The sequence below is a fragment of the Chrysochloris asiatica genome, unplaced genomic scaffold (genome assembly GCF_000296735.1).
Source record: "Chrysochloris asiatica unplaced genomic scaffold, ChrAsi1.0 scaffold00246, whole genome shotgun sequence".
Taxonomy (NCBI): Eukaryota; Metazoa; Chordata; class Mammalia; order Afrosoricida; family Chrysochloridae; genus Chrysochloris; species Chrysochloris asiatica.
Window position 1 is genome coordinate 3742486 of NW_006408764.1, and position 105431 is coordinate 3847916.

Sequence of the window (105431 nt, forward strand, 5' to 3'; positions counted from 1 at the left end):
CTCGTTGGAGGCCAAGATTGCCAAACTTCGTCTCTCATACTTTGGACATATTGTCAGGAGGTACCAGTCACTGGAGAAGGATATCATGTTTGGTAAGGTGGAGGGTCAGAAAAAAAAGGGGAAGACCCCCAATGAGATGGATAGGCCAAGTGGCAATATTGATGGACTCAAGCATGGCAACAGTAGTGAGGTTGGCCCAGGATCAGGCAGTGTTTCGTTCTGCTGTGCACAAGGTCACTATGAGTCGGTACTGACTCACCTAACAACAACAGTGGTGTGGCTGGTGTGATGCTGTGGGTTAATATGCTGGACTGCAATGTCAGTTTGAACCTCAAGGTTGATGGTTCATGCTCACCAGCCACTCCTTGGAAACCCTATACAGGGTTGCTATGGGTTGGAACTGGGTTGATGGCACATAACAACAATAACAGTGGTGTAGTGCTGTAGGATCAGCACTGGACTTTGAACCACAAGGTCAGCAGCTCAAACCCACCAGCTGCTCTTTGGAAACCCTATACAGGGTCACTATGAGTTGGAATCAACTCTACAGCACTTAACAATAACAATCTTTACAGACAGATCCCAGGTCTTTCTTCCCTGGAATCACTGGATGGGTTTGAATTGTCAACCTGTATGTTTGTACTCACTCTCTCCTTGTAAGATAGTTTATGATAAGAAAAACTGGGGGGGAGGGGTCTTGGGGGGGAGAAGGCTGTGTATGGAAAACTCTACTATATGCTCAATTTTCCATTAAGTTAAAAATCTTCTAAAAAATAAACCTAGAAAGGGGGAAAAAGAGTGGAAAGATAGACAGGTTAGCTGGGTCTCTCTACTCCATTTTATTTTCATGCCGAAATTATAATATGATTTTGTTGTTGTTAAGTGCCATCCACTCATAGTGACCCTGTATAGAGTTTCTGAGGAGCGCAATGTTATCCATAGCTTGTCATGATCCATACAGTCAAAAGTCTTTACATAGTCAATAAAGCACAGGTAAATATCTTTCTGGTATTCTCTGCTTTCAGCCAAGATCATCTTATGTCAGCGATGATAACCTTCATTCCAAGTCATCCCAAAAACAGAAATCACATGTACCTGTAAAAGGAAGTAAAATTCAGAGGATTTACTTATAGATTCAAAAGTAATACATATTTTCACCAAAATTTAAAACTCTACATTAAAATAATACAGAAATGTAAAAATGATAGTCTTCTTTCTCGTCTCCTCAATCCATTTCCAGGTTGTCACTAAACTGGTTTAGAATGTGCTTCTCCAGATGTTTCCCTAAGTATTCTATTAGCATTGGAAAGGCAGTTGATTTTCCTACTTCCAAATAGTCTCCAAGTTGCTCCTTTTTCCCCTAAGCAATATACTAGTAAACTTCCATGCCAACTGTTTAAATCTACTTTTTGAAAAAAAAAAACACAAAAAAACACTTTTTATTGTGAATGAATGTTTACAGAGCACATCATCAGTTTTACATTCAACAAATCATATTTTAAAAAAACATTTCATTTCAATGAGTGCAATTCCCTCAAAATAACATTGTTTATTCCTCCCTGTGATTCTTACTTCCATTTTTCCTTCTTTTCTAGTCCTTCTGAATTTTGTCTTTAGGAAAATGCTGCTCTTCTAGTCTTTAAGGGTTGACTAGTCTATGGTGTACATACCTCAGTAGTGTTGTTGTCCCACCCTATATAGCTAGCTACTGCTGGTCTGAAATTTTGAGTTACAAGGGTGAGTTCAGTTCCAGACCTGAAGGTCGACCAAGGCCATAGTCTTAGGGTTTTTCCAGTCTTTTTATGACCAATAAGCCTGGTCTTTAAAAAATATTACTTTTATTTTTAAATTTTGGGCTATATTTTCATTTATTATTATTATTTTATTTATTTATTTATTTATTGGGGGGGGGGGCTATGTTTTCTTGCACTGTATCCAGGACCTTAAAATGTGATACATTCAGAGCAGTTGTTAGTGGTAGCCGGGCATCATGCAGTTCTGGTCTCAGGGTTGTGGAGACCTATGCTCACATGGTCCATTGGACTGATTGTTTTCAGTTTCATCAATTTACCGCTCTTCTTTCTTTTCGTACAGAGACCAATTGTTGCACCCAGTCGTTACTCACCAAAGTAGGATGTAGAACATTGTGATTGTGGACTATGCCATGTCAGTTGACCAAGACTACACTAAGCCTTTCCTCCTAACTCTTGGGACTAGGGACAGTTCTTTTCAGATGAACAGGTTTCTCCAGAGTTTTGGTCTATGAGGAATGATCCACTGTCCTTGTTCCCTTGCCTTCAGCATAAAATTGTCTGAGTCACCTAGGTTCATGTGTTATGTTTATACTCTCCGACAGACTGTCCCTTTGTCAGCCAGGTAGCATAATTGCTTCTATTTTACTGGCTGGCAAATTGAAAACCAGAGACTTTGGGAAAATCAGAGTCATAAAACCTAGACCTGTAAAGAGTTCCATCTCTGCCCTTGGGCTTTGTTCCACAGAAAGGTCAGACCCTTGAAGTTGTTCACAGACAGTAGTTAGGTATCTGAGATCCTTCTTCAGGCGCAGAAAAACAGATTGTAAGTGAGTAGGCCAATGATTTATCCTTTTTTTTTTTTTTTTGTCATTTAACTCATCCACTTCTCCCTTTTAAAGAGAAAATCATGACTTTCAGCGGCTGTCTACCAGCCCCAGGGTTCCCGGCGGTGCATTAGACTCAGGACCCCGACCAGAGGGCACTGTGGCTAAGAGCCCGACCCCACTCCATTCACTCTGGCCACGCAAGGGATCTAAAGCACCGAAGTACGTGAGAAACATCGCGCACTCCGACTCCCACGGATGAAAGGAGATGATGGACCAGCGGTGGTCGACAGACAGTTGGGTGGACTGACTCACGCCGGGACAGCAGAACAAACGGACTGGTGTATGTTCACAACCTCCGCCAGGGGCCAGCGGAGCGCCGAATCTGCAGAACTGCGCTTGCGCCTATAGAATTGTTCCTGCTCTTCGCATGCGCGGCTCGGGTCGGCTCTGACGTGAGCAAGAAGATGGCGGCGTCCGCGGTCTGCCGGGCTGCTAGCGCTGGGGCACGGGTGTTGTTACACCCTGGGGGTTCGGTGAGGCTGCAGCGGGAGAGAGAGGGTGCAGGACATGGGGTTGCGGGGAGCTGGACTTCAAGACACGGACGGGGAGCGGGTGGTTATTGGCGGCGGATCGAGGTGGAGAGGTCGCGGTGTCAGGGCCGCGGGAAGGTCACGGCCGAGGGCGTGGACAGAGATCTCACGCAGGGCCTGGGTATCGGGACGAGGGTCTTGCTGCGGGAGAAGCCTGTGTGGGGATCCATCTGGGGAGCGTCCTCTCAAGTCCCTCGGTCGCGACCACCTTCTCTTCGCAGCCAGCCCTACTGAGGGCCCCTGCCCTGCGAGGAACAGCCACCTTCGCTCAGGCCCTCCAGAACGTGCCTGAGACGCAGGTCAGCCTGCTGGACAACGGGCTGCGTGTGGCCTCGGAGCAGTCCACCCAACCTACCTGCACGGTGAGTCGCGGGGGAGGAGATCTGGGAGGGGTCCTCCCGTTTGGTTTGGATTCAGACTCTGGCTTTCTCGGACCTCAGCTACACCCTGACCCTTTGGGGCAATTTTACGGAGAACCACTGTTCATTTAGCATATGATGCCTGTCAAATAGAAAACCAAGTTATTTTCCAGCTTCTTAACAATCACTGTGTTAAATTAAGTGATTTTTCAGGGGTCTAGGTCTTTCAACTTCACAGCCCAAGGTCGTAACCTCCACGCTAGAAGAAATGGCATTTGTAGATCCTAGTGAAATAGGTGATTTTTCAAAAGGTACAAATTCTGAAATTTGACTCAAGGATAGAAGTCTTGAGTAGGTATATAGATTAGTCTTGGCTCTAAGAAGCTCCAGTGTCAAGTGCTTTTACTGGCAAATTCTTTCAGTTTTCTAGTAACCAATAATGTGCTGCAATGTAAGTTACTGAACAACCAGAAAAGATGAGAAGCAACTTCCTTGTTCTATGGTACCATCATAAACCAGTCCAAAGCCTGTTCAGAACACTCAATAGTGACTGCTACATTTCATGGACCGGAAGATGCTCTAGATTCATTGGAGCACCAATGTGCTCCAATGCCAGAGAAAACAATGCTGCTAATTACAGTTCAGGGATAAGATAGATTGTTAAATGTATCTTGCTTTCCAAGACGTTAGATGTAAATGTTCAGCTATGAATTTGACATGAGATTTGTATATCAACATTTCTTAAGAAAGTAGATGCTAAAAACTTAAATGAATTGACGAAAAATTTATTAAAAGACTAAACTGTCGTGACCATGTGAGTCACAAGATTCACATTGGGTACCAAGTAGACATTTGGCAGTGTTTGGTGTTCAGATTTGACTGGTTAAAAACTTTTTAAAAAGATGTGAATGGTATGTGATAAAATGTACAGCATAGCATCTAAATTCGTAGTCTCTTAGTAATGGAAAGCTAAAAACTAAAAAAAAGACAGGAAATAATTTTTTGAAAGGAGAAAAATAAATTGTCATTTACAAATGATGTGTTGCATGTCTAGAAAAGCCCAAAGAATTGAAAGTGAGCATGAATCTCAGAATTTCATCTATGAACCAGGAGGGTATGCAGAGTTAGAAATATCCTGGGTGTCTTCAATAATCCTTCAGAAAGTAGGGCATGAAGGAGAAGTGATGCATTGTGACTAGTCAGTTAGTTAGTGGCCTATGTCCAGGGCACTGTGGGCAGGTGGCTCTGACCTCAGAGGTCCTGCTTGAGCAGCCTACCCACCCTCTGAGGACTGAGCCCCTGCTTGGGGTTTGTGCCAATTGTAAGTGGGGACTGGGATGGCTTGTTAATTACCTCCTTTATTGGTGACTTCCTATCTAGGTGGGAGTGTGGATTGACGCTGGCAGCCGCTATGAGACTGAGAAGAACAATGGGGCAGGCTACTTTGTGGAGCATCTGGCTTTCAAGGTGAGACTCTGGAAGCCCCGTGTCTTCCTTGGGCATGGGATATCCTGTTGTTTTCTCCTGAGGATTCAGACCAGAAAAGTCAGCCTATTCAATTATGGGTCTCAGCTGGGGAGGGAGAAACTCTTACTGAACTTTCTGGAAGGACTCACAATGTGCTTAACCTTTTCTGAGTGAGAACCTTTTTGGTGAACCCCAGCACCTGGTCCCTGGAACCAAAAAAGACTTAAAAAGCCACAGGAACCTCACACTCCACAGGAGAGACCAGCCCTGTGTGTGGCATGCTAACTTGTGAAATGTCCTGCTTCCTGGGTACATCTCTTGGTCATAGAAGTAAGCACTGAGCTTTCTTGAAGGTGGTGACTGTCACCACTATAGTCCCTCAACCAGCCCATTCTGGCACAATGTACAGACAAAATATTTTAAACAAATGGAAAGGATGGAGAAAAGAGGTATCGGGGGATGGTTCCTCCCACTCACACAAATGAGAGTATGGGGCTGGAGGATTTGACCCAGCCAGTTATAGGATTGCAGGTATGAGTAGAGATCTTAACTTGCACATATGTGTCATGAAACAAAGCCACCTTGCCACACATTCAGACATGGGAATGTGATTGAGTCCTGTAGAGGCAACCACTAACACATGCAGAGTCACATAAATTGCCTCAACATGAGCTTACCTAGCTATGACTTCAGTAAGAGGAGGGACACCTAGCATAGCCAGACTCATGGAAACATTGAACTTCTGGCAACACTTGCTCTGGCCATGGCTTTTGTCTTAGTCCCTGGCTATATCTGTTCTATTGGCCCATGATGCTTCAGCTTCAGGCAGCTCAAGGCCTGCTTAACGCTTGGTGAGCACAGATTCTGGGCCTTATACCCCCAGAGTCTTTGTGGCAGAGGATGATAACCTGTAGATCAGTGATCCTTCCGGGACCTTATCCTGTAAGGAGAGGGTGGGCTCCTATATGGCTCCTGATTGGTTCTGTTAATGTTTGGTCCCAGGGAACAAAGAATCGGCCTGGGAGTGCTCTGGAGAAAGAGGTAGAGAGCATGGGGGCCCATCTTAATGCCTACAGCACTCGGGAGCACACAGCTTATTACATTAAGGCGCTATCCAAGGACCTGCCGAAAGGTAACAGCCTAGAGGATGGGGTGAGGGCAGGATGGGGAAGGGCTCCTTGGAACCCCTGGCTTGGCTGTAGCACCAGCTTACCTGTAAGGTACAGCCTGGCAGCAGTAGGAAATGCCAGACTGGGAGCGTTGTGCAGTCTCTGGTCTCCAGGGCCTTCTCCTTGCTCACCTGACACCTCAGATGTGTCCCTCTTGTGTCTAGCTGTGGAGCTCCTGGCTGACATTGTGCAGAACTGCAGCCTGGAAGATTCACAGATTGAGAAGGAGCGAGACGTGATCCTTCGGGAGCTGCAGGAGAATGATGCTTCCCTACGGGATGTGGTCTTTGACTACTTGCACGCCACGGCATTCCAGGGCACTCCCCTGGCTCAGGCTGTCGAGGGGCCCAGTGAGAATGTCAGGTGAGGGTTAGCTAGGCCCCTGGTGAATGTGTCCCCCCATTTAGGCCTGAGTCAGATCCCTTCCAGGCCATGTCTACCTGAGTTTGTGTATAGTTGACTGAGTGTTTGCACTATCTGTTTATTTTCCTAATTCATATGATTGGAGACTTTTTCTATATTGCTGTCTGGTCCTTGTGAGTCTTTTTAAATGGCTGTATGGTGTGCGTGCAAATTTCAGGTCATGTTGTAGGATATGTTTCCACACATGTTCTGATAGTCTGAGGAAGTGAATGTCTGACTATCCCACCTATGTGGCTTGTTTTCTCCTGGCAGGAGGTGGGCTATGAGGGTAACAGCATCAACTCACACCCTCTTGAGAGAGGCCTCTGAGCCCCCTGGGGTCAGGTGGCAAGGCTGGGTGAGGGCTGCCTTCAGCACCCTTGAAGGGAGGGTACCAGAGATGGGAGAGGAGTGTACCAGAGTATGGCCTGCTCTGTAGAGAAGCCACGCCTCTCCTCATCTGCTCTTCAGCCCGTTTTGTACAACCCAATTGCTTGGTGTAGGAGAGGTGTCAACCCTTTGGTATATGTCTTGTAGGAAGCTGTCGCGTGCAGACCTGACAGAGTACCTCAGCAGGCATTACAAGGCCCCTCGAATGGTGCTGGCAGCGGCTGGAGGTAAAGCCTGTGGTAATAGGCATGTGGGCATAGGCCTTGGATATCAGGACCCAGGGTTCCTGGTTTTAACCCCCTTCTACTCTTGAGGACCCTATTCCCACCCTGCCAACAAGGGGAGTATTTTTCTCCCATATTCTCTGAGGCAAGATAGGGTTCCACTCTGCCACCACTGGGACCAGCCTCTTTCATACTGGCCTCACTTAGGCTGCTGGTTCCCTGGTCCCACCTGGTCCTGTTGTGTGGGCCTGGGTTTGTTCCTCAAGGCCTCACCAGTGGGCAAACCAGACATCATGTCTGTGATAACATGATGCATACTTGATAAGTTGGGAAGTGCCTCCATTTAGAGCTGGAGGTTGAGTTGAAGGATGCTTGAACAGAGGCTACAGGGTGGTGTGAGTTAGTTAGCTGGGGCATGAGGGACCTGAACAGAGGGGAGGGGGAGTGCCATGGGCCAATACTTTTTATTTTTTTTAGTTTTAATTGTGAATTGAGTGATAGTTTACATGGGAGAACATCAGTTTTACACTCATCATTTCATGGCAGTGATTACAATCCCCTCCGTGCCTCATCATTCAACAGTATTTACTTCTGTTCCCTTTTTTGTGTTTGTATGTTGGGGTTGGGGTGAGCTAGATATACACAGAAACGCTCAGGAATATATAATAATTTAAACAACCAGAGGGCACAGTCTGCAAGCCTGCCTCCTGGCTGCCAGCACTCAGTCCCTCTCTTTCCATGAGTCTATAGTCCTCAGCTGCTCCTTCTCTGCATGTCCTCATCTCTGCCTCCATCTCTGGTGTCGCTGCTTCTCTGGATAGGGTTCCACATGTTGCTTGTGCTCTTTTCCCTGGATGGCCCTATTCTCTTCTGTTCCTGGAGGTCTGATACATGTTTGAAGGTTTGCTCTGCTGCTGTTTGGGGACAGAGCAGAGGCAGGCAGATCAGGGAAGGGCTGTGACAGATAGGTGGAGGAGAGCAGGAACAAGAAGGAGAAGTGAATGCGCTCAGGATAGTTGTACAGATGGAAACTTGACAGGGTTCTGGACCTGGTGGGGGCGCCAAGTCAAAAACAACTCAGTTTCTAGTCTTGGCCACTGGCTGAGTGAAAAGACTGATAAGAACATGACTGGGGACCTTAGCTAGGAAACCTGGGGACCAAGAACAGTTGGAGGTACTGGATGTCAGACTGTTGAGTTGGAAGAGGGTCTGAGTTCAGGGAGGTGAGACTAGAAGGCTGAGGCATTTGTTGCTCTGGGCCCAACTGCCTGCTGCTGCAGTGCTCACCACTCAGGTGTTGGGGCAACAGAGGCTGCTTCTCGTGGAGGTGAGGAGGTGATGTCTTATAAGGGGTCCTGAGGGCATGGGTTTGTAATGTGACTTGTCAGTGTCCTCAGCTCTCAGGAGACCCCCAGAGCTAATCAGAGCCCTGTAGTAGCACCACTTTGTGCCCTTGTACTCACTAACCCCCATGGGGGCAGCAGCCAGGATCTACTTGGGAAGGGCAGGGCAGGTGTTCTTGTGCCCTGGGAGTGCCGGTGTCTCCCTGGATGGAAATAAGGTACCTAGTCTTGGTTGAGAATCAACACCGTCAAATGGGAAGCTCTCCCTGAGGTGCCGGCCTTTCCCACAAAGCGAGGCCTGTTGGTAGAGGATTGTTTATTCTCACCCTGTCCTGATGTCTGGTCTTCCTTCTGGTGTCTCCCACTGAGACAGGACACAGGGTCCTCTCCGCCTGTTCCTTGGACTCTGGATGTCCAGTAACATTGCTATCTGTCTCATAGGGGTGGAACACCGCCAGCTGCTCGACCTTGCCCAGAAGCACTTCAGCAGCATCTCTGGGGCCTATGCAGAGGACACTGTGCCCTCTGTGGAGCCATGCCGCTTCACTGGCAGTGAGGTGAGCTGTCTGGTGGGCAGGGGTAATGTCCTCAGCTAGGAGTCTCCAGGAGGACTCTGTGTGCATGCTTCTCCACAGGGGTAGGAAAGTGCTCCTGTGGCCACTGCCTCAAAAACATTCAGATATGCTCGCCTCTTCACCGTCACTAGTGCCCTCGCTGGTCACCTGGGCAGTGTGACTGGCCCCTGATTTCACTATGCACTGTTTCAGATCCGCCATCGTGACGATACCCTGCCCCTGGCCCATGTGGCCATTGCAGTGGAAGGGCCTGGCTGGGCCAACCCAGACAATGTAGCCCTCCAGGTGGCCAATGCCATTATCGGCCACTATGACTGTACCTATGGTGGTGGCAAGGTGAGTGTTGGGGTGAGCATGAGACCTTGCCTTTAGAGAGGAGAAAATGCTGGGGCTCTGGGGCTCAGGGTGTGGGCCACAGATAGGAGAGCGGCTGCTGACCACCTTTGCCCCTGGCAGCACCTGTCTAGCCCACTGGCTTCAGTTGCTGTGACCAACAAGCTGTGCCAAAGTTTCCAGACATTCAACATCTGCTATGCAGAAACCGGCCTGCTAGGTGCCCACTTTGTCTGTGACCATATGAGCATCGATGACATGATGTTCTTCCTGCAGGGCCAGTGGTGAGTGGCAGCGCAGGAATGGGTGGGATGGGGTCCCATGAGCAGAGTCGTGGGAGACTAAGAACCACACAGTCTCTCAGAATGCGCCCCCACACCTCCATCTCTGGCTTTAGGATGCGCCTATGTACCAGCGCCACAGAGAGTGAGGTGGTACGAGGCAAGAACATCCTCCGAAATGCCTTGGTGTCCCATCTGGATGGTGAGCTCTGCTCTCCTGTGGGGAAGGCGGGGAGGTATGTGTTGGCAGTGACAGCCTCAGTACGGCCACCATCCCTGCCACCCCCACCCCCTCACCCCTTGGAAGAGCTTGACATTGACAAGCAACAGCTGCTTGTTTCAAACACAGGTGGTTGTAGAAGAGAGTCAGAGCAGGATCCAGGACTCAGCCTGAGGCTGGTGGTTTTGTGCACATGTGGTCCAAGACTGGACTGGACAGGTCAGGCCCTAAGCCTCCTCCTGCCCCCGCAGGCACTACCCCTGTATGTGAGGACATCGGACGCAGCCTGCTGACCTATGGCCGCCGCATTCCCCTGGCCGAGTGGGAGAGTCGGATTTCGGTAACAGCCCCTTTAGGAGAGGTTCCAGAGGATTGGCCTGGCAGTCCATTGGGGTTGGAGAGTTGGATGCTGACAAAATAGAGCATGCTCTTGTAGGCATCCCTGGTGTCCTTGGCAACCATCACCTAGAGGCGGGGCATATTTCGAGGTGCTGATGACGGGCTGGGTGGGACCATGGATGCCCACTGAAGGGAGAGCAGTGCTTTGTTTCCCTTTTTGGGTTTGGGGACAGCTCCCTGGTCTGGGTGGTAGATCTTGGTCAGCTAAGTAGTGTTGGTTAGCTGAGGTGGTCCCTAGGTGCCAGGAGTCAGCTGGCCCTCTGTTTTACCCTGTAGGAGGTGGATGCAAGCGTAGTGCGCGAGGTCTGCTCTAAGTACTTCTATGACCAGTGCCCGGCAGTGGCTGGATTGGGTGAGTGGCCTGGAGTGGCTCTTTGTCCTTCTGGGGCCAGTATTTAGGCCTCTCCTGCCTCTGCTCCCCTACCCCCACTGAGTTGAGACCTCCCCAATAGCCTGGCTGCCAGGGACTTCTTGCTCAGTAAACCTGTCCCAGCAGCTCCCTCACTCCCTGCCAAGGTGCCTCCATCCATACCCCACAGCTGCCAGGTAACGGGCACCTTTGTGTGTGGGGTGGGGCACTGAGGGCCAGAACGTGAAGGGACAAGCTCAGCACCCCTGGAGGAATGTTCTCTTCCTTCTTTCCATTCAAAGCCTGTCCTGTGCTGCTCTGGGCATCTCCAAGTTGGTTTGGCACAGGGCCAAGTGTCTGTGTACAGGCCATGTACCCCACCCTGACGCCCCACCCTATCCCCACAGGCCCCATCGAGCAGCTTCCAGACTACAACCGGATCCGTAGTGGCATGTTCTGGCTGCGCTTCTAGGCAGGAAGCCTGTGCAAGAAAAAGGGTGGGTCTGGGGCTCATGGTGCCCCCAACACACACATACTACCCTGACTCCTCAAACCCTTGCAAAAAGAGGGTATATCCCACATTACCACCAATAAAGTCTGGTGTTAAAAACTGTGTTGTTCTTTTATTGGCATTAGCATTGGCATTGAATCTATTTGGAAAGCAGGGACTCCCTCCCCCCACCCCCTAATTCTTATCCCTTGAATCCTTTTGCTTTTCCACAGGCTGATGTGTCCTCAGCCAGGGGCAAGCGTGGGGGCTGCAGCACCGAGGCCGGAATCCTTTGATGTCTGTAGGGAGCTAAGCCCAGATGTTCCCACTCAGCCACTTGGGGGATGTTCTTCAGCGGACTTGTCCCAAGAGTGGGGCTGTGGGAGTCTATGGGAGCTGCATACTCAGCCACTGACCTGGGAGGGGTCCCAGCCTGGAAACTCAGGACTTCTATAGAAAGCACCTAATTGGGGGCTCTGTAGAGTTGTGCTCTAGTGGTCCCTGGTCCCTGAGATGGACCAGGAGGGACTAGGGGCTCTCCTGGAGGAGCCTTTTCATTGTTTTTTCTGGATTCTGGGAGGAGGCTAGCCTGGGGCAGTGTTCCCATTTGGTTTCTAACTGTTGCCTGGACAGGCAGGGCAAGAATCTTTTGCCTTGGTTTGCCGCTGACTCACGCTCCAAGAATAGCCCTGAGCTCAGTGGGGCCCAAGCCCCCTCCCCCAGCTAGGTCTGTCCCAGGCAAGTCCTGAGCTGCTGGCCCAATGATCCCCTCTCCAACTCCCTGATGGCCAGGACCTGGTGGAACACTCAGTTGTGTTGTCTCCCTGCCACCTCTTTGGTCCCTGGTCCCCAAGGCAGGTGGACAGATAGGCCCTTTTCCTACACCCCACAGTCAGGTTCTCTGGGAACTCAATGGGAAGATGGAAATGGGGGGCCCAGGTCTATGAAGAAGTTGCTGGCTGGCAAGGGGCCAAGAAGATCCATTCAGAAGTCCCCCAGCATCCCAGCTTGGAAACCTAAAATAAGCTTCACTCATTCCTGCTTACCCTGGTACCTTTCTCTCACCCCAATTTGCTGTCCCTGCCCCTGTACCAGTTGCTGTGGAGTTGATTCTGACTCATAATGACCCCACCTACATCATAGTAGAAGTATGCTCTGTAGGGTTTTAGTAGCTGTTTTTTTGAAAGGAGATTGTGAGGTTTCACTTCCAAAGCACTTCTGGATGGACTCTTCCCAAACCTCCAACCTTTCAGTTTGTTAGCAGCTGAACATGTTAACTGTTTGCACCATCTAGGGACTGCCACTTGTTGCCACAGATGTCAATCAGAAGACATTTATCAAGTGCTTCTAGATCCCAGAAACCAGCTAGAGGATTTGCCAGCCCATCCTCCTGTCTCACTGGCAATAGAAGCTACTGGACAGTGCAGAACTCTTGACAGCCTGCTCCTAGGTGCTTGTAAGTATCTGGGAGAGCAAATATACCGCATACCAGGCAGAGAGACTAGTAGGTACCGAGTCTGCTGCCCAGCGGTTGAACCCTTGGAGTTCAGCCCTGACCCTTGAAGGCTATACTCACTGGGATTAATCTAACCCCAATGGACCTGTCAAGTCTTGGAATGCAGTTTTACCCTGGAGGCATGTTGAGGACAATAGCGGTTACTACAAAGATAAGGGATGTATCCAGAGCATCTTTAGCATGGCTTTCTGTGGCAGTGATGGTGAGCAAGGTCACCAGGGTAAGAAGAGAGCCAGAGGGGCACACAAGCAGAATAGCACCCCCAGCAGGGCTGAGGAACCCTGGAGGAAGGGTAGGTTGCCAGAGGATGACCTACCCAATTTTGGTCATGATTCTGGTGAGGAGTCTGCAGGCATCCAACAGAGAGTGGCATGTGTGGAGCTGGAGTCCTGGCAAGAAACCCAGCTGGAGACATCTGGTGCCAGCCAGCTTTTCCTGAAGTCAGGGAGGAGAATGTCTAAGGAAGTATGGAGTATGCAGGGAGGACTGGGCTCTGGGGATCCCCTTGCCCTGATGAAGGAAGCTGGGCCTTTTGTGGTGTGCCTGCTAGAGGTTGGAGTCAGTAGTCTGGGAGGACTCTGCTCATAAGTCTCACTGGAGCTCCAGGCACATACTTAACCCTAACCTTGGTTTAACCTCTCAACAGCTCCTCTCACAGTGACCCCTGATGTGGGCAACAGACCTTTTCTTTTGTGGGTTCCTCACAGTTCTACCTGAACGCCCTTTCCACTGGTCTCTCATCTGGTCTCCCAGCCTCTCCCTTACAGGCTGGACTCATTCATACATGTGTTCATATAACATAAGCATCTGCCTTGCTCCTACTGCTCACCCTTACTGTACAGGGGGGAGGGGCTGCCTCTGTAGCAAGAGTATATCTGGTTCCATAACACCCTCCCCTGTGGGATCATAGAGGGACTATTCCTGCAGCTCTGGTCATACTAGACAGTCATCAGACCTGATGTTCAACAGAAACACTGTCCCTGTTTTTCCTGACTTAACCTGTGGATCCACATGTTGGAAGGGACAGGTGGTAGTGGTGAGTGTAGATGTGCTTTCTAACTTGCCCAGAATCATCCAGGACCAGGGGGAAAAGAAATGGCAGGGCCTGTTTGGGACCTCTTCTTTTTAGGAGCATCTCACTGCTCTGCCCTCATGATGACTCATATCCTCAGGACAGTGCCCCTGAGCTATGGAAGGAACTGTCCAGTCACAGAAGACAGTAAGGAAAGGAGAGATAGGAAGTCAGACTAGGTAAGGGAAGAGGAATGAAGCAGGGGATGGTTCTGAAACTATAGGTCTAATGATCATTAAGATGTAAAATGTGAGGAAAGGAAGGAGGGGCCCAGGGTGATCTTGGTGGGAATGATGGGTAGAAAGAGATCTTCAAGATGGAAGAAGGGGAGCCAACAGGAGGTAACGCCTGGGGCTAGGGCAGCCCACCAATGTGGGTGTGTGCAGGAGGGCATAGATTCCTGAAGGATGAGTTGTCACCATGGGTGGTCCCTCCCTTCACATCTGGGCAGCCCCCCTTCCTGTAGGCACAGCTGGATAGCATCTGCCTGGAACTTTTTCCGAGCACAGTAGGGGCCATGGGCCAGTGGGGTAGACATGTAAAAACACAGGTTCTCTTTCTCAAAGTGAGGGGGGCATTACCCAGGGCCAGAGCTTCCCTGGAGTGTTCCCAGAGTCCCTCAATTGTTGCTTCAACTGGTGAGGGGAGTGGAGTGGGGGCACAGGAGGCCTAAGGCAGACAGAGGGATGGCTGAATCACAGGAATGGCCAGCTGCAGGACTGTGGCCTGAGGGCTTGTCTGGCACACACACCCCCCTTGCGTGCCCCAACTGGGTGGAAGTGAGTCATCTCCAGCTGTTGCGTCCCCTCTCCACCTCTGCTGCTGCCTCCTGTGTCCAGGAACTTGTCTACATCCCAACCTCCAGCACTCATTTCACTGTCCCGATTGACTAAAAGCAGCCAAGATTTCTGACCCTCTATGGCTGGGGAGACTTGTCAAGCATCAGTTCTGGGGGGAAGCCTGTGGGGATTCCCAGAGGCCACAGGAGGGGGCTTTACATTTAGTATTGTCAGATCATCTGTCCCTGGAGAAGAGGCAGAAGGTGGGGACCTGAGGAGGGGGAGGGCGATTGGGGGGGGGGGGGGGGGGCGGGCCGCCTGGGTCCCCGCCCGCCGCTCCGCCCCCTGGGATCAGGGACTTTTCTTTGCGGTGGCTGCAGGACTTAGGCGGCGGTGGGAGCAGGCGGACGCGCAGGCAAGGCCGGGCCGGGCGACTGGTTGAAGGGGAGGCAGAGTGGCCGTCGGGTTCGGGCCTGTTGGGGGTGCGTGGGGGGAAGGTCAGGGGCAAGGGTCCTGGCTAACCGTTTCCCTCACCCAGGATGAGGCTGCGACTCCTGGTAGCCGCGCTCTGCGCTGGGGTCCTGCTGGGGGCGCCCCGAGTGCGGGCCCAGCTGCGGGAGAGAGGTGCGCGGCGCGGAAAGGACCCCGTCGGGGCCATTTGCACTCCGTCACCTTCCATCCCCTCCCCTTTCCTCCATGACCTGTGTGGATTCCTCCTAACTCGCCCCGAACTTCCCAAACCCACCTAGAACTGAGCTGGATTCCCCCAAACCGCTATTCCCGTCAGTCCCCCAATTCTGGCTTCCCAAATGCGCTCTGGGTCTCCTGCCCTTCGCCACCCTGCCGGCGGCCCCTCTTAAACTTGCAGTCGTCCTCAGAGACCGATCTCTGTCCCAGATTCACACCCGCGCCGCTCCCTCCCCTGCCCCCCAAATCCCTGTCGCCCCTGGTATGCCTCAACCCTCTGCGTTCTAGAGCCCTCTCTGGGCCAGCCCACTCCAAGCTGCCAGGGCCCGGTTTACTTAAACAGTTGAGGACGCCCTTCCCCACTCATTCCCTCTTCCAGTCCCCAAGAACCCCTGTGTGGGGAAGGGAGCAATGGGCACCGAGGAGAGGTTGCGATCTCTCCCCCTTGTTTCAGTGACCTGTACGCGTCTTTACTCGGCTGACATCGTGTTCCTTCTCGATGGTTCTTCATCTATCGGCCGAAACAACTTTAGAGAAGTCCGTGGCTTTCTAGAAGGGCTGGTGCTGCCTTTCTCTGGGGTTACCAGTGCACAGGGTGTGCGCTTTGCAGCTGTGCAGTACAGTGACGACCCACAGTAAGTGGGGGCTGACTGGGGTTGGGGACCCGCACACCCCACCACAATCTCTGCTCTAGGCAGAGGCTGGAAGCTCAGAAACTCCCAGGCCAGGCCACTCCTGGGATAGGCTTTGGGGAGCCCAGAGACCCCTAGACAGTACCCCCTGTGTAGACAGTGGCAGGGATTCTCTAGGTAGAGCCTTTGCCCCCTGAGAGATCCTCTGGGCCAGTAACCTCCAGGTGCCCCATGTCTGATGAACACTCCATGTTCTAGCCCTGTGGTCAGCCCCTCCATTCACCCAGAGAGCATTATTGTCTGGCCACTGTCTAGTGCCCCACCAATTGGGCCCTTCCCCTGTAATTGTTCAATTAACAAGACATCTGGCCTAGATTCAGTTACAGGTGGGGTCCTGTTGGGATGTCTGTTGACTTTGAGGCCCCAGGGATTGGGGCAGGAACCATAGGGTCAAGAGGACCCTTAAGGGAGCCTGATATCCATGACCTTGGCTCTGGAGGCCTCCTAGTGGCCAAGACCGGAAGAGCTCCTGATTGCCAAGACCGGAAGAGCTCCTGATTGCTAAACTATTGTCACCTCACTGCCCACAGAACAGAGTTTGGCCTGGATGCACTTGGCTCAGGGGGTGATGCCATCCGTGCCATTCGTGAGCTCGCCTACAAGGGGGGCAACACACGGACTGGAGCTGCACTTCTCCATGTAGCTGACCACATCTTCCTGCCCCAGCTGGCCCGACCTGGTGTCTCCAAGGTAATCCCTAATCTCTCACCATGCCTCCCAAGGTGACCCAAATCAAGTGTCCAAGGTAGTAGCCCTAATGAAGTCTGTACCTACCTACCCCAGGTCTGCATTCTGATCACAGATGGGAAGTCCCAGGACATGGTGGACACAGCTGCCCAGAAGTTGAAGGGACAGGGGGTCAAGCTATTTGCTGTGGGTGAGTACCAAGCCAGGGTGAGGGGTCAGCTGGGGCAAGCACATGTCAGAGGGCATGTGGCAGCTGACCTCTGATTTGAGCATCACTTCAGGAATCAAGAATGCTGATCCTGAGGAGTTGAAGCGAATTGCCTCACAGCCAACCAGCGATTTCTTCTTCTTCGTCAATGACTTCAGCATTTTAAGGACACTGCTGCCCCTTGTTTCTCGCCAAGTGTGCACGACTGCTGGTGGCGTGCCTGTGACACTGCCCCGTGAGTTCCTGCGCACTGTGTGCCCTGATCTGGACCCCTGACCCTGACCCTTACCCTCACCTAGGAGTGCTGATTCCATCCCCAAGTCAGGGGGCTCCTAGCCTTTGACTCTAATCTGGGGCCCACACAATATACTGCTGAACTCATGACTCTGTCTCATGACCTTTGACTCTCCTGCCTCAGTGCCCTCATGATTCCCTCTACTTCTAGCTGATGACGTGACCTCTGGCCCACGGGACTTGGTACTGTCTGAGGCAGATAGTCAATCTTTACGAGTACAGTGGACGGCGGCCAGTGGCCCGGTGACTGGCTACAAGGTCCAGTACACTCCTCTGACAGGAGTGGGGCAGCCAGTGCCGAGCCAGCGGCGAGAGGTGAGGATGGCAGGAGTTGGAAGTGGGAGCTGGGGACTTGGCTGGGCAAGATAAGGTGACCTCTGATCTTGGGTAGGTGAGTGTTCCAGCTGGTGAGACTAGCGTGCAGCTTCAGGGCCTCCGACCACTGACCGAGTACCAGGTGACTGTGGTTGCCCTCTACGCCAACAGCATCGGGGAGGCCGTGAGCGGTACAGCTCGGACCAGTGAGCAATGTTGCCAACCTCTGACCCCACTCACCTAACCACCCACCCCAGTAACCCTTCCCACTCCTGACCACTAATAACTGGTGGAACCTTCCCCCAGCTGCCCTGGAGGGGCCAGAGCTGACCATCCAGAACACCACAACCCACAGCCTCCTGGTGGCCTGGAGAAATGTGCCAGGTGCCACTGGCTACCGTGTGACATGGCGGAACCTTAGAGGTGAGTGAGATGTGTTGGCTGAGGAGAGTCCCCGTGCCTCAGACAGAATGATGAAATTCTGAGTCTGCAAGGCTCACTGACACCTCTATGCACCTGGTCACCCACAGGTGGGGCTGCTGAGCAGCAGGAGCTGGGCGCTGGGCAGCGGTCAGTGTTGCTGCGTGGCCTGGAGCCTGGTACAGACTATGAGGTGACGGTGAGCACACTGCTTGGCCGTAGTGTGGGGCCTGCCACCACCCTGACAGCCCGCACTGGTGAGAAGGCTGTGTGCTTTTGTTAGGTTGGGGTGGGGTAGTCAGGGCTGGGTGACTAACTCTCCATGTTCTTTGGGCAGACACCTCTGTTGAACAGACACTTCGCCCAGTCATTCTGGGACCCACGTCTATTCTTCTGTCCTGGAACCTGGTGCCTGAGGCCCGAGGCTACCGGCTGGAGTGGCGGCGTGAGAGTGGTCAGTGCCGGAGGGATGGGCAGGTGGTGGAAAGGGCTGGATCTCAGCTAGCCTGACCATATCATCTTCTAGGGTTAGAGCCACCAAAGAAGGTGGAGCTTCCTTCTAATGTGAATCGCTACCAGTTGGAAGGGCTGCAGCCAGGCACTGAGTATCGCCTTACGCTCTACACCCTGCTGGAGGGCCGAGAGGTGGCCACACCTGCATCTGTGGTCCCCACTGGTGAGGCTTTGGGGGGCTGGCCAAGTGAGTGGGAAAGGTACATAGACTTCAGGTTGCCTTTCACACTGTGCTCTCCAACAGGACCAGAGATGCCAGTGGGCCCTGTGATGGACCTAGAAGCGGTCAAGCTGCCTGGGCAGCGAGTGCGAGTATCGTGGAGCCCAGTCCCCAGTGCCACTGAGTATCGTATCACTGTGCGCAGCACCCAGGGTGAGGTGGACATGGCCAGCACTGTCCCCTTCCATTAAAGTTCCAGCCCTCGGTCTGATAGCAACCTCACCACAACCCCTTCCACTTCTGGGTCCCTATGGCCTCCTCCCCATCTTCTTTGTCCATCCACCACTAAGCCCAGAACTGTCACATGGCCTTCCTATCATCTCATAGCCCAACCTGTCAACACATCTGCTTTCCACTGACCCTGCATCTCCTGTCTCTGTCTATTGACCCTTGCCATCCTGTGTCCCCTTCCATCACTGAGCCATCTCATCCCCGTATTCCTTCCATCACTAACTCCTGTCATCTTTGTTCCCATCCATCATCACTGACCCTTGTCATCCTGTTTCTGTCCATCAGTGAATCCTTTCATCCTGTGCCCCATCTCTTACCCTTTTCATCCCAGGTTCCATTTCTCCCTGACCCTCATGGTCACCAAATCCCCGTTCCTGATCCTTGTCATCCTGTACCCCTATCCATCACTGACCACCATCTTCCCACATCCCTATATTTCATTCTCCCCTGCCATCCCATATCCTTACCCATCACTGACCCCTGCCCATACACGCCACCTTCTCCCCCAGGGGTTGAGAGAACCTTGATAGTTCCTGGGAGTCAGACAACCTTCGACTTGGATGACGTCCGGGCAGGGCTTAGCTATACCGTGCGTGTGTCTGCTCGAGTGGGTGTCCGAGAAGGTGATGCCAGTGTCCTTACTGTCCACCGTGGTGAGCACTTCAGGAAAGCTGTGGGGGACAGCAGCCTAACTCCCTCTAGCCCTCTTCCTGACCCCTGACCTCTGTCTCTAATCCCAGAGCCGGAAACAATGCTTACCATCCCAGAGCTGCGGGTAGTGGCGTCAGACGCCACACGAGTAAGGGTGGCTTGGGGACCTGTTCCTGGAGCCAGTGGATTTCGGATCAGCTGGAGGACAGGCAGTGGTCAGTGTAGGGTGTTGGGGTGTGTGGGAGGGTTGCAGAAGGGAAGGATCAAGGGTGTAGGGACTGAGGGGACAAGCAGAAGCCCAGGTCAATTTATCCTTCTGACTCTAGGTCCAGAGTCCACTCAGACATTGTCTCCAGACTCTACTGTCACAGACATCACTGGGCTGCAGCCTGGGACCTCCTACCAGGTGGCTGTGTCAGCACTGCGTGGAAGAGAGGAAGGCCCTCCTGTGGTCATCGTGGCTCGAACTGGTCAGGGCCTGACCAGATGCCTTGGCTCTGCTTCCAGACCCCATGTCTCCCGGCTTAGATCCCTGCTTCTCCCCAGAATGCCAGTCTCTCCCTTTAGATTCCCACTGCCTCTTTCCTCAGATCATCTGTTTTCCCCTTGCCTTCTGGTAATCTACCACTCTCTCCTTTAGATCCCTTGGCCTCATTCTTAAAATTCCTACTATCTTTGCTCTCAGATTTCCTCATCTCTTAATCCCTACCTACGGGCCCCCTGCCTCTCCTCTTAGACTTGCTCCTTTCTCAGACTCCTCACTACCTCCTAATACCTTCATAAGATCTCCACTTGTCTCCTCTGTCAGACCCTGTTGTCTCTCGGATTCCTATTGTCTGCCTCCTCAGATTCCTACTGCCTCTTCTATTAGAACCTCAACTTCTTCCCTCATCTGACCCCTTCACTACCAGATCCCTGCCTCCTGTTAGACATCCATAACCTGCCTTATCAGATGGCCCCCACTACCTTCCCCTTCATACTCTTCCACTGTCTCCCCCATTAGACCCCCTCTGCCTTCTCCATTAGATCCCGTGCTGCCTCCCCCATCAGGCACCTCCACTATCTTTCTCCCCAGACCCTTTGGGCCCAGTGAGGACAGTCCGTGTGACTCAATCTGGAAGCTCGTCTGTCATTATCAACTGGACCAGGGTTCCTGGAGCCACAGGATACAAGATCGCCTGGCGCTCAGGCCACGGTGGGGACAAAGGACTTGGGAGGGTTGTGGGAGGCAGATCTGGCTGGAATGAAGACTGTGTATAGCAAGGCGGGACATGGGGGTCACTTGCCTGGGGCTCAAGTCCAAGGAGGGGGGGGCTCCAGACAAGGTGACACAAATATGAAAGGTGCCTGACTGAGGCAGCTGGACAAAAGGAGAAAAGGTGTTTTTGTTGACATCTATTTGTCTTGAACTTGGGTGTGGGTGGGGGTGTCAGTTTAAGAGATTGTCCTTGAATTGGAGGTGGGGCGCAACTTAGAGATGGCCCCTGGGTGTCTCAGGAGTCCAGGTAGGACACTAAGGGCAGAGTCTTGCTGTTTCTGGAGCTGCGCCCATTCCCACCCCTAGGTCCAGAGAGAACCCAGCTAGTCTCTGGGGAGAACACGATGGCTGAGCTGGATGAGCTGAAACCAGATACAGAGTACACAGTTCATGTGTGGGCCCGTGTGGCTGGTGTGGACGGGGCCCCTGCCTCTGTGGTTGTTAGGACTGGTGAGTGGGTCCTGGCTAGCTGTTAGCCATGCCTGATTGGCTACCCTGCCCTCCCTGCTCTAGCTACCCCCTCCTGTGACTGCCCACTCACAATGACCTCCTGATTGTCCCACACTGCCTACTTCCTGGTTCTGGTGCCTACACTGACATGTCTATGCTAACCTCACTATGATCTCATACCACTCCTGGGTTGACCCCGCCACATGCTACTCTGCTCTCTTCAGGTCACCTAGTGGCTCTTGACTCTTGCCTTGCCTCTACCTCCAGCCCCTGAGCCTGTGGGCCGAGTGTCAAAGCTGCAGATTCTCAATGCTTCCAGTGATGTTCTGCGGGTCACCTGGGTGGGCGTCGCTGGAGCCACACACTACAGATTATCCTGGGGCCGGAGTGAAGGTTTGGCCTCCAGGTCCCTCCCCTGTCCTTCCTAGCCAAGATTGCCTCCAGCAGTCAACCACTCTGACCCCTGACTCCTGTTTTACGGTCACTTGGCCAGGTGGTCCCTCAAGAGAGCAGATACTCCCAGGAAACACCGACTTTGCAGTGATCCAGGGCCTTGAAGGTGGCGTCAGCTATTCCGTGCGCGTGACTGCATTTGTTGGAGATCGTGAGGGCGCGCCAGTCTCCATTGTTGTGACCACACGTAGGTGGAGTTGGGGCCAGTCACTAACGTGCCTTGGATGGGTGGCCTTGACAGTTTGGGAACAGGGTTTATGTTTGGGATTTGAAAAGAGACCAGGGATTCTTGAGCTGTGGGGTGGGATCTAAGGAGGAGGAATGAAGTCTGGGATAGGCAGAGGGGCCGGTTGGGGGCCATGTGGTGCTAGAATCTGTCTAGGATTGGCTCAGGGACCTGTGGGGTGCTGACCCCCTCCAATTCCCGCGTTTTCTTTTAAGCACCTGAGGCGCCCCCATCCCTGAGGACCCTTCATGTAGTTCCCCGCGGAGAGCATTCGCTGTGGCTGCGCTGGGAGCCAGTACCCGGGGCACACGGCTACCATTTACGCTGGCGCCCTGAGGGTGAGAAGTGTCCCTGGTAGGGGGTCAGGGACCAATGGCACCAGGGATATGACGCTCAAGTCAGTGGGTGGGCAGTGTTTGTGAGGTAATGAGGACAATGGTGGGTGGGGTCTGTCTGTGGAGGTGTGAGGGAGTCTATTACTGGGACAGCAATGTGGATGGGATCAGTTAGTGGGGCAGGCAGTCAGTGAAGTAGGCAGGGTCAGGGTGAACGGGCAGGATGGGTCGTAAGATTGGACGGATCAGGAAGATCAATCAGTAGTGGGATCATTAGTGTAGTTGGTAGTATCTGTTCCCCTACCACAGCCCCCCTTCACCTGCCCCAGGTGGCCAGGAGCAGTTCCAAAAACTGGGCCCCGAGGTCAGCAGCTATCACCTGGATGGACTGCAACCAGGGACCCTATACCAAGTGTGGCTGAGTGCCCTGGGGCCCGCTGGAGAAGGGCCCCCCACGGAAGTGACTTCACGTACAGGTGAGCGCACAGGCATACCCCTCCCTGCCTTGGTATGACCTCTCTCACTGGTGATCCACCCTGATTTTCTGGGACCCCCTAACCCTGAGTAACTTCTGCTGTCACCCCTCTGCCATCCCTGGAGCTTGGTGACCTCAACAAACCCTCCCTTGACACTTACTTCACTAAGACAACCCGCTGGGGTATCTTATCTCTCTCCAAATAAGACCCAGGAGATAGCTTTTGATCCCTGATCTTTAATTTCTCCTCAGAGTCCCCTCACATCCCTAGCACTGAGCTGCGTGTCGTGGGCACCTCGATAGACTCGGTGACTCTGACCTGGACCCCAGTGCCTGGGGCATCCAGCTACATTTTGTCCTGGCGGCCACTTCGAGGCCCTGGACAAGGTGAGGGAGAGGCTGGGGTTGGGGTGGACTGGCATTTGGGGTGCCCCGGAGGGTCTACTGTTTAACCAAGCTCTGTCTGCTGCAGAGGTGCCTGTGACCCCACAGACACTGCCGGGGACTTCAAACTCTCAGCAGGTGATAGGGCTAGAGCCTGGTGTCCCCTACATCTTCTCCCTGACACCTGTCCAAGGTGGAGTGCAGGGCCCAGAGGCCTCTGTCACACAGAACCCAGGTATGGTGGACATAGTAGGAGGGGCCTCAGAGGGTGACTGGATGGGCAGACCACTTTAGTGACTCAGCCCCCTTCCTGCAGCATGCCCCCATGGCCTGTTAGATGTGGTGTTCCTGGTGCACGCCACTCGGGACAATGCACACCGCTCGGAGGCCATGAAGAGAGTCCTAGAGCGTCTTGTGTCTGCAGTTGGGCCCCTTGGGCCACAGGCCGTCCAGGTTCGGTCCTAGAGGCAGCCCAGACTTCTGTCTCTCCCTGTCTAGACTCCACACCAGCTACCACTTCTACCCTCTAGTGGTCCAGGCTTTTCCCAGCTCTCCCCCAGACTCCAGTCTCACTGGCTGGTTGGCTCCCTATCTTACAGTCATTGCTGATCCCTCATAGTTCAGCTTTACTTGTACACTCCTAGGCTCTGTGTCTCCCACCCCACCCTCATGGTCCCCCATCCCTTCACTGTCTTCCCCTTATCATCCCCTAGGTGCTGTGCTCTTGTGTCCTCCATCCCTGTAATCTTTCCCCAGGAGGTTCTGTGTCCCCTACCCCTGTTCTGTCAGCCCCTCAGATCTTGTTTTCTCCCCCATTCCTGCTGTATCATGCCCAGGCCCTGTGTCCCCTATTCCTGCTCTATCATCCCCCCAGGCTCTGTGTCCCCTCATCCCTGCTCTATCATTTCTTCCCACTCCCAGGATTTCTATCTTCTCCTTCTCCAGGTTGGCCTCCTGTCCTATAGTCACCGACCCTCCCCACTGTTCCCACTGAACAGTTCCCACGACCTTGGCATCATCTTACAAAAGATCCGTGGCATCCCCTTCATAGACCCAAGTGGGAACAACCTGGGTGAGGACTGCCGTAGGCATGGGTTCTTGGGCTTCTCCATCTGGAGCTTGATGCCCAGGCTTCTGACATGTCCTTCCTCCTAGGCACCGCTGTGGTCACAACTCACAGGTACCTGTTGGCTCCGGATGCTCCTGGGCGCCGCCGGAATGTCCCGGGGCTGATGGTTCTGTTAGTGGATGAACCCTTGAGAGGTGACATCTTTGGCCCTATCCGTGAGGCCCAGGCTGCTGGTGAGGAGTATAGTTGGTGGCTATAGGGTCTCGGGGTAGAGGTACTCAACAGCGGGGTTATAATGTAGGTTGTTGGATCCCTTCTTTAGGACTCAGTGTGATGATATTGGGCTTGAAGGGAGCTGACCCAGAGCAGCTACGGCGCTTAGCGCCAGGCATGGACCCTGTCCAGACTTTCTTTGCTGTGGATGATGGTCCAAGCCTGGACCAAGCAGTCAGTGATTTGGCAACAGCCCTGTGTCAGGCAGCATCAAGCACCCAGGTTTGGAAGATACCTGTGAGGGACTAGGTGGGGAAGGAGAGGGGATCTGAAGCTTCGTGGTAGAACTGTTTGGCCTCAATGAGATCCTATGTCCACAGAAACAGCCAGAGCCTTGCACGATTCAGTGTCCAAAGGTAAGTGTCCAAGGCTGAGAGAAGGGGCGAGGACACATTGGGCCAGCCAGCTCTGACTCTGACCCTCATCAACACATCTTTCTCCAGGGCCAGAAGGGAGAACCTGGAGAGATTGTGAGTGTTCCTGGTGGGAGTTGGAGAATGGGTGGGTGATCAGTTGGGGTAGGGTGAGATTGGGAGCACAGGGCTTATCGGTCACTCTTTTTAGGGCCTGACAGGGCAAGCTGGGTCCCCTGGCCTCCCGGTAAGTGCCTCTTCACATCTCTTCTGTGTCCTGACTAGATTACTACCTCCTCACTTGCTCTCTTCTTTCAGGGCAGGGCCGGAGATCCAGGCCCCCAGGGCCCCCCTGGAAGATCCATTGCAAAGGGCGAGAGGGTGAGTATGGAGAACACTGAGCATCCCCAAGGGCCATCCTCGAAGTTTTCTCAAGGTTTTTAGGAGAGAAGGGAAAAACAGAGTTAGAATCACAGGATAGTACTAGAAATTTTAAACCGTTATCAGAGACTTTTAAGGGCAACCAGTGGGATTTTTGAGGTCCCCTAGAGAGCCTGGCTAGAAGTTCTAGGTTCCAGAGGAAGGGCAGACCTTCTGCCTCATCGCTGTCCTTGTGTTCTGAGTGGCCATTTCTCTGCCCCACTATTTACTCAAGGGTCTGTGGGGTGAGAGGTCCAGATGAAGTACAGTTTGGGCTCCTCCAGTAAACCAGGGGTGTTGAGAGAGGGTCCCTGACCTCTTTGCCTCCTTAGGGCTTCCCTGGAGCAGATGGACCTCCAGGCAGCCCTGGAATTCCTGGGACCCCTGGCCCAAAGGTAAGTCTTGCCTTTGTGGGTCACTTGGTGGACTCCTGGCTTCATCTTAGTGACACTGCCTGAGTGGGGTGAAGAGGTGGCTGACTGTGACATCCATTTATAGGGCTCCTCAGGGTGGCCTGGTCCTCGTGGGGAAACGGTAAGGTGCCTTCCCTGTTTCCCTGGCATCTTCCCAGGGTTCTTTCTGTATGGTGGGAAGCCTCAGGGCTGGGACAGTATTGGCCCATAAGGGGCTACCTTGGGACTCACCTAAGCCCACTCTCTGCTCTGTTTTGCCTCCAGGGAGAGCGAGGGCCTCGAGGCCCGAAAGGGGAGCCGGTAGGTAAAAGGGGAAGGGAGGGAAACCAGGGTGTTCTAGGGAGGACTAGACCCCTAAATCCTGATAAGAACCCAACCTCAGTAAAACCACACCATGAATCCTGCCCACTCCTCTCTGTCCCTGCAGGGGGAGCCTGGACAAATTACTGGGGGTGAGGGCCCAGGAGTTCCTGGGCAGAAAGGAGACCAGGGCCCTTCAGTAAGTTCTAGGGTATATAGGGGTGGGTGCTGTGTACTTGGGGGACTATTAGGATGAGAAAGAGTGAGGATCCCTGGAGTTGTATTTTATACCTTGTCTATTCCATCAGGGCCCCCCTGGACCTCGTGGCCCATTGGGGGATCCAGGACCACGTGGTCCCCCAGGACTTCCTGGGACATCTCTGAAGGTGACAGCTTGAACCCCAGATGGTCTCATGACCTCCATGTGACCCATTGACTTGGTGATCCCATTTGAGCCCCACACAACCCCTTCTGGTTGCTCAGAGCCCATGTGACCCTTTCATCCCACCCTAAGACTTCTCAGTTCCCTTAGAATCTTGTAACTCAATTAGACCCTTGACCTCTCATCCCTCTTGGTATCTTGGGGAAGTGTGGTCCAGGATCATGGGATCATCATCTTTTTTTTTTCCAGGGTGACAAAGGTGATCGTGGGGAACGGGTAAGTAGGACAAGGTAGGCTGGGGGTATCTTGCGGTCTGATCCCCTGTCTATCTCCTAACCTGGTATTCTCTTCCAGGGCCCTCCTGGACCAGGTCGTGGTGATACAGCTCTAGGGGAGCCAGGAGAGCCGGTGAGGGGGCCTTAAGACTCTGTCTGGGAACCTGGGCATTATGCTTTGCTCAGGGGTATAAGTAGAAGGAGTGGCTGGGCTTCATAGCTCTGGACTCACTTTTTCACTCCTTTCCTCTTAGGGCCTTCCTGGAAGCCCTGGACCTCAAGGCCCAGCTGGCCCCTCTGGAGAGAAAGGAGAGAAGGTAGGAGACCTAACCTCTCAGTGGTTCTGTTCTGAATTGCGGGGCTATGGGTGCTGGGGGGCAGGGCCTCCTCTGGGTCTTCCTATTCGTATGTTTCTCCTTTAGGGTGATTGTGAGGACGGAGCCCCAGGCCTCTCAGGACAACCTGGGACCCCAGGTCAGCGGGTGAGTAGAGTGTAGGGTCCAAGAGTTCTGAATATGGTGGGCATAGCTCTAGCTCCCTGCAATCCAACTCTATGAACCTCCAAATTAATCCTTTGCAGGGTCCACGAGGACCTCCTGGAGATGTTGGCCCCAAAGTGAGTGCCGTTTGAGGAAGATTGGGCTTGGGGTGGTTAGAGGGTCAGGGTTTGGAGATAAGACTTCTTTCCAGGTCAAAGCAGGGACTAGTCTGAGTTTGAGACACATTGTCCCAGTTTTGACGATGTGACCCACATCTCTTCAGGGTGACCGGGGACTGACAGGGAACGTGGGTGAGACTGGAGATAAGGTGAGTATAGCCCAGGGGGCGCTTAGGAACTTGGAGGAGTGGGGCTGTCCTCAGCTCTGAACTGTCTTGTTCCATTAGGGTGAACGTGGAACTCCTGGCCCAGTGGGGCCCCAGGTGAGGCCACTGACCCCAGTACCAGTGTCAGCAGACCTGGGCTCTGTGTCTCCTTTGGGTTCTGACTTCTTGCCCTTGATTCTGACTGCTCTTATACACCTCCATCCCTTTTTACATGAGCCCTGCTTCCTTCTGATGCAGTTTCTGACCTTCAACATTAGGGTAGGGACTCAACTTCTAACCTTCTGATTCCTGCTGAACTGACCTTGACTTCCATTCAGCTGTTCTCTGTCTTCCTACTGAGTTTGACCCCTGCTGATCAATACTGTCCTGTGACACCTCTTCAACCTGACCCCGGCTTCCTGCCCTTATTTCCCACAATCCCTCTGCCTCCACTACACTCACCTGGGTCAACATTTCGGTTCCTCTTTCCCAGGGGCTGCCAGGGGTTGCAGGGCGTCCTGGACCCGAGGGTCCTGAGGTGAGTCTCCCAATGTGGCAGGACTAGGAGTGGGGCATTCCATGTGTTCCTCCTCTCCCCTAACCCTTCTGGGCTCACACTTTCTCCATGTGCAGGGACCACCAGGACCCACTGGCCGACGAGGAGAGAAGGTAGGTTGTCATCTTGGGCGCCAGTGCTCCTGGTGCCAGGGACATGGTAGGTGGGACACTGGCTTCCTAGGTGGTTCTCTGACTCATCCTTGTCTCTCTCCTCTCATCACAGGGGGAGCCTGGTCCCCCTGGGGACCCTGCAGTGGTGGTAGGTGAAGAGAAGATAGAAGTCAAGCACAGAACAACCACTTAAGCAGTACATACCTCTGACCCTAGGCTCAGAGCTCTGGGACTCTCATTATACTATGACATACCTCTTGACTCTGGGACTCTACTCTGGTGATCCCATGACCCCAGGACCCCATGCAGGACATTTCCCATACCCCCTGCCTGCTCCCAGCTGTCATATTGAGACCTCTAGGCCGGGCTGAAGCGCTGTGCCTCCCAGTTTTATATAACCCCTATTCCAATCCAAGCTGTGGTCCTATGGTCCCCAGACAGTACCGAGCTGTGTCTTTATTTATTTTCAGGGACCTACAGGTGCTGGAGCCAAAGGAGAGAAAGTAAGTCTGGTGTGGGCGAGGGGAGAGGGTTGAGCTCAAGGTCAGAGGACTTGCCTGGAGGTCACGAGGTTGCAGTGTAATTGCTGGGCTAGGGAAGTCTCTGGATCCTGGGGCTGGGGCTAATGGTCTTTGTTTCCTCCAGGGAGAAGTGGGGCCCACTGGCCTCAGAGGAGCCATGGGAATCAAAGGGGAACGGGTGAGTAAAAGGAAAGTGTTGAGCAAGTGGGGGCCATGAAGGTTGTAGTCCTTCTGCCTTTTGATCCTTTTCTTCACAGGGACCCCCAGGGTTGGTTCTTCCTGGAGACCCTGGCCCCAAGGGAGATCCTGGAGACCGGGTGAGTAGCTGCAAGACATGGGGATGAGGTGGGATCTGGGAGCTCCAACTAAGTCCTTTCTCTCTTCCTCCAGGGTCCCACCGGCCTCACTGGGAGAGCAGGCCCCCCGGTGAGTACTTCTGACTGTGTTTCTGGGATCTCAAAGGCAGCTGTGTCGTCTGCCTTACTCCCACCATCTCCATAGGGTGACTTGGGGCCTCCTGGAGAGAAGGGAGACCTTGGGCGGCCGGGACTCCCAGGACCTGTTGGTCCCCGAGGACGAGATGTAAGTGGACTGAAGTTGGGGGAGTTGTGGAGGAGGGGTAGGGGCATAGCTGGCATCACTGGGGGTCTCGGGGCCAGGGCTGACTTTCATGTCTTATAGGGTGAAGTTGGAGAGAAAGGGAATGAAGGCTCCCAGGTAAGACATCCTCACTGTGGTTTCTGATGCTCTACCCTTCACTGTTATCCCAATGGGCTGAGGGCTCCACCAGGTCATCTAGTCCATCCCCTTGCCTCTTGTCCAGCCTGTGCTCAGCCCCTTCTCAGCCTCACTCTGACTTATTCTGACACTAAATCACTTGCACTCTCCACCCAGGGTGACCCCGGTTTGCCTGGAAAAGCTGGCGAGCGTGGTCTTAGGGTGAGGCTTGTCTGGGGGAAGAAAGGAGGTGATGGGAGAACCTATAGAAAGTATGTACAAAGGTGATGGGAGACTGAGGGAGACATGGAGTGATGGGAGGGTGTGGAGGGGTTGGGGGTGACAGGAGACTCTACAAAGGGCATGGAGTGATGGGAAACTCTGGCATGGATTTTGAGAGTGATGAGGAGCCTAGGACAATTTGGGGGGTTATGAGAGAGCTTGCAAAGTGCTGGGAAGGCCTGTCTTAGACCAGCTGCTCTTCCTAGGGGTTACCTGGAGCTCGGGGGCCTGTGGGAGATAAGGGAGACCAGGGAGACCCTGGAGAAGATGGACGAAATGTGAGTACCAACCTCAACTCCCCAACCATCCAGTTCCCAATGCCTGCCTAGTCCTGCCACCCTGTACCATTCACACTTCCTGTGAACTCTTCATCATATACCCCAAAGACCACCAGATTCCCATGAGTCCTTATGATGCTTCTAAAGCTCCCCCAATGCTGAATGACCATGACCATGTGATTATCTACAGGGCATCCCTGGACCCTCTGGACCCAAGGGTGACCGTGGGGAACCGGTGAGTAATGCCAGGGTTCTGGGCTTGGAAGGGATGGAGGTTTCCCGAATGTGCTCTGGCCAACATCTCGCAAGGGACCTGGAGGTCAAGGTGGGAAGCACTGATGGCCACTCCAGACCTGGTCTGTCCTCAGAGACTTGGCTTTGGGCTGCTACAGAAATTTGGGACCAGAGTAGAGCCTGGAAGCAAAACTGAGCTTTGACTTAGGACCTGAGAGCATCATTGACCATAATCATTTTTTTTCTCAGGGTCCCCCTGGGCCTCCTGGACAGCTGGTAAGGGTTGAGCTGGGTCTGGTTCTTTGTCATCTCTTGTCTGCCCCTACTGGCTCCACACTTTGTGCCCTTGCTCCTTAACACTGACTCCTATTTGCCCCACTGCCCCATTTTCTACCTCCACCGATCCCTGCACCCCTCACTGACCCCATCTCCTCACTTGCCCTACCCCTCCTGATGAATCATTCTCCTCACAGGTGGACACGGGACTTGGACCCAGAGAGAAGGTATACGGGTCAGTGGGTAGAGTGAAGCTGTGACAGGCTTGGCCTCTGAGACCCAGTGCCAGTCCATCACCAGGCTCGTCTCTGCTGTAGGGAGAGCCTGGGAGCCGTGGACAGGAGGGTCCTCGAGGACCCAAGGGTGACTCTGGCCCCCCAGGAGCTCCTGGAGAGAGGGTGAGTATGGCTGGTCCTGGGGGATGTGTGGGCCTAAGGAAGCTGCTCTAACTCCTTCCTCACCCTGTCCTTAGGGCGCTGATGGACTTCGGGGGCTCCCAGGCCCACAGGTGGGTAATGCACTTTGCCTCATCAGCCTACAGTCCCCAGCTTGTTCCCACCTCTCATCTGTCTGACCTTGTTCCCTCCAGGGGGATCCAGGTGTCCGAGGTTCAGCAGGAGAGAAGGTGAGAGGGTGTGAAGGCTTTCTGGGCTCTTACATCAGTCTCAGTCTTCGAGGCCCCTCACCACTCTTTCCTCCTCAGGGGGACCGGGGCCCAACTGGACTGGATGGCCGGAACGGACTGGATGGGAAACCAGGAGCAGCTGGCCCTTCTGGTCTGCCCGTAAGTTACCCCTTCACATAAGAACCCAGCCTCATCTGGAGTTTCTTGGCCTTAATGAGCTTTGGGGCCACATGAGTTAGTTGCCTGTGTCTTCTCCCAGCCCCCTGCCTAGGTGGGAGATGTTACCATCATGTGGCCTTGAATTCACAGGAGCTAATGCTCCTGCTAGAGCCCCTGGGTGGTATAAATGGTTAATGCACTTGGCTGCTCACAGAAAGTCTACCCAGAGGCTCTTCAGAAGAAAGACCTGGCTATCTATTTCTGAAAAATCAGCCATTGCAAACCCTATGATGAGCACCATGAAGAGGAGTTGACTCAAGGGCAACTGTTATTTCCTTTAAATGACCTTGTCAGTGTTCAGTGTGCCTAACCCCACGACCATGTGAACTCCTTGACTTTGAGTTTCTCTTCAGGGCACGACAGGCAAAGCCGGGGAGCCAGGGAGAGACGTAAGTGAGAGGGGTTGCTGGGGCAGAGGGCGGCTCAGGGGTCCAGATATCCGGTTATTGTCACGGCATCAGCAAGAGTTGTAGTTAATGCTCTTGAGGAGGTTCTGACTCATAGCAACCCTGTACAGGGTCTCTGAGGAGCAGCTGGTGGGTCTGAACCACTGACATTGAGGTTAGAAGTCTAGTACTTACCCTACAACATCACACCAGGACTCAGCAAGCATGTTATTGTTGTTAAGTGCCGTCGAGTCGATTCCTATCCATAGCAACCCTGTATAGGGTTTCCAAGGAGTGACTGGTGAGCTTGAACCACCGACCTTGCGGTTCAAATGGCTTTGCAGTCTGGCACATTAACCCACAGCGCCATACCAGGACTCCACACCCAAGCATTGTTGTTACGTGGGTTCCGGCTCATAGCGACCTTGTACAGGGTTTCTGAGGCTATAAATCTTTATGGGAGCAGAAAGCCTCATCTTTCTCCTTCGGAACAGCTGGTAGTTTCGAACTGCTGACCTTGCGGTTTGCAGCCAGATTCGTAACCACTATGCTACCACAGCACCCAAGCAAAGGAGGAGTTTATTCATCCCTGTCTTTGGGAGGTAGCTTAGTTCTTGGCAGTAGGGTACCACTTTCTGACCTTCGCTCTGCCTTGTGACCCTCAAGTTCTGGGGTTTCATCCCTTGGGCATCTCAGCAGGGAATTGTCCCCCTGACCCTGAGATTCTGTGCACTGGAGGAGGATCTTAGTGGGTTCCACTCAGTCCATGGGATGTGCCCCAGGGGACATCTCAGTGACCCTCTCAATCCTAGCAAAGACTTTTTCCAGGGGCTTCCAGGCCTCCGAGGAGAACAGGGTCCCTCTGGCCCCCCAGGACCTCCTGGAGCACTGGTGAGTCCAGGCTTTCACCTTACCCTCTTGTCCCAGGGTCACCTTCACTCCAGCGCTGACCTCTGATCTGTTCCCACAGGGAAAGCCAGGCGAGGATGGCAAACCTGGCCTGAATGGGAAAAATGTGAGTGTCTAGGGCAGCCGATGGAAAAACTCACCAAGAAGCATTATCATATATATAAACAGCCCAGATGTGCAGATTCACATGAGGCACACATGCAGACCTGTGGACCAACACTATATGCCTAGTCCAGACATGCACATATGTCTTGAAACACAGTTCCAGATGAACACACATGCAGCCTTGCAGGCAGACACGTAATGAGTAAAATGGACATGCCAACACAGGTGAGATAAGCTACAGCTACAGGTATAGACTAAGAGCTAGAGACGCAAGTTGATACCTGCAGAAATACGGCATGAAGATTCATTCAGGGACCCTTGGAGACACGTTGACATTCAGGCATCTCCACCTAGGCTCATAGATATGTGCGAATACACAGACTTAGAGCCACATGTGGATCCATGCTGAGATACGACAAGACACACATCCTTAACACTGACACATGGCACATACTGAGACATACTGACACATGCATTTATGCTCATATGCACACAGAGATCCACACAAGACTTACAGACAGATGTCACCCCACACAGACAACTCTCCAGGCACCAAGGACATGCAGACACATATCCATCCTATGTATACACCTCTAAGTCTGTGCAAAGATGTGCAGATAGGCTGAGTCACACAGTGACCCACCAGGATGACAGACTCATGTGTATACATGCTAAGACATGCACATAAACATACATACACTCTCAACAACCTGAAAATGCATGGATTTGGAGTTCTGTTTAGAAATCCAGAGGCCAGAGGCTACATGTAGTGATATGCTGAGGTGAGCAGACACATGCAGACACACCCATAGACATGCAGCAGCTCACTTAGAGGTCACGCAGAGGCGTGGAGCAACAGGCACAGACAGGCAGTCATGTGAGATCTGCCAAAACAAGAGCCTTACAGTCAGACGCTGGAGACAGTTTGAGCTGATGTACATCCTCTGCCCACAGGGAGAAGCTGGGGAGCCTGGAGAAGCTGGGAGAAAGGTAAAGCCCTTCTTCCTGGGGTCTGCTCCACCCTCGACTGGGGCCATGTCTGAAGCACCTTGTCTTTCTTAGGGAGAGAAGGGAGACTCGGGTACCCCAGGAAGAGCTGTAAGTACTGGAGTCTCCTCTGAGAGATAGAGTTTCACTCAGGAGTCTCAAGGTCCTGATGCTGTTCACATCCTCCACAGGGTTATGATGGCCACAAGGGGGAGCATGGAGCTCCTGGTAGCCCTGGGCTCCAGGGCCCCCCAGGCCCCCCAGGGCAAGTTGGCCCCTCTGGCCAGGTGAGTGTCCAGGATAATTCTGAGACTTGGGAGCAACAGGGGCCACTGAGATGTTATGATCCTGTGTGGTACCTTTGTCTTCTGTCATATCTCAGGGTTTTCCTGGTGTCCCAGGAAACACAGGCCCCAAGGTGAGTGTGCTGATGTTGAGGAGGAATGTGGTGAAGGGCTGACCAGAATTGGGAAGCATTTCCTCCTCCTGGCTGATTGTCCTCTATTCTCAGGGTGACCGTGGAGAGACTGGTTCCAAAGGGGAGCAGGTGAGGCCCCACCTTTTTCACTTGCCCAGGTGGCCACAGACTCGTATACAGATGCTTCACACATATGACCCACAGGTGGGTCCCAGCAGCTTGTCTCTTGGTCTCCCCAGGGCCTCCCTGGAGAGCGCGGCCTGAGAGGAGAACCTGGGAGCATGGTGGTGAGTGGATCTTGGGACGCCGCTCTTGACTCACTTTATTGTGATTTGGGTGAAAGTTTACAGAGCAAATTGGGTTTCCATTCTACAATTCACACACATTTTTTGAATTGTGGCATTGATTGAAACCCTCACAGTGCCACAGCATTCTTCCCATGTTCTCCCTGTGTTTCCTGTTACCATTTGTCCTTTTTTTCCTATCTCTTCTTGCTTTCTGAGCTTTGGTGGTGGTTGTTATGTGCCGTGGAGTCACTTCCGACTCACAGCAAACCTATACAGGGTTTCCAAGGCTGTAAATCTTTATGGGAGCAGAAAGCCTCTTTCTCCTGCAGAACAGCTGGTAATTTTGAAATGCTGACCTTAAGGTTCGCAGCTTGATTCAAGTTTTATCCCTGGGTAAAAGCTACCCTTTTGATATCAGATGGCTGATTGTTCTAAGTTCTGTGTATCTACCGGGTCTACCTTATAGGCCTGTCATCCATTTGACTGAAAGTTGAGCCATGGGGGCTGGCTCCTCTTTGACTATCTGTCACCTCTCCATCCCCTCGCCCTTCCCATGAGGCCCAAGTCCTGTTCTGTTTGTTCAGCCTCCCTGTCCCATTAGAGGTCCTATTACCTATATTCAGGGGAACCTGGGCCATAAGGACCTGCCAGAAAGGGTCTCCCAGCTTACTGTGGTCTTGAGCCAGACCTTAAAGAGTAGTGTGGACACTGGGGGGCAGTGTGGGGCAGGAGCCAGAGTTTTCTCCTCCATGGGCAGTTCCTCACTTAGCCTCTTTCCCCAGAATGTGGAGCGGTCACTGGAAACAGCTGGCATCAAGGTAGGTTGTTTCAGGGCTGGGAATGGGGTGGGTAGTGCTGCCGGGGGTGAGGTGTGGGGGGTGTGGGGGTGTTACAGTTTGGACCTTGCTCTCTGACTCCTTGCTGTGCTGTCTCTCAGCTGTCTTCTCTGCGGGAGATTGTGGATATCTGGGATGAGAGCTCTGGCAGCTTCCCGTCTGTGCCTGAAAGGCGGCGTGGCCCCAAAGGGGAGCCAGGAGAACGGGGAGCCTTGGGCAAAGAGGTGACTGGTGACCATTCTCGTGGGGTGGGTCCCATGGACGGACGGTGTGGTTTGAGTGGTCAGCAGCATGACTCTCCTGCTCCTCAAGGGTCCCATCGGCTTTCCTGGAGAGCGTGGGCTGAAGGGAGATCGTGGAGATCCTGGTCCTCAGGGGCCACCAGGCCTGGCTCTAGGGGAGAGGGGCCCCCCTGGGCCTCCTGGTCTTGCTGGGGAGCCTGGAAAGCCTGGGATTCCTGGACTGCCAGGTCGAGCTGGAAGTGCAGGGGAAGCCGGAAGGCCAGGAGAGCGGGTGAGCTGGGGCTGCCTGGGAGGGCTGGGAAGGTAGGACCAGGAGAGGCTGGACTCCCTGTGGACATAGCACCTATATTTACATTGCAGGGAGAACGGGGAGAGAAAGGAGAGCGTGGAGAGCAGGTAAGTTGGCATGGGGCATCTGGGGCAGGGATTCTATGGAGGCAATGTTGGGGCTACCACCCCATTTCCTTCTTTTCTGCAGGGAAGAGACGGCCCTCCTGGCCTTCCTGGACCCCCAGGCCCCCCTGGCCCCAAGGTGATCACCCCAGCCCTGCCCTGGATCTGTGTTTGCTGTCAGTAGGAGACTGTTGTCTTGGGCCCCAGAAGCCTCCATGGATCTCTGATCCTAGAACCCGCTGCAGCCCTATAATCTGTGATGATCCTTGATGTCTGTGACCTTGACCCTGTGCTTATAGGTGGCTGTGGATGAGCCAGGTCCTGAGATCTCTGGAAAACAAGGACCCCCTGGACTCAAGGGCACTAAGGTCAGTGTCTGGGATCCACCTGGGGGCCCCCTGCCATGGAACCAGGGCTTGACTTGATATCTCATCCTCACAGGGGGAGCCAGGCAGCGATGGTGACCGAGGCCCCAAAGGAGACAGGGTGAGGTCCCACCAAGCCTATGTGTCCCCTCTTTGTCCAGGGACATATCAGGGGTGGCGTGTGTGTGTACATGTTGCATGGAAGGAACTGGGGGCTCAGATATGACACTCCCCTTACAGGGTGTGCCAGGTGTCAAGGGAGACCGGGGAGAGCTTGGAGAGAGGGGACATGCTGGCATCCCGGTGAGTTCTTGCCCTAAAGGGCACACATGTGCAGGGACATGGCTCTTACATGCACGGCTGGGCTGTAATACCTGGGATTATCTATGGTGGGTAGAGATGGGTAGAGGAGAAGCCGGGCCTTGGGGCAAGGGCAGTGTGGCCTTCAACCTGTTCTCTATAGGGTCTACCAGGAGAACGGGGTGTGGCTGGACCTGAAGGGAAGCCGGTGAGTGGTGGCCCAGGCTCTGGGGGACAGCAGTCTTTAGGAACCTAAGCTTCTTCCAGCCTCTGCTACTTACCAGCTGCCGTCTGTGGGTGTGCTGTCTGACAGAGGTGGGCTGAGCCTGTGTGTGCAGGTGTTGGCTGTCTGGGAAGCTGGCTGAACCTGTGTGCTGTGTGAGAGAGACAGGCTGTCTATGTACAGAGGCAGTGACCAGAGTAGGAAAGGGCTGTGCCTGGGATGGGTGGAGGCCTAGGAGCTCTCCAGGCAAAGAACCACCCCAGAGGGCCTGACTAGCTGGGCACAGGCTCAAGTGAGGCCTAGGTAGAGGCTCAGTGTCCCCTTCTCTGTCTAGGGCCTGCAGGGTGAGAGGGGAGCCCCTGGCCCCGTGGTGAGTACCCTTTCTACCCTCATCGTGCTTGGCCTCTATGATGTACAATGTTGCCTCAGTGTCCCTGGTGGGGTGGGGCTGACTCTTCCCAGACTCAGACTCTTCAGTTTTCTTCAGCTTCTTTCTCTCCTTAACAGGGTGGCCATGGAGACCCTGGGCCACCCGGTGCCCCGGTGAGTGACAGAGGAGTGCCTGGTGGGGGCCAAGGAGGGATGGGATGGGCACTGGTCCCCACTGATGAGCCGTGCTTTGTTTATGTCAATCCCAGACCCAAACCCAGAACCCTGACCCATGTCCCCTGTCCTTGACACTTCTCTAGGGTCTTGCTGGCCCTGCTGGACCCCAGGGACCTTCTGGCCTGAAGGTGAGTGCAGGCCTGTGTATACGGGTTTGTGGATGGGAGGAGCCTCCATTGAGCTTTGTCTGCACTGTAGAGGATATCAGTCACTGCCCTGGATGAGGTCCTCTTGGATTCTGTGCATGTGGGCTTGGCATGGGCTTGGCGAGGAGGGGCTTCTTGTCCATCATGTAGCTTCTGGACTTTTGCAGGGGGAGCCTGGAGAAACAGGACCACCAGGACGGGTGAGTGGCCCAGTTCATGGGTCCTAACCACAGCAGGATGGGTGGGGTTGAAGTTGCCCTGAACATTTTCTCCCCTTAGGGCTTGCCTGGACCTACTGGGGCTGTCGGACTGCCTGGCCCCCCTGGCTCTTCAGGCCTTGTGGTAAGTGAGCCCCTTGTGATCCCTGAAGGAACACCATGCCTCTGCCCCCTGCATCCCATATTCTCCTGTGTCCTCCTTTGTCCCTTGCCTCATGTTCCCTGTCACATCTGACTTGTTCCTCCTTAGGGTCCGCAGGGATCTCCAGGTTTGCCTGGACAAGTGGTGAGTCCTAAGGGTTGGCATCTGGGTTTCAGGGGTCAGGGGTCAGTGGACAGGCTCCTCACAACTCCTTTCTCTCAGGGAGAGACGGGGAAGCCAGGAGTCCCAGGTCGTGATGGTGCCAGTGGAAAAGATGGGGACAGAGGAGCCCCTGGTGTGCCGGTGTGTTCTAGGAAGGCTTGCTGCAGGCCTGTTATGGGGTCCTGTGCCTGGCTGGGTGCCTGGAGGAAGAGGCAGGGTGCGGTAGAGGGGATGGGAGAGGGCTGAGTTCTTCACACCATTCTGCTATAGGGACCACCAGGTCTGCCTGGCCTTGTTGGACCCAAAGGAGAACCTGGACCCATGGGGGCTCCCGGACAGGTGATCTTTGACCCTGACTCCCACCTTGGCATCAATTCCTCTATCCCACTCCTCCTTTAGTTTCCACTTCCCATTTAGAGACTGCAGGGTGTGGTAGGAGACAGGAGGAGGCTGGTTACCTCACTCAGCATTTTTCCCCAGGTGGCGGTCGGGCCCCCTGGAGCAAAGGGTGAGAAGGTGAGTGTGTGCAGGCTTGGATGGAGGGGTCAAGTAGTGGGGGTCAAGTAGCCCACTGACCCCTACCCCTCCTTAGGGAGCCCCTGGAGGCTTTGCTGGAGACCTGGTGGGCGAGCCGGTGAGTATGGAACCTTTGACAGCAGGTAACCTTTGACCTTAGCTTACTCCTCATGACCTTTAACCTCCTAATCTGTCCCACATCTGACCCCTAGCCTTAGGCCTCTCTCCTTGAGTCTAGTCTGCCTGTGGCCCTGATGTTTCTGTTGCCCCCTGACCCCCATCTCTGCAGGGAGCCAAAGGTGACCGAGGACTGCCAGGTCTGCGGGGGGAGAAGGTGAGGGGGCCTGACCCAGGGTTTGTCCTGGGCAGAGACGGGTGAGGAGGGTGGCCAGATCTCCTCACTCTCCCTTCTGTGCAGGGTGATGCTGGCCGTGCGGGAGAGCCTGGAGACCCTGGGGAAGATGTGAGTTTGGGGTCTGGGCCAGTCTTGAGGAATGTAATGGTGGACATGAGGGGCCATTCTGGGGCCTGTGCATCTGTCTGAACCCCTGAGTCTGGCTGAATCTTCCAGCATTCCAAACCCTGCTCCTTAGGACACATAGGTGTCATGTGTCTTTTGCTTCCCCACTCCCAGGGCTGGAGACCTTGTCTGTATTTCCATGCATCTGTCCTTGGGCTGTGTTCTTCACCAAGTCTGAGTACATGTGTGATGTCCTGGTCAAAGGACACAGCTGAGTTCTTGTGGGGCTATCCTGGGCCATCTATTTCTAATCCTCCTGTCTCCCCAGCTCTGTTCCCATGAACTGAGTTCATGGTCACATCTAAACTGCCTGTAAGCGGACACATCTGAGTTTGCCTGAGTTCCCATGTACTCATGCTCTCATCTGTGTGTATCTGTACTCCACATGTCTGTACTCATGCCTGAACGCCCATGCCTCTGTGGTCACGTCCAATCTCCTGTGAGTCAGTCCTTGGTCACGATGTGTCTGTGCTCCCATAACTGTGATCACATCTGACCACCCTGGGAATGTTTAAACCATGTCTGAGGTCTGTGGTCATGTTCCTACCCTCTCAAATAGTGATAACTTTCTTTTTAGGGTCAGAAAGGGGCTCCAGGACTAAAGGGTCACAAGGTATCTATTCTCTAAAGTGTTCCTACTTGGGAGTAATGGCCTTGAGACTCTGAGCCTGGTCTGACACTACTTTCCCTCAAAGGGTGACCCAGGCTTTGGGACCCAGGGCCCCCCTGGGCCAACTGGTCCTCCAGGTATGAAGGTAGGTTGATGTCTACTACCAGTGGTGGGGGCAGCAGGCAGAGAGGCTCTGGAGGTGGAAGAAGAGGGGATTCTGGGACCATGCCTCCTTTTGTTGTCTCTGTTTCAGGGAGACTTGGGCCTTCCTGGGCCCCCTGGCAGTCCTGGTACCGTCGGGTTCCCTGGTCAGTCAGGTGTTCGAGGAGAGATGGGTCAGCCGGGCCCGAGCGGAGAGCGGGTAAGGGGTTGGGAGCAGCGTGTGGGGATTTGGGACTGGTTTTAGGACCTCTGAATCCAAGGGTGTGGGGGTGGGGAGAGGGATCCCTGTTTTGGGGACTTCAGTCTTGAGGGGTGCAGGGAAAGGAGGCTTCCCAGGTCACTTTCTGCCTCTCTTGCCCCATTTTTCTGGTAGGGTCTGGCAGGTCCCCCAGGGAGAGAAGGGGCTCCAGGCCTAATGGGGCCACCTGGACCCCCGGGGTCAGTGGTAAGTAGAATTACCTCAAGGTCCCATGTGACTGCTTTCCTGTGTGTCAGAGTCTGGTCATATAAGGGCTTATACCAGAGACTCTGCTGCACTGCACAGCTGGGTACAGTGCAGGCCCTGAGGGGCAAGAGGACCCTCCCTTACTTATTTTGACCTGCAGGGAGCAGCCGGGGCCTCTGGACTTAAAGGAGACAAGGTAGGTAGGACAAGCCTGGCTCTTTCTTGTGTCCCTGCTGACTCCCTCTGACTTCTGCTGACCTCTGCCACCCCTGACCTGGATAACTTACACTGACCGCCCCATAATCCCATGTCCCCCATGACCCTCACTGACTTTCCATGACCCCACTGACCGTAATGACCTTGCACTCATCCCCTTCTATCCATCCCATTCATTATGGTATTTTGCTGATTTCCAGGGAGATCCTGGAGCAGGGCTGCCTGGAGCCCGAGGAGAGCGTGGGGAGCCAGGTGTCCGGGTAGGAATGTCCCAGGAGCACACTGGGGCTCCCATTATCACTGTCCTTGCCTCGACTCCCAACCTGTAAGTCACTGAGCCTTATGTCCCCATCCAGGGTGAAGATGGCCGGCCTGGTCAGGAGGGACCCCGAGGACTTATGGTGGGTCCTCTTGTGGGGAGCATCTTGCAGTGTGACTCCGACCCAAGGCACACTCAGCAGCCTGTCCCCCACATCCTGCATGTCCTCCTGACCTTATCTCCTGGGACACTCTCTAGTTCAGCCTTCCAACTATAGGTCCTCCTTGTCTACTCTCTAGTCCTCTTTGTTCCCTAGGCCCTCCAGCTTCCTGAGTTATGTCTCCTCTAGTCCCCCCAGTTTCCCTCAGCTCAGTCTTCTTCCCTCATATAGGGACTTCCAGGCAACCGTGGGGAGAAGGTGAGAATGTGGGAGAAGGTCCCAGGGGTTGAATGGGAATGGGATGGGTCTTCTCAATTTTGATGGAATTCGTGTTTTTCCACCCAATAGGGTGATGCTGGATCTGCAGGGTTAAAGGGTGACAAGGTGAGTATGGGCATGAGAGAGGACAGGGATGCGGGCTAAGGATACCCCTGATTCCTCTGACTGCCCCTTCCTACCCCTGCTCAGGGTGACTCAGCCATGATTGTGGGGCCTTCGGGACCACAGGGTGCCAAGGGGGATACGGTGAGTGGACCTGGTCCCATGTGGAAACTGGGTCTCTCTGAGATATGGGAGGGGCTGCTATGGGGCTGGGCACAGGGATCTGACAGCACATACCCTCAGAGTGAGGGAGCCCAGCCCCTAACCCTAACTTCTGACCCCTGGCCCAGGGGGAACGAGGGCCTCGGGGAATAGATGGTGACAAAGGACCTCGGGGAGACAGCGGGATTCCTGGAGAGCAGGTATGAGGAAGAGGGTGGGGCCTTTGGGTTGTGGGAGCCCTCTGGGGCGGGGGGGTCTTTGAGGGCCGCAGAAGAGCTTTATGGGAGTTCTAAGGGAAGAGTTTCTGTAGGTGGCAGCAACTCTTTGGGGTGCTGTACGGATGGGGCTCTGAGGAGGGCTCAGGGGCCTCAATGAGATGTTAGAAGGGGCATGGGGCTCCATGAGGGGATCCGTGGGAACAGAAGGAGGATCCTTGGGTTTTAGGGGTGCTCCAGGTGTGGTTATGGGGCCAGAGGCATGGGGAGGGACAGGAGTTGGGGCCCTGGAGAGACTAATGAGCCATTTAATAGTTGCAGCCCCCAGTCCCACCCTGCAGTGGTATGGGCAGGAAGGGGTGGGGATTGGGGACTGGGACAGTCATGGGAGTGGTGTCTCACCCCAGTTGGTGGGTTCCAGCTACATTCCCATCCTCTAGCCTGGTCTAGTCCTGATTGTGTCCCTCTGCTGATCACTCCACAGGGTGTCAAAGGGGAGCCTGGTGACAAGGGCTCAGCCGGGTTACCAGGAATACGTGGACTCATGGGACCCAAGGCAAGTCCTCCCCACAGGTATAGGCACAGAGTCACATGCCACACACACCTGTCCCCTGGGTGGCCTCTGAACCAGGGTTTCCAGCCTCCCCCAGCTTTCCACATTCGTGTTCACACATGATTTATATGGGGCCTGGGCCCTGGTTACGAGTCACCTGGTGGCTATATGAGCAGCAGATATATCAGCACACAGGAACACTCATGTCCTGAAGGGCCACCTCCAGTACCCTCTGGCCTTTGTTTCCCATAGGGTGAGTCTGGTGCTGCAGGGATCCCTGGAGACCCGGTAAGATGCCCCTACTCCTACAGGGAACCATCTGTTCCTACAGGGCCCTCCCTACCCCTGGGGTGGTTTCTGCCCATGTGGTGGCCTTTAACCTACAGTGGCTCAGTGGTGGCTTCATGCTACCCAGGGCACATCACCGCCACATTAATCATCTATGATGATTCTGCCTACATGGTGACCTCTACCCATGACAACTCTTGCCCCCAAAGAAAATCCTGCTTTCCCAGGGTCCCTGACCTCCCATGTGACTGCTGCCCCCATGGTCTTCCCTCTCACTAAATCAGGGTAATTGTCTTTGGTCCCTCACTGACCTCACACTGACTCCTTTACCTTCAGGGACCCCCAGGAAAAGATGGATCCCCTGGTGTCCGAGGGAACAAAGGAGATGCTGGCTTCATGGGCCCACGGGGCCTCAAGGTGAGTAGAGAAATGGATTTTTGTTGTTGTTGTAGGCCCTGATGTTGGAGAGTGAGGTATTTGGAGTCTGAAGTCCGAGACATGGGGTCAGATGTTGGATTATCTGGATTGAGTTTGGGGTGTTAGATCAGAGGTTGGAGTGTCTAGGGCCACTTTGAAGATTTGGGGTCAGGGTGAATGCCATAGAGTGAGATATCAGGAAGTTGGGTGTTTACCTGCTTTTTCTCCCTTAGGGCGAACGGGGAGTGAAAGGTGCCTGTGGCCTGGATGGAGAGAAGGGAGACAAGGTACAGATGTGATGGGGGAGGAGGAGGGCCACAGGGTTTATAGCCTAAGGCTCACCCTTCCACCTGGCACCTGCAGGGAGAAGCTGGTTCCCCAGGCCGCCCTGGCCTAGCAGGCCGCAAAGGAGAGCTGGTGAGTGTGGGGTAGATCTAGAATGAGGGAGGGGCACATGAGCCAGGGCCCAGCTCATGACTTCTCTTCTCCAGGGGGAGCCAGGTCTGCCGGGCCAGTCGGGGCCCCCCGGAAAGGAGGGCCTGATCGGTCCCAAGGTACAGGGTCTCTGGGAGGTCAGGGTAGGGCAGAGGAAATCACAGTGGGTTCATGAGGGTTTGGGGCCAGAGAAACTTGTGGAAGGTTAGGATATTGAGGAATGGAGTGGGGCTGGTCTTGAGGTTTCAGGGTGGGTTTGGATCATAGGGTCAGGGATCATGGAAATGTAGGATTAGAGGATGGAGCGAAAGGCAGTAGGGTAATGTGCATCAGGACAGGGGGTAACAGTGGGTGGGGTCAATGTGGGTAGGTAGGAGTGTCCATTTAAGGGAAGTAGGTAGAGTTCAGGCAGAGAATGTTAACAGTGGCGAAGTGGGGTGAGGGTCCTGGGCTGATGGCATCACAGGCAGTTGGGTTGAGGAAATTGTGGGGGCTTGAGCTGAGGGAGGTCAGGGTGGAGGGTGTCTCATGCTGTCTCTGTCCCTAGGGTGACCGAGGCTTTGATGGGCAGCTAGGACCCAAGGGTGACCAGGGTGAGAAAGGAGAGCGGGTGAGTTGACCAAGGAGACCAAGGTCATCGTAAATTGAGGGGAGCGTATTCCCTGGAAATGGATCCATTTTGGGGTGCTCTGATCATTTACCTTGATCTATCTTTCCCAGGGAACCCCAGGAATGGGAGGCTCCCCAGGCCCCAGGGGCAATGATGGTTCTAGTGGTCCACCTGGGCCTCCTGGAAGTGTTGGTCCCAAAGGTCCTGAAGGACTTCAGGGCCAGAAGGTAAGAGGCCCCCACTCTGACCTCTGACCCCATAACAACCCTGACCCTTATAACCTTGCTGACCTTTGATCTGCAACCCAACCCCAAATTTCCCTGACCAAACCTCTGAATCCATGATCCTTAACTTGCCTGACTTAGGGCTCCATTGTTTCTGATGCTGCTCCTTGGTCCTTATGTCTGACAGGGTGAGCGGGGACCTCCTGGAGAGAGTGTGGTGGGGGCTCCTGGGGCCCCTGGGACCCCTGGCGAAAGAGGGGAGCAGGTGAGTGAGGACTCTCAGGCTTGGGGGTCAGGAACTGGAGTGACCTCTGGGGTCCCTGAGATCAGAAGTTACAACCTGGTCCTGTCTGTTACACATAGGGACGGCCAGGGCCTGCTGGTCCCCGGGGTGAGAAAGGAGAAGCTGCGCTGACCGTGAGTGTGGGTGGGCTGAGCCCTGACACCTGGCTTGCTGCTCTCCCTCCATGACCCCTGCATCATGTGTCCCTTGTCCTCCCTCTGATCCTTGGGTTCTTCCTGTTGCATGTGGTCTTGTCTCCCAGGAGGATGACATTCGGGGTTTTGTGCGTCAGGAGATGAGTCAGCACTGCGGTGAGTGGGGTCAAGCCCAGAATCTCCAAGGACCCATCCCCACCCCACCCCATCCCATCCCAGCCTACCTAGACAGGGGAAGGCAGCGTCCTCAGTACTTAGAGGTGGCCAGAAACCAAGAAGATGGTCAGCTATTCAGAAGGGTATGTTTGCTAATGGGCAGACATGCTAGTGGGACAGCCCTAGGCAGACACACACTAATGACCAGAAGTGCTGGTGAACACATGTAAGGGCAGACATGCTGACAGACTTTCCTCAAACGGAGACACAGACAGATGTGGATAGACACATAGGACACTGACTGGTGCCTGCAGTAATGGGTGGGCACCCAAGGGGAAATGGGCCTGCCAGACTCACAGGTGGCAGCCTTGCTGCTAGAGAGGGGGTGATGAACACACAGGCAGAGTCCACAGACGGAGAGTTGCATAGACCCTGATAGATGGCCACACCAACAGACAGGTGACACATAGGCTTCTGGGGTCTCTTTGTTCCTGGATGCCTAGTGTGGGGCTTGGTGTGGTGAGGGAGGGTTGGAGGTGAGAACAGAGCTGTTCCCTCTGGGCCTGACACATGGATGGAGTCAGGCAGGGTGGGATGGCCCTGAGGGGCAGCAGAGAGTGAAGTTCCTCTCTCCCCATCCTTTTCCCTGTGATGGCTCTTAACTCTTTCTGATTCTCGCTCTTGTCTTTCCCACCCCCTCTCTGTATCTTGTTTCTGACTCTCACTCTGTCTGTATCTGTCTCTTGCCATTTGTTGGCCTTTTCCATACTTCTCCTTGTTCTTTGTCTGTTTATTCTTACTCTGTCTTTCTTCCTCCCTCTCCATATCTCTGCTTCCCACCTTCTCTCTTTGCTTCTCTTCTCTCTCTCTCTCTTGCCTGCTGTCTTTCTGTTCCTTTATACTTCCATCTGTCTGTGTCTCTCTCTATGTATCTCGCTTCTTTCCTCCATCTTTCTCTCTCTGTCTCTTGGTCTCTGTCGTTGTCCCCTCTCTGCCCCTCCAGCTTGCCAGGGCCAGTTCAGTGCATCAGGATCACGTGAGTAGTTTTCTGGTGTCCCTTCTCCTGGGTTTTCCTTACCTTAGGTCCTGCCTTGATGTGGCTCTGTAGGATAAAAATGCTGTAGGATTAACATAAAGTCCTGGTGTGGCTCTGTAGGATAAACACTAGACTGATAACCACAAGGTCAGTGGTTCAAATCCACCAGTCGCTCTTTGGAAACCCTATTCAGGATCTCTATGAGTCGGAACAGACTCCACGGCACTTATAACAACAAGGCCCTGCCTTGCCCTTCCCCTGCGTGCTCTCAGTAGGACATAACTGGATGGTTGCCCTGCTGAGCCCAGGGTCCCATGCCCCTTGCTCTTTGCTCCAGGGCCCCTCCCTAGTTATGCTGCAGACACTGCTGGCCCCCAGCCCATCCATGTACCTGTGCTCCGGGTCTCTCATGTGGAAGAGGAAGGTGAGAACAGCTGGGCTCAGATGCATGTGTGGGTGGGGCACAGACAGACACACGTGTGGTTGCTTATGTGTGCGAGCAGAGCATACACCATGTACATAGGTCTACATGCAGGGTACATACATGGACACTCTGTGCACACACATGGGGAGGCAGGCGCTGCCCGCCCTGCCCCAAGGACCAGATTTGGGCAGCCCCATCACAGCACACCCTTCCCTGGTATAGGCCAGCTGCCCCCCGAGGACGATGAGTTCTCAGAATATTCAGAGTACTCTGTGGAGGAATACGAGGACCTAGAGGCTCCCTGGGAAGGCAATGGTGAGGATGGGGTTGCTGAGCCCAGGGCGGATCAAGTAGGGGTAGACATCCATCTCTGCAGACCTCTCACTGACCCCCAGGCCCTCTCTGACCCTATTCCCTTGCTGACCTCTTGACCCCCAGCAGTCCCAGACCCCTGCATATTGCCACTGGATGAGGGCTCCTGTACTGCCTATACTCTGCGCTGGTATCATCGGGCCTCGGCTAGTAGCAAAGGAGCCTGTCGTCCCTTTGTCTATGGTGGTTGTGGAGGCAATGCCAACCGTTTTGGGACCCGAGAGGCTTGTGAGCGCCACTGCCTACCCAAGGTGGTCCAAAACCAGAGAGCAGGTATGGGCTTACCTCCAGCCCCATGGAGCCTATCTGGGGGACCTGAGTCTGAGGACTGAATACAGACGCCCAGCTATTGAGTCCCCAGTGTGGTTCCCTTGCATGCTTTCCTATATGGGCCTGAATGTGGAGCCCCTCTGAGACCAGAGCCCCTACTCCCTCCCTCCTTGACGCCTTTGCCCAGTGTGTTTCTGTGGCCTGTATATTGGGGGAGAAGGTCAGATGACTGAAGGCAGCTTGCTCTCACCCTACCCAGGTGCTGAAGCCTAGACGATGATCCAGAGGAGTCTGGGTTCCTCCCCTTGGTGCTAGAGGCCTGTGTGCACGTGAGCGTGCATGTATGTGTCCGTTATTTCAGTGACTTGGTCCCCGTGGGTCTGGCCTTGCCCCCTGTGGACAAACCCCCATTGTGGCTCCTGCTTCCCTGGCAGCTGACTCACTGTTGGGGGGGATGGCTGTGGGCAGTGAGCAGACGTGACTGGCATCTGACCCACACTTTGACCCAAGCCTCTGACGACATGGTGCTGATTCTGGGGGGCATTAAAGCTGCTGTTTTCAAAGACCCCCATTGTGACTCTCTGGAAAGCTGTTTGGACATGTTCAGGGGGCAGAGTTTCCCCAGGAAGTCAGTACTACCCTATGTGGGTGCAGAATCCCTCTACCCACCCCTAATCACTGTCTGTGACTCTCAGTCCTCAGCTTGTCCCCAGTAAAGAATAGATAGGGTGGAGCCTGAGGATGTTCCTGGCTGCCCTGCAGAGGGGATGAGTCACGGGTGGGGGGCTGCCTCATGCTTCATGGCCCAGTTCCTAGCCTAGTGGGGAGAGGGAGATAAATGGGCCCTGGAGTGGGGCAGAGGGTTAGACTCACGACAGTCAATCCAGAGGCCCCAACTTATCCCTGAGGAGGCTGGTCCAGGTAGGACTGGTGTCTAGTTAGGGTGGGCAGGGTCTTCGGGTTGAGCAGAACTGGGGGTCGGGTTAACGGAGGTCTCTGAACCTGGTATGCACTGGAGGAGGGGGGAGGTGGTGGTCTGCGATCTCTGACTGCTTTTATTCCTGCCTTTCTCTGAACTGGATCTGTTGCAAGCTCGCTTGCTCACAATTACAGCTTCTCCTTTTATCCCTCTGTGTTTCTCCCTTTTTCTTTGAATCTCTTTATTTCCGTCTATCTGTATGTTTCTCACATCACTGTCTCTGTCTTTTTCCTCCAGTCTCCCTCTATTTTTCTGTGTTTTCATTGCATTCATCTCATTTGCCTTCTCTCTCTTTTTGTTGTTGTTTTTAAGTGATGTCAAGTAGGTTCCTATTCATAGTACCCTGTATAGGGTTTCCAAAGAGCAGCTGGTGAGTTTGAACTGCTGCCCCCTGTGGTTCAAAGTGCAGTGCTGATGCTACAGTGCCACACCAGGAGTCCTCTTACTCTGGATCTCTAGATTTATATTGGTCTCTCTGCCTTTGTGTTCCTGGCTCTCTGTCTCACTCTCTCTTTCTTTGACTCACACTCTTCTCTGGCTCACTTTTGTCTCCTCATCTCCCTGTCTTTATTCCTCTGTCCCCAGCCTCTCTTATCTCTCCCTCTCATTCTTTCAGTCTCTGTCTCTCTGCTCTCACTGCCTGTCTCTGTCTATGGCTCATTGTTGACCAGATGAACCCCTGGCCTGAGCCTGTTTTCTCCTCACAGTCAGACTGCACAATGACCAGATGGGCTCTGCTGGTGCTGATGGTCCTGATGTTGGGCAGGGTCCTGGTCCTTCCAGCGACCCCGATCCCAGTCTACCAGCTCTCTTCTCACAATTTTCCCCAGGCCACTTCTTGCTCTACGGCCTTGGAGAGGACTCTGGCCACCACCACAGGCCCCTCAGCTAGCTGGGGCCGTGCCAGCCCTGGCCCTCACCCTGGCCCACGTATCACCCTCTCTCTGGATGTCCCCCTTGGCCTTCTAAAGATCCTGCTGGAGCAGGCACAAATCAGGGCTGCCAAGGAGCGGGCTGCTGCCAATGCCCGCATCCTAGCCCATGTTGGCCGCCGCTGAGTCTAAAGGAGGGGTTCCCAAGGACCAAATGATGAGGCCACATATGGATGGAAGCATTGAAGAGCAGCGGTGGATCTGGAGGGCACATCTGGGCAGAGTGCATCTGTGCACCACTGTAAGGGATCGCTGCTATGTGCTGCCATAACACATCACAGAGTTACAATTGTCTGGACAGCCAGGACATCACCATGTTGGGTTACTGCCATGTAGAATCTTGTCATGTCTGGGTGTCCCACAGTCACAGGGCAACTGGACACTTCCACATGTGGCCACCACTATACCACTTTCAGGAGTCCCAACTCAGGAAGACACACTGCATCTGCACACTGCCACCTCATATTGCTCGTGAGCCAGATCCAGCCCATCTAAGCTCCATAGTCTAGGTCCCACCTCATAGGTTACCTTAGGGAAGTGCTGGTCAGTGTCACATGTTCTGTGCCCCAGGAGGCAGCACCTACCCAGATAGATGGGGCCATCAGTACCATCTTCAGGCCATCTCCCAGAACCCATACGTGGCAAGTCTGGCTGTGGGGAATGTGTGTGAGTGGCTGAGCCCTTGTATGCTGCCTCTGTTGCGAGTCTCTGTGTATATGACAGCAGTAGATGTGTGTGAGTGATGGAAGGGCTTGTCTCCCCAACTCTACATGAAGTCCCCACAGCACACAGCCAAGCACAGACCTCCTGTAGCTCTCATACCACCTTGATCTTGGACACGACACATGGCTCCAGGGAAGAAGGCTGCCAGGCTCCAACCAACTCCACCCCTTCCTTACTGAATTCCTCACTGAATTGTCCTGAGCAAAATGCTTACCTCTCTGAGCCTGTTTCCTTATCTGGAAGGCAGGGTGATGCCACCAAGCTTCTTGTGAACACTGGATGATAGAGTGTATATGGATGTTTTGGTATGCAGCAGGTGTTCAATAAATGCAAAGTGATTAAAGGATGGGAGGGATGCGAATCACAAAGTCACGCGTACTAGTGACACATGAGGGCTGAGTCAGCTGGCTACACTGCCCCTCTGTCGCCTCCTCCTACTTCACTGATCTCACACCCTCCAGCTCCATTGCGGATGGGAGATGGGCTAACTCTGCCCAATGTGGACAGGCTTGCCTGGGGATGGGGCAGGAACTAGACAGTGTGCACAACACAACCCCAGCTGGAGATAAGGGCAGACACTAGTGAGGACGCCTCCAGTACTGCCTGTGTGAGTTAGGGGACCCTGAAGTTGACCTCCACATTTGTAGAGAGAGTACCAGAGCAGTCTTGGGGGGCGGGTTCAGGGCGGGGCTGGGAGAGGCGGGGCCATAGGCAGCCGGTGACTGTCTTCCCAGAAGTCGCGGTCTGGGTGCCGGACTCTGGAGCCAGGGGGCGTTGGCCAGCGACAGTTCTCTGGCAGGATGGACACAGGCACCAAAGGAGGCAGCTCCAAGACAGACCCGGAGCCAGGGAACAGCGGGCGGGGTAGGAGCGGCAAGGGTGGAGGGATAGGGGAGAGACTTAAACGAAGTGTGGGTGGTGGTAGCAGGGGTGTTAGGACATTAGAGGTCTTTCTGGGTATAGGAGTACTCTGAGGGGACGTCTGCCTGTCAGTTGCAAGGAGGAGGGGGAACACTTGCCTTGCAGGGGAAAGGGGGCTGGGCCAAGGGGAGTTATAAATAGCGTCTTCCTTCAGCTTAGGGGAAGGGACAGCCAACTGAATCTGCTTCAGGCCCTCCCACATTGCCCTTTGCTGGATACCAAGGGGTCACTTCCGTCCAGGACCCTTCCAGGAGCCACACCAGTTTAGGGGAGTTCGGAGGTTCATTTGGGAAGTTTTTGATACCACTTGACTATCACCCTTAGACCAGTATTTCTAGGGTGCCTACTGAGTGCCCTGGGCTGGTCCTGAGCTGCTCTAAGCAGCTACTGTGTGCTCTGCCTTACTTTGTGATCACACGGGTCCTGAGCCACACTCAACATCTACAGTGTGCCCTGGCTGATCCAGGGCCATTTTGAGCCCCTACTATATGTCCTGTGCCGGGCCTGAATCAGGAGGTGCAGCCCAGGGTTCACAAGGATGCATGATTCCAAGTTAGAACCTCACACCTCTTTCTGTCTTCTGTGCCCAGGTAAGTGCTGAGTGTGATCTTTGGCTAGAATTAGCCATAGAAAGCCGGAACTCCTGGAAACTCCCAGTCACAACGAAGGGGGCCTCAATTAGGGAGGGAGGCAGCAGACGGCAGTAGACCCTTTGCAGTCGGCTTGCCTCTGTGCATGTGCCTGGGTGCAGGTCTTGTTTGTGTGTGTGCAACTGCATGCTGGTGTACGTCAGCATGTGGGTCTGTCTGTGTGGAGTGCACTGAGGTTCGGGTCTGTATGCTGCCAAGGGTGCTTTGGTGGTTCTTCCAGGACCACCTATTAGATCCAGGGGCTGGGAGGAGTGTGAGCATCGAGAACTGAGGATTGAATCCTTTAGTCACTCCACAGCTCCTGGCCTGGGACACTGGGGAAACTTTCCAGGCTAGGCTGGGCAGGTTTCTGGTGGGAAAAGGCTGAGCAGGACATGTTCACCCCCAAATACACACTGACATCTGGAACACATACACCCCTTTGGGAAGTGGTGGGGGGAGGATAACTGGCTTACTTTGGGATGCTCCTGAGAAGGGGAAAACTGAAGAGCCAATTATCCTTTGGCCATCTACTGATGCTAAGGGGACAGAAAGTATTTCAATGGAGAGAAGGAGCATTAGCCCAGATGTGGAGATGGGAAATGCGTTCGTGACACGTGTGGGAGGAGAGGTTTTGAAGGGCTGGGTGTTGAGCTGGGCTCATCCCACATTGTGAGTTGACTCTGGAACAATGATCTTTCCTGAGGATTCTCCCTTTTTGGATCCTGTTTCCTATACCAAAAATGAGGCCATGGAGAACACCTTCAGAGTAGATGCAGACTCTGGCCGTAGAGAGGGGCCCTAGGCTACTCCTGTCATAGACTCTTTGCTTTAACTGGATGTAGTAACTTGGGAGGATGTGTCAGCGTCAGCCCAGACTCAGACTTTCTGGGGAAGAGTAGGTGTTGCAGTTGCTTTTCTTGGGAAGTCAGACACAGACTGCCTGAGTGTGGGGATAGCTTCCAGAGGTGGCAGTGGTCTTCTGCCCCATTCTGGCTGCCCCTTACCCTCAGCACTTGACTAACATTACAGGAAGGCGAGATTGGGTGGCCTAGCAGGTGCTGGGGTCTGTGGATGTTAGCAGAGGGAGCCTTCGTTATCATTGTGCTGGGTGTGGGCATGTGGCAATGAGGTGTCAGAGGCCATGTTGGCCCCAGGATAACCTTGGCAGTGGACAAGAGGCAGGAAGGCATGACCATGACCATGCCAGGAATAGAAATGAGTGGCTTTGGGGAAGTAGGGAGCAGACAGGTCATAGGGGCACCCTACTCATCAGGGGCCTCCCATGGATGTGCTCAGAGCTTTTGAGCATGAGTTGGAGGGTGGGCCCTGCACAAGGAAGACAAGGAAGGAGGAAGTGGTTGACTCTGTTTGGTGCAGGTAAAACTAGATTTAGGGAGGGTCCACTTCAAGTAGGCTTTCAGCAAGTGGACCTGTTGAGCCTTCATTTCTTGTGAAGTAGGTAGAGCCTGTGCCACGGTGTCTTGGGCTGGATTGCGGCGATTGTGGCCTGGAAAGTCAGGATGGGGCCAGAGGCAAAGGAAGGAGGCCCTGTCCCTTCTGCTCCCAGGGTTAGCTCTGTTTGCCACTAGCACCTGGCTCCTGGCTGGGCACTAGGGATGTAGTGAAGACTATCACTAGAGGGCAGTGTGACTCAGAGGGAGTCCAGGCAGAAAGTGAGCTGGGGTCGGAGTGACACAGAGAAGGTAGGAGCTTTCAGGGGTTGGACTGGGAAGGCAGCAGAGAGTGAGCAGATTCCTGAACTGTCAGATCTCTCCTCTACCCACTGCTCCCACTGCATTTTTCAGAGATACCCAAACCCAAACCAAACACGCTGCCATTGAGTTGATTCGACTCATAGCAACACTGTATAAGGTTTCTGAGAGTGTAAATCTTTACTGGAGTAGAAAGCCTCTTCTTTCTCCCAAGTACAAGTAGCTGAGGTATTGAAACTGCTAAGCCACTATACCACCGGGGTCCTTTTTCAAAGATACTGTTATTATTGTTAAGTGTTATTGAGTCTTCAATTTTGACTCATAGCCACCCTGTATAGGGTTTCCAAGGAGCCGCTGGTGAGTTTGAGCCACTGACCTTGTGGTTCAAACCAACTTTGCAGTGTTGATCCTGCAGTGACACACCAGAACTCTGTAAGAGGGATATAAATGATGTAATAAATGATAGCACTAATATGGAGTCTCTGGGTTTTCAATTGCTAAAAGATTGAATGTTCAAGTCCAATTAGAGGCACCTCTGAAGAAAGGTCTGGCAATCCACTTCCCAAAAAAGAGAAAATTAGCCATTGAAAATCCAGTGGAGCATAGTTCTACTCTGACACTGTAACCATGAATAGAGTCCACGCCACAACAACTGGTAATGGTAGCATGCTTTAAGTACAGATTTCTTAGATTTCCCTTTATACTAGATCTTGTAGCGTCTTGTGCATCCTATTTTCCCTGATAAAAAGACACAATAAAAATGCGAAATCTCCAGATTAAAGATTTAATTTGTAAAAATGAAATCCTGGAAGAGATAAGATACTGCCAGAATTTAGTAGATATACAGAGTATGGTTAAGGAGCTCTGGTAGGGTAGTGGTTGCGAGTTGGGCTGCTAACCTCAAGGTCAGCAGTTCGAAACTACTAGCTGTTGCTCATTTAAAAGCCTTAGAAACCCTGTATCGGGTCGTTAAGAGTCGGAACCGACTCCACGGCACATAACCACCACCACCATCACAGAGTATGGTTAATAAGTTGTCTGTGCTTACTCGTGGGCCGGGGTTAAACAGGAGGTGCTCAGCAGCCAAGGAAGAGGGAAAGAAACCACGATCAAATTTGAGATTCGTCCTGCTTCCCTTTTTTGAGATAAAAGAGTGTTTTCAGCGTGGTTTAGCAGGCCGAGAAAGAGGGTCGCGGGACGCGAAGTATACTATGGGATCCGGGTGCTAGGCTAGCGCGGTTCCTCAAGTCGGTCTGGTCCAATCCGATCAGGTCGGTCACTCAGGCCCCGCCCCATAGCACGCAAATCCCTCCTTCCTGGGGGTCCCCTGGTAAGTGCCGTCGGATCGATTTGGACCCATATCGACCCGGTATAGGGTTTTCGAGTTGCTGCTGGTGAGCTTGAACCACCGATCTTGTAGTTCATACCCGACCGTAAGGTTGGGTACTTATCCTGCCTACAGCGTCACACCAGGATGGGGGAGGAGGAGTCCCCTGGTGGTGGTGGTGGTGGTGGTGTGCCGTGGAGTCGGTTCCGATTTATTGCGACTCTGCATAGGATTTCCGAGGCTGTAAATCTTTACGGGATCACAAAGCCTCATCTTTCTCCTGTGGATCAACTGATATTTTCGAACTAGTGACCTTGAAGTTAGCAGCCCGATCGTAAACACTACGCTACCGGGAGTGCCTTGGGTGGGGCAAGGCGGGGAGGCGAGAAGGGGGAGTGTTGTTCCCTAGACCTCGCTTAGTCCAGAGCACAGTGTCTTAGGGCGGAGCTTCAAGTCCTGGGGCGGGGTCCGTGGGTGAGGCATATGCAAATAAATGGCGTCGGGTTGGATGTGCTGAATTTGCTCATCCAGGTTGGGGCCTGCACAATCCGGGCCTTCAGCACGTGAGGAGGTGAACATGCGCGTTTTCGATCCGGGTCTGAGGGGCGGGACCCGCTGGAGCTATAACGGGTCTGAGAGCTAGTTGGACATGCGTGGTCTATGGCTAGCTCTCTACCGTTAGGGTGGAGCGTACTTGTTCTGGGGCGGGGCCTGGGGGGAGTTGGGCGTCATCCTGGCTTGAGGAGGGGCGGGGCCCGAGGGGCAGGACCTCCGTAGCCCGGCAGCTGGGTAGCCTACAGCGTAGTCCGGCTTAACCCGGCTCAGGAATGGCTTCCCCACGGGAGCTGACCCAGAACCCCCTGAAGAAGATTTGGATGCCGTACAGCAATGGGCGGCCCGCCCTGCACGCCTGTCAACGCGGTGGTGAGGCGGGGGTCCACGGGGATTGGAGAGGGGAGGCAGGTGCTTGGTACTACTGGTGATTAGAATGGCCTGGGTAGGGGTCTTGCATGGAGAGGACCGGGGACATGTGAGGTGGCATGAAATGGTGAAGGACCAGGGACAGGTATGACAAAGCGTGGAGCGGTGTAAGGACAGGTGTGTGGCAGCGTCTCGGCTTGGCGGGAGCTAGCGTGGTCACCAACACCCCAGGGAGAGCGCCCACCCATCCACACCCTATCTTGTTCTCACCACTGCCTGCCTAAGCGAGGACTCAAACGAACCTTCCCGGCTAGAGAGCGTTGACTGGGTCTGAGCTCTGTGACCCTAGGTTAGTCTCTTGGCCTCTCTGAGTCCAACTCTTTCAAAGGCCGGAAGGTGAGCTACTCCTCCAGCAAGAGGAAGGGTGCCCTTGGCTTTTTGCACCCACTCCTGGGCCTTAAACCAAGTTTTGGGAGGAATTTCAGGGAAGTGCAGGTGTGCTCATGATAGGGACAGGAAGAACACTATGTGGACCTGCTGTTGGTAAGTGCCATCATGTTGGTTCTGACTCATAGCAACCTTGTATAGGGTTTCAGAAGAGTAGCTGGTGAGTTTGAACTGCCGACCTTGTGGCTTAAATCGATCTTCTGGTTGTGCTTATCCTACAGTGCCACCCTGGTGTGTAAATAGCTACGTGGGGTTGTGGGGTGTATAGTAAAACTGAGGGATGAAACTTGAAAGACACCTGTGCCATTGCTAAGGGGCTTGACTCATGGACTCTTAGATATTTAATCTTCTTCTTTGTTTATTCTTCAGGAGTCTGAAACATTTTTATTACCAGGAAAAAGAAATCTTTGTTTTAGGAGTAACTGCAATATTGTAATGAACTTGTAAATTGTCAAGGACCTCAGAGAACATCTATCTAGCTCAACTCACATCACAAAATAGAACTGGAGATTTGGAGATTGTGTGATGTGCCAAGGTGTCCCTACACTCCCTGGTCTCTGCTTGGTCATGATAAGGGAGGGAAGAATCCTCCCCTGGGAGCTGTGGCTTTGACCACAGTGTGAGTCCTATGTGCCTCTGACCATGAGGTCAGTCTGGTTAGGGGTCAAGCCTTGGGGCTGTGATCACTGTCTAAGTGCTAAGACCACAGGTTTCTTAGGACTTTTCTGAAGGTGTGGACACCAAACCTCTTCTTTCTCGTGCTGCCAGTCAATCTGTTAGGAGGTGTGGTCCTAACTTGTGGGGCATTGCTGTTCCGACATGAAGAGGAAATAACGTGAACCTAGACAGGAACACTCAAGCCATGTCCTGACTCAGCTCTGTGTGACCTTGGGCTAGAAGCTGGCCCTTCAGGCCATAGGTTACTCATCTATGGGATGGGAACTGTCATCATCCCTTCTCTGTGATGCTGGTGCGAGCTTCAATCAAGCAGGGGCTTGATAAGAGGTAGTAGGCAATTTTGTTATCACCACCACTCTCTCTTTGCTTCTTGAAGGAACTGAAGTTATAGCTCTGAGCCAACCTCCCCATTCTGGGAAGGGAGCTGAGGCCCAATGGGGTGGGTACCTGCCCAGGTCTTATAGCTTCTGCAGGACCACAAACAGAAGCCTATTTGGGGCAAGGCCCCAAACTTCTCCATACTTCAAATATGGGATTAAACCATGGCTCCCTCCCCTCCCCCGCCCAGGAGAGGTTGGCAGGTGTCTGGGTGTCAGAGTGACATGTCTGGCTGTGATGTATAGCTCTGGGAAGCCTGTCATACTGTCCATGCCTATATGGGACCAGCGGCTACATGTAGTATTCAGACTTATGGAGCTCTGGGCTTGAAGGAGCACTGGCCTGGGAGTCAGGGAGCTGGGCACCTTTTCCAGCCCCACCCAACTTGCTCTACCATTTCGGCCACATTCTATCCTCTGGGCCCAGTATTCTCCACTCTAGAAGGTTTTGAACAGCCCTGTATTTCTAGATGCCTTAATACCCTGGACCCCCTTTATGATATTTCCCCTAATCAAACCCCATGTTCTAAAAAAATATCTTCCAAATTGCACTGGTTTGAGGAGTAACTCCTTTCTCTTGTTCATCCATCAAGTGCCAGTCTGAGCTTCTGATTGGGAAGCTCCACAGACAGCTGGGGCTGTGGGCAGTGTTGTGATTGTAGCTCCTGGGACTGCTGGGACCTCCTTACATTTGGGGGTCTTTGACCATCTCAGCTCTCAAATGAGAAGTGTCTAAGATTTGGGGCTGGAAATGCCTTTTCTGGTATGAGAACACCCCTCAGAAAAGGTTATCTTCTCCCATTTCTTTTAGCTCCTCTTTCATGGAACCTGTCACCTTCACAAATAGTTTCTTTCTAGCTGTGTTGTTGAAGGGGTGTTTTGGGTTGCAGGTGTTCTGAGCATTGTCTGACTGGTTCTACCTGGATTCATGACTTCCATTCCACCTTTGTGTCGTCCTCACAGTCTAGTTGGGGAAACAGATAGGCTGATAGTGACCAGGATACTATAGTGTGAGCTATAATAAGGAATTCACCTGGGCTGTGGAGGTGGCCTAAGGAAGGCTTCAGAGGTGCTTCAGAGGCTAAAGAGACCACCAGGTTGTCTGGGGCCCTCAGAGTTTACAAGCAGTGAGTGAACTTGGACCCATCGTTGCAGTACTTCCAGCTCCTGAGCCTGCATGGATGCAGCACAGATGGGCTTGTGCCTGGGTTTGAGGGCCACAGAGGAGTTTGGGTGGAAGTTGACTTGATCACAGAGCCTTGTGGAAGGAGGAAGTAGAGTCCAGGTGTGTGGGAGTGGAGAGTCGACTGGGGTTGCCTAGATCGTCACATCTCAGAGTGTGACTCATGCTCTGCTCCCCCGCTCCCACTCTCCATTAGCGATTTTTTCCACACTTGCTGAAATCTGGCTTCACACCTGAAGGCCAGGAAGCTGCCACCTTCTTCATCATATCAGCTCAGACCTGGAGGAACTCTGGGAGGAGGCCGGGCTGGGGATGAAGAGGAAACTCTGGGAGCACAGACGAAAAGACTGTGTTTGTCTAGTGACTTTTCTCAGCCCATAGGTGGCGAAATTCTTCTCGGGTGTGTGCACAGTTTCTGTCCGCTCTGATGGGACTCATGATGCCAAGTTGCCTAATTTCTTCCTTCTCCAGCCCGAGGAGTGGGAGCCAAACCAGTTCAGGAATCGGTTCTGGAACCTACTCCCAGGACTCTTTGCTGGCTCTATCTGTAGTGCCACCAGAAAACAGGCTCTGTCTAATGCCAGACATGTCTCAGACCACTTGCCTCTTGAGGTTCCTCTGGCCTTGAGCAGATTTACAGGAAAAGGAACTAGTGAGGGTAACTGGATGACATGTCTTCACATTTCCTTCCGTACATACTTGGTGTCGAAAGCCATGTTCTGCAGTCCTGTTTGCTCAATGCTGGGTCTTGGCAGGCTCTGAGCTGTATTTCATGCGACTGTCCCTTCCAGGGCTCACTTGAGCCCTGTGCTCAGCATTTCCTCCTTGGGTGCTTCCATTTGCAATTTCTCCACTGCTGGGCTTTCGCCAGTGTTTTGCTCTGATAAGTAGAGCTCTTGTGAACATACTTGAACTTTGATTTCGCTCGTAGATCATTTCCTTAAGAACTTATCTTGAGGGACAGAGGGAAGGGGTCATTTATTGCCCTTGTTTTGCACCCAGATCTGCTGTCCTTTGCATCTTGGATTATTTGTTTGGGTAGGGGTCGGGGAAGGGGCACACTGTCACCCAATGCTTGGGGAGGCCAAGAGCATCTCTAAGAAGACAGAGATGCAAAGAGTGGTTACATAACCCCAGTCTCAAAGGGCATGGGTGAGGCACCGCATTAGGGACTGATGCCCTGCCCATCTGCTGCTGAGAGCCCTAGGCAGCCAGTCGGGAATTGTGCAAGCTGTGCAGGCCCCGGCTGTCCATTGGCCCTAGGAACACCAGGCCTTGCCTAACTTGTTTTTCTTTCTTTAGCCAATACTGAAGTTTTCTTCAAGGTTTCTCTCTCTTGCTTACTGCCAGCCTTTGCCCTGTATTCTGTTGGGTCCCCCCCCCCCAACTCACAATTTGGGTTTCATCTGCCCAGAAGGCCCTGCTTAGGGAGCAATGGATCCCCAGCTGGTGAGCAGGGTCCTTGATTTTTCCACAGGACCTGCCTGGGTATAGACAGGTGCCTCCACACCCCAAGTATCAAGGTCGGTCAGCCAGTGCTGAGGTGCAGCTGCCAGAGCAGGGCAAAGGGTACAGCTACCCTGAAATGCTTGGCTTTTACATGGAGATGGTGCTAGAACTCACTGAGGGATTATCATCCCATTTTACAGGTGAGGACACTGAGGCCCGTAGTTGCTCTTAACTGTCAAGAGTCAAGTTTGGAAGCCAGGTTTGTCTGACCCCTAGCCTCCAGACAGGGCTGCCCTAGGAACCTCTGCCTGACAGTGATGGAGGCAGGTTGAGGGCAGGGCCCCACAGACTGCTAGGTAGAAACATTCACAAACACAGGTGGGCAGTAGAGAGGAGCTGCGACAGGTCCCCACATCTGTCCATCTGTCCATCTGTTTGTCTTCTGTGATTTTACTGGACGCAGGTGCTGAGGCTTCTGAGATGAAGTCCTACTGAAAACTGAGTGACATGAGGCTGGCGGTTCTGCTGCCTGGGAGTCAATTCTGATTGGCCAGGAATGAGTGGCTAAGGAACTGTGGTCGGATCTTGGCAGCTTTTCTGATTGGTGCACTGACCTGGCAGCACATGTGATAGTGTCAGCTGGTCTACCGGAGGGACTACCAGTATGGCCATCCTCCTGGGATTCTAGTCTCAGGCCCTCGTCACCCTCACCCTAGTGGATTTCTAGGTACCTCCCTTGTCCCTCTTGCCCATAATTCCTAAGCACCCACTCTGAGCCAGGATCCCAAGGTGAATGACTTAGACACTGCAGGGCTGCTTCTACTCCAGGGATGAGTCTGGGGGCAGCAGATGCGTGGGCAAGATGATCAGGGATTGAGGGTGCACCAGCTGGCCATGGAGGTGCCTTGGAGAAGGGGCTCATGGAGGGAGTAGCTTCTGAGCAGGGCTTTGGAGGGAGGGAGGAAAGCAGTGGACAGCGTGTGCCAGGAACATTGAGTGATGATTGGGGAATGTGTGTATGAGGTTAGAGTTTGGATTCCTGGATGACAAGGCTTTGTCCATGTGTGTTAGGGAATGCCCCAGCAGTGTTTAGCTGAGGATGTGGCAGGTCCAGCTTTCTATCTGGTGCTGCACAGCAGGATGAGATGGGCTGGGGAGCTCCCACTGTGTCTTCTAGAGTCCAGACAGGCCTGGGAGGAGGGCATGCCAGGGATGGCTTGAGCCCAGAGCCTGGGGACCCCTCAGGATGCTGTCTGATGTGAGGAGGCCAGGAAGTCACGTCTGATGCTTAGCTCTGGGCCTTGAGGCTGAGGACCATGGACAGAGAGGAAAGGTCCTGGTTCCCCTCTGATCCAAGCACTGTTTTGTCTTTCAGTTTGCATGACTAACTGCCCCACGCTCATTGTCATGGTGGGCTTGCCTGCCCGGGGCAAGACCTACATCTCCAAGAAGCTGACTCGCTACCTGAACTGGATTGGTGTACCCACACGTGGTAAGGCTTGCCCACTTGTCCAAGGACCTGTTAGGGATTTCAAGGGGAGGGGAGGAAAAGAGAGAAGGCTGGAGTGTGAGCAGGACCTGGGGTTGGGAAGGCTCCTGAGGGGTCAGGAGTCCACAAGAGTTGCTGTCACTTTGAAAAGCTGAGCTGAACTGCTCTTTTCCTCCAGAATTCAACGTTGGCCAGTACCGCCGAAGCATGGTCAAGACATATAAATCTTTTGAATTTTTCCTCCCAGAAAACGAAGAAGGCCTGAGAATTAGGAAGTAAGTGTGTGTATATGTGTGTGTATGGGGGTGAGGGTATCTAACAAGAGGGGTAACAGATTTTTGCCATTTACTGAGGCCCTTGGAACTTTGGAGCCAAGTTGTTGGTGAATGACTGAGTTACTTTGCAGGCTTGGCCTTCCTGGCCTGATGGTTGTGTGGCAGGACTGGTCTCTTGACCTCTTGGCCTGTGAGTTGGGGATGTCATGGGGTTGGAAACAAGGGGAGCATGCATGTGAGCCTCCTGCTGGTTGATCCTTGGGAGGGGAGGACAGAGGAAGTTACAGAGATTTGGGCAAAAGCCCAGCTTAACCAGGGCAGGGCAGGGACCAGCTGTGTGAAGACCATTCACTCATTCCCCAGGACTGACCACTGGTGGGAAGTGGGGTCACCCTCTGGCACCTTCAACAAAACCAGAAGGATAAGGCCAGGATCTGGGAACCTTTCTTCCCTTGCCCTTGGTTAAGCCCCGCCTTATGTGTTTGGGTAAACGCTTGACTGCTAACCAAAAAGGCAGTGGTCCAAATACACCAGCCGCTCCATGGGAGAAAGATGCTTCCATAAAGATGTTCATACAGCCTTGGAAACCATGTGGGACAGTTCTGCTCAACCCTGTGTGCTTGCTATGAGTTGGAATTGATTTAATGGCAGTGGGGTTGGGGTTGGGGTTGGGTTAGTGTATTTGGAGTGTGCTTGCTGTGTACTTGGCATGTTCTTGGTGGGTGTGGGGTAGACCTTGGCTAGACTTTCAAGTGGTCTCAATGCTGCTGGGTGAGCAGTTTCAGCTCACTTTCATGAGAAGGAAACTTGTATAGGATAAACCCAGACTTTCTCCAGAGGAACTGAACACCAGCTTATATTATATTTGAGGAGCCGGGAGCTATGTTCTTCTTGGCAAATCTCACTCAGATGTCTTCTTCTTGGCAAGTCTCACTCAGATGGAGGATCAAGTAACTCCTTGACAGCCAGGATTTACCAGGCTCTGGTAAATCCTGGCTACCAACCAAGTCTGGAGACTAGGCTGCATGTTTCCTCTTTGGCCACTAGGGGGCAGGAGCGTCCCAGTGTAGGGCTTGGCCCCTTAGACTACTTCTGGTCTTGGAGCAATGAGACTGGTCCTGGCTGCTGCACTGGGAAAGGGCGATTGACTTTCAGACCTCTGTGGCCAAGTTGTAAGTTAAAAGCGACTGTCCGGTGATGCTGAGCCAGATTAAAGGGTGGGGACTGCTTGTTGAACTTGTACAGTGTGCTGGACGCTGGATGCTGGACACTGGTTGTTACCTTCCCCTCCCCTCCCCTTAGTTTATAGGTGAGGAGACCAAGAGCCTCTCCAGATAATGTGAGTTACTCAGAAGAACCCAGACATGAATCCGGACCCATGTGCCACTGAAAACTCTTATGTCCATCATTGCCACTTTACCTAATTAATAGGTCAAAAGACGTGTAAATGAAACAACCCTAAGTTGTGGACACGGCTAGACTAGCTTGTCTGGTCTTCCCAACAGCCTCTGTGGTGTGTGGTGAGATCTACTCTCCCAGATGCTGGGATTGAGGACGCCAAGTGATAGGATTATCCAGGTCACTCAGGGTTTGAATTTGAGCCCAGGCCTGTCTGAATCCTAATTGTTTATGGGAGGAGCCGGAGCAGGGCCTACCAGCAATTCCACTTAGCTATCAAGCAGTGGTAGAAAGAGATTCATTCAAATGAAGGAACTCAGGTTGGGAAGCTGGTCCAGGGTGGCCCAGCTGGGCTGGAGGACTCAGCAGTAGAAACTGGGGGTCTGACTCTCTATAGGCACACTCTCTGCTCCTAGAACCCCTCTGCCTACATCCAAAGCCAGAGTCCAACCTCTGGGTTACAAGGCTGTTTCTCATAAACCAGCCTCAAACTGTGGAGAGAGAAAAAAAAAACAAAACAAAACTATGGAGAGAGAGCTAACTACATCTCCCTGAGGCCCCATTGCTCACACAACGTTGAGGTCAGTCCTTGGTAGTGGGCACAGTGCATGGTCATGTATGCACATGCGTGTCCACCATGCCAACAAACACGGGTGTGCTCGTGCACACAGTCCTACACCTCATAGGAGGGCCGGATCACACACATGTGTGGGATACATGCATGCATATGCACATACCTCATAATTCAGTCATACTACCCACACACGGTCTTTGGGCACACATGGTATACATGCTTGTATGTGTGTCATTACACAGAAGGACAAGCATATTCACTTGCATACCTCATACATTCACACATGGACATCTCCCATGCGTACACACATACTCGAGCCCACTCACACATGTTGAGTTGGAGTCCCCAATACCATACTCAGGTTCATGATTTGATAGACAGACTCACTGGACTGACTGTTAAGTGGGACTCAACACTACAGTTTATTACAGCAAAAAGAAGTAAAGCAAAATCAACAAAGGGAAAAGATGCGTGGGGGGAAAAAGTCCAGAGAACATCAGGTGCACGTGTCTAAGAGTTCTCTCTGCACAGTCTCACACAGGGCTCAAGGCTTTTATTGGGACTGATCATTTAGGAGTACTGGAATGGCACTGCAAGATAAGCACTGGACTGCTAACCACAAATTCGGTGGCTCAAGCCCACCAGCTACTCCTTGAAGTCACTGTGAGTCAGAACGTTAGGAGACAGCACTTAACCACAACAGGAAGCTGAAGGTTTTTACTGGGGATGGATCATGTAGGTACCTTCTGCCAGACTTCCTGAAGGAAATCAACTTAAACTTTGTACACACAGTCTAGACAACATCAAACCACTCTTTGATTTAGGGATAGTTTCCTATCAGGTAGGGAACTGTTAACCTTTCAAGTTTCCAGATGCCAGTCAAGAGAAAAGAAAGAAGGGGACCTAGGAGGTGTCCCCTTTCCTGTCTGGTATAGACTGTGTCCCTGACCTGTTGACCTTCTACAATCAAGGTTGGGCGCTGGGCTGACCCTTTGTTTTCTCTCCCGAAGGCAGTGTGCCCTTGCAGCCCTCTGTGATGTCCGCCGATTCCTTAGTGAGGAGGGGGGACATGTGGCGGTGAGTGAGACACTTTGGTGACATCTGGGACTGACCCATGGAGCCCACACAGTCTGCCCCTTTACTCATCATGTATCCGGAGGGCAAAGCTGCCTGTGTGTGCCCCTGAATGCCCCAGATGCTAGCCCTTGGGCAAAAGTCCAAAGTAGCTATGTAGGAAGAAGCCAGAATCTGGGTCTGGGCCAGGAATTTCCCTGGGGCTTGTGGTTGCATTCAACCCTGCAGGACTTCCCTGTGAATACTCGGTTGTTAGCCACACCAGAAGTCAGGAGTATCCTGTTACCAAAGTCACTGGCAAATGTGATTTCTCCTGGTGTGGGGAGATCCCTGCCCAGCATTTACTGGCTGTTCCAGGAATTCCACCTGTGTGTCAGCCCCTCCAGTCAGCTGGAAGGGTGGGACAAGGCTTGAGGTGGGGTGCCTGCAAGCAGTCAGACACAGGAGCTGTTCTCTCCTTTTTCCACTTGGAGTTGTGCTTCTTGGAGTTCTTCAGCCCCAAGCTCCATTCTGGATTAGTCACCCTCTAGGTTGTAGCATCACCATCACTTTGGGCTTTCCCTTTTCTTCCCTTCTGGGCTGCATGCCCTACTTTGAACCCATGTCTTTCTCTTACTTTAGTACCTGACTTGGTGGAGCACATCCTCCAGTAACTTTCTGAGCAAGCTGCATAGGAGATAATTGCATGAGACCTTGGATGACTGGAAATGTCTTTTTTCAAAAAATCCTCACATTTGACGGTTAAGTATAGAATTCTTAGTTGGAAGTACATCTTCCTCAAATTTCCCATGGCATTGCTGTTTTGTATTCTGGCACTAGTGTGGTTGTGGAGAAGTCTGATGTTTTTCTGATTTGTTGGTCTTCTTAAAAGCTGCCTTGGGATAGGAAGCTTTTTCCTGTCTCTGGAGAGGATTTTAGAGTCTTCAAAAGACCCATGCTGAGTCTCCTGGGGAACTCTTGTGCACTACTTTATCAGGGTAATTGTCATGTATTGTTCTTTGACACCCTTCTTTTTTTCCCTGATAATTTCCTATTTCACTCCCATTTTCTGAGTTGCTTTTTTTTTTTAGAACTCCTGGTAGTTGAATATTAGATTTGATCCCTAATTTTATCTCCCTGCCCCTTTATTATCTATGTCTTCTATCTTTTTTTGTTGATTTACTTTCAGGGAGACTTAACATCTTGCAAATATACGGTTGAATTAAAATTTTTTAAAAATCTCATTTTTAATTTCCAAAAGTTTGTTTCTTGTTCTCTGAGCTTCAGAACTATTGTTACTGTATTCTTTTGTATCTTTCTGTGGATATCACTTGTACATGTTTGACCTGTTCTTCTGTTCCATGGCCTGTCTCCATTTCCCACCACTTCCTTTTTTTCTGTTTGATGGATTTTGTGCCTGGTTTTCATATTAGAAGTTTTTCTGGTGTGGCTGGACGCCCCTTCTTAAAAGCGGTGCTGGGTCTTGCTGGTGGGTGGACTTACTGCACTGTAGGGTCACTGCAGTAAGGTGGCTGGATGGCAGAGATGGGGCCCAACACTCCCACTGCTGCCAGTCCCCCCAATTCCTCTACACCTGTGTCTCTCTTTTCAGTGGTACCTGGTCTGGTTCTGCACAAGCAGGTGTGCTCTGGTTGGCTTTATCTCCCTCTGCAAGCTCTTGCGTTTGGCTTTCTCCATGTCTGAGTTAGTCAGCCCATGTTTGTCCTGCAAAGCTTCGTTGACATCTCCCATCTGCTATCCTCTCCTCTCCTGTTCTCTTCATCTTTAGGGGTTTTTCTGTTTGCATTTTCCTGGGGTCTCAGAATGGAGCGGACTTCAGTGTGACTTCCGTTCAGCCCATTTCAGTGGTCACGCCTGAGCTGAGTGCCTGCTGTGTACGCAGCAGCGCTGAGCTCATTCCTCTCTGCCAAGGGTGTGCTCCCCCTGGGAGCACAGGCGTCCACTCCTTCCAGTTTCCTTAGGATGTCATCCTCATTTTCAAGTCCCGCTATTGCAGGTGTGAAGGTTCTGGCCAGGGGTTTGCTCAGCCCTCTGGTGGCTTCCTACCTTCCTGAGGGCCAGAGTCTGAGTTAACCCCAGTTTGGTTCTAGGTTTTTGATGCAACAAATACCACCCGAGAACGAAGACAGACCATCTTTAATTTTGGGGAACAGAACGGCTACAAGGTGAGGCCTCCCTAGCTCTCCGCCTTGCTTGGGCCCTTTGGGACTCCTTCTCAGGCTCCTGATTCAAGCAGGCATCTGGTTGATGTGAGTCCTGTGTATGATTTGGGACGAGAAGGGCTGCTCTTTCTTCTCTACCTATGGTTTTTGGGGGCCAAGTCTTGAGTGGAGAGTCCTGGATAGGGTGGGACCTGCTTTCTAGCTCCCCACTCCTCATGCTGGTTCCCCTAGAATAAAGGCCTCCAGGGACTTGGGCTGTTGGTCAGCATGGCCCTCAGTGGGGTGGGGAGCTTTGGGGTACCAGGTCCAGAACCTAAAAGGTGTCTGTGTTTCCTTCCCTCCCGCCCATGCTGTGCCTCTGGGTGGACAGATGTTTTTTGTGGAGTCTATCTGTGTGGATCCTGAGGTGATAGCTGCTAACATTGTGGTGAGTGGAGTGTCTACTCTTGCTGGGGATAGTAGTCAATGTGAGTTGGCAGGTGGCACTGAGATCCCTCTCCGGGTTGGGCTTGGATGCTTGGCCAGCCTTCGTTTGTCCTTCTTGAGCCTTGTGGGTAGAGAAGCAGTACTACTTCAAATGCTGAACCAAGGGAGTCTAGTTGTTCCCAAGGATCGTTTGTGTTGCATGTGGTGTTGTGAATGGGTGTCCTCTTATCTTTGCCTCCCCTCACCCCACCTTAATGTTCTTCTGGGCAATGGGAAAGGAGCGTCAGCTCTTTGATGGGGTTAGTATTTGTATTTTGAAGGAGAGACTCAAGCATTCCACACCCTCTACATCCCTTCTTCCCTTGTTCATTTATCCACTTATCCAAGGAACACTGGTTTGGGTTAGGTTGGGTTGGTTTGAAGGTGGAGAGGGGATTCCAGGGCCCCTTGCCTTACAGCTTTCCCTACTCCTGTGCCACATAGATGAGGGGCTCTAATCTCAGGGGTCTCAATAACACCCTCCTGATACTAACCTGAGAAGTTGGACCAGGGATCAACTGAATTCTTCCAAATGGGCCCATCCCTGCTGGAGTTTGCTTCCCTTGGGCTCTGAGGTCCCAGTCTAGCCTCCCCATGAACCCAGCTTCATCTGTGATAGAGCAGCACACCCACCTGACTCAGGCCCCCAGCCCTGGGTCTCCTGTCCAGCCTCCATTCTCCCCCTGCCCAACACCACCTGACCTTCTGTGTGACTGGACTCTGTCTGCCTTCCAACGCTGACCTGTCCTTGCTCTTCATCTGGCCCTGGCAGCAAGTGAAGCTGGGCAGCCCTGACTATGTTGACCGTGACAGTGATGAGGCCACAGAGGATTTTCTGAGGCGCATCGAGTGCTATGAGAGCTCGTACGAGTCGCTGGATGAGGATGTGGACAGGTGAGCAAGGGGAGCACCGCGGGCTGCTGCTGGGGCGGCCAGTGGTGGGGACGGAGCTCCCACTTGGCTTCCTGCTTTGATTTCCCAAGTTTGGCCTACTCTCTGTGGCATCCCTTGGCCTGGTCAGGTCAGAACCCCTGCTCTGAAAGTCTACAATGAGGGTTGAGCACCTGCCTTGATGCAGCTTGTGGTGGCAACTGGGGGTGGGGGTTTCACTCTAAAAGTTGGAGATGGCCTGTTCTGTTGCTTTCCTTGTCATAAAAGTGACTTGCAGAGTCCCTACTGCCTTATCTGGATCTCGGCGAGTCAGGATTTTTTACTATCCCATCATAAAATCTAGTTCAGTTTCCACACATAGGCATTTGCAAACATTCCATTCTCTTTTAAAAATATGTAACCTGCTATTTGCAAAGGAAGGGCTGCCCAGATCTTGCCTCTGACCAGCTGGCTTGTTAGTTGCATCTGCCTTACCTTACTATGGGGTGAAGGATCAAGCAAGAGTAAGTGTGGGGAGGCTCTGTAGGCCCAGATCATTTGCCTGAAGGATTTACTGCAGGGGTTCGCAGATTTTTTCTGTGAAGGGTTGGGTAGTAAATAATTTAATGTAACAATAAGGTCTCAGTTGTAACTATTCAACTCTGTCAATGTAGTGTGAAACAGATAATATGTACATAAATGGTTGTGGCTGTGTTCCAAAAAAAATACATATTAATAAGAACAGACCTACTCTGGGTTGAATTTGATTCCCGGACCATATTTTACCAACTCTGTTTTGCAACATAAGTAGGCCAGCAGTTTAGTGTATACTAGTGTAGCCCCTTGGCAGAATACTACATATTTATTAGAAATCGTAGTGCTGGAGAAACACCGGAAAAGATATGTTATATATAGCATTACATAGCATTAAGTGAAAGGCCTGAAATATAAACTTGTATCTGGGTCATTTGTAAATACATAAAAGTATATAATACATATGAACCAAGGAAAACAAGCAATTATTAGAGGAATGGTTTTTGGGATGTAGGCAGAATAGTCTAAACTGGTCTTAAGGTTCCCTCCAGCTGGAACTCCAGAACCGGTACTTACCACCTAGGCCTCCCTGTGGCTTTTGGTGTTTGCCCTAGTCTTCCCAGCACAGAATTTCTTCTCTTGCTTTTTTGATGTGGCCACATTCACTAAATACTAACTCATGGCTTTCAGAGCCTCTTCCAACTTCTGTGTTAGGAGGGGTTATCTAGAAGGACTCCTGCTAGATGTATAGTAAGCTTTGCTCCTGCATTACTGGTGGGTGAGGACAATAGCCTTAAACCATGGTCCAGACAGTGAGGATGCAAATGACTATCCCAAGGGTTCCAAGACTGATTCAGAGCAGCATGCCTGAGAAACCCTCTTTTCCTCCATCTGTGCCTCCCTGCCCTCCTACCCGCCAACATACATAGATAAACGTATCCTCTACGCTCCAGCCTGGCATCATCCAAAGTGGGAGGCAGTGGCTGAGCTGGCTTTTTTGGCTGCTGCCACTAACACCATCTTACTCTGCTGTTTGTCTACCTGTCTCCTGGTGTGGGTTGTGGTGGTTGCTTGGCACACACCGATGACCTGGACTGGATTCTAGAGAGAGGATCACTGGATAGATCCATGGACAACTAAGCAGGAAGGGTAGGGGATGGGATGGAGTGTTTGCCAGCTGCTCCCAGGTCACTTCTGAGAAAATTATCTCTTGGTTCAATGTACAAACAGTGCACTGAAGGGGGCGTGCTGGAGGAGGTACGGGCAGTGGGGAAGGGATGTGGTCTGATGGCCTACCCGCTGTGGATGTTACCTCTGGAAGCCTGATCATGATGCATGATGATGCGTGCACACCTCTCACAGGGTTTGTGTCACTGGGTTGTATTTTTCCTGCCTCACCCCCACCATCACTACACACACACATGCACACCAGCTGATGGACCCGGGGGCTGTGATCTCAAGCCCGATGGTCCAAGACACAGGTTTTGTAGACACGGAAATGTGTGTGCACAGAGCACCAGGGCCTGGTTTCTGACACTGGACAGACGTGCTCTCTGTAGGACCCTGCCCACATTCAAGGCCTCTCTGTCTCTTTCTCTTCTCTCTGCCAAGGGATCTGTCCTACATCAAGATCATGGACGTGGGGCAGAGCTATGTGGTGAACCGTGTGGCTGACCACATCCAGAGCCGCATTGTATATTACCTCATGAACATCCATGTGACCCCTCGCTCCATCTACCTCTGCCGGCATGGGGAGAGCGAGCTCAACCTCAAGGGCAGGATTGGTGGAGACACAGGACTATCCCCCCGGGGCAGAGAGGTCAGTGTGGGAGGGGTGGGGGTAGAGGGCACATCGGTATCTCTGGTTGGCTCTGTGTGTGTGTGTGTGTGTGTGTGTGTGTACACTGGACTCAAGCTCTTGTAGCTAATGTACAATCCCATAATGCTGTGTGGCCAAGTGGATAGCCTTCATTCAGATTAGAATGTTCCCATCCCACAGTGAGATAGACACCAAACACCAGGCAAATTCCAGGATCCCTGGCCTCCATGTGAGCTGTCACTGATTAAGCCCCTTTCCTTGTAGATACTTGTCCCTCCAGGAGTGACCCAAGTCCCCACAGGACAACTGATGGCTCTGCCATTGTCAGGAGAGAGATTGAGGCCTAAGTGCAGTGTGGAGGCTATGCAGTCTAGAGCACATGGTTCAAAGTTGGTAGGGGACGTGATGAGCCATGGCTGGAACTGTACAAGAGTCTAGGGAAGATGTGCAAGATGACACTTGTGGGTGTTTGTGTCATTAAGAGTTCATGTGTTTTACCAAACATGTATTCTCTGAGACTGGGTTGATCTGTGGGTAGCCCAGGATCCATGGGTCTGAATTTGGTCATGTTGTGTTTCAGTTTGCCAAGAGTCTGGCCCAGTTTATCAGTGACCAGAACATCAAGGACCTGAAGGTCTGGACAAGCCAGATGAAGAGGACGATCCAGACAGCTGAGGCGTTGGGGGTGCCCTATGAGCAGTGGAAGGTCCTCAACGAGATCGATGCGGTAACTGCCCCCACCCCCACCCTGTCTTGTGTATCTGACTCTCTGTTATTGTTGTTGTTGAGTGCTGTCGAGTCAATTCCGACCCATAGCAACCCTTGTAGGGTTTCTGAGGAACAGCTGGTGAGCTTGAACTGCTGACCTTGAAGTTCAAACGGCTTTGCAGTCTGGAGCATTAACCCACAGTGCCTCACTAGGACTCCATCTAACTCTCTAGACCAACTGAGATTTATTTTGGTGTTCTGACATAAACCTTATTGTTGTTGTTAAGTGCTGTCAAGTCGATTCCAACCCATAGTGATCCTGTATAGGGTTTCCGCGGAGCTACTGGTGAGCCTGAGCTGCCAACCTTGCAGTTCAAAGGGCTTTGCGGTCTGGCGCATTAACCCACAGCACCACACCGGGAGTCAGGCATAAACCTTAGGTTTCATCTTTTCCCAGTTACTCCATTTCCTTAGAACCATCTACCCATCCTTGTTGATTTATCTATGTATATTAAGTTCTATAATGTATATACATGTTTATATCCCCGTATCATACTGTTTGAATTATGATACTTTTTAAATATCTCTTATGAGGCAGTTCTATAATGTATATACATGTTTATATCCCCGTATCATACTGTTTGAATTATGATACTTTTTAAATATCTCTTATGAGGCCTTTCTCTTTTCTTTCTTTAAATTGGTTTGGCTCCCTTTTTAATTAATTTTTAGAAATTCCTTATATTCTGAATAAAATGTACATGTGGTAGTTTTTATTTAATAGTCAACATTTGTATGAATAATTATAGACCTAATTTGAGGCTCTGATTAATGTACCTTTCTTCAGAGAGGACTTACTTTTCTTCTAGCAGGTAGAGGGTGAATCACCATAATATAGTTAGGGATCAAGTTGATTCAAAATGTTGTTAAAGGCTGTCAAGTTGGTTCTGACTCATGGTGCCCTTTATGGGATTTCCAAGAACCAGCTGGTGAGCTTGAACAACCTTGCAGTTCAAACTGACCATGTGATCCAGCCTATTAACCTGCAGCACCATAGCAGGACTCTGATTCAAAATTAGGTTTTGATTTTTATGGAAATTTTCAGTCCCTTCTATTCCTAGGGAGTAGCCTTTAACATTCTGACTGAAAACCTGTGGGCGCTGTTTTTCCGACAAGACTGCTGAAAGCGCTACCAGGCTTTTACCCACACAGTCCTCCTATCTGCTTTACTTCATCCTTTCAGCTGCTATCTTCAAATTGGCAAAACTGGAAAGGGAAAAGGGATGTCATATAGCAGGTTCACACTTGGGACTTGCCTTTGCTCGCGGATCTTGGCTCCTTAAGTGCTCTCTGTTTCAGTGGCTATATGATGACATCAAGCAGATTCTACAAGTTACTCTATCTGGCTTTTCTAGTTGTTCTCATTTGGAGGGTTGGTCTGAAGCACCATAGCCCACCATTGCCTAAAGCAGAAGTCTCTAATGGGGTCAGATTTGAATCTTAGAAAGAGTATCCTAACTGGTGTTGAAATGGTTATGTTGGACTGAGATGGGGGACAAGCTGGAGAAAGGATATTAGTTAGGGAGTGTCTGCAGTGGCCTGGTGAAGTTGATTACATCATCTAATAGTTCTACTGACTCCTGTACCTTCACTCTCTCTCCCTTTCTACCTCCTGAGTGGTGGCAGCAGGAGGGAGAGGAGACGGGGGCCAATCAAGAATGTTTATTCATTTATTTAGTACATATTTATTCTACTCTGGCTCTGTGTGTTAAGGCACCGGACTGCAAAGTCACTTTGAAACGTGTAGGCTGGTGGTTGAAGCTCACCAGTTGCTCCTCGGAAACCGTATACAGGATCGCTATGGGTTGGAACCGACTCGACGGCACTTAACAACAACACTGTGACAAGAACTGTGCCAGGTGCTGGGAACTAAGGTCTTGGGGATGACTGGCTATGGGGATGAATAGGAGGGAAGCATCCAGAATGACTGGTGTGGAGTCCTGAGGTGAGAAGGCTGAGGCACTCACATGAGGGCAGGAACTATGTTTGCTTTATTCACCACATGGTAAGGGCTCAATAAATATAAGCTACATAAAGGGACCTGATGTGGTGCTGTGGATTAATGCATTGGACTGCAAAGTTGGTTTGAACCACAAGGTTGGTGGTTCAAGCTCATTAGCTACTCCTCAGAAACCCTATACAGGGTTGCTATGGGTTAAAACCAACTCGATGACACTTAACAACGACAGATAAAGAGAAGAAATTCCTGGGAGATGTGTAAGAGTGGAAACCCAGGAGACAGTCTGATCTCTAAGGATAATTTAAGGCTTGGCCATCCCTCCTTAGACAAAGTACTTAGACAGTGAGAATGAATGAAGTAGCTGAAGGAGTGGAGATGGGGCCTAGGACAACACTCTCGGGAGCCCCAGCATTTAAAGGGACATGGAGATGATGTCTGATGTGGTGGAAGTGAAGCCAGATGGGTTGAGTGGGTGTTGTGAAAATCAAGACTGATTCTACAGGTAGAGAAATGAGGACAAACTCCAGAATGACCAAGGTCACTGACATTCTTGACATTACTCTGGTAGGGCTGATGCCTGACAGGAGTGTGTAGAAGAGTGATTGGAAGCAAGAGGGCTCTGAATCTAGGGAGACTTGGCCTTGTGCTTACACTTGACCATGTGGTAGAAAGGGAGAGAGCACGAGGGTACAGGAGTCAGCAGGACCATTGGGTGAGGTCCTTAGAGAGGGCAGAGGCTCAGATTTTGGAGAATCAGGAGGGGAGATGGGTTCAGGTGGGAATGGAAAATCATGCCTGGTGACTTTTTCCTGAGAACCTCTGGGAGATTTTCCTTTGAAGGTGGGAGGAAGAAGTCGTTTCAAATGGAAGGTAGCTGGAGAGGGTGTGTTACCAAGTTAGAGACCAGAAGTCTGCTGGGGCAACTTTGTCTGTATGTCAGGGATTGTTTTCCAGCCCCCAGTACATTGGATGCAGCCATGAAACAGACAAGTTGCTCATTCTACTTGTGGTGGTTTTGTCTTGTAGATATGATGAAAGCATAATAGGACATGGGAGATAAGCAGTTGGGAGGAGTGTAATGTTGGTTGTGGATGTACACAATCACATATATCCTTCTGGGGGTGAAGGAGGAGTCCATGGTATCATGACATGGGAGGAGTGTCAAGGAGGCAACACATAGGAGGCAACCAGGCAATGGAGGCTGATAGTGGGTGGAAGGAGACAGCTGCAAGGTCAGCAGGAGCTTCGATCTTGCCTCTTCCCCACTCCATAGCTGTTATTGCTGGTCCACAGAAAAACTGACCAAATACCGATTTATTCTGGTCATGTTTTCAGTTGATTGATTCATCTTGGGTTTTTATGTAGATGTATATGGATTGCCAACCACATGTTCAGAGGTTCAAACCCACCAACTGCTCCTCAGAAATCCTATACAGGGTCTCTATGAGTTGTAACTGACTCAACAGAACTAAACAACAGCTATGTGTTTGTGTGTATATATACATGTGTTTATATACATATATGTGTTGTTGTTAAGTGCAGTGGAGTTGGTTCCAATTCATAGTGACTCTTTGTATATATTGTTGTTGTTGTGAAGTGCCATTGAGCCGGTTCTGATCCAATGACCCTGTATAGGGTTTCCATGGAGCAGCTGGTGAACTTAAAGCACCAACCTTGCAGTTCAAATGGCTTTGCAGTCTGGCACATTAACCCACAGTGCCACACCAGGACTCTCTCTCTCTCTCTATATATATATATATATATTAGAGAGAGAGAGAGAGAGAGTGTACTCTGGTAGCATAGTAGGTGCTAGTTGGCCTGCTAATCTCAAGGTCAGCAGTTCAAAACTACCAGCTGTTCTGCAGGAGACAGATGAAGCTTTCTGCTCCTGCAAAGATTTACAGCCTCGGAAACCCTATACAGGGTCACTATGAGTCGGAACCAACTCCACGGCACACTACCACCACCTCCACCATATATATATATCTACATGTATACGTACATTTGTTGTTGTTGTTAAGTGTTATCAAGTTGGTTCCGACTCATAGGGAGGAACACCTGAATAGGGTTTCCGAGGAGTAGCTGGTGGATTTAAACTTCTGATCCGACAGTGCCACACTAGGAGTCTACATATATACATACATATACATAGATTTGGAGTCCTGGTGCTGTGCAGAGTTGCAAAGTGCTGTCGAGTCACTTCTAACTCATAGGAAGCCCATCTAGGGGTTCTGAGGAGCAGTTTGTGGCTTTGAACTGCCTACTTGTGCTTAAAACTGACTGTGGTCCAGTGCATTATCCTGCAGTGCCTCACCAAGACTCTCTCTCTATTATATATATAACTGGTTACTAGATTTGCATCAGATAGATGGTTTCTGAAAATATTTTCTCAGTCTGTAACTTGTCATTTCACTTTTTTTGGCAAAGGTTTTTGAAGAAAAATGTTTAACATTTTTATGAGGTTCCTTTTATTTAGTCTTTAGCTGTTTGTTCTTTTGTTATATTACACAATTTATTGTTAAAAGCTATACTTAACAGCATTAGCCCTGAATTTTCTAGGAATGTTATGGTATTAATTTTCACATTTACCTCCTTAACCTATTTTTAATGTGTTTTTGTGTGTGGTGTGAGGCATGGATCTCATTTTCCTGCATGTGGAACTCCACTTTTCCCAGCACCATTTATTAATGAGGCTCTTCTTTATCCATCAAGTGACTTATTAGCATTCTTGTGACTATCAGTCTGTAGGTTTATTTCTTGACTCTCAATTCTGTATCTATTGTTATAGAGAGTCCTGGTGTAGTGCCATAGGATAAGCACTGAATCACAAAGTCGGTTTGAACCACAAGGTCCATGGTTCAAACTCACTACCTGCTTCTCAGAAACCCTGTACACTGTGAGTTGGAACCGGTCAGAAATTCTAAGTCCTCCTACTTGGTTCTTCTCTTTCAGTGTTACTTTACTATTGTGGACCTCTTGCCATTCCCTATAAAGTTGAGGATTGGTTTTTCCATTTCTATAAAGAAGGCTGTTGGAATTTTGATTGGGATTGCATAGAATCTATAGATCGTTTTGGGTCATAATGACATCTTAACAATATTAAATCTTCCAGTATATAAACATGGAACTTTTTCCCATTTATTTAAGTCTTCTTTAATCTTTCATCAGTTTCCTGTAATTTTCATTGTATAAATCCTTCACACCCCTGATTAAATTTATTCTTAGGTATTTTATTCTCTTAGAAGTGATGGTAAATAGAATCATTTCCCTAATTTCACTTTCTCTCGTGGATTGTCTTGATGAGCTGTCATGTCCTCAGAAATAAAGGTAGTTCAATTTTCACCATCCCAATTTATTTCCCTTGTGTCTCTCTTCACTTTCTGACGCTGAACAAGTGATGGGCAAGCTATATATCCTTGTTTTGCTCTTATTTTTGGTGGGCCTGCCTCTTGGGGTTCCACCCTTCCGAATGATGATAGTAGTGATCTTTTTTTTTTTTAATGTTTTATTGTGAATTATGTGATAGTTTACATGGGAGAACATTAGCTTTATTTTACATTCATCCTGTTGTATATAGTTTCATTGCCATGGTTACAATCCCCTCCATGCATCATCAACCAACCAAAGGGTGTACCCTGCAGGCCTGCCCCCTGGTCTTCAGCACACAGCCCCTCTCCCTCTCTGGGTCTAAAGTCCCCAGCAGTTCCATCTCTCCATGTCATTGTCTCTGTCTCCATCTCAGGCGTCACGTCACTGCTTCTCTGGGTAGGGTACTGCGCTCTGCTCTCCTCCCTTGATGGTCGCAGGGACCTCCGCTCCTGGACTGCAAAGTCAATCACTTCCCTCCTTTTGTTAAAAAATGTCTACCTTTACATTTCCAACCCTCACAGTCAGTCTTGGTAACAATTATTCATAGTGATCTTTTTTAACAGTTTTGTCTTTTAAACTTTATGAAGTTGTTGTTAAGTGTCATTGAGTTGGTTGTGACTCATAGCTACTCTGTATAGGGTTTCCAAGGAGTGACTGTCAAGTTTGAGTTGCTGATCTTTAGGTTAGCAATTCAGTGCTTATCCTATAGTTCCACACCCTGACTCTAACTTTATTATAGAAGCTTCTTAATTCACATACAAAACTAAAGAGAATATTATAATGAATCCCAGTTTTCCCTATATGATATTGATCAGCACATGGCCAGTATTGTTTCAACTGTACACTTCTCCTGGGTTATTTTAAAGCAAATTTCAGACATAATGATTCATTTCAGTATATAGCTCTAAAAGTAAGTTAAGGATCCTTTTTCATTAACCTAAATGTAACATCACTATGTAGCATTAAGAAATAGTCATTGAAAATCTCATCTGTATTAAAATTTCCTTGATTGCCTCATAAATTTTCTTTTCAGTCATTTTATTTGAATCAGAACTTAAATAAGCACCACATATTACATTTGTGTTCTTGGTTTTTTAAAAATCAATTAAGGTTTAAAAAAAAAATCAATTAAGGTTTTAATTTTTAAAAATTCATTGCACTTATTGATAATAAATATTATTTCTAAGTTTGAAATCCTTGCATTGTTAAACCCTAGTTGGTTGTAGTATTGAATCTGATTTTTTTTTTTTTTCATTTATTAATAAGTGTTATTTGTCTGGGGTTTTTTATTTTCCTGAATTTTCTGGGTTCAGAAAATATTATAAAATTAATTTGATGGATTTCTAACCTCTTCTGAGTCTTTAGGATTTACCTTCAGTAAAGCTTCCTCTGCTTAGGACTTTGTTTTTTCATAATTCTTTAATGATAATTGACATTTATTTTTTGGTCTATTTTACTTTTTTTATAAAACATATTCCTAGCCATCTTTTTTGTCTCCCATTTTATTTGGAAAGTTTCAAATATGTAACATAATTATAGGCTAGTATGGCTCTGTAGGATAAGCACTTGACTGCTAATAACAAGGTTGGTGGTTCAAACTGACCAGCTGCTCTGTGGAAACCCTATACAGGGTCACTGAGTCAGAATTGACTCACTGGCACTAGACAACAACAACACCTATATGCCTAATGGGAATTCTAGGGTCGTGCAAATATGTAAGTGCTTGACTATTAACTAAAAGGGAAAAAGTTCAGATCCACCCACAGGAACTTAGGAGACAGGCCCAGGCCTTCCAGAGTATCTTCCAGAGTATCACAGTCATTGAAAACCCTATGGAGCATAGTTCTGCTCTGAAACACATGGGGTTGCCATGTGGAAATCATCAAACAGTATCATTAATATCACATGCAAGTAAAATTTTGCTGAAGATGCTTCAAAAACCACTTGCAGCATTATATCAACAGGGAACTGTCAGAAATTTAAACCAGAAGGGGGAATGAGGGTATCATTGTTGATGTCAGATGGAGCTTGGCTGGAAGCAGAGCACTAATGCCAGAAAAATGTTTCATTGTGCTTTATTGATTATGCAAATGCATATGACTGATAATAAACTCTGGATAACTTTGTAAAGAATGGGAATTCAGAATACTTACTTGTGCTTACAAGGAACCTGGCCATAGACCAAGAGGTAGTTATTCAAACAGAACAAGGGGTTACTAAATGGTTGCATCCTTTTACCATACTTATTCAGTCTGTATGCTGAGCAAATAACTTGAGAAATTGGATTATATGAAGAAGAACATGGCACCAGGATTGGAGGGAGACTCATCAGCAACCTGTTATATGCTAATGACACAACCTTGCTTCCTGGAAACAAGAGGACTTGAAGCATTTACAGGGCAGTTCATCATTTTATATTCAACAAATCTTACACTTTGTTTCATTACAGTAATTACAATCCCCTCCATTTACCATCAGATAACAGTATTTCTCTCTGTTCACTGCAGCTCTCTCTTTTTTTTCTTTAAACACTCAGGCATATATAATCATTTATACCAACAAAGGGCACATTCTGCAAGTCTTCCTCCTGCCTGTCAGCTCTCAGTCCCTCTCTTTCTAAGAATCTAGAGTCCTCAGCTGCTCCCTCTCTCCATGTCCTCATCTCTGCCTTCATCTAATGTCACTGCTTTTCTGGATAAGGTCCTGCATTCTACTTGTGCTCTTCTCCCTTGATGATCCTAGGGTTCCCCATTTTTGTTACAAAACTTCTACCTTTACAATTGTGACAGTTGCAGTTTAGTCATGATAATAATTACTATTGATTCATAAGAATCTTATCCCCATCTCTTTTTACCAAACCCTTCTAGAGAACTATTCAGTGGGGACTCTATCTTCTGCCACACACTCTTAAACTGAACTCCCTCGTGAAGCCTTGTAAGCCTGTATTGGCTTACACTTCGTGCCTGTATTGCCCCCTCATTTTAGGTAGCCAATGTCTAAGTTGCCTGTCGCTATCTAACCCGTATACAGAGGGGATAGTATTGATACTTGATGTGAAGACTCCTTCCCTCTCTGTTGGTATTTAGAGCTACTACCTCCATGAGTATAGGTCAAGTTCATCAAATTGTAGCAATCTACCCACATTTCCGTTATCAAAAATTGTTTTCTTTTTTATCTTGCTCTAGTCACATTCTGATTGTCAAGCCGTCGAGGCTAGGTAGAATGGGTTCTATCTACAAGTTTGGATGTTCTTGTGCATCTCCCCTCACTTCATATCAGCTGGATGCTTCACTCTGAGCTCTAGCCCTCTGTGGCTATGTCCTGGTCCATAGGCTCAGGTGTCCCCAGGTCTCACCACACTTTGGACCAACCAGCCCTTCCTCTTCTCTCTCACATCTCCAGATCAACGCGAGTCTATGGAACATAGTTGAACTCAGCTCATTTCTTCATTGTTGTATTTCCCCCTCTTCCGCTCACCAGTAGATGAATGTGGTCGCCAGGAAGCTTACATGTCTGCTCATGTGGTCCCTTTGAGTTTCAGTCTTAGAGAGGGGTTGTCCTGAAGAGACTTGATTGCTTGCCTTGATAGCTTCCAGCGAACAACTTGCTTGTTCTTGTAGTAGCCAGTCATACTGCCATTTTTGTTTTTTTGTTGTTTTTTTTCCTGATGATCTTTCTTTGAAGCTGTATCTTCTGTCACTCTCACTGTTCCAGGTTAGCCTGCTTGTCCTTTCTAGTGGGAATGTTCTACCTCAGAAGGTTCTGCATGGGGCTCAGGACTCCAACTAAGGTCCTATATGCTACAAAGGCTCCGCAGGAGGCTTATTTCACTGGGCAAGTTGTAGAACTCCCTTTAGGTATTCCAATCAGTTATAGGCTGAAAATGGGTTTACAAGCTTTCTGTAACCATGTTTCCCGACATTCTTTTCTATCCCACTCAAGTGTCTATTTACAATAGTAGGCAAGGGAAACCAATATTCATAAGACAGTCAAGCATCTTAGTATTATTTCTCCTCTTACAGACTATGTCTGGATCCCTGTATCACATAGCCCTGTTGTTCCAAGCTTGAGCATGCATTACTATTTACCTCTGTCCCATTTAGCCCATGCAAACCTGTCTCAGTGTTCCCCTATCTACCTTGTTTTTCCACCCCCTCCCCTTTCTTGTGTATTGCCCTCCCCAACACCTGAAGTATGATGTGTCTGCCCCCTGCCCTGTGCTCTACTGTCACTTCCCTCAAACCTCCCCACCCCATGACCAACAAAGAATCCCCCCCCTTTTAGTATGGGTATCTTTTTTAAGCTTTTACAATAATGGTTTTATGCCATATTTGTTCTTCTGTGAGTGACTAATTTCACACAGCATAATGCTCTGGTAGCGTAGTGGTTACAAATTGGACTGTGAACCGCGAGTTCAGCAGTTCTAAACTACCATCTGTCCTGCAGGAGAAAGAGGAAGCTTTCTGCTCCTGTAAAGACTTACAGCCTCGGAAACCCTGTGCAGGGTCGCTATGAGTCAGAACCGACTCCACTACACTTAACAACAACAACAATGTCCTCAAGGTTCATCCATGTATGTGGTGGCTTACAGCCTCCTTGTTATTCTTCAAGGTAGCATAATATTCCATTGTGTGTATGTACCCACAGTTTGTTTATCCATTCTTCCAATGATGGTCACTTAGGCTGTCTCCATCTTTCTGCTATTGTGAATAGTGCTGCTATGAACATTGGTGTGCATGTATCTACTCGTGTTTTGGCTCGTATTTGTTGTGGATATATACTAAGTAGAAGAATTGCTGGCTCATACGATATTTCTATTTCCAACTCTCTAAGGAAGCGCCATACTGTTTTCCAGAGTGGTTGGACCATTTTGCATTCCCACTAGCAATGTAGGAGGGTCCCAGTCTCTCCACATCCTCGCCAGCATTTACTGTCTTCTGCATTTTTGAACTTCCCTGTTATTGCTGGTATGAGATGATATCTCATTGTTGTTTTGATTTGCATCTCTCTAATGACTCCTGGTGGAGTCCTCGTGTGGTGCTGTGGGCTAATGTGTCAGACTACAAAGTTGTTTGAACTGCAAGGTCGGTGGTTCAAGCTCACCAGCTGCTCCTTGGAAACCCTATACAGGGTTGCTATGGGTCGGTATCAACTCGACGGCACTTAACAACATCAACAACATTGACTCCTAGTGTGGCGCTGTGGGTTAATGTGCCAGACTGCAAAGCCGTTTGAACTGCAAGGTTGGCAGTTCAAGCTCACCAGCTGCTCCTCAGAAACAGGGTTGCTATGGGTCAGAATCAACTCTACAGCGCTTAACAACAACAACAACGTCTAATGACCATGAACATTTCTTCATATGTTTGTTGGCTACCCATATGTATTCTTTGGTGAAGTGTCTGTTTAAATTGAGTTACTTGTCTTTTTCTTGTAGAGCTGTTGTAGTTTCATATAGATTTTAGAAATTAGTCCCTTGTCTGATGTGTCATTGCAAAAGATTTTTTCCCATTCTGTGGACTCGCTTTTTACTCTTTTGGTGAATTCCTTTGATGCAAATAAGTTTCTAATTTTTGGAAAGTCCCAATCATCTATTTTGTCTTCCTTAGTTTGTGTAATTTTCGCAATGTTTGGTAGTCTGTGTGTGCCCTGGATTAGAGCCCTTAAATTTGTCCCTAGTTTTTCATTGATGACCTTTATAATTCTGGGATTCACATTTAGGTCTTTAATCAATGCTGAGTTGGTTTTTGTATATGACGTGAGGTAAAGGTCTTGTTTCAATCTTTTGCATACCAATTTCCTGTTCTGCCAGCACCATCTGTTGAAGAGACTATGTCTTCTCTACTCAATGTACTTTGGTCCTTTGTCAAAGATCAGTTGGCTGTATGTGGATGGGTTAATTTCTAGATTCTCAATTCTGTTCCATTGATCTATGTGTCTTTCATTGTACCAGTATCAGGCTGTTTTGACCACTGTAGCCATGCAGTAAAATTTGAAATCAGGGAGTGAGAGGCCTCCAACTTTGTTCTTCTGCATTATTCTTTTGATTAGAAGTTAGTCACAGACTCTGCCTACACGTCTTAATTAGATTTGTCGGAGATTAGTCATTCATGGCATCCTTTCCAGAGAGTCAGATTTCAGATAGCATTAATTCTTAGTTTTTCTGTTTCTATAATTTGTTTTGGTTTCGTCTATATGATTTTCGTTTTGCTTACTTCCTTAGATTTTTTTAACTTGTGAAGTTTATTGCCTAAGCCACTTATAGTAATTCTTTCTTCTTGAATAATGATATCATTTAAAGTTTTCTTCTGGTTGGTTTTATTGTGTTGTAACAGGGAATGTGACTTGTAATTTTAGCTTTGGGATTTCTTAAGGATTTCTTTGTTGTTTGTTGTTTTTAAGCACCGTCAAGTCAGTTCTGATTCACAGCAACCCTGTAGGATTTTCAAGGAGAGGCTGGTGAGTTTGAACTGCCAACTTTGCCTTAGAACTCCAGTGCTTATCATATAGTGCCATATTTTATGGTAAAATTTCAAAAATATCTCATGGCCCTTTATAGGAAGATCTGTTGTCTGTTGATTGGATACAACATCCATTACATTTCCTAACTAAATTATATGAAGAAAACCCCAGGGTTTTGTTTTGTGTATTTTAGTTGTGATAATAAAGCATTCTAACTTTTAGAGTCTTACACTGAAATACTTCTTTATACTTATCCTTCTTGGATTGAGAATTATATTGGACTAATGGAGTCTTGATGTGGTGCTGTGGGTTAATGTGCCAGACTGCAAAGTTGTTTGAACTACAAGGTTGGTGGTTCAAGCTCATCAGCCATTCCTCAGAAACCCTATAACAGGGTCACTATGGGTCGGAACCAACTCGATGGCACTTAACAACAGCAACAACTAACCTAAAGTTTGGCTGTTTGAATCCACCCAGCAACACCATAGAAGAAAGGCCTGGTGATGTACTTCTGTAAAGATTGTTGCCAAGAAAATCCTATATAACTTCATTTCTTTTGTGGATTACCATGAGTCAGAATAGACTTGATAGGACAAGACCACAACAACAATAAAAATACCTAGGAATAGAATTTCAGTGTCAGAAGGATTGTGACTGAAAGCAGAGAATACCAGAAAGATGGTTATCTGTGCTTTATTGACTATGCAAAAGCATTTGACTGTGTGGATCATAAACTATGGTTAACATTGGGAAGAATGGGAGTTCCAGACCACTTAATTACACTCATGAGGAACCTGTACATAGACCAATAGGATTTGTTTGAATAGATCAAGGAGATACTACTTGGTATAAAATCAGTAAAGGTGTGTGTCAGGGTCTGTCCTTTCACTATACTTATTCAGTCTGTATACTGATCAGATAATCTGAGAAACTGGATTGTATGAATAACATGACATCAAGATTGGAGGAAGACTCATTAACAACCTGCACATGCAGATGACATAGTCTTGCTTGCTGGAAGTGAAAAGGTCTTGAAGTACTTACTGATGAAGTTCGAAGACTTCAACCTTCAGTATGGATTGTACCTCAGTGTAAAGAAAGGGAAAATCCTCACAACTGGACTAGTAAATACCATCATGATAAACGGAATTGAAGTAGTTAAAGACTTCATTTTGCTTAGAATCTACAATCAGTACTCATGGAAGCAGCAGAAAAGTAATCAGTGTATTGCATAAGGCAACTCTTCTGAAAAAAAAAAGAAAATTCTTTAAATTGTTCAAAAGCAAAATGTCAATTTGAAGATTAGTCCAAGCCCTGGTATTTTCAGCTGTTTCTTATGCATGTGAAAGCTGGGCAATGAATAAGAAGGTGTTTTCGAATTATGGCATTGGTGAAGAATATTGACTAAATCATGGACTGCTAGAAGAGCAAACACATCTGTTTTGGAAGAAATATGACTGGATTGCTAATGGCAACACTTTGTCTCTCATACCTTGGCCATGTTGTAGGACCAGTCCCTGGAGACCAGTCACCGGAGCAAGACTGGTCTTTCTTAGTAAAATGGAAGTTCGGTGACAACAAGGAAGATCCTCAGTGAGATGGATTGGTACAGTGGTAACAACAATGGGATCAAACCTAACAATTGTGAGGATGGCACAGGACTAGGCAGGGTTTCCTTCTGTTGTGCAGAGGATCACTATGAGTTGGAAGTGACTCAGTGTCACCTAGCAACAATAACAACCTCATGCTTCCTCTTATATTTAACCCTTCAGCCACGGTGTCACTCTGTTTTCCAAAGTCGTTGCATTTTCTCATGTTTCCATGAAGATTCCAATTCTCCTTATCCTGACCATCACTTGCTATTTTCTGTTTTGCTTCTTGCCTTTATAGTAGGTGTGAAGTGGTATCTAACTGTGATTTTGATTTTGATTTCCATGATCGCTAGTGATGTTGAACAGCTTTTCATGTGCTTATTGGAAAAATAGTCTATGCAGATCCTTTCCCCCTTTTTAATTTGGTTGTCTTATAACTTATTATTAAGTTATAAGAATTCTTTATATTTTCTCGATGCAAGTCCCTTATCAGATAATATGGTTTACAGATACTTTCTCCCATTCTGTGGATTGTCTTTCCTTTCCAAGAGACAGCTGTGCACCAAAGCTTTGTAAAGAAAAACTTAAAAGAGACCAACACCTACCCCCAACCCCAAAACCAAAGGCCTCACATATTTTTAGTCAACCTCTTAAAGCAGAATCATAAAAACCAAGGAAGTAACCAGAACATCTCCAATGTATATTCAGTTGATCAGATGATTGTGGTGAAATTTTAAACTTGATTTGGTGGAATGCTGATGACCTTGATCAGGCAGAACCTTAGTAAGTTATGTGTGCCATCACATGTATGACTCCTTACAAACCCAGCTTGGTTCTTCTCCAATGTCTTCTCTTAGAGTGGTATGTGGCCCGATTGCCAATTTTCATTCAAATCCACTAGAGAATGGGGCAATATTCAGAAAGCCCAGACAGGGCCTGAGCTCCTATTTTTGTTTCTTGGCCAGGAATCTTTTGATCCTGAAAGTCTTATGAAAAGACATAGCAAAGATGAAAGGCAGCCACACATGCATGATGGTAGAGCCCAGCAACTTTTTTCAAAAAGGAATTTTACTTCTTCTTTCTCTCCTAGCATGTCTTCTCTTGACTTGAGCCAGGGAAGATGGATACAGGTCAGTTCAGATGTCTTTCTGGGCTCCTGACTGAAGATTAGATAGGAGAGAAGTTGTTGTTCCTCACAGGTCCTTGGCAAGTGGTCCATCATGCTGGTCCTAATGTGGACTGAGTCACAGGTGGTCATAGCTAAGGAAGTGATTGCCAAAATTGCTCTGGGCCTCTCTGGACCCTTTAATGACAGTGTTTTTAACCAGCATTCTACTCTGCTCTTTTGTAATGACAGTAGTAGAAGAGAATCTATGTTCTTTGTATATATGTGTTCCAAACAACACAATGATGTCTTCTTGCTTTATAGTTTGCATAACAGTCAGTTCTCAGAAACAGTGTTTCCACTGCACAGAAAAGATATAAGAGTAACATTTCTGAGTTTGTCTTTGTGGCATAGACTGAATGGATGGATGAATAGATAGATGAATTAAGTGGGCAGGCAAAACTCTTCTGGTAGTTTTTTACAAACAAGAGGGCTGTTCCATGCACAGTATTCTCAGAAAGCCTAGACAGGGCTGCTCTCTCTAGCCTGAGGGGTATGATGAATTGGTGTCTTCCTAGGGCGTCTGTGAGGAAATGACCTATGAAGAAATTCAGGAACATTATCCACTGGAATTTGCCTTGCGGGACCAGGACAAGTACCGGTACCGGTATCCCAAGGGGGAGGTAAGTGAGGTTCTGGGACTTAGGCCTGTCCTAAAATGCTGCCAGGTCAGCGGTTCAAACACACCAGCTGCTCCTTGGAAACTATACAAGGTCACTATGAGCTGAAACCAACTTGATGGCACTTAACAACCACAGCAAGGTACTGCTTGAGCCGAGGGCCCTGTCAATCACTCACTGCTATCAAATGCTATCTGACCCTACAGGACAGGTAGAACTGCCTCACAGAATTTCTGAGGCTGTAAATCTTACAAGGACCATCTCATCTTTCTCCCGTAAGGAGGCTGGTGCCTTGAGCTGCTGACCTTATAGTTAGCAGTCCAGTGCTGTGCATAGGGTGCATGGGCAGTAGCTGGAGGCTAGCCTCAGGGGCAGGCTGGCCTGGGTGTCTTGTTTCAACCCCACCATGCCCAGCAGTGTGACTATGGCCTCAGCCGCTTCCTCAGGTGGTAGTTGGACTGTGCTGTGTAGGCCTTGAGACTTTGAGATCTATCAGAATCCACCTTCCAAAGGGCGGAGGTCTGAGCTAAGTGGTCCTGGTTCCATGGCTTAGCCTTCCTAGGTCTCTCATAGGTGATTCCCCCAGGCCAGCTTCTATCCTAGGGAACTGTCAGCACTTTGTGGGGTATTCAAGTTGTTGTGGACTCAGGGATACTGTACTTTGCCTATGGATGGATTAGCTCACCTGTGTCCCTTTCCTGGGCTTCCTGGCACTACCCTCACCCGAGTCCAGACCCAGGGAGACCTCCCTTCTACCTGTCACCCTCTCTGAGGCTACCTCGTCAGCCCAGGTCAGAAACTGGGTGCCGTCTTCAGTTCCTGCTTTCCCCACTACTTCCAAGAGGTAGTCTAGGACAGTAACCAAATAAAAATACTCCTCACAGACCTGTGTGTGCACACATGTATACATGTAGATGCCATACTATACAGATACCAGGTTCACAGGTACCTTTCCTGTGATCTCTCCTGCAAATAAATGAATGGCCCTGGGTAAGTTCGGATTTAGAACTATCCTAGATAAAAGAAGCAAAGCATCTGACTGCTTCCACATGAGGATGGGGGTGGGGTGGGAGAGGGGAGGTATTGGCAGGGAAATGACAGTTCTCAGAAGCATTAATCTAGGAGCTTCCATGGAATACCCAGCGATTAGCTCCCTAATCAAAGCATAGAACAAACCCAGTTCTGATTGTTGTGCCCGTTTCAGAAGGAATGCCCACTGTGTGCAAAGAGGGATGAAACTCAACCAGTGCTTGGGCTTCTGGTAAAAATGTCTAGACCTGCCAGGCTGTGGGTTGGCCGGAAGACAGGCAGAGAGGTCCAGTGTCTCTCCCTCACTGGCTGCTTCAGCTGGAGGAGGTACAGGACGACAGATACTCAGGCCTGCTGAACTCCAGGAAGTGGCAGGGGCCCTTGCTTTCCTTACTTCCTCCCCCTCCATCTGCTGTGGGTTGGAGGGGAGCAGTGTATTTTCCACCAATCATGTGAATTCCAGCTGTTGAGAACATGCCTGTTCAGAGTTGGCTGCATGGGATCAGCCTCAGGGAGGATCAGGCCTCAAAATCCTGTGAGGACCTGGCCTTTTCCCAGGTTGCCCACTGACCGATTCCCCCCCCCCCCCAACTTCCTGCCAAGCTTTTGGTCTATGCAGTGAGCTGCCCACCCCCATTCTCTTTCCAGCCAGGTCTGGGGAAACGTTACCACACTTCTTAAGAGGAGTCCCAGCATTGGGGAGGTAGCTCATTATCCAGCTGTCCCTACCTCTGACCCCTGTGCTGGGGGAGAGGAGGGGAGGTTTCAGGTTTCCAGGGCACTTGTGAGCCTGAGGGACCCTCCCCTGCCCTGCTTGTGTGTACAGTCCTACGAGGACCTCGTCCAGCGGCTGGAGCCTGTCATCATGGAACTGGAGAGGCAGGAGAATGTGCTCGTCATCTGCCACCAAGCCGTCATGCGTTGCCTCCTGGCCTACTTCCTTGACAAGGCGGCAGGTGTGCGCCCTGCCCTTGGGGAGGTGTGTGGGGGTTGGGGGTGGCGCAGATCATCCCTAGCATGCCCACCCTCCCTGTCTGTGTTCACAGAACAGCTGCCATACCTCAAGTGTCCACTGCACACAGCCCTGAAGCTGACCCCCATGGCTTATGGTGAGGAAGTGTCCTGCACTTTGTCCTTGATTCACTGCAGGGTTCTGTGGTTTTCTGCAAATCTGTCACAGTTCCACTAGGTGCCAACCCCCTCTCCCCTCACCTCACTGCCTGTAAGGATTTTGTTTTAAAAGATGTCTGAGGGACCTGTCTGTGGCCCCAGAAGCCTCTCCAGAGACCTCCCCACCCTCTCTCATCTGCATGAAGGGCTTTTCCTCAGATTCCTCTGAAACCACCAGACAGCGTCTAAGTCCCCAGGTCCCAGATCTGAAGGTCACCTCTGCCCCTCAGTAGCTCACTGTACTTGCTAACCCCTGGACCTTGACCTCCTCATCTTTAACACAGTCCACCAGGCCCCACTCAGGGAGATGCTGCAGCATTGGGGGAGAATAAAGCTCAGTGATGGTTGACATCGATCCTAAGTGTGATAATCCTTTTGCCTTCTATGGTACTGAGTGCCTGGTACATTGTTCCTGCAGTTGGTTTGGGCACGTGTGATAGGGTTGGGGTGTGGGTGGTTTGGGAGCCCGGTAGAGTGTGAACTAGACTGGGAGGCTAAATGGATTGATCTCTTCCCTTTGGCAGGTTGTAAAGTGGAGTCCATATTCCTGAATGTGGAAGCTGTGAACACGCACCGGGAACGGCCTCAGGTAGCAATGGGATCACTGTTGGGGTAGCAGGCATATTCCTGGGGATACCCAGGGCCAGGCCTACCTGGGGTGCCTGCCACAATGAGTTTGAGTTATCTGTCAGCTCTCAAGGCCTGCTGCCCTGAGAGCAGGGGGACGGGGAATCCTTGGAAACTGACTACCAAGCTGGGATGCGCCTGAGCCTGGGTGTGGTGGTTCCTGGGACCTGAGGGACTTCCAGGTGAAATCTAAGCTGAGGAATGAGGCCCTAGTGGGGCCTACAAGGGGGCTGTTGAAAATTCTTCCATGCCTCTTCCCCCAGGTCTCATGAGCACCTTTTACAACTTAAAAACCCCTAGAAACTCTTAACAGTAGTGTGCTTTGTTGGAGTCAGGGCATGCAGATGCTGACAGCCTGTGTTGCCCAGATGCCTTGTTTAAGGTAACAGCTCCTCAGAGTATCACTGTCACTGCCTATGTGGTCTCCATCCCCAGGTCGGCTACTGGGGCTGAGGGCAGGACTGCCCTTTCTGGGGTCCCAGTTCCAGTTCCCAGAGTCCAGTGCACAGAGCAGGCTTCTAGACCCAGTCCTGCTGGTTGCCAACCATGGTGGTACAAGGGTCCAGGCTTTGCGCTGGACCAGAATATATGCGCCTCTGCTTACCTGTATCACATTGGCCATAACCCCTGCAGGCAGAGACGTGTGGGCTGCTGACCCTTGCTAGGGCATCACTATGCAGGGCTTTCTGATTTGCCTTAAGAGTCTGGTCTTATCCATGTCTTGGCCGAGTCTGATGTAGGCCCAGTCTGATCACAGTTCACAGAGGAAAACATGTCCTTACAGGCATCCTTGGTGATGAGGGGAGCCCACACAGTGTGGAACCCAGCCCCCACTGGATAGTGGTAGGAGAGGCTGGTCCTCAGGGCAGCAGCTGGCAGCCACTCTATCTGGCCTCAGTGTGGTCCCTCGGAGAGGCCCACTTCTGCTGGCCACAGTGTTCCCGGATAGTTTCTTTTCAGGTGTACAGAATCCCAGGGACTCCTGACCCGTTCTTGAGAGCAGTCTGTGATGGGAAGAGGGTTCTCAGGAAGCCGTCCTCCACCATGGGAATTGTCCCTGCCCCTATGACTCCAATGTCAGTCCTGTGAACCTGGTGTGGTCACAGAGGCCAGGCTTCCTGCCTGGGGATCTGGGTGTGTCATGCTGCCACCCAGGTCAACAGTAATCTGCTCCTACAGGTGATAGTTGTGAAGGCCTCCAGCCAGGCCGATGGGTCATTAGGATTGAGGTGATAGGAGCTGAGGGTCTGAGACCTCTTGAGCTCAGCAGGCTGTGGATGCTATTAGTCTCTGTGACTGGGGGCGGGGGTGGGTGGGTGACTGTAGCTGAGGGCCTCGGGGATGGCCCTGAGGAGACAGACCATGCTGTAGACTAGGAGATGTCTGAGGTTTGCTGGAGCTACAACTGACACACATCCACCCTCACTTAGAGCCAGGAGGGCAGGACCCTCAGGATTTGGTCTTCCCTTTCCTGCCCCGACTGACTAGGATGCAAGACCCTGAGATAGGAGGTAGGGAAAGTGTGTCTCTGGTTAACACCTGACCTGTCTGCAGTAGAGGACCCAACACATGTCCATCTGTTTGTGGCCCAGTAGTGTTGAGGACAGAACGGAAGCCGGTGAATTCTCCCACCTCCACCTTTGTCTGTCTGCCCACCGCCACATCGATTGAGATACCCTTGACCCAACATTCTTGGGGGAGATCTTGGAGTCCTGTGGCCGGGGCTGTCGGGTGAGGAAGTGAGCTAGGATGGTTGCAGTGATGAGGAACACGGGTAATGGTTGTCTTGCCTACTTCTTGTTGAAGGGTGATGTTCTTTGTGTTTGTGTTGTGCAGAATGTAGACATCTCAAGGCCACCAGAGGAAGCTCTCGTCACGGTTCCTGCTCACCAATGACTGTGTCTCATCCACTAGGACCTCTGGGCAGGCTTCCATCTCTGCAGATGTCATTCCAGGGCCCTGAGTCCATGTGACAGCCATCACATGTGCTGGTGGTGGCCAGAGTTTCTGCCCCAGCCTAGCCACCCCTGTGTTCATAGTGACCAGTGAATAGACTGTATGGGGTTCCTGACCTGCTGTTAAGAATCGCTTGGGTGGCCTAGTGAATGATTTCCCAGCACCTGGTTCTTTTGTTATGACTTTTTGGTGTCTTCTCTCACCGGCTTTGCAAAGTGTGAACCCCTAAAATGTGAAATGGGAAGAGCTTCACTGTCACTGCTGTGCTGTCTCCACTGTGGCCTACTGCCTGGGCTGGCCCTGGCCCTGGGGGTCTTTGCTGTCTTCTGTGGCCACTTCCTGGGATTTGGAACTTCCACCACCTCATACTTTCCTACTGGGAACTGAAGAGATTTAGCCCAGGCAGCAGCATCCTGGGACAGCCACTAACCAGGCCTTATGTCTGCTTTACCAGCAATGTGGGCCTTCAGGAAAGCAACATGCTCCCTTTAGCATGTGGAATGCACAGAAACGTGCAGGGAAGGGAACACTGTGGTGACCTCCCTCTCCCTGTTTGGGTATACACTGTGATCAAGGCCGCCTCTCCCAACTGCCCTCGCAGTGAAACCACTTAAAGACCGGGGGGCAGTTGTCTGAGTTGCCCCTCCTGGTGCTCACACCGAAGTGCTCAGGAAGAGGCTGCCATGTACCCTCTCTTCCCCACAGGGCAGAATGCTGGGAGGAGTGGCCCTCGCCTGCTGCTCTGTCCACACTGGGAGCCTGCGCTGGGGGTGGACACATGCATGTGCCCTATATTCTTCAGAAAACTGGTCATGGGCCAGTGCAACTGTTCTGGGTGTTTGCTGACCTCTCCCTGTGAGACTGGGGAGGGGGCGACTTGCCAGCCAACAAGTTGTGGGGCTGGGTGAGAAAGTGGCTAGACGTTAGTCAGGTAAGCCAGGCCCAGGATCCCGAAGCTCACTTTGTCCCTGGAACGTTTCCTGATCTAGTGCTAATAGAGCAGCCCACCCCTTCCTAAACCCCTAGGGCTTTGCCACCTGTGGGTACCACTGCTCCTGAGAGGAATCAGCATCCCTGATCCCATGCTGGTGGTCTCTTCGCCTCATGGTCAACAGCAGCTGGGGACAGACATAGGCAAAGAGAGCAGGGTCATCCTTCAGGACTTTTTCTCAGAGCCCCAAGTCCCTGTCAGCAGGGAGGGGCTAGCACTCGTGTCCCTAAGAGCCTCTTGCTTAAACCTGGGGCCAAAGGACCATGCCTCTGTCATCTATACATTGGGACTGTGGCCCCTGGATTTGGGTGACTTGTAGTCACCTGGACTTGTTTACTTGTTAGTCATAGCCGCTCCTGTCAGTCAGCAGCAGGGCCTCTAACTGACTGAGGTGAGACCACTGAGGCCTTCCCACTGTCCAGTACACAGATAGTGTCTGAGGGGTCAGGATCACAGCATGGATGGGGTAGTCCCTCTCCCTGCCCTCTGCCTGCAAGTGGGCAGTGCCATGCTGGGTCAGCAGGTGCAATGTTGTAACTGTGGTAGTTGATGTACTTGTGTTGTAGACGGTTTCCTGCTTTCTAGAGATGGATGGCATCAAACCTCAGCCACACATCACACTGTGTCCAGCATTCTTTGCAATAAATGCTTTTTATAAAATACAATTTCAGGTTCTCTTTCGTCACCAGCTCTCCATTTTGTGAGGTGTTCTTTCTGGTCAGCTCTGCAGACTCTCCACTTTGTGATCTGTCTCCTGGCTATGTCAGGATCCTGGGTTTAGCCCCTACCCCCATGCAGATTTCTCTGGAAAAGATATTGTCTTGCCCTGAAGTGAGCCCAGGGTCTGGCATCTATGGGCAGGGGCACACTCAAGTGTTTTCTGGGCTGACTAGTATTCTGGGCCTTCACTCCTTACAAAGAAGTACATTTACGGGGGTATCCACTATCTGAATTTTTCTTCAGATCCAATTAATCCTCCCCTTGTCCATTACCCCCGCACACAACCCTTATCAAGTTGGTTCTGACTCATAGCGACTCTGAATAGGGTTTCCAAGAAGAGGCTGGTGAGTTTGAACCTCTGACCTTGAGGTCGAGTGCTTATCCTATGACACCACACCAGGAACTCCTTTACAGGGGAATATTGTCATGTTTGGTTTAGACCAATCATTAGTTATCCCATGGGGGCTGGGCACATTACTGTATGAGCAAAATTATTTTCTTAAAAGGGAGAAATGCCTTTGTGGTAGACCACAAATGGTATTTGCTTAGCGTAGTTAATAGCTGAAGGTGTCGGGAGATAGACCTGAGGAAAATGCCAGCGTGAACCTGTGCCATCTTCACAGGGTTCTCCTTCATGGTCAACCACCTCACTTCCTTCAGGGGCCCCTGGGTTTGTGATTTTGTCTGGAAAATTGATTCATTAAGGCCTCTGCTGATTGAGCTTTGAGTACTTTTGATATCTCCATCCATTTTTGTTTAGGGGTCTGATGACCATTCTGACTGCCTGCAAGTCCTATTGGCATGCATGAGTCAACACACCTGCCTCTCCTCTGACAGTTTAACACTGGGATTGGCCTCTTTTTGCCCCACGGTTCTGGTGTCAAGTAGCTGTTTGAACTGTAGTACCTTCCCCTGGATTGCGAACCACAAGGGCAGTGATTCAAACCCACCAGCTGCTCCTCGGAAACCCTGTGCAGGGTTGCTATGTGTCGGAACTGACTTGATGGCACTTACCAGCAATAGCAATAACCTCTACAGAGCACAGTGACTCTGACACTCTTCAAAGTCACTCTGTACACCGATAAACTTCCAAGGCCTTGGTGAAGGGAGAGTTTCCGGGCTCCTTTCCAGGGACTCAGTTTGGGAAAGGGTAAGTGATTTGTCTAGGAAAAATTCTGTCCAACATTTAACTTGAACAAATGAATGACTCTTTCTAAGCCTTCGGATTCTTTCCTCCACAGCAGGGAACTTTTGGCATCCGACTTTCTTGAGTGAGACTCAGCTTTCATTCAGCCAAGTAACGGAAATGAAAACAGCGCTAGCAGCTGGAGCCAACAGAATCAAATCTAAAATCTCTGCTAAGTGACCCATAAATTCCATCCAGTCTGAATATATATTCTTATCTCTCTGGAATAGGACCTCAGAGAATCTTTCTCAAACATATTCTACATATTTTAGCCAACATAACATAATAGTCTTAGGATTCTTTTGATGCATAAGCTTTCCCCTCTGGGTTTGACTTTCTAACATACTAGAATCCATCTCTAAGGCACTGGTGATATTAAGAAATTGGGGAAGGCACCTTCTTTGTGCAGGGAAATTGCCTAAGTGTATGTTGTGTATGAGGCCAGGGGTGTGAACCCAGGAAGAACACAAGGCAGCTTGATGAACTTGAGTCAGGACAGAAAAGACGTGATTGCGCCATCGGCCACGTGGGCTGGGAGGAGGATTGTCAATTAACAATAATACCATGTGCTAAGCAAGAAGGTATACCACAACAGTAAGCAAAAGAGGCAAACTCCCTGCCATCACAGAGCTGACATTCTAGTGGCAGGAGAAACAATGATCAAGTAAAATAAGTATCAGATGGTGCTGGGACACAGTGGAGGACTGTGGAGGGACTAAATGAAGACCTCCCTGAGAAGGTGACAATGACATTGACCAAAGGCCTACAGTGGGCTCAGGGGACACTGAGCTTCTGTTAAGGGTGATGGAAAAAATGAGGAATAGTTAATGGTGATGGTTGACCAACAAGATGAATATAATGTCACCAGACCGTACATGAGAAGATTTTAGGAATAGCAAATGTTTTTTGACCTATATTTTACCACATACACAAAGACATTACAAAAAAAAAAAAAAAAAAAAGGCCTACAAGGTTCCGAGGGTGGGATTATAGCTGGTGAGTTCAAGGAACAAGAAGAAAGCTAGGGTGGCAGGGGAGGAGTGTGTGAGGAGAACACAGACCAGAACAGAGAGGTCATGAGGTATGGATGATGTGGAACCTTGGAAGCGAGGAGCCCACAAAGCGCTGTAAGCAGACAAGTTACTTGACCTGACAATGTTTTAAGAGGACTCACCTGCTGCTGCTAAATGGAGACTAGATTAGCAGGGCAGATGGAAGCCAGACCTGTCTGAGGCTGCTGCAGTCATTCAGGTAAGAGCAATGATGCTTGTCACGGAGATGCTAAGAAGTGGTGGGGTACTGCATATATTTAAAAGGTAAAATCCTAGTGTAGTGCTGTAGGATAAGCACAGGACTGCTAACCACAAGGTCGGTGGTTGAAACCCAGCGGCTGCTCCTCAGAAATCCTATGCAGGTTTACTATGAGTTGGAACCTATTCAACGGCACTTTAACAATGACAACAGAGCTAAGTCTGACTGATGGTTTGGGTGAGAGGATGTGAGACAAAGACATTGCCAAGGGATGGAGTTACCACTTATGTATGTGGTGTAGAAGCCCAGGGGAAAATTGTTTGGGGGATGAGGGTCAGCAGTTCAGCTGAGGGTGTATTAAGTTGGGATGCCAGTTGGTCATCCATGTGGAGAAGTTGACAGGACAGTCGCATCTGCAAGTGTGGAGGTGAAGGAAGAAGCCGGCGCTGGAGAGATGACGTTGCATCCTCAGTGTGGAAAGGCATCTGAGGCCTGAGACACTGGATGAGTCTCCAAGGGGAGTGTAAACATGAAATGGGGCCAAGGGCTGAGCTCTGGGGACCCACATTAAGAGGTGGAGATGAGGAAGATCCAGCAAAGGATCCCAAGAGCCGTGGTCAAGGAAGCAGGAGAACTAGGAGTGTAGGGGCCTGAGAGGGAGTGTGGGTAGTGTGTAAAGGAGGAGGGAGTGGCCTACTGGGTTAGGTGGATGCTGGCTGGGAGAGCACAGGGGCAAAGTGAACTTGGAAGGGAGTCATAACCTAGACTTGATATCTTGGAAGCCTTCCTGGAGGAGGTGATGCTTAAACTGAGACGTAAGGGCAGGCAAGCATGAGGAGGTGTCTATTCCATGGTATGGAACTGAAATTGAGTCTTTATCTTGAGAGCTACAGGGAGCCATTGCAGGGTTTAGAGTGAGGGCATAACTGATTTGTTCTCTAAAGACCAAAACTGGAAGCATGGAAAGGAGGTGGTAAGTCTTGAACTGGGAGAGTGGTGAGTCAAAGAATGTTCTTGGAGGTGAAATGGCAGCACATGCAGGGAGTGGAGCAGTATATCTGGGGATCAGGAGGAGATAGGAACACAGACTTGGGGAAGGGGAGGTGTCTGCAGAGGTCCAGGAGCTCTTTGGAGATAGAGCTTCAAGGGAATCCTTGGGTTATGAACACTGGTGGACAGACACAGAATCTTAGAGCCAGATAGGGCTAGGAGGGAGTTCAGGGCAGGGTCCCTTTTGAGTACAGCGATGGTGGGGAGGGGGCAGGGGCTAAGACAGGAGTGAGAAGTAAGGAAAGCAACAAACAGATGTAGTATTCCAGCAGGCAGTACAGGATGAAATGCAGGGGGAGAGAATAGAGTCGGAGGGAGGGCCCCAGGGTACCATCTGTCTTAAACAGTTGGGTGCAAGAGGCTGTGCTATTTCAGGTAGGCCTGTGAGAAGGGCAGAATTTAAGGTAAGATTTGTGTCTTCCCCAGGAGAAAGATGAGGTTTTCTGCTCCTGTAAAGATTTACAGCCTTGGCTGACTGCAGGAAGTGCCCTTTGTACATTTAAATGAATATATGTTGTTGGTTTTGTATGTGTGTATCAAATATATTTGCTTTGTTCATTTGTGAAATATAAGACACAAATGGGTAACCACTAATCCTGATGCTACTTTCTTCTGGCTGTTGCAGGGAGGGAATTGTAATCACTGAGATGAAACTGCAAGTGTGTGATTTGCTAAATGTAAAACTGATGATCTTGTTTTCAAACCTTTACTCAGTTCATAAGAAAAAGTTAAAAAAAAAAAAGATGGACAGTCTTGGAAACCCTACCAGGGTCACTATGAGTTGGAACCCACTTAATGACAACAGCAGCAGCTACTGTAGTCTCCCCCAAGCAGGAGGAACACACCTACAGGAAGGAAAGGTGAGTGGAGGAGAGGCCTGATGGAAACAACTATCTCAGGGGGTAGCCTCCATGTACTAATCCTCAGCTGCCCCTGGTGCCTCCATCTTGTACCAATGGCCTGACATCTTTTTGCCAGATTGGTCCAGCTAGTCTGGGTTCTCACATTATATGTCCATGCCTGGACTTGGTCCCCTCAGTCTTGTCAAGACTCTCACATTTGACACATTGGAGTGTGATTTCTGCCTTGGAGGGGCCTCTTAGAGAAGATCTGGCCTACAGGGAATATACACACATACTGTGATTTCCATTCCAGTGGTATGTTCTTGGCCTGTACCCCTTCTGCCCATGCACAATCCTGGGTGGGTTCTTCTGACCCCATCACACTCAATCTTGAAGGTTTTCACAGGGACTTTCGGTGGGGGAGCCCCATACTGAAAAGTTTAGGGAGGTCAAAGGTGAGGGAGTCAGAGCAGATGATGGGAGTGAGAAAGGAGAACTCTTAGAAATCTGACTTGGGTACAGTGACTAGATGATGAAGAGAAACCAGGTTTGTGGGCAGGGGGGCCTGGAACAGGGATCATAGGCTGTCTGGAGAAGTGGAGGGGAGCAGGTGTTGGTCATTGTTCATGTGGCAGGGCACCTGGGTTATATCCAGCAGTGGAGAATGGAACTGAGATAGCTTGGCCGTGTGAAGCTGGGTTGTATCAGGGAGCCATGTAGCTCAGGCGTCTCCTACCAGAAACCACCCTGTTCCACACCACAAAGTACACTTTGTATAGAAGGCACTGTAGGGAGAAAAACTGAATGTTCCAAAATGGCCACATTTTGGAATGTCAGTTCAGGAGAAGTACTTTGTCACTCTTCCCTTTCCTCCCTCCCCTCCAGCATATAAACTCTAACCTTGCATTCCAGGGCTCTGTGTCCCTATACACTGGTTACTTACTTGTTAGGGTGTAGCCGGCTGTTTGCCTTCTGATTGCTTTATGGCTCCCTCCTTCCCTTCCTAAATTACCTCCAGAGATAAGACAGTCTGTGTACCACTTCCCAATCTCCCTGGAATGTGAGGCTTATTGACCACATAGTATAAAAAGAGACCCTCAAGCCCCCTCTGGTACCAACAACTTCACTGTTCAGCCAGCCTGCCATTGGAGACAGCTGTCTACATTCTTTGTCAGTAAGCTTCACTGTTGACAAACCATCTCTTTTGTTTCTTATTCTTTGTTAAACTAATGTTTCTTGGATTGGATCCTGTTCACTTTTCTGGTCTTTCAGCAACTATGTTTGCAGAATGCTTTTCCCTTCTGGTCTAAGCACCAACAGGCACCCCTACTCTCCAGGTATGTGCCCAGCACAGTGAGCCTTAAGTTCCTCTCCAGCAGGTGGTGATGGGAGTTTATGGGGGATCCAGGTCCCCCTTTTCTCCCTGTTCTCATACACCTGAGTACTCCAGGTACCTGAGCTGGGCACATACATCCCAGGTTGCTCTCACAGGTCTGGTTCTTTGTCCATGGCGGTACCCCTGGCTTTGGGTGAGAAACATGTGGTGACACGCATGTGCATGCCAATTCAGCTGCCCTATTAGTGTGATGTTTCATGTATCAAGTGCAGGCTAGGCAGGAACCCTGGGCGGGAAGGGAAGATTGCACCAACTATCTTCTCCTGGCTGTGCCAGGACCTCTACTACACAGTGAGTAGCAGCACCAACTCCCTTCTGGCTGTGTCAGGACCTCTACTGGCCTGTTTGCCATTACCCCATCTCAGGTATATTGCGAGAACACATGCTCCCCATGCAAATAAGAATAGAGACTAGACCAGCCCCCCTGCTCCAGGAGGTGGCCCACTGTGTGCCCTGTGTTCTAGGGGAGAAAAGACTCACATTCACATATATTTTATATTTTGTTGTTGTTAAGTGCTATCGAGTTGGTTCCAACTCATAGAGATCCTGTATAGAGTTTCTGAGGAGCAGCATGTGGTCCAGTGTTGATCCTACTGAACCATACCAGGAATCCCTATTTTATACAGAACCTTTTATTAAGGAGCTCTGGTAGTGTAGTGGTTACGAATTGGACTGTGAACCTTAAGGTCAGCAGTTTGAAACTACCAGCCACTCCGCGGGAGAAAGATGAGGCTTTCTGCTCCCAGAAAGATTTATAGCCTCAGAAACCCTGTACAAGGTCACTATGGGTTGGTACCGACTCGACGGCACTCAACAACAACAACAACAATTAAGTCTTAAATAAGACCAAGACAAAACAAAGATAAAGACAAATCATCCAGATGAGGGAGATCATCATGGTGTCAAGGATTCACATCCATGCGGCCAATTATATTGTTGTTGGGTATCATCAAATTGGTTCCCATTCACAGTAATCCTATGAAGAACAGAACGAACCACCGCCCATCCTGCCCAGTCCTGGATCATTCTCACAATTATTATGTTTGAACCCATTGTCGCAACCATCTAATTGGAGGTCATCCTCTATTTTTGCTGGTCCTCTGTTTTAGCAAACATGATGTCCTTTTCCAGAGACTGGTCCCTCCTGATAACATGTACAAAGTATGTGAGGCTAAGTCTTGCCATTCTCCCTTCTAAGGAGCATTCTGGCTGTACTTCTTCCCAGATAGATTTGTTTCGTTTGGCATTTAATGGTACTTTTAATATTCTTCACCAACATTAGGATTCCAGTGCATCCGTCTTGTCTTCCTTGTTCATTGGTTAGCTTTCACATACATATGAGGTGGTTGAAAATACTATGGGCTTGGGTAAAGTGCATCTTAGTCCTCAGTGATATATCTTTGTTCTTTTAACACTTTAAAGAGATCTTCTGCATTCACTCAATTCACAATGAAAAGTTTTGTTTTGCTTTTCAATTATCCCTGAAGCTGAGAAATGTATCCGGAAAAATAAATGAAGAGGTTTTGTGCAGCAGATTTGTTATTTGATTTCTTAACTGCTGCTTCCATGAGTACTGATTGTGAATCCAAGTAAATTGAAATCTTGGACAACTTCAATCTTTTCTCTGTTTATCATGATGTTTATTGGTCCAGTTGTGAGAATTTTTTTTTTTTTTTTTACACTGAGTTGTATTGTAATAAATACTGAAGGCTGTATTCTTTGATCTTCATCAGGAAGTGCTTTCAGTTCTCTTTGATTTCAGCAAGCAAGGTTGTATCATCTGCATATCGCAGGTTGCTAAGGAGCCTTCCTCTAATCCTGATGCTACTTTCTTCTTCATATAATTCATCTTCTCAAATTATATGCTTAGCATACAGATTGAATAAGTATGGCCAAAGGATACAATGCTGATGCACTCCTTTCCTGATTTTAAACAATTCAGTACTCCCTTGTTCTGTTCGAACTACTGACTCTTGGTTTATGCACAGGTTCCTCATGAGCACAATCAAGTGTTCTGGAAAAACTATTGTTCCCAATGTTATCCATAGGTTGTTATGATCTACACAGTCGAATGCCTTTGCATAGTCAATAAAGCACAAATAAACATCTTTCTGGTATTCTCTGCTTTCAGGCAAGATCCATCTGAGGTCAACAATGATACCTGTCAGTCCATGTCCTCTTCTGAATCCGGCTTGATTGTCTGGTAGTTATCTGTTGATGTACTACTGCAACTGTTTTTAAGTTATCTTCAGAGAATCTTACTTGCATATGACATTAATGATATGTTCATTAATTTCTCTATTTTGTAGTGTTACCTTTCTTTGGAATGGGCACAAATATGGATTTCTTCTAGTCAGTTGGTAGCTGCCTTCCAAATTTTTTGGCCAGACCACACACAATTTCTTTGGCACATCAAACTGAAAGATGCGGGGGAGGGAAGTACCAATTATAGAAGATGGGAAGCAAAAGAAATTTGTCACAAAATCATGATTGGTACAGATTGATTTATCTGTTGTAGATTAGAAAAGCTTACAGATTGGTTTTGGGGTCATCCTAACAAGGACCTGTTCTTCAGAAAAAACTCAGTGGAGGCTGAATTTCTGTAAAGAGTCAAAATGGATTTAGGGCTCCCACTGAAAGTGCCATGGGCTGCCAAAAGAACAAATAGATGTGCGTTGGATGAAGTGCAGACAGAGTGCTCCTTGGAGCAGGATGGCCAAACTTTGTCTCTCATACTTCGGACATATTGTCAGGAGGGACCAGTCGCTGGAGAAGGATATCTTGTTTGGTAAGGTGGAGGGTCAGAGAAAAAGAGGAAGACCCCAACAAGATAGATTGACAAAGTGGCAGCATCAATGGGCTCAAGCGTGGCAACAATTGTGAGGTTGGCCCAGGACCAGGCAGTGTTGTGTTTTGTTGTGCATAGGGTTGCTATGAGCCAGTACTGACTCGATGGCACCGAACAACATTAACCTGCAGCCTTACTCAAACCACGTGCTCAGAATTGAAGCTCTAAACACCTGGGAGTTGCTAGTTTCTACCCTCAGAATGGGCCATCTGATCCAAGGGGGCTCAGGCTCAGTGAAGGTGTCACTCAAGGGGACTGGAGTGATCAGATGGCCAGGGCCAGTCCTGGACAGTCTCCAGACTGGGTTTACATAAGGGAACTGGTGCTTGTTGGGTGCCTACTGTGTTCCAAGGTCTGCTCTAGGCTCTGGCCCTCGTGAAGTTATCTGGTAGCTCTCCGGTGAGTGCAGGTCTGCTGGGCAGGTGAGGAAAATGAGGCTGGCTAGAAGGGAGGGTTTTGTGGCCAGTACGCTGCTATACACAGTGTTAACCTCAGATACCCACGGGGAGGAGCCATCGGAGCCCGAAGGGTGAGGATTGAAGAGTACCCCCAGAAAGCATCTGCGGAGAACAGTGCAACTTAAATGCGTCGTGGTCGCCAGCCCCCCGTCGGCGAGATGGGTCTGAGAACTAGCTCAGGCACAGGGCGGGGCCCTGGCTCCGAGGCGGGGAGGGACGTCCGTTCCCTCCCACCCCCTCCTTCCCCTCCTTCCCCTCCTTCCCCTCTTGCCTCCGGGGCGGGGGTTCCGGGAAGGCGCCCGGGCGGGGTAAAGAAGCAAACTACTCACGCGAGTTGCTGAGGCCGATCCTGTAGTGCGACCCTGGTCAGTCCGTCCGTCCGCCCGCCGCGAGTCCAGCAGTTGCTGCTGCTGCTGCTCCCGCCTCCTCCGGGTGGTGAGCCTGTGGGACGCTGGGTGGGGGCGTAGGAGTGTTTCCTGGCCAGTTTTGTGGGGGGGAGGGGCAGACACGTCCACGCCGTCCCTGGAACGAGCACTGGTAGCGCCAACCCTACAGTGGTCCCGTCGACTCCTGATAACCCGGAGGCCTCTGCAAACCTTGACGACTCCTGTCTTCTACCCCAGTACTCTTTTGTGCCTGAACACACATTGCCTAGAGTCCGCAAGCTGCCACCTTTGTTCTGCCCCGGGATGATGGGGAGGGGTTTGCCCTCTCTGAAGTGCCAGGAGCTTGTGCCCTCAGAAGCTTGGGGCTCTGGTAGCATTCCCTGCGTGCGCTCAGCAGAGAGGCGTGGCCCTTCCACTGGAGGTCTTCTTGTCCAGCCTGGGAGCCCCTATCCCCCTGCCTTCATGGCCCGTTTGTGTTCATGGAGACATTGGGCACGGAAGATGGAGTCCTGAGTTGAAGGAGATACAACTATGGTTGTTGGCTACAGGCTGATGATTCACAAATGGGGGAGGGCTGGCTGGGGGCACTCCCTAGCTTCAGTCGTGGTAAGGATGAAGAATCCTTTGGGATGAGTGACCTCCAGGGGTCTTCTGGTGGGTGACTTTTTCCTGGAAACTGGGACAAATCTGGAGGACCTAAGGGGTGGTGTGGCGCTGTAAGATAAGCACTGGACTGCAAACCCACCAGCCGCTCCTTGGACACCCTCTACAGGGTTGATATGAGTCGGAATCAGCTCAGTGGCCTGTAACAGCAACAAGGGTGGGACAGTGAGAAGGGGAGTACTGGGATCAGCTGACCCTTTGAGTGATCCCGTAGGAGGGTCCCTGGGCTGGTGAGGGCTGGTGATGCGTGTCGGAGTATCTGAGGATCAGAAGAAGAACATTTATGCCATGGCTCTTGGCCCAAACAGACTCACTGGTGTGTCTTCAGTCCCAGTCTGGCCGGCCGGAAACTTCACCTGTAAGGCTCTTGCAGGAAGTGGGTTCCTCTGAGCCATATGGATGGTGTGGGTCATGATACCACTTGGTAGGTGGTCAGCTGGCTGGCCTGGCTTGGTGGTGGTCCCATTCTCGGCTCCACACCTTTGTTCAGAATGGGGATTGGCCCAGACCTGCTAAGAACAAAGTAACACCCTCCTGCCTTCAGCTGTTTTCTTCTCAAGGAGAGAGCCCTGGGTGTTGGGCCTTGATCTGCCGTTGGTCCAAGGATGCATGATACATTGTCCAGGCTGGGTCTCCAGACTCCACATGTTGCTTAGAACCTGGCCTGCCCTTGGTCTCCAGAGTTCATGTACTGTGTCAGGACTTTCCAGGATGCTGCACGTTTTTAGGTCATCATCAGACCTATCCCCAACCTGCCATAGTCCTCTGTACCCTGCTAGCCTAGGTGTTCCAAGAATGGTCTGCCTGGGCAGAGGTCCACAGTTTGTCTGTCTGTCTCCCTCCACCCCTGCCCCCTGCTTGTGAGCACTATTGTTAAGTACCATCAAGTTTTCTGCTAATGTTACCTAATGATGCATGGGGACATTGACTTAGTGTCTTCCTGTGAGTTTGTGGTCACACAAATTCCTCAGTCGTTTCCATACTTACCAGCTGGGTACTCCTAGCATAACCTTGTTAGGGCTCTTGTACACCATTGGGATCTGGTATATCCCAGCCCGTGAGGGTATCCTGTATCCAAGGCAATGAGCCTTTCGGTGGCTCTGGAGTTGTGCTGTTACTGTCAGATGGTACAGCTGATTCAGAACCCTGGTCACTGAGGACACTGGGCACTTTCAGCTGGTCTGGCTTGAGGTTAAGGTCTTTCTAGAAACTTATGTGTTCTGGAGAATGTCTGTGTACATGTGTGGTGGGTGTGATTGTACTGATGGTGAAGTCATTAGGAGACAGACTGCAGAGGGTGGGGGGATGGGGAGTCTGGGCTATCCTGTGAGGGTTGAGTTCCTGAAGTTGTAGGGTCCAGCAGGGACGGAAGATGCTGTGGCCAGCTGATGGGCAGAGGGAATGAAGGTGAAGAGACCACCCTGTGCCTGACGCCAGCACATGATTGGGGTGATACTCTTGAGTTATATGAGTGCTGGGCTCTGGCAGCTTTGAGTAAGACCATGAAGGATGAGTAGACCTGAAGGTGGGGGAAGGGAATTAGGCAAGAATATGGATAGGCAGGAAAATTGGTGGGATCTTCCAGTCTTTAGCAGACTAGACCTTGCTTCATGCACTTTATCAGGGAAGATCAGGCACACATTTAGAAAATTCACTCTCCCATCAGATGGCAAGTGGTACTGGTGGAGGTGGGGATGGAAGGGAGTCCAGGTAGGGAAGTGTCTCTTTTGGCCCAGGGGAGAGGGCAAGGCTCGACAGGTTAGAGAGGTACCTATGAGTTGAATGGCTTAGAGACATCCCAACATGCTGCTGTTTGCTGCTGTGTTGGGGAAGGGTACTGGCTGGGGCATGGCTAAGGTCACATTTGTGCATTTTTCTGTTCCAGCCCACAGTGTGCACATAGCATCTTGCCTGAGTTCTGCTGTGGTACCTGCTACAACCAGTATTGCTGCTTTAATGTGCTGAAGAAATCTGTGCGGAACAAGGAAAAGTGCATCATGCCTGAGGACAGGTGGGTGCACCAGTAGCTCGTGGGGTAGGCAGCCTGAGCCTATCCCCAATGGGAAAGCACGGGGAAGAGAAATAGCCCTGCCCCTATGTAATTTCGATTCTCTCAAGATGGTGACCAGGAGGGGCTGGTAGTACCTCAGTTCTACACTGGACTCCCCAGATCCTGCTCAGTACCTTACCTCCATCTCCTCCATAGTCTAATGTCCCTGTCTCCCCTAATCCTGGAGACTCATCCCAGTCCTTAGTGTGAATGTACTTCACAGTATGTGTGCACCTGCGGTGTGGGGGGCGATTTAAACGTGTATCAGTTTACGGCCCTTAAAGGACCCTTCTGTGATCCCATGCCTTCTACATGCGGCCCATGGATATACACTGTGGCTTGGAGGAATGGGCTGCTCCATGGGCTGGAACCAAAGTCTCAGGCTGCTGTGTGAGTCTTCCTTTGCTGTCCTCTGTGGGTGGGTGTTTGACTTAAGCTGCAGTGGATTGAGATGGTCATAGTCCTCAGTTCATGGCAAGTGATCATCATTAGTCTAGACAAGACTGCCATCCCCGCCATCTTGTTTATTTACTTGAATGTCCTGTGTCCACGCCCATTCCTCTCCTACCCCATAAGCAACCAGTGTGCCGTTTGGATTGATTGTGCTCTTTCAGAGTTAATCTTGTTTAGTGGTCACCTTCTAGGGTACAGTGAACTCCTTACTTTTGTATTCCTGTAGTGTTTGTAAGACCTCTCCATGTTGTACATCTGGCCCATGTCCTGTACTGTTGTGTCATTGTCTAGGGCGTGAGTCTGAACTGTTGCCACATACAGAGCATCCCTGCATGCTTCCTCCTGTCTCCTTTTATGGAGCCCTATGAGAAGTCCTGTTTTGTTTTGTTTTTTCCTTTTTATTGTAGTTTAGTGGATGTCCATAGCACAAGTTAGTTTTCCATTCAACAATTGAAACACATTTGGTTTTAATCACCACAGTAAAAGTAACAACATTCTTCCTACTTCCTCCCTGGGGTTCCCAGTTTCCATTCATTTCCTGTCCTCTGAGCTTCGTTTCACTGAGGAGTACATTCCTCCCTTGTGTTTTTCATTTTATAGGCCTATCTGTTGTTTGGCTGAATTTTGATCCTTGGGTGTGGGTTCAGTTCCAGTCTAAGTAAAGGCCACAGTCTTATCAGATCAGTAAGTCTGGTCTGTTTTATGATTTTGAATTTTGTTCTACATTTTCTTTTCTTCC

General features: G+C 50.5%; 4 protein-coding genes across 7 annotated transcripts; all 4 read left to right on the forward strand.

Annotated features, from left to right (window-relative positions):
* The first annotated feature begins 3041 nt into the window (after positions 1–3041).
* On the forward strand, positions 3042–11242 carry LOC102830920 (cytochrome b-c1 complex subunit 1, mitochondrial-like). Its single transcript, XM_006873631.1, has 13 exons — positions 3042–3114; positions 3393–3533; positions 4911–4997; positions 6000–6129; positions 6331–6529; positions 7106–7185; positions 8967–9082; positions 9293–9436; positions 9557–9717; positions 9831–9916; positions 10186–10274; positions 10610–10685; positions 11090–11242. The coding sequence occupies exons 1-13, from the start codon at positions 3046–3048 to the stop codon at positions 11152–11154; spliced, it is 1443 nt and encodes a 480-aa protein (XP_006873693.1). The 5' UTR covers positions 3042–3045; the 3' UTR covers positions 11155–11242.
* A 3836-nt stretch (positions 11243–15078) lies between these two features.
* COL7A1 (collagen, type VII, alpha 1) lies at positions 15079–48409 on the forward strand. Its single transcript, XM_006873659.1, has 118 exons — positions 15079–15163; positions 15681–15861; positions 16449–16608; positions 16702–16795; positions 16887–17048; positions 17259–17422; positions 17499–17628; positions 17729–17845; positions 17953–18099; positions 18180–18296; positions 18369–18518; positions 18600–18728; positions 19316–19459; positions 19547–19672; positions 19784–19927; positions 20533–20652; positions 21022–21165; positions 21433–21558; positions 21659–21805; positions 22060–22182; positions 22509–22655; positions 22907–23041; positions 23127–23273; positions 23355–23491; positions 23984–24110; positions 24194–24340; positions 24430–24602; positions 24701–24736; positions 24824–24850; positions 24945–24980; positions 25052–25114; positions 25486–25548; positions 25652–25687; positions 25831–25866; positions 25994–26065; positions 26175–26252; positions 26498–26524; positions 26603–26656; positions 26778–26840; positions 26946–27005; positions 27104–27139; positions 27286–27330; positions 27409–27444; positions 27821–27865; positions 27961–27996; positions 28109–28144; positions 28467–28499; positions 28642–28695; positions 28775–28834; positions 28908–28943; positions 29019–29099; positions 29199–29234; positions 29412–29456; positions 29723–29794; positions 29985–30029; positions 30278–30304; positions 30502–30531; positions 30622–30702; positions 30777–30812; positions 30894–30929; positions 31008–31088; positions 31502–31537; positions 32363–32425; positions 32505–32549; positions 33503–33538; positions 33611–33646; positions 33727–33822; positions 33918–33953; positions 34047–34082; positions 34193–34240; positions 35023–35058; positions 35178–35300; positions 35389–35589; positions 35679–35714; positions 35797–35850; positions 36011–36079; positions 36153–36197; positions 36317–36379; positions 36540–36584; positions 36934–36969; positions 37107–37142; positions 37289–37333; positions 37519–37551; positions 37631–37693; positions 37820–37855; positions 37934–38014; positions 38144–38212; positions 38354–38389; positions 38466–38507; positions 38679–38723; positions 38808–38852; positions 39487–39522; positions 39605–39664; positions 39773–39880; positions 40055–40126; positions 40287–40322; positions 40543–40602; positions 40699–40743; positions 40993–41037; positions 41110–41145; positions 41230–41286; positions 41433–41504; positions 42004–42075; positions 42325–42360; positions 42697–42777; positions 43011–43064; positions 43141–43194; positions 43269–43331; positions 43760–43822; positions 43933–44049; positions 44234–44311; positions 44410–44463; positions 44592–44640; positions 45644–45676; positions 46014–46100; positions 46323–46415; positions 46548–46745; positions 48393–48409. Exons 1-118 carry the CDS (start codon positions 15079–15081, stop codon positions 48407–48409), a joined length of 8808 nt encoding a protein of 2935 aa, XP_006873721.1.
* Positions 48410–48440: 31 nt separating this feature from the next.
* UCN2 (urocortin 2) lies at positions 48441–48779 on the forward strand. Its single transcript, XM_006873660.1, has one exon. It carries the CDS (start codon positions 48441–48443, stop codon positions 48777–48779), a length of 339 nt encoding a protein of 112 aa, XP_006873722.1.
* Positions 48780–50168: 1389 nt separating this feature from the next.
* On the forward strand, positions 50169–90422 carry PFKFB4 (6-phosphofructo-2-kinase/fructose-2,6-biphosphatase 4). 4 transcript variants are annotated; one of them, XM_006873634.1, is made up of 14 exons: positions 50169–50240; positions 60399–60515; positions 60691–60787; positions 63770–63836; positions 65924–65998; positions 66366–66422; positions 67233–67354; positions 69476–69683; positions 70264–70410; positions 85515–85619; positions 87472–87601; positions 87692–87754; positions 88340–88404; positions 90279–90422. In XM_006873634.1, exons 1-14 carry the CDS (start codon positions 50177–50179, stop codon positions 90336–90338), a joined length of 1377 nt encoding a protein of 458 aa, XP_006873696.1. In that variant the 5' UTR covers positions 50169–50176; the 3' UTR covers positions 90339–90422. The 4 variants fall into 4 exon arrangements, with proteins under 4 accessions (XP_006873696.1, XP_006873695.1, XP_006873697.1 ...); XM_006873633.1 differs by lacking the exon at positions 50169–50240 and adding an exon at positions 54704–54892 and having other exon boundaries at positions 70264–70389; positions 90279–90401; XM_006873632.1 differs by lacking the exon at positions 50169–50240 and adding an exon at positions 54742–54892.
* Positions 90423–105431: the final 15009 nt, after the last annotated feature.

Coding starts and splice junctions, on each gene's coding strand:
- LOC102830920 (XM_006873631.1), top strand. CDS start 3,046: ATGGCGGCGTCCGCGGTCTGCCGGGCTGCTAGCGCTGGGGCACGGGTG. Junction 4,998..5,999: donor TGGAGCATCTGGCTTTCAAG/GTGAGACTCTGG, acceptor GTTTGGTCCCAG/GGAACAAAGAATCGGCCTGG. Junction 10,275..10,609: donor AGTGGGAGAGTCGGATTTCG/GTAACAGCCCCT, acceptor TTTACCCTGTAG/GAGGTGGATGCAAGCGTAGT.
- UCN2 (XM_006873660.1), top strand. CDS start 48,441: ATGACCAGATGGGCTCTGCTGGTGCTGATGGTCCTGATGTTGGGCAGG.
- PFKFB4 (XM_006873632.1), top strand. CDS start 54,796: ATGGCTTCCCCACGGGAGCTGACCCAGAACCCCCTGAAGAAGATTTGG. Junction 66,423..67,232: donor TGATAGCTGCTAACATTGTG/GTGAGTGGAGTG, acceptor TGGCCCTGGCAG/CAAGTGAAGCTGGGCAGCCC. Junction 88,405..90,278: donor CGCACCGGGAACGGCCTCAG/GTAGCAATGGGA, acceptor TGTGTTGTGCAG/AATGTAGACATCTCAAGGCC.
- COL7A1 (XM_006873659.1), top strand. CDS start 15,079: ATGAGGCTGCGACTCCTGGTAGCCGCGCTCTGCGCTGGGGTCCTGCTG. Junction 19,928..20,532: donor GGTCATCGTGGCTCGAACTG/GTCAGGGCCTGA, acceptor CTTTCTCCCCAG/ACCCTTTGGGCCCAGTGAGG. Junction 43,823..43,932: donor AGGGTGAGAAAGGAGAGCGG/GTGAGTTGACCA, acceptor TATCTTTCCCAG/GGAACCCCAGGAATGGGAGG.